Here is a 109,162-nt window from a genome sequence, read left to right on the forward strand (position 1 = left end):
AACAAACTGTCATGGTCCAAGCACACCAAGACAGTCGTGAAGAGGGCACGACAAAACCTATTCCCCCTCAGGAGACTGAAAAGATTTGGCATGGGTCCTCGGATCCTCAAATGGTTCTATCGAGAGCAATCCTGACTGGTTGCATCACTGCTTGGTATGGCAACTGCTCAGCTTCTGACCGCAAGGCACTACAGAGGGTAGTGCGAACGGTCCAGTACATCACTGGGGCCAAGCTTCCTGCCATCCAGGACCTCTGACACCGCCTGGTATAGAGGAAGGCCTTAAAAATTGTCAAAGACTCTAGCCACTCTAGTAATAGACTGTTCTCTCTGCTACCGCACGGCAAGCGGTACCAGAGCGCCAAGTGTAGGTCCAAGAGGCTTCTAAACAGCTTCTACCCCCAAGCCATAAGACTCCTGAACACCTACCTACATGTATATTTTACCTCAACTAACCGGTGCCCCCGCACATTGAATCTGTACCGGTACCCCACTCTATATAGTCTCGCTATTATTATTTTACTGCTGCTCTTTAATTACTTGTTACTTGTATTTCTTATTTTTATTCTTTAAACTGCATTGTTGGTTAAGGGCTTGTAATTAATCATTTCACTAAGGTCTACACCTATTGTATTCGGCCTATGTGACTAATAAAATTTCATTTGGGCTCGGCATTCATGACAAGTTCTAAATAGCTCTCTAAGGTCTGCAGTGACTGACACGACAAGAGGAAACTGCTGATGCACTACCCATTTTCAAAATTGCACCTTGTGCATTTTACTATTTCAACTTTCAGGAGTAAGTTGAAAGCCGGACTGAGATCCTTTTAAAAAACAAAAAAATTGTTCTAACCCCCATAATGCATCTCTCTCCTCCAGTCAGAAATGAGAGCCACATGTGTGTATCCCTGGCCTGGCCTGTCCAAGCCACAAACCCTCCACCCTGGGAAATGCTTTTCCAGCATGTCTTTTACAGAAGCATATGGGTTTCAACTCACTTTATTGGTTGATATAATGAACATATATAACTGTGCTATTGGTGTTTTGCTTCATGGCCATTGGATGATTTGGCAACAGCAGGGTATCCTCTGTTTACAAACCGTTAGGTCATTCTATCAGATACAGTGCCTTTAGAAAGTATTCATACCCCTTGACTTATTCCACATTTTGTTGTTACAGCCTGAATTCAAATTGGATTACATAGATTTTTCTCTCACCCATCTACACACACTGCCCCATAATGACAAATTGAAAACACGTTTTTAGAAATGTTTGTACATTTATTGAAAATGAAATACAGAAATATCAAATTTACATAGGTATTCACACGAGTCATTATTATTTAGAAGCACCTTTGGCAGCGATTACAGCTGTGAGTCTTTCTGGGTAAGTCTCTAAGAGCTTTCCACCCCTGGATTGTGCAACATTTGCCCTTAAATTTTTCAAGCTCTGTCAAATTGGTTGTTGATCATTGCTAGACAACCATTTTCGGGTCTTGCCATAGATTTTCAAGTAGATTTAAGTGAAAACTCTAACTCGGCCACTCAGGAACATTCAATGACATCTTGGTAAGCAACTCCAGTGTATATTTTGCCTTTTGTTTGAAGTTATTGTCCTTCTGAAAGGTAAATTCAACTCTGTGTCTGGTGGAAAGCAGGCTGAACCAGGTTTCCCTCTATGATTTTGCCTGTGCTTAGCTTCATTCTGTTTTTTTTTATCCTGAAAATCTCCCCAGTCCTTCACAATTACAAGCATACCCATAAAATGATGCAGCCACCAATTTGCTTAAAAATATGGCAAGTGGTAGTACTCTGTAATGTGTTGTATTCGATTTGCCCCAAACAACACATTTTTGTCAGTATTACTTTAGTGCCTTGTTGCAAACAAGATGCATGTTTTGGAATATTTGTATTCTGTACAGGCTTCCTTCCTTCTTTTCACTAGTATTGTGGAGTAACTACAATGTTGTTGATCCATCCTCAGTTTTCTCCTGTCACAGGCATTAAATTCTGTAACTGTTTTAAAGTAACCATTGGCCTCATGGTGACATCCCTGAATGGTTTCCTTCCTCTCTGGCTACTTCGTTAGGAAGGATGCCTGTATCTTTGTAGTGGCTGGGTGTCTACTAATAGATGCCCTTCTTCGCAAGGTATTGGAAAACCTCCCTGGTCTTTGTGGTTGAATCTGTGTTTGAAATTCCCTGCTCGGCTGAGGGACCTTACAATTACCTGTATGTGTGGGGTACAGAGATGAGGTAGTCATGTTAAACACTATTATTGTGCAACTTATTATGTGACATGTTAAGCATGTTTTTACTCCTGAACTTGAGGCTTGCAATAAGGGGTTGAATACTTATTGACTCAAGACATTTAAGCTTTTGATTTGTAATGAATTTGTAAAAATTACAAACATAATTCCACTTTGACATTATGGGGTATTGTGTATAGGCCAGTGACAATAAAACTACATTTAATCCATTATAAATTCAGGCTGAATATGTGAAAAAAGTCAATTGTTTTTGAAAGCACTGTATAATGGGCCTGTTCTGCAGCCCTGAATCTAACTGTGTGGTAAATTATGCTTTTTCATGTACTTCACACATTGTGCATAGGTCAGTCAGTTTTTTACATGCGATGTATAACTATGTGAAGTAGGCCATGGGTCATACAGTACATGGCCTTTATGGACATGATGTACATTGGTGATGTAATGCAGTTCTGGTCTATTTGATAGTCCAAAGCATTTCATAAAATGTATCTATCATCCTATGTAAATAATTCCACACACCATTGCTTGCAAAGTACTTGAATGAGTAGTTGTGGGGGTGGCGGGGGGAACAATTCTGAAGTAAGAAATGTTCCGTGTGCACATTTTATTTCCTTCATTAGAACAAGCTTGGCAAGGTAAACAAACCAACTGCTTGAATCTATTACCAGAACTGAAGCACAAAATAGAAATCAAAGTCAATCTTGATGAATGAAAACAAGATTGGTCTTTGTAAGTATGACACAGCCGTGGACCATAATGACAGTGGGATTGGGTGTTCCATCGCTCGGCTTTCCAAATGAGACCAAACTAACCGCATTTCTGTTCTAAGAGTAACCGTGTCGATATAATCTCTGTTTATTAGCTGACTATTGATTACATCGTTAAAGGTCCTGAAGAGTAATTCCTTACCACGGAAGAAAACAGTAAGTGTTTTAGTTTTCAGTCTGATTCGTGTCCAAAGAGTATGTAGACTGAAAGGTGGTTTCATTTAATTTCCCAGGTGGTAACTCAAGGACACACACATTTAAAGACATTAGCCAGGAATCAAAACAAAAAGCCTTCACTAAGACCTACCCACTCGGTTTACAAGAAGTGAAGGGGCTGCACTTTTGACTAGAAATGAAAGTTACAGAATTGACCTTTAACCCCTTACACTCGTGGGAATTGGTCTATATCTATGGCACCCACTTGGGTGATGCCTCAGCAGCTCTGGGCGCCAGAAATCTCACCACACACTGTTCAGAGTAGTAGCCAGTTGTCTTCATTACGAGCCCTCTGCCTCAGCACCACATTCCTTTACTGCATCTCCCATTCATCTCAAGCTTCAGGTGACTCTTCAATTTATGTTTTCAAAGGATCAGGAGCCAGGTGAAACAACAAAAAAGCTGGTACAGGCCTCCTGAGTGGCACAGTATTCTAAGCTGTGCCACTAGAGATCCTGGTTTGAGTCCAGGCTCTGTTGCAGTCAGCAGCAACCAGGAGACCCATGGGGCGGCGCACATTTGGCCCAGCGATGTTAGGGAAGGGTTTGCCCTTCGCCTCTCCCGAGTCCGTACGGGAGTTGCAGCGATGAGACAAGACTGTAACACCTCAATTGGATACCACGAAATTGCTGAGAAAAAGGGGTAAAAAAAATAAACCTGGTACAGTATCCAGATGCATCATTCGATCGAAAACAATAAGCCAGCTAGCTAGCTAGACACGCCAAAAAGAGTTGACCTGCCAGTTCATCTGCAAATCTGTGGGTCAAAAACACCAGACATATGCAAAAAAAACTCAATGTTATCAAAAACAAGACAGCTGATAAAAAAACAATTAAAAATATTTATATATGTAGTTACATATTTATAGGAGCTCTCTGCTCCAGGGTGCCATGGCAACTGCAGAATATGGGAAAGTGATTAGACTACGGGCACGTTCGTAAATTCACCCTGGCTATCTACTCCGATTTCAGACCATTCAGGTCTGAGTGTGCCAGAGCGCAGAATAACTGATGAATTTTACGAACGCTCAACACCCGTTGAATATGGCCGGTGTCAGTAAACATCTGGGTCAGGTAGGCATAATTTGAAAGGTTGTTCCATTGCCAACATGACTAGCTATACTGAACACAAATATAAATGCTACATGTAAAGTGCTGCTCCCATGTTTCATGAGCTGAAATAACAGATCCCAGAAATGTTCAATATGCACAAAAATCTTATTTCTCTAAAATGTGTTTACATCCCTGTTAGTGAGCATTTCTCCTTTGCCAAGATAATCCATCCACCTGACAGGTGTGGCATATCAAGAATCTGATTAAACAGCATGGTCATTACACAGGTGTATCTTGTGCTGGGGACAATAAAAGACCACTCTAAAATGTGCAGTTTTGTCACACAACACAATGCCTCAAGTTTTGAGGGAGTGTGCAATTTGCATGCTGACAACAGGAATGTCTACCAGAGTTGTTGCCAGAGAATTGAATGTTAATTTCTCTACCCTATGCCACCTCCAACGTATAGAGATTTTGGCAGTACGTCCAACTGGCCTCACAACCGCAGACCACGTGTAACCACGCCAGCCCAGGACTTGCACTTCCGGCTTCTTCACCTGCGGGATCGTCTGAGACCAGCCACCTGGACAGCTGAAGAAACTGAGGCGGATTTCTGTCTGTAATAAAGCCCTTTTGTGGGGGGAAAATAATTTTGCTGGGCCTGGCTCCCCAGTGGGTGAGCCTATGCCCTACCAGGCCCACCCATGGCTGCGCCCCTGCCCAGTCATGTGAAATCCATAGATTAGGGCCTAATTAATTAATTAATATTGACTGATTTCCTTATATTACCTGAAACTCAGTACAATCTGTGAAATGTTGCATGTTGTGTTTATATTTTTGTTCAGTATAAATTATCAAATACGTTCTTACAGTGTTAGGCTTTCACAAGGCAATTCAGAGAAGCAGATACAAATTTTGGTGCGCATAGAATTAAGTCATGAGTGCATTCAGATGCATGGTCCGTAGCCAATTTTCTACACAATACAACAAACAGGCTCATTCTGTTCAGGACAACCCAGGGTATAACCCCATATCATCTTGTAGCTGTACATCAAACATAATGATCATAAACGTTAACACTGTATATTACAAGTTTTAAGATATGGAAATGTGAAGTGCACATTTGGACTCACGGGTGTTTTGGTTTATCTCATCTTTCAAAATACATTCCTCGTTATTGACAGCATTTCCCTCTCAGACAACAAACAATTAGCTAAAGTTGCCTAATTGGTGGGAGGGATGGGGGCAACTTCTCCCTTAGCTCTGATGTCATGTATAGCATGTTACTGTACAGCCACTGCGTTCCAATTTAGGTGCTTATCAATGTCCAAATCTGCCATTTTGAACCTGTATACGGGTATGCGTGTAACGGGTTTAATGAGGAGATGGTTAGAAACGTCTGCTGTCAGACATCAGTTGTCATCTGCGTAGGACTGCATCATCTTATTCTTGGCCCAGCTGCAGCGGCTTGTTGCCCGACATCGCCCTCCACCCCACCTCCCCAACACTGGATCGCCCCTTCCCCCGCCCCCTAGTCTCATCTGTCTTCCCCATCTGTGTACCCAGCATGCTCTGGCTTTGCTACTTCTACGGCTGCTGGGTAGCACTCCAGAACACAGTGCCACAATATTTAGTCAGACCTAAGTGATGTAGGGTGAAGGTGATGGTACAAACTGGATGGGGAATGTGGTTCTTTTCACATACATGTACCTGAAAATAATCACCACAAATGTTTGTTGTAAAATGTTTCAAAACCTCTAACAATGTTAGTGGGTCACTTAACATTTACTTCCAATTTGCAGCAACTGCCTGGGTAATGCATGGCATCACATTTACACCAGATGGTAAACCATTAGTTGGCTATTGCAGTGGAGAGGTGAGGGGTATTTGTGCCATCGGCCATGATAACATTTTTAGAGAGATAGAGAACAGGAGAGGTATCCTGACGTATTCTTCCCCAGTAGGGGAGCCTTTTACCCAGACTGTGAGCACAGCCTAAGCCCCTAATACTTCCAACCCCCTGCTCCTGGCATCCAGTCAGGCTATGAACTCACACCCCCCCCCCCCCCCCCCCCGGTTGTGTTCCAGGCTTCCAGCCAAGCCCCACAGCCCCTTTGTGGGCTTATGGAGATGGTCATAGAGGACTGTATGTTGGGGGAGAAGGAGAATAACTCATCTGGGGTCCATAATCTCACAAATCCCAGGGTAGGAGGAGTGTGTGTGTGCGTTTGTGTGTGTGCGTGTGTGCTAGTGTGTCCATTCTACAGTATTTGTGGGAGCTAGTTTGTATGTGTGGTTGCCTTCAAGACGTGGAAATTAGTTCTCGGAAAGACAAATCTACTGCAAAGAGAAAACAGTAGGCTGTTTTAACAGAGCTGTGTCTGGGCTGGAAGGAGGAGGGGCTAATGGGAGATTGACCGCGGATAGATGAGCAGTGTGGGATGCAGGATCTGACAGTTGTAACAGGGTTGACTCCGAGGAAATCATTACCATCGGCTTTAGTTTCTGTTTTTGTTCCGTTTCTGCATCGTAAACTGCCCTCCTCTGAGCAGTGCATGAATCTTGGAGAGATGTTGTTGAAACATTAATACCATAGTAAGTAATATGATATGACTGTAGGTAAGACCAACCACATTTAGCACGAGTATCCACATGCCCTGTTACAATCTGATCAGTCGCAAGGCAGTCATAGTATTGCTATCGGAGTCGCATAGCTACATTCAATGCGTTGAGGTCAATCTGTCCTGTGTAATTGAATCCCTCCCTTACAGTTTGCCTACTGCCCCAGCTCATTCATATGTCAATGTGTGTTTAACATTTTAATCATGCAATGAGTGAACATGCTGACTACACTGGGCACGCATGTACGTCTGTTGATTTTGTCCATCCACACCAGAACACCATGAAATATCAAAATGAACTCTGAACTAACTATATTAATTTTAGGACAGGTCGAAACACATGAAACATTCATGGACATTTAGCTAGCTAGCGTGCTGTTGCTAGCTAATTTGTCCAGGGATATAAACATTAGGTTGTTATTTTACCTGAAATGCACAAGGTCCTTTTTGTCCTGGATATTTGTAACATTTTTACCCATTTTGAGTTACACAAAATTGTGTGTTCTCGACAATTAATCCACAGATATAAGGGGATACTTAGTTAGTTTCTAGTAATCTCTCCTTCAGTCATCGTCTTCTTCTTCTGTGGACTTTATATGGCGGTTGGCAACCAACTTTAAGGTGCATTACCAGCACCAACTGGACTGGAGTGTGGACCTCAGTTCTGCTTTCAATCACCCACGTGGGTATATGCTTCTAAAAACCAATGAGGAGATGGGAGACGCGAGCGGTGAGGTCAGCATGTAAAGCAGTTGTTTTTTATGTCAAGTCAGTATTCATGTCTAGTCCTTGTTTCATGTATTCATGTCAGAACAAGGCTGGCTACAGCAGTGGCGTGTCTAAATGTAATGGGACATTAGCGAAGTTGCTGTAGCATGTCAGAAGACAAGGAAAGGAGTTGCCTTGAACAGGGTCAAAGGCTCAGAGCAGATCTAGGGTCACATGTACTGAGTACAAATGAGCTCATAGCATGTGAGCTTTCTCACACACACACACACACGACATACAGATACAGTACACACCCTCCATCCCTGCCTCTGTCTGACTGAGATGCATTATTAATATCGAGGCAGAGAGCTAGGATTTGACTGACAGTGAGATGTAGGGGGCTTATTAAACATAGGCATCTGTGTGGGTAGCCTCTTTCACAGATGTCAAGCATGCAACAACCAAGGACACCAAGCCCCTTATGAATAGGAAGACCTATACTGTTCGTATGGCAAGTAGTTACAATGCCAATGTGTACCGAGAAATATTGTGTGGCGACTGAGGTATTTCTGCTTTGTATTGATTTATTTTGTTTCACCTTCCACTTGTAATGTATAATACTGGGTTTGTACAAGTGGCTCACTTTTGTGTCTTCTCTCAAATAATAGTGTATGTGCCTCCACAAGTATTTGCATTTGAATGTCACAGTGTTTCAAAAGGGAGAGTTCACCAAAATTACAAACTGTAAGCAGTCTATGGACAAGGTATGACGGCAATCCATGTTTTCGTCAACACACGAGAGAATCACTGACATGATGTCAGCTGGTCCTTTTGTGGCAGGGGGTTGTTTGTTTTTGGGGGATTCAGTTCATTTGCATGGTAAAGAGGGACTTTGCAATTAATTGCAATTAATCTGATCACTCTTCATAACATTCTGGAGTATATGCAAATTGCCATCATACAAACTGAAGCAGCAGATTTTGTGAAAATTAATATTTGTGTCATTCTCAAAACTTTTGGCCACGACTGTACACACCTTGGGACTCAACAACACACCAGGCTGGGACCTGGCCGCAGCGTGGGGATCCATTTGTCGAGGCACTGTGCTCCAAGGAGCGTGCAAAGATGAGTGAGTGAACTATCCCATTAATGTCCTGTGTATACTCAGGCGTAGGGATCCTTCATCCTTAGTTTGTCGACGGTGTCTTTGCTTCGTGTTACCGTATGATTAGATCTACAAACCCAGAACACACATACTCTATCTAGAACTGTTCCACCCTGACTGTTTGATAAAGATGTGTAGTCTAGTCTAGCACACTCTTGGGAACCAGATCACAGAAGGAAATCAATAAAAGAGGGGAATAGCGCTGTTTAGGTTAACCCTGATGGAGTTGAAACACGGGTTGTTGTACACAGTCTACGTGGGTGTGTGTTGGCGGCAGGACAAGAGCTTCCAGTGACCAATATTATTGTTCGTTTTTTTGCTAAGTGAATTGAATCCTATTCCCACAAGGCATGTGCTACGTAGGGTTGCTGTTTCATAGATAACTGTGTGTGCATGCTTCTACATATGTGTATGCCTTTCGGTTTCCCCAAAGTCCCCAAAGACTTAATTAGTTTACTTTTCACCCTGCTATTCATTCAAGCATGAAACTGAATTGAGAAACTCTCGCTCTCATTTTAATATCAGTGCCCCCAGCTGCCTCCTGTCTCTTGCTCTCTCATCCATCCATTTCCCTCTCTCTCCATCTCACTCGCCTTATTTCCTTCTGTCAACTATGGTTTCCTGTAACTATAAAAACACAGGGAAAAAGTCAGTTGGTCTGAAGTCAATTCCACTATCAATGATAATCCCCCTTTTCCTCTCAACCCATAATGCAACAGCATTGGGCGCTTTAGCATTTCCTCTGACATCCTGTCCAGTGTTATCGCTTCTCTTCCTAATTACGCAACACTGATTAAAGAACGATAGCACGATCCACCACTGCAATCCAGCAGGTCTTCACGATGGTCTAAAAACCGAATGCAGGGTAAACTCGAGTATAATTTGTCAACGAGGTGGGATATTTGAGAGGGTCCCTAGCTGTCATAGCAACAGAAAACATGATGCCCCAGCACTGATAGCAGGACAGGGTTAATGAAAATGGAAGCGTCTTCTCCGCCTTAACATCTGTTCTCATGCATTAGTTAACAGGGAACCTCTCCAACAGGGATCAAGTGTCAGCTGGCCAGGCAGGTAGGTAGGCCAAATAATTATATACCACAGGGGGACTGGGAGGATAGGAAAGATTCATAGAGAGTTTCAAGGATTGCTTAGGGAAGTGTGTGTGTAGTGACAAAAAGTGCATTCTCCCCCCAGGTCTCTCTGACAAGGGGCAAAATCCAGATACAGAGCTTTGCTTGGTAAAGGGGATCAGCAATGCTTTGGGTGGGGTGCTGTGGTAACAGCAGGTTGACAGATTGTGGTTGGAGCAAATGGCTTTAATCCAATAATTGTACATGCAAATAGTTGCTTTGAGGACAAGCCTTGCTTTTGTCACTTTCTTTCATGCTTATTATTTGTAAAGGGTGGCAGGCAGTATGCTTTAATAATGTTTTCAAATGTTTTTAGCAGTCAGTTTCCCATAACCCCCTGTGGGTTCTGTGTCTGAGTGCCAGTCGTCTTGTGACATTTACTAGGTCCTCTCAGTGAGGGGGGAGAGTGTGACAGGAGTTTCACAGGAGTAGCGTGGTCACTCTGTCAGCGTCGGCCCAGGCAACGGATTAGTGTCCAATCAGAGTGGATTTGATGTTTCCTGACAGCACATGAGACTTAGCAGGGAGATCTGTATTCATTTCAATCACCCGCCTGCCTGCCTTCCCCTCCCTGAGGGCTACTAGCGGGGTAGTGTAAATCTCTCCTGCTCATTGAACGAGACCCAGCAAGTCATTGACAACAAAATCAAGTGATCAGACCCAGGTAAGTGTCCCGGGCCACGGATTTGGATGGAGGTTTGCCCTTACGTAAATGAGCAGAATCCTCAGAGATACTTTTTAGGTGGTTCACGTAACGTCACGACGGGCAGCAGAATTAAGCAGTCTTTATTTAGACTGTAATCCCTCATAGCAATCGCCAGAGTGAGTAAAATGTCCCAGAGTAGGGGAAGGATAAACCCTACCGGATTAGTACAAGCCCCTGCCTACAATCCCATCCCACCCCCTCCAATATTCCCTCCTTTCGTGTTTTTTTCCTCTCACCGCATCGGGTAGCCTACATGGTTGGTGGCCAGCACAAGCACGGACCCTGTCATTGTGGTTCAATGGAGTAGTTGGGGCTGCCTTTGCAGCATTTGCACAGTGTGGTGTCCTCTACCTTCTCACAACTAGCAACAATATTTCCATAGATTAATTATTCAAGGATTGCCTGTCAAGGGGGAGCCACTGAATAGAAAGGACCTCAGAAGAGCCCCCCAAAAATTACAACTGGATATCAGGTGAAACAATATACCCCACTGCTTCATCTCTTTTTGCTCCTCCTCCGTCCTCCCTCCCTCCTTTCCACTCTTTTGATGTAAATTGTAACTGAAGACTTGAAAGAAAACACCAACTACTCCCTGCTTGTTTTTTGTCCTCTGTAAAGCTGTCCAGTTTTTTTTCTCTCCAATGCTCGTCGCCAGCAAGCAGTTGAGTATCGGTCGCTCCCACAGTTGGGACACCCTGGGGGGGAATGAGGGTCAGTGGGCCGGGGGAGAAAGCGCGTATGACCAACAAGGCAGTATAGCGAGTCGACGAAACTCGCTGTCTTACGGGGCAGAGGGAGGAGGTTACTACGAGACTCCCCCTGGGATGCGTCCTCCGGAGCTGGATCTGAAACGAGACCCCTACTCCTACCAGGACTCTCTGTACAGCCAGCAGGGCTACGCTATTGATCCCCGGGGAATGAGAAAGGGCTCAGTCCCTGAGCTAAACAACTACGACCGTCCACCCATGGCTAACAGTCACGGAGGATTCATTGCCTCCCAGGACTATTATCCCCATGACCCTGCTATGGCTCCCCAACCACCAGAGGACCCCCGGGGCTTCTACCGGGTGGATCAGCAGCCACAGCAGCAGCCTCACCCGCTCAGCAGACCCCCGTCCCACTACGGGATGAACCCAGTGGGACGGCCCCCATGGGACCAAGGACAGGGAGGGAGGCCCTTACCTCAGGGTCCTTCGTCTTCTCCTCTTCCTCCTCCCCCTCTTCCGCCAATTGCCCATGGCATTAACCAGGTTTACAATCAGCCTGCAGCTGTAGCCGCAACCGCCGCTGCCAATATGATGCCAGATGGCCAACGCTCTCCTGCTCACTATGGAATGGAACAACCCTCTTCACCTCGTTACGCATCTGAGCCAACCCCTCTAGCCGGCCAGACAGTCTATACCGACATCAACGGCCATCCCGTGGACCCTCGGCAGCAGCCTGCAGCCACCTGCCTGGTGGTGGACCCTAACACTCAGGGGCTGGATGGGAGCATGCAGCAGCGAGGTATGATGATAAGGCAGGAGTGCACATTGCCCTACAGCGTTCAACAACAACAAGCTCCGCAGCCCAACATGCAGGTCTACAACCCCAACCCTCCTCTCGCCTCCCCTGTTCCTGCACCTGTTCCTGCCCCTCTTCCTATCCCACCTGCCCCTGTAGCCCTCCCCCCTCCACCTCCCACAGCCCACCAGATGCCTGCAGCCCCAGTGGATCACAAGAGGAACACGGACCCAGAGTTCCTGGCTCTTCTTCGAAACGAGGGTCTCTCAGAGAGTACCATCTCCTCACTCATCCAGCAGGGCTTTGACACAACCGGCATGCTGGCAGTCATGGAGGAGAATGACATACGCTCAGTGGCTCCCAACCTAGGGCAGGCGCGGGTGCTGTCGCGGGTGGCCATCAGTGTCAAGAGGCCCTTAGAGCCCCCTCCCACGCCCCAGCAACAGGCCCACATGCGGGGCCGCTCCAACAGCTTCAGCCACCGCTCTGACATGTACCTCCAGCAGCAGCACCAGCAGGCCATGGGCATGGACCCCCGGCTGATGCCACCACAGACCCCTGGTACCATGCAGACCATCTCCCCCACCATGGCTGAGGCCCTGGCCAGGAGGCCCAATAGCGCTCCCTCTCAGCACCTTCTGGAAACCACACAGGGCTACCCAGGACCTCGTACCCCAGGGACCTACAATGGTGCCATGGTCCCTGTCCAGTCCCGGCCCATGTCTGCATTCTCCCAACACCCGGGTGTCCCCATGACGCCGGGCATGCAGATGATGGCTGCCATGCCCCAGCAGATGCAAGCCATGCAACAACAGCAAATGCCAGTGTCCATGCCTGCCCAGCCGTCACCTCAGCAGGCCCCAAGGGCATACTCCACCAACTACACAGTGCCCATGGAGCTGATGAAACGGGACCGCAGCCTGCAACCCATGTTGCCCATGCACAGCGCCCACCCCAACCCTCAGATGATACGCAAGTCTGGGGGCACCCCGTCCGATGGAGCCATGATGCCCGTGGGTACCACCATGCAGAACCAGAGTGATATGGCCACCAACCAGAAGCTTAGCCGCCGTACCGGCCCACCTGTCATCGTCTCCACCATGGCATCACCAGATACAAGTAAAGCATACTTTTATCCCCTCAACCATTCCCTCCTCTTCCTCCTCTCCCCTAGTCCTCCTGTATAGAATGTCTCTTGGCTGTAGTGTATTTGTTGGCTACTGAAGGAGTATGGTTACTGAAAGAGTATGGTTTCTCTTGGGTTATATAAAAAAATTGTAGTTATAGATTTTTTCTATTTGAAATGAAAGCTCTGGTTAGATAACCATTCGCTCTGTACTCTAAGACAACAATTAGGTATTGTGTTTTTGCAATCAAATTAATAATTATTTTATACCCTTATCAGGATAGCCCCTTTCTCAAATAACAGTTGAATATTTAAGGCTATGAAACTGCTCTCTTTATGACAGCTATTTGGCATGAATTGAATACAGGATACTGTAATGCAGTGCTCTTAAACCAAGTGCCCGAAAAGGGCCATTTATCTGGTTCCCACTCAATGTTGAAGTGTTTGAGATACTTTTTCGGTAGATTGATATGAATTTATCTCTTTGCTGCTTTCACATCATTTCAATCTACTCTTTGGCTGTGTGGAGCTCTGCTTATTGTTAACCTGTGTATGTGCCTTTGTATTGGATTGACAATGGATAAACATCTCAACTTAATACGGGATCGGTGTCCCCTCCACGGGACAGTTGAGCTAACGTAGGCTAATGTGATTAGCATGAGGTTGTAAGTAACAAGAACATTTCCCAGGACATAGACATATCTGATATGGGCAGAACGCTTAAATTCTTGTTAATCTAACTGCAGTGTCCAATTTACAGTAGCTATTGCAGTGAAAGAATACCATGCAATTGTTTGAGGAGAGTGCACAGTTAGGAACTTGAAAATATATTAATAAACCAATTAGGCACATTTGGGTAGTCTTGATGCAACATTTTGAACTGAAATGCAATGGTTCATTGGGTCCGTCTAAAGCTTTACCCGTACACTTCTGCCATCTAATGGCCAACATTTAAATTGCGCCTGACCTGGCATAGTACATTACGACCTTTCTCTTGCATTTCAAAGATGATCATACAAAATAAAAAATAAAAAAATGGTATTATCTTTTACCAGATATAATGTGTTATATTCTCCTACATTCATTTCACATTTCCACAAACTTCGAAGTGTTTCCTTTCAAATGGTATCAAGAATATGCATATCCTTGCTTCAGGTCCTGAGCAGTTAGATTTGGGTATGTCATTTTAGGCGAAAATTGAATAAAAGGTTCCGATCCTTAAGAGTTTGGCTACCATATCTTCCGTGAATGGCTTTAGATACAGTATATCCATATTTGAGATAATGTTTTTTTTAAATGAATGGCTTAATGGCCTAAAAGCATAACTTTTTAACAATGTCAGCCTTTAATCCTCCCCATGCCCTAATTATTTATAGTCAGCTGTTGTGATCCTAAAATGAGTCCCTGTTGAAAAGCTCTGAGAGTAGCCCTACCTACCTCTTTCTGAATTGTGTTTTAGACACTCATGTGTACTGTCAGTCATCTTTGCGCTCTTTGAGATGCATGCTGTTCTCTGTATTGTTTGTTTTTTGCCACACATAATGGTTGTGATGACCAAGATGGAGGGTGGGAGTGGGGCGAGGACAGTGTGATGTGGTACGATGTGAGCTGTCATCTATCTGAGGTAACACTGCTTTTAAAGCAGAAACAGCCTGTCAGTAGTTGTATTTGTCCAACCAATCTGGGTGGGCAGTATTCCATGGTCACGGTTAAATGTGGGAGAATTGGAGCCTTGAGTTTATGCGTGCATGTGTGCCTGTGTGCATTGGGTGTGTGTGTGTGTGTGTGTGTGTGTGTGTGTGTGGGTGTGTGTGTGTGTGTGTGTGTGTGTGTGTGTGTGTGTGGGAGAGAGAAAAAGAGAGCTGTTTTTGCTTTGGAGCTATATTCCTTGCCCTTCACCTCATCTGTAGGCATTTGAAGCTTGTCCACACAGAGCAAAAGCATAATTGTCCACATGCTTGTCCACTCAGAGCATAATCTTCAGGGCTGATGGCCTGGTGGGAAGGGTTATGTAATATTGGTTGCAGCATCATCACAGCATCGTTCTGCTTATAGTGCATTGAAGTAGCCTGGAGCAGTACGTTATGTGTAGTGTTGCATACACTGTTATTGTCTCTGTTTAGGTGCAGCAGTGACCATTGTAGGGAATGTTGAAATTAACTATATTGTTTACTGTAGCTCTCTAACGTTGGTGCTACAGAAATGTGGAAGATGTGAGAAATTACCAGCACTAGCTATGATTTCAACAAGTCTGATTCATCATCAAAGTTGTTCAATAACAATGCTATTGGACAGCATCCATTGGGTTTGGACAACATCCTAGCTGTGCTGCTGAAATCAAATGAATGGGATGATCACCGATCAGCAATTGTGTCTTTTCTCTGAGTAACTGGAATGAGAAGCAAAAGGGGTTTAGTCCTTTAGATCCTCCTTTTACAACACTGCTAATCCACAGATTCACTCCATTATTTATGGACTAGGCTGACATCTTTGGATTCCCCAGTACTAGAGCTATAACCATTGGCTCCGACAGCTCCTCTACAGATTGAGAACAAATGGATTTATGAAGTCTGTCTAGTCTCAGGGGGGAAAAAAGATGGTACTTCTTCTGTTTATGTCTAAAGGACCCTTTCTGTTTAGCTATCTTTCTCTGTTGTAAAAATCTGCAGCCATGATACTAGCTCACCCTAGTTTGCTTTTGCACACAAGGGTTTCCTCATGTTAAACACACACTCAGTACAACAAATTAATGTGCATGCGGCTGACATTTGTTGCTTTGGTAATTTCATCTGTTAATGGACGCCTGCAAAGCCTCTCTGAAAGCATATTCCTTAATTGTGTGTTGCTAGGCAACAGGGGTTTGGTCATAATCACAGAAAGATGATCTTTTCTTTTAAGGAGCGGGGGAAAGGTTTCACTGGAGTGGGGACTGGTGGAAATGGCTGAGAATTTGCATTTTATGGCACTGTGTTGAAAAAAGGGTGCTTGAGCTAATACTGTGAGCTAGAGGAGAGTCATAATAATGAAATTTTAGTCACCTCGTGTTGAAATATGACCACGGAGCAATAATGGCATGTGCCCTTTTTGAGAGCAGGAGTTAATATAATTTTGCATTGTAGAAATTGTCAGTCAACCGTTATTTTTGGTTGCATGGAGTATGTCTGAGTATAATCCTGACATTTGACAACATGATATAGGGAATATCTCAACCATTTGAGCTGTTCCTCTGTACCGTCTTCATAATTAGTAAGCCTATATAAATATTTAGATATGATATGCCAATGGCCTCAATATGTCCATTAGTAACACCTAGGGCTACACGATTTGGACAAAATATCTCATTGCGATTTTATGGCTCGATTTATGAATTGCGATTTTCAAACACTTGGGTGAAAACTTGGTAATTCAGTCAGACATGGTTAAAACAATTCTCAGGGTAGATTACATCACTTCTAAAATGAGATCATTTGAACGAACACATACTGTGCTAACTGAATACAAAACCAAATTAAACATATATTTTCCAACATTGTTATACTTATGATAATAGGTTGGATTATTACACCTACATATTAACAAACATACATTTTTAACATGATCATCAAAATATACACTGAGTATACCAAACATCATAAAAACAATATATATATTTTTTATTGAACCTTTATTTAACTACAAAAGTCAGTTAAGAACAAATTCTTATTTACAATGACGCATACTGCGGCCAAACCCAGACGGCGCTGGGCCAATTGTGCGCCGCCCTATGCGACTCAGGTACTGTAGTGATGCCTCTTGCACTGAGATGCAGTGCCTTAGACCACTGCACCACTCGGGAGCATCTTCCCATCTTCCTAATATTATGAAAATCTTGCTAATATTGAGTCGTCCCCCCCCCCACCGCCCTCAGAATAACCTCAATTCATCGGGGCATGGACTCTTCAAGGTGTCGAAAGTATCCCACAGAGATGCTGGCCCATGTTGACTCAAATGCTTCACCCAGTTCTGTCAAGTTGATTGAATGTCCTCCATTCTTGATACACACTGTATTCTGTTGAGTGTGAAAAACCCAGCAGCGTTGCAGTTCTTGACACAAACCGGTGCACCTGGCACCTACTACCATACCCTGTTCAAAGGCATAAGTATTTTGTATTGCCCATTCACATTCTGAATGGCACACACACAGTGTATTCGGAAGGTATTCAGACCCCTTGACTTTTTCCACATTTTGTTACGTTACAGGCTTATTCTAAAATGGATTAAATTTGTTTTTTTCCTCATCAATCTACACACAATACCCTATAATGACATAGCAAAAACAGGTTTTTAGACCTTTTTGCAAATGTATAAAAAAAATATATACATCACATTTACATAAGTATTCAGACCCTTTACTCAGTACTTTGTTGGAGCGCCTTTAGCAGCGGTTACAGCCTTGAGTCTTCTGTATCTGTATTTCCTCCCATTCTTCTCTGCAGATACTCTCAAGCTCTGTCAGGTTGGATGAGGAGCGTCGCTGCACAGCTATTTTCAGGTCTCTCCGGAGATGTTCGATCGAGTTCAAGTCCGGGCTCTGCCTGGGCCACTCAAGGACATTCAGAGACTTGTCCCGAAGCCACTCCTGTGTTGTCTTGGCTGTGTGCTTCAGGTCATTGTCCTGGTTGAAGGTGAACCTTCACCCCAGCCTGAGGTCCTGAGCGCTCTGGAGCAGGTTTTTATCAAGGATTTCTCTGTACTTTGCCTCGTTCATCTTTCCCTCGATCCTGACTAGTCTCCTAGTCCCTGCTATTGAAAAACATCCCAACAGCATGATGCTGCCACCACCATGCTTCACCATAAGGATGGTGCCAGGTTTCCTCCAGACTTGAAGCATGGCATTCAGGCCAAAGAGTTCAATCTTTGTTTCATCAGACCAGATAATCTTGTTTCTCATAGTCAAAGTCCTTTAGGTGCCTATTGTAAACTCCAAGTGGGCTGTCATGTGCCTTTTACTGAGGAGTGGCTTTCATCTGGCCACTCTACCGTAAAGGCTTGATTTGGTGGAGTGCTGCAGAGATGGTTGTCCTTCTAGAAGGTTCTCCCATCTCCACAAAGGAACTCTGGAGCTCTGTCCAGGTGACCATCGGGTTCTTGATCACCTCCCTGACCAAGGCCCTACTCCCCTGATTGTTCAGTTTGGCCAGGTGGTCAGCTCTAGGAAGAGTCTTGGTGGTTCAAGACGTATTCCATTTAAGAATGATGAAGGCCACTGTGTTCTTGGGACCTTCAATGCTGCAGAAATGTTTTGGTACCCATGTGCCTCGAGACAATCCTGTCTTGGAGCTCTATGGACAATTCCTTCGACCTCATGGCTTGGTTTTTGCTCTGACATGCACTGCCAACTGTGGGACCTTATATAGACAGGTGTGTGCCTTTCCAAATCATGTCCAATCAATTGAATTTACCACAGCTGGACTCCAAGTTGTAGAATCATCTCAAGGATGATCAATGGAAACAGGATGCACCTGAGCTCAATTTCGAGTCTCATACTTACGTAAATACGTTTTTGCTTTGTCCTTATGGAGTATTGTGTTTAGATTGTGGATTTTTACTTTATCCGTTTTAGAATAAAGCTGTAACGTAACAAAATGTGGGGGAAAGGGTCTGAATACTTTCCAAATGCACTGTACACAATCCATGTCTCAGTTGTCTCAAGTCTTAAAAGTCCTTATTTAGCATGTAGCCTCCCCTTCATCTACACTGATTTGAAGTGGATTTAACAAGTGACATCAATAAGGGTTCATAGCATTCGCCTGGTCAGTCTATGGCAGGGATCATCAAATAGATTTAGCCACGGGCCAATTTTATTTATTGAGCGGCTGGTCATGGGGCCGGAACATAATTAGAAATCATTTGTAGATTGAAAATTTACCAAAAATAGCCCAAACATATACTGTATAATATTTGAATAAAACATAATTTAAAATCTTGCTTACATGTGTCTCTCTATTATGCGTGAATTCTTGGGAACAGATTTCCAAAATTGAAATCACTTGGAGATGATTTCCTGGTCTTGTTACAGTCTTTTATCTCCAACAAAAAAAACCTGGGGAACCCTGGTCTATGGCATAGAACTCAAAAAAGCAGGGGTATACTCAGTGTAGTGTGCTATAAGCACAGCACTAATTAATTATTTAATTAATAACATTGAGTTACTATTTATTTTTTTACCATTATGAGTTATTAAATAACCTAAGTTAATTAGTTTCCAGGCAGCCAATAGGCTGCAGTTGGAATTGGAAGCTTATGATTGTGTAATTATGTACAAGTAGGCTACGATCGTTATTATAATAGAAATTAAGTCAAAGTCCCTTAAAAATATGTAACACGTAGCCTACCGATTACAAGGTGCAGCCTGTGTCCAAAACATTTGAATCTGGTCCAGTCATTCAACGCGATGGCCTTTACCACGTTTGCGCCGTTATAGTTATGCACACCTCATTCACGTTATAGTTATGCACACCTCATTCACGTTATAGTTATGCACACCTCATTCAGGCCCTAGGCAGCTAATGATGTTTTCACACTTGGTCACTTTCAGCCAATCTTTGCAGTGTGAACACATTCCAAAGGAACTCAGAACCCTCGAAATGGTCTCAGTTCGGTTCACTTCGGGGGCTCTTTTTAGGGTTCTGAGTTCCTTTGGAATGCTTGAATTCCGTGTTCCGGTTTCCTTTTTTAGGGCAAGGTAAACACAAAGCTCCCCAGGTTCACTTGTCATTATTCCCACACCACACATTAGATTACTGCAGCACTGTTTCCCCTGCCATAACCCTTCACATTGGTGCCACAAAATAGAGAAGATTATGATGTGTAGGGGCGTATTCATTACGCCGATTCTGTTGCAAAATGTTTTTTAAACGGAAGTAGATGGAACGAAAGGGGGAGATCCTACCTGAATTTCTACAATAGCAACTCTTGTTTTTAGTTAACTGTTTGGCTAATGATTTGAATATTGTGAAAGACAACATATTTGGTAAGAATAATAACATAGGGTACAACATCTATTCTAGCTCTTAAAGGGGTCTACATTGGGTGTACAATTTTCAATTACAGCATTATTTAATCTACAGTTATTCTTCTGCTATTTATTCTGTTACCAATAATATTTACATTTTAATAGTATCTTCTGATTACAATTATTATGTCTCATATTTTAACAAATGCAATCTATTAGCTATTAAAATGTAAGTAGGTATATCTAGCTGTCCGATAACACATTCTGATGGAGTGGCTTGACCTGCACTTTGTAAAAACGTAGAGTGCATTGAGTGAATGTTGCAATGAACACAGCTGCTGTCGGGAGACAACGACTCGACACTGAAACTTAGGAACTCAAGAACTTGGATATCTGTGTCAACACCTGCTACCAACTAGCCAGCTAGATAGCTAGCTAGGTTGCAATGGAGCCTGCTTCGCCTGGAATAGCTAACAAACATTTCCAGCGCTGTAGAAGCTGTGTTTATTACGGTCTTGTCCTTGACAATAGGAGTTCCAATGCGGTAATTGTTTGCTACCGGAGGACTACAGGAATGAGGTCGCTATGCTTAGCAAACAAATCTCAATTCTACGCAAACTTATGGGGAAAACGCAAATTGGAACTTTCTCGTTCTCAATTCCTATGGAGGGATGCTGCTCGGGCCTAATGGATGTTTCCCCCCTTGTCATCTGTCCCTATCCGAATGGCCTGTGCTACCTGGAACCTGCCTGCCAAGGAAGTGGTCTCCATCTGCTTCTCCTCCTCCATCCTGTAGTGAAGTAGACGGAGAACAGCAAGAAGAGTGTTCTAATCAGCGCTGGTCCCATGTCACAAGTCGTGGAAACCGCAGGCAGCAGCATACTGCTAACCGGACGGGAGTGACTAAGGGGTTCGAGCAGATTGACATTAGGAATAGCTTCACTGGTGCCTGATCTACCTGCACCTTCATCGCTGGTTCTGCCTGTGTCTGCATCGGCGGTGCTAACTCTAACTACGCTGACTCCAGCAGCGCCGTCGTTGTCGTTCGGCTACTTTCCTTGTCTCTGGATCTGACAGGGCACTGCCTGCTGAGGTCTGAACCTATTGCCGGGAGCAGCGGGTGTACCCTATCCTGCTTCTCGTGGGCCTGTGAAAGGCTCAAAAAATTGTGTGAGGGGTGGGAATGGGTGGATTTCTCAATTCCCTTCTCTGGCTGTTGTATTGGGCAGCTCAAAGGTGAGAAATGTCTCTGTCCCTGCAGCAAAAATGTTATGCTATTCAGGAGCACGAGTACAGGATATCAATAAGTTGCTCCCAAACATTTTAAACCAGCATCAGGAAATGAAGTATATCATAGTTCATGTGGGATTCAATGACATATGCTCAGAACAGCTGAAGATGGATTTTAAAGAACTGATTGGGTCACTACTTGACACCAACAAACGCCCTATAATATCTGGCCCTCTGCCCTCCCTAAATCGTGGTATTGAACGGTTCAGCAGACTTTTAGCCCTCCGTAACTGGCTACGAGACTATTGCAGCCCTGTGGGTGTAACATTTATTGACAATTTTGATACCTTCTGAAAACAAAGCTCGTATTATTATTATTATTATTATTATTATTATTATTATTATTATTACTATCATTATCGTTTGGGTTCCTGGATCCTTTCACAGCATTATAAGGCTATGTTGAGACAATGACTTATCAAAGACCCAAGCCCAGCTCATTTAATCCCTACCATTGTTTCACTGAGTTGTCATAATGTACATAATGTACATTATCCCAGCGGCATTGGAAGACACAATGTAATTAACCTAATTTATGTTCCTCTTACTGCCCTGAATGCCTCTGCTGATCCTACAGCTATTGTATGCAGTAATCATGTGCCTATGAACCAGAGTTGTACTGTTAGCACTTAGGCTGTGTGTACTAGCAGGAAGTCCACTGTGTGCAGCTCACCCTGCACTAACATAAATAACCTGAGCATATCTACCTCTGCTATGCTTCTCAGTAAAGCAATTAAAACAATCAAGCATCACAGAAAAGTGCAAAAATAGCCCATGTTAATATATGAAGCTTAAGAAACAAGGTTGATGAAATCAATAATTTGCTAGTAACAGATGACATACATATTCTGACAATCTCTGAAACTTACTTATATAATATCTTTAATGGTACAGTGGTAGCAATACATGGTTATATGATCTAGAGAAAATACAGAAATGTGACTCACCACCTGGATTCGGTCTTATGTAGCAACATTTGAAATGGTGTTTTTTACATTGGATAAAAGTAGAGACCAGAGCTACAAAATGGTAAACAGTGGGGAGAACAAGTATTTGATACACTGCCGATTTTGCAGGTTTTCCTACTTACAAAGCATGTAGAGGTCTGTCATTTTTTTATCATAGGTACACTTCAACTGTGAGAGACGGAATCTAAAACAAAAATCCAGAAAATCACATTGTATGATTTTTAAGTAATTAATTTGCATTTTATTGCATGACATAAGTATTTGATCACCTACCAACCAGTAAGAATTCCGGCTCTCACAGACCTGTTAGTTTTTCTTTAAGAAGCCCTCCTGTTCTCCACTCATTACCTGTATTAACTGCACCTGTTTGAACTCTACATGCTTTGTAAGTAGGAAAACCTGCAAAATCGGCAGTGTATCAAATACTTGTTCTCCCCACTCTATCATACACTGCATTTGAGGAACAATGGGAAAGTAATTCTGCTTCGAAAGTTGATCAACTCACTTTTGAGAAAATCGCCTTTTGAATGTTTTGGTATCTAGTGAAGAGCTCTGCTTTGTCTACACCTATTCAGCATCGTTCACACCCTCTTAAGTTTTAGCCCCACCCACCTTTTTTCGCTCTCGGAGCCCACACTAGACGCTCTGGCCGATGATTTGTTTAGTTCTGGATAACATGAAAACAGCCTTACCAGCTCTGCTGGCAACAATTTCATTACACTTTTTGCAGACGTTTGCTGACACAAGCCATATTCAACGGGTGTTGTACACACATCACGTAACGTTAGCTAACGAGCCAACCAGCTAACGTTAGCTAGTTAAACAACAAAGATCAGTGCCAACAATGCCACAGTGCTGGGAACTAACCAACCAGGTTCAATGTTAGCTAGCTAACATTAGGCTCTAAATAGAAAAGCAAACAGCTCTGGGAAACTAATAATAACGTCAGCTAGGGAGCCAGCCAGCTAACATAGGCTAGCTAGCTAACAGTACACTTTAGCTTGAAATGAAACCACTTTCTGTCAAAATTAGAAACGTGTAATATCTGAAAATGTAGCTAGCTAACGCTAGATTATCTTACCTGTATACATCATCATGCATGATGGACGCATCTCCCTGTCAGGAATGCCATACCACAGTTGCGTGTGTTTTCTCCGTCTCTTTAGCTATCATACTCTCATTCCACTAATTTCAAAACTTGATCGTCCAGAAAATGTAGACTACTCAGGCCCAGATGCTAGGATATATATAGTATCAGTAGATTTGGATAGAAAACACTCTGACGTTTCTAAAACTGTTTGAATGATGTCTGTGAGTATAACAGAACTCATATGGCAGGCAAAAACCTGAGACAAAATCCAACCAGGAAGTGGGAAATCTGAGGTTTGTAGTTTTTCAACTCTTTGCTTATCCAAGATACAGTGGAAATGGGGTCATATTGCACTTCCCCAGGCTTCCACTAGATGTCAACAGTCTTTGAAACTTGTTTGAGGCTTCTACTGTGAAGTGGGGGCGAATGAGAGGGGAATGAGTCAGAGGTCTGCCAGAGAGCCACGAGCTGACCAGGCGCGTTCACGTGAGAGAGTTAGCTTGCGTTCCATTGCATTTCTGAAGACAAAGGAATTCTCCGGTTGGAACATTATTGAAGATTTATGTTAACATCCTAAAGATTGATTCAATACATCGTTTGACATGTTTCTACGGACTGTAACGGAACTTTTGTGATAGTTACAGTCTAGTGATCACCTAGTGATAGCGCATCATGAATTTTGATTACTGGGCTAAACGCGCTAACAAAAAGGAGGTATTTGTACATAAATTATGGACTTCATCGAACAAAACAAACATGTATTGTGGAACTGGGATTCCTGAGAATGCATTCTGATGAAGATCATCAAAGGTTAGTGAACATTTATAATGCTTTTTCTTGCTTCTGTTGACTCCAACATGGCGGATATCTGTTTGGCTTGATTTGTCGTCTGAGCGCCGTACTCAGATTTTTGCATGGTGTGCTTTTTCCGTAAAGTTTTTTTGAAATCTGACACAGCGGTTGCAATAAGGAGAAGTGGATCTAAAATGCCATACATAACAGTTGTATCTTTTAGCAATGTTTATTATGAGTATTTCTGTAAATTGATGTTGCTCTCTGCAAAATCACCGGATGTTTTGGAACTACTGAACATAACGCGCCAATGTAAACTTTACTGTACAAAACATACACGTATTGTGTAACATGAAGTCCTATGAGTGTCATCTGATGAAGATCATCAAATGTTAGTGATGAATTTTATCTCTATTTATGCTTTTTGTTACTCCTCTCTTTGGCTGGAAAAATGGCTGTGTTTTTCTGTGACTTGGCTCTGACCTAACATAATCGTTTGGTGTGCTTTCGTCGTAAAGCCTTTTTGAAATCGGACACTGGCTGGATTTACAACAAGTGTATCTTTAAAATGGTGTAAAATACTTGTATGTTTGAGGAATTTTAATTATGGGATTTCTGTTGTTTTGAATTTGGTGCCCTGCAGTTTCACTGGCTGTTGACGAGGTGAGACGCTACCGTCCCACATACCCTAGTGAGGTTAAGGCACATGAAAGTTCACATGTTCGAGAAGGCAATTCTGCCAAAAAACAAGTTTTGATAAAATATGTTTTATGTTCAAATGGCTCTCCTGTGAAGTTGTGACTTGCAACATATGCCTAGTTAACTGAATCAGGTCACAAATGCCGAAGGTGGAGGTGTGGCCATTTATATTCAGAACCACATCCCTGTAAAGCTTAGAGAGGATCTCATGTTAAATACTGGTTAAGTAATATGGCTACAGGTTCATCTGCCTCACCTAAAGCCCATTCTGGTGGGAAGCTGCTATAGACCATGAAGTGCTAACAGTCAGTATCTGGATAACGTGTGAAATGCTTGATAATGTATGTGATATCAACAGAGGTATATTTTCTGGGTGATTTTAAATATTGACTGGCTTTCATCAAGCTGCCCACTCAAGCGAAAGCTTCAAACTGTAACCAGTGCCTGCAACCTGGTTCAGGTTATCAGTCAACTTACCAGGGTAGTTACAAACAGCACAGGAATGAAATCATCATGTATTGATCACATCTTTACTAATGCTGCAGAAATTCGCATGAAAGCAGTATCCAAATCCATCGGATGTAGTGATCACAATATAGTAGCCATATCTAGGAAAAGTTCCAAAGGATGGGCCTGATAAAGTGTGTAAGAGGTCAAACAATAAGTTTTGTAGTGATTCCTATGTTGTTGATGTAAAGAATGTGTTGGTCCGTGGTTTGTAATGAGAAGCAACCAGATGCTGCACTTGACACATTTATGAAATTGCTTATCCCAGTTACTAATAAGCATGTGTCCATTAAGAAAATGAATTTAAAAACTGTTAAATCCCTGCGGATTGATGAAGAATTGACAATAATGTATGGTTGAGAGGGATGAGGCAAAATAAATGGCAAATAAGTCTGACTGCACAACCAATTGGCAAACATACTGCAAATTGAGAAATCATGTGACTAAACTGGATAAAAAGAAGAATCTACAATATGAAACAAAGCTAAATGACAAAGAATGATAGTAAAAAGCTTTGGAACACATTCAATGAAATGTTGGGCAAAAAGGCGAACTCCGCTCCATCATTCATTGAATCAGATGGCTCATTCATCACAAAACCCACGGATATTGCCAACTACTTTAATTATTTTTTTAATTGGCAAGATTAGCAAACTTAGGCATGACATGCCAGCAACAAATTCTGACACTACACATCCAAGTATATCTAACCAAATTATGTAAGACAAGCATTGTTATTTTGAATTCTGTGAAGTGAGTGTTGGAAGAGGCAAAAAAATTATTGTTGTCTATCAGCAATGACAAGCCACCGGGGTCTGGCAACTTGGATAGAAAATTACTGAGAATAATAGCGAACGATATTGCCACTCCTATTTGTCATATCTTCAATTTAAGCCTACTAGAAAGTGTGTGCCCTCAGGCCTGGAAGGAAGCAAAAGTCATTCTACTACCTAAGAATAGTAACTGGCTCAAACTATTGAAATAATTTGACCAGATACAATGCTATTTTACAGTGAACAAATTGACAACAGACTTTCAGCAGGCTTATTGGGAAGGAAATTAAACATGCACAGCACTTACACAAATGACTGATTCTTGTGTATAAAGAGTTACCTGTCTAACAGAACACAGAGGGTGTTCATTAATAGAAGCCTATCCAACATAATCCAGGTAGAATCAGGAATTCCACAGGGCAGCTGTCTGGGCCCCTTTTTAAAATCTTTACTAACGACATACCACTGGCTTTGAGTAAAAGCAGATGACTCAACACTATACACGTCACCTACTACAGCAACTGAAATGACTGCAACACTTAAAGAGCTGCAGTTCGTTTCAGAATGGGTGGCAAGGAATAAGTTGGTCCTAAGTATTTCAAAAACTAAAAGCATTGTATTTGGTACAAATCATTCACTAAACCCTAAACTTGAACTAAATCTTGTAATGAATAATGTGGAAATTGAGCAAGTTGAGGTGACTAAACTGTTTGGACTAACCCCGGATTGTTAACTGTCATGGTCAAAACATATTGATACAACAGTAGCTAAGATGGGGAGAAGTCTGTCCATAATAAAAAGCTGCCCTGCCTTAACAGCACTATCAACGAGGCGGGTCCTACTAGGCCCTAGTTTTGTCGCACCTGGACAACTGTTCAGTTGTGGTCAGGTGCCACAAAGAGACTTAGAAAAATTCCAATTGGCTCAGAACGGGGCAGCACGGCTGGCCCTTAATGTACACGGAGAGTTACAATGAATAATATGCTTGTCAATCTCTCCTGGCTCAAAGTGGAGGAGATATTGACTTAATCACACCCATGCAGACCCCACGAGACATGCCACCAGAGGTCTCTTCACAGTCCCCAAATCCAGAACAGACTATGGGAGGCGCACAGTACTACATATAGCCATGACTACATGACTCTATTCCACATCAAGCAACTCATGCAAGCAGTAAAATTAGATTAAAGAAAAAATACAAATATCCCTTATGGAACAGCGGGGACCGTGAAGCAACACAAACATAGGCACAGACACATGCATACATAGGCACAGACACATGCATACATACACACAATAACATATACACTATACACACATGCACACATGGATTTTGTGTTGTAGATATGTGGTAGTAAAGTAGGGACCGGAGGTCACACACTTAATGTATTATGAAATTAGTTTTTGAATGTATTGTAATGTTTTTAAATTGTATAACTGCTTTAATTCTGCTGGATCCGAGGAAGAGGGGGAGACATAATAAATAGAAATGTGAATGCAAAGATGACTCGGACCACAATATAGGTGAAGTGAACTGGCAAAAGAGTTGAATCCTCATTCAAAGGCAAGGGCTGTGTGAATACAAAGAGAACTGAGGTCTTTAGATTTTTTTGACCCCAGAGTTCACTTTAAAGAGGACTGGGATCGGTTCTTAAAATGACTATAATGAAAACACCCTTAAGCTTCTCTCAACCCCAGAGCGATGTTTTCTCCCGTGTGATCTCCGGGGAAGTAGCCTATCATTCTTGCAAGCAGTGACCTTTCGGTTGAAACACCAAATCAATAAAGTGTACTTTCCAACAGATGGGCTCGGGACTATAAAATAGATGGCTCTCCTGTTCTTACCACTTTGCCCAGTCATATTCAAGGTTAGAACTACCTTTCTAGGGGTTCTGATACTTCTAGCCTTAATATGCATTTTTGATAAAATATCTACAGTATTTCACTTTTTAATGTGTATAATATTGCTTCCTAGCCACTGTGCTTCTACACCTGCATTGCTTGCTGTTTTGTGTTTTAGGCTGGGTTTCTGTACAGCACTTTGAGACATCAGCTGATGTAAGAAGGGCTTTATAAATACATTTGATTGATTGATTGCTTACTAGGTGTTGTCCAATGAATTTTGTAACCACTCCCTCTTCAAATCAGGGTTGATTGGGAAAAGCTGTTCAAAAGAGGACATTGTATTATATCTTTGTACTCCCTGAAGAATGCCATACAAATGAAGGCATTTTAATTAATTATATGAAGAGTGCCTTGGTCCTCCTTTCTTTTCGTTGAACAGTTTACCCCTTTTACCAAAGAGCACCTTCTGTCTACACAATTCTACTATTGTGGGTTTTGGTAGACAGAAGGTACCAGTCAAAAGTTTGGACACCCCGACTCATTCAAGGGTTTTTCTTTATTTTTACTATTTTTATAATTTTCTACATTGTAGAATAGTAGTGAAGACATTGAAACTATGAAATAACACATATGGAATCATGTAGTAACCAAAAAAAGTGTTAAACAAATCTAAATATATTTGTGATTTTTCAAAGTAGCCACCCTTTACCTGACAGCTTTACAAACTCTTGGCATTCTCTCAACCAGCTTCACCTGCAATGCTTTTCCAACAGTCTTGAAGGAGTTGCCACATGCTGAGCACTTGTTGGCTGCTTTTCCTTCACTCTGTGGTCCAACTCATCCCAAACCATCTCAATTGGGTTGAGGTCGGGTGATTGTGGAGGCCAGGTCATCTGATGCAGCACTCCATGTCACATATTCCTTACACAGTCTGGAGGTGTGTTGGGTCATTGTCCTGTTGAAAAACAAATTATAGTCCCACTAAGGGCAAACCAGATGGGATGGCATATTGCTGAAGAAGGCTGTGGTAGCCATGCTGGTTAAATGTGCCTTAAATTCTAAATAAATCCCTGACAGTGTCCTCAGCAAAGCACCCCACAGCATAACACCTCCTCATCCGTGCTTCACGGTGGGAACCACACATGCGGAGATAATCTGTGCACCTACTCTGCGTCTCACAAAGACATGGCAGTTGGAGTCAACAATCTCAAATTTGGACACATCAGACCAAAGGACAGTTTTCCACTGGTCTAATGTCCATTGCTAGTGTTTCTTGGCCCAAGCAAGTCTCTTCTTCTTATTGGTGTCCTTTAGTAGTGGTTTCTTTGTAGCAATTTGACCATGAAGGCCTGATTTCACGCGGTCTTCTCTGAACAGTTGATGTTGAGATGTGTCTGTTACTTGAACTCTGTGAAGCATTTATTTGGGCTGCAATTTCTGAGGCTGGTAACTCAAATTAAATTGTCCTCTGCAGCAGAGATAACTCTGGGTCATCCATTCCTGTGGCGGTCCTCATGAGAGACAGTTTCATCATGGCGCTTGATGGTTTTTGCGACTACACTTGAAGAAATGTTCAAAGTTCTTCAAATGTTACGCATTTACTGAACTTCATGTCTTAAAGTAATGATGGATTGTCATTTCTCTTTGCTTATTTGAGCTGTCCTTACCATAATATGGACTTGGTATTTTACCAAATAGGGCTATATTATGTATACCCCCTACCTTGTCACAACACAACTGATTGGCATTAAGAAGGAACGAAATTACACAAATTTAATTTTAACAAGGCACACCTGTTAATTGAAATTCATTCCAGGTGACTACATCATGAAGCTGGTTGGGAGAATGCCAAGAGTGTGCAAAGCTGTCATCAAGGCAAAGGGTGGCTACTTTGAATAATCTCAAATATAAAATATATTTAGATTTGTTGAACACTTTTTTGGTTACTCCATGATTTCGTATGTGTTATATCTTAGTGGTGTAAAGTACTTAAAAGTACTACTTAGGTCATTTTTTGGGGGTATCTGTACTTTACTATTTATCTATTTTCACAACTTTTACTTCACTACATACTTAAAGAAAAGAATGTACTTTTTACTCCTTACATTTTCCCTTACACCCAAAAGTACTCGTTACATTTTGAGTCCTTAGCAGGACAGAAAATGGTCCAATTCACACACTTATCAACAGAACCTCCCTGATGATCCATACTGCCTCTGATCTGGCGGACACACTAAACACAAATGCATCGTTTGTAAATTATCTCTGACTGTTGGAGTGTGCCCTTGGCTATCCGTAAATAAAAAAATATTTAAAAAATTGTGCTGTCTGGTTTGCTTAATATACTTAAGTATATTTAAAACCAAATACTTTTAGACTTATACTCAAGTAGTAATTTACTGGGTGACTTTTACTTGAGTCATTTGCTATTAAGGTATCTTTACTTTTACTCAAGTATGACAATTGAGTACTTTTTCCACCACTTCACTATTATTTTACAATGTAGAAAATAGTAAAAATAAAGAAAAAACCTGGAATTAGTAGGTATGTTCAAACTTTTGACTGGTACTGTATATAAATACGGTGTCTAAAAACCTGTTTTCACTTTGTCGTTATAGGCTATTGTGTGTAGATTGATAATGTTTTATTTGATCAATATTAGAGTAAGGCTGTAACGTAACAAAATGTGGACAAAGTCAAGGGGTCTGAATACTGTATATGGCTGAGTGGCACCTCTTCTTCTTAGGTCCTCCCTGGGAGTGCTTGCACTCAGATGCATGGATGCCAGCCACACAGCGTGATGCCAGTCCAGGTCAGTATGCGCGTGAGACACTAGCTGCTCTTCCCTAGTGTGATGGCCATTAGGATATGAGGTTCTCTAGATGGTAGATTATATTTTAAATGGGTTCAGTTTTTACATCAACACACAATTGTTCTAGGATTAAAGATGCACTCTCGAACTTTATAATTTCAGCCAGTAGTTTTGAGTGGTGCTCACAATCCATAAGTGGTCCCAGTTTATTGTGTACTACATCATCCGTTTCATTTGTAAAGTCCTTTTATTTCATTATTTTTTGCAATTCGTATGATATGAAACACATCAAATTCATACTATATGCATTTGTTGTGCTTAAAATCCTTGAGTGCATCTTTGAGGCATTGATTCAGTGTGCATTAGGCTAGATACTGTATACTACAGTTTTCTGCCCTATGCGCCGGCCGGCGGGACGGGGATGAGACGAGATTTATACTACAGTGGACCAGCTCTGCAGGCTGCATGGTGATGGGGGAGGGGCTTTGTGATGGCGTAGTCAGACAACAGCTAAGGATGGGGTTGCCATGGATATGAGATGAGGCTGTCAGCAGCACCCACCCCCTGTCTGAGGGTGAAGGTCAGGGTGTAATCTTGGTTGCAGGTCAAAGGTGATGACCTTTTATCATGCCTTTCAGTGAGTCCTCTCGAGAGGTTGTGTAATGGGCAGGGTTCGCACAATGTGCTTGAGATGCTTAAAGTGCTTGAATTTGGCACTCTGCAATTCAAGTACTGGAATACATTGGAAATCAGACATTTTCTCAAGTTGGTACTTGAAAGAACAGAAAATGATCAAATATGTTAACATGAAAAATATTAGAAACATTTATTGGTCTTGCAAATTCATTTCCAGGCAGACTACCGGGTTTTATTTTCTGAAGTGTTTTGCGTTCTGGTTGCCAGGCGAGCGCGCTCATTCCACCCACACTGCCACTCAGCCAGGCAGGTACAGAACTGAATGATTAGGCGCCGCCAAACGTCACATTGATTGCTAAAATGCCGGGCAAATGTAGATTAATTCCTGCCTGGCAGGATATCAATGTTTATGAATGGGTTTTGCCAGACCCAACCAGGGATGTAGTGGAGGGTAAACGTTTCCACACCTTTTTATTTGTGAAATAGCATTTACTAGCCTTTTAATTAGATAATTATTGTTAACCCACTTATTGCGTTGATCAACGCTCAGAAGGCTTCGTGATCGGATTTCTAATCGCGCTTACCTCTGCGAACGAGTGGAATCATGAATGATTTATGTATGCTCGTTATGCTCGCCTACTCCCCCGGATTTGCCTTGTTAGCAGCGCATTCATTCAACGCTCTGCTCAACGGGAAACTCCACCCACGACATAGGCCGAGAGGAGAAACAAGCTACCTTAGCCTAGACCTACAGTGTTAAGTAGCAGAGAGACGCCGCTAACAGTGGGAAAGTTTTTAACTTCGCCCGACTCCTGGAGTTTCAACAGACATCCCCCAAACAAAAAAAAACTGACTCTCTGAGAATGAGTGTACAACTGGTAAATAGTCGCTGATATTTCAGTCAGATCTCCAGCTAGCTAGGTAGCTCAAGGGCTCTGGCTATTAGCCAGGTAGCTATCTATATCTAGCTAGCTAGAAGGATGAAGTTAGAAGCCAAACCTCAGCAGGAGCAGTTGACTGAAATGAAGCTAGCTATAATCAAAAGATTGGCTACTGTAAGTTCTCATAACATAATCAATTTTCTTTATACAGAGTAGTGAGTCAGGCTGCAATGAAGGAGGCAAAGGAGATACATAGAGAGAGGGAGCATTGGATCAAGCAGGGAGAGAGGTTAGTAGTACAGTGGTTCCCAAACTTGGGGTCCGGGACCCATGTGGGGTCTCCTAAGATTTAAGTAGAGTTCCCTGAGAGAATATTTAATCTTATCAATCACATTAATAAATAACTTGTTTCTCTTCAAATGGGTATAGAATACAATATTTTAGAGTCAATTATAAGGCCCTTTTACAGTGTCAGAATTCACTTACATATCATTATGTGTTGGGACAGCCTGTGGTACCTAAAATGTTGTGAAATATAAAGAGAATTTAGAGTTGCAAAGAAAAAGCCATATCTCAGATTGGCCAATAAAAATTAATTATTAAGATGGGCAAAATAACAGACACTGGACAGAGGAACTCTGTCTAGAAGGCCAGCATCCCGGAGTTGCCTCTTCACTTGTGACGTTGAGGCTGGTGTTTTGCGGGTACTATTTAATGAAGCTGCCAGTTGAGGACTTGTGAGGGTTTCTGTTTCTCAAACTAGACACTCTAATGTACTTGTCCTCTTGCTCAGTTGTGCACCGGGGCCTCCCACTCGTCTTTCTATTCTGGTTAGAGCCAGTTTGCGCTGTTCTGTGAAGGGCGTACTACTCAGCGTTGTACGAGATCTTCAGTTTCTTGGCAATTTCTCGCATGGAATAGCTTTAATTTCTCAGAACAAGAATAGACTGATGAGTTTCAGAATAAAGATATTTGTTTCTGGCCATTTTGAGCCTGCAATTGAACCCTCAAATTCTGATGCTCCAGATACTCAACTAGCCTAAAGAAGGCCAGTTTTATTGCTTCTTTAATCAACACAACCATTTTCAGCTGTGCTAACATAATTGCAAAAGGGTTTTCTGATGATCAATTAGCCTTTTAAAAGGATAAACTTGGATTAGCTAACACAACGTGCCATTGGAACACAGGAGTGATGGTTGCTGATAATGGGCCTATGTAGATATTCCATAAAAAATCTGCCATTTCCAGCTACAATATTCATTTACAACATTAACAATATGTACACTGTATTTCTGATCAGTTTGATGTTATTTTAATGGACAAAAAAAATATTTTATTTCAAAAACAAGGACATTTCTAATTGACCCCAAACTTTTGAACGGTAGTGTATATATAAATATAGTACATAATAATATATAATATTCCATAGCGATTTCTAATAACTTTTAATCTGAATGATACACTATGGTTTGCTAGATGAGAAAGAGTGAGGACGGCTGAGGACTGACAGTGTGAGAGAGAGAGTTGGAGTACGAAAATCAAAGGGGAATGAAATGAAAGAAGAGACATTTGAAACCCTATCCAACCCCTCCACTCCTCCTCCCTCTTTCACACTCTCTTCTCCTTCTCCTTCTCTTATACTCTTTATCTCTCTGCCAAGCAGGAAGTCACATTGAATAATTCATCCAGAGAAAATGAAAACTTCATGGCTATTAAATTACAGAGCAGAAGTGGCTGCACTAACCTTGTTTTCCACAGATGAGAATATATGGGAATATAGAGGCTTTGCAGGGTTGAAATGCTTTACTACGCTGGCTGACTGTGTTTTACCAGAGGGAGGCCATCTTGGAAAAGGAACCTCATTTTCTGTGTGACTGTAGAGTAGTAGCTGTAAGGGAATAGCCCTTCAGGGTTATGATTCCTGCTCTCCACCTCGACACGTGTCCCTTATTCTCTGTCCCTATTCTAGCTTGTCTTTTATGTTGCTTTTATACCTTGAGGTATCTACCTGACAAAAGGATCTGATGCGATCTGATGATAATGTGTCTGGATCTAATGGCTTTGTAATTTAAAAAATATATATTTTGCGATTAAGTCTTATCCAACTTCTAAACCTTATGTGAGGGATTTCGTGTAAACGACCTCACCTAGGATTTAATTCCACACACACCAGCAGCACATGAATGTGTTCGCTCATTAAGGCTCTAGCGCTGAGTCAGTCACTATCATCAGGTTTCCGGCAAGACAACATCAGGACTGATAAGCAAGCTTCGCTACACCTCCTTTATCTTGTCCAGCTGTGTGTGTGTGTGTGTGTAAGTGTGTAAATGGTGTGTGTTTTCCTGTAACTCCATCCCTGGTGTTGTGAGCTGACATCTCCCCAAACAGCTTTCTGCCTTCAGCTGGAACAGAGCCCAGCTGTGTGTGTGTGTGTGTGTGTGTGTGTGTGTGTGTGTGTCTGTTTGCGCAGGCCTGTGCGTGTATTTGCATGCATGTGTGTGTATGACTTATCATTTACTGTATGTGTGTCTTTGTGCGTTTCTCTGTAGACAGTATTTAGGAGGAGGGTATAGGGGAGCTTTTCTCTCTCTCCTCTCTATTTCTCTCTCCCTCTCTCTATCACTGTGTTACCAGGCCAGATGGCTCATGTCACACAGAGAGGAAAGCGATGGAGAGAGCAGAATGAGAAAAGAGGAGCTCCAGAGTTGAGACACCCTCCCCCAAGATACATCTGGAGTCCACCTGCTGCTGTGCCATCCTCTCTCTCTCTCTCTCTCTCTCTCTCTCTCTCTCTCTCTCTCTCTCTCTCTCTCTCTCTCTCTCTCTCTCTCTCTCTCTCTCTCTCTCTCTCTCTCTCTCTCTCTCTCTCTCTCTCTCTCTCTCTCTCTCTCTCTCTCTCTCTCTCTCTCTCTCTCTCTCTCTCTCTCTCTCTCTCTCTCTCTCTCTATCCCTCACAAAGCCGGCGGGTTAACATCAATTAGCGACAATATGCAGAACGTGTCTTCTACTAGGCTGACACATTGGTGGATGTACATTGAGCATACCAAACATTAGGGACACCTTTCTAATATTGAGTTGCACCCCCTTTTGCCCTTAGAACAGCCTCTGTTGACAGTGTTCTACAGCGATGCTGGCCCATGTTGACTAATGCTTCCCACAATTGTGTCAAGTTGGCTGGATGACCTTTGGGTGGTTGACCATTCTTGATACACGCAGGAAACTGTTGAGCTTGAAAAACCCAGCAGCATTGCAGTTCTTGACACAATCCGGTGCGCCTGGCACCTACTACCATACCCCGTTCAAAGGCACTTACATTTTGTGTTTTGCCCATTCACCCTCTGAACGGCACACATGCACCATCCATGTCTCAATGGTTTCAAGGCTTAAAAATCCTTCTTTAACCTGTCTCCTCTCCTTCTTTAACCTGTCTCCTCCCCTTCATCTACACGGATTGAAGTGGATTTAACAAGTGACATCAATAAAGGATCATACCTTTCACCTGGATTTACCTCGTCAGTATATGTTATGGAAAGAGCAGGTGTTCTTAATATTTTGTATACTCTGTAGTTTGGGTTTGGTTAATGAAGTCATTGAAACAAGCTTTGTCATTGATATGTTAGGCACAGATGCCATTTCTAACATGTGTCAATTAATGGTGTTCCATTCTTGCACACTGATGAGGTGTTTGTTTGTTCCTAGACGGTTGGGGTGTGGTTGTAGAATAACCTCTAATTGAAGGCGGACTTCTTAACCTGTATTTCTAAATCCTTTAAAGTCCTGTTGTGGGAATTTTGTCGGTGAGCTCCAGCCCTGGCTTAAATTGACTCCTTCAGACTACTAGCCCTAGAAGTAAACAATCTGTTCGTCCTGTGTTGGGGTTTAGAACACCACTGAGCCAAACTAAACTGTTAAAGAGTGCAAGTGTGTTTAATACCTTGATTACATTGTGCCTCAATTTAATCATGGTATGAAATGATTGTATTTGAAAATAATCATTTCTTACCTTGATAACATTGAGAAACGATCACCTATCTATTTTTTTTTTATTCGTGGGAATACTTGGGACAGATTTCCTACATTAAACACATTTTTAGCTTAATTCCTGGTGACTTTTTTTGTTGTTGACCAAAACTAAAATGCCCCTCACCCGGTTTTGGCCCGCGGGCCGCCTGTTGCCAACCCCTGCTCTACAGTTTGTGTATTCTGGCAGGGGAAGCTCAGCTCTATACTCTCCCTCTGTGTCTCTGACCTGGTTTTGTCTGACTGAGTTTGGCTGAGAATGAATTAACCCTTCACTGCTGTCACTGCCACCAAGACCACTGGAGGAGTGGGTTCAGAAAAGGGTTAACATTGTGTGTGTGTGTGTGTGTGTGAGCACGTTTCTATGTAGGTGTGCATGTCCTATGGTTGTCTACGTTAATGTATTGTCATTACAAATTGGTGACACAAGCCACCAAACCATGTGAGGTTGTGAACATTAAGGGACAACATGCAGGTGATTGTAGGAGAGGTTACTTTGCTGGGAACATGCCAGTGATTTTTCCAGATTTCCAGTTCTTTGTCGACGTAATCGTTTAGGAATCCTTAACTGCAGTCTCATTCTTCTGTGCTTTTTTGTGTATGCGTGCGCATACATTTGTATATTTTTGTTTATTTGTCGTGTGTCTCTTTTACTTAATGTTGGCAGGTGATGATGTTGATATTTTACTGCAATCTTTTGTTGATCCGTTAGACATTAGATGGACAATGCAGATTTCAGAGAAAAATGCACCATATGTGTACTTCAGTGATTGGGTTTGAACAGGGTTGGGGAGTAACTGATTACATGTATTCCGTTACATGTAAGGTATTACAAGAAAAAAGGTAACTGTAATCTGTTACCAGCAAATCAGATTACTATTGTAAATCAGATTGTTATTGTAATCAGATTATAGGTACTTCTGTAAATCTTTGACACTTCTGTTGTCTCAATGACATTCAAATCAGCATTGAAAAAAGGCACAAATGTAAGTTTGTTCCACCTGAGCGAGTCTGACCATAAGTCAGAGACCACTATGATGACACACCACATGTGTTTGATGGATCGCGGGAAAAGTGCAGGAATAGGCTTTTGTAGGCTACAGTCCAAGCTATGTCTTCCAATGGTGCGACTGCTGTCGTTGAATACACCCTTGGAGGTAAGGATGACAGCAGTGGTGTAGTCTACGGCGATACGGATATCACTTACTATTTATATCTACATAGCACATTGATGTGAATCACACTGCTGCTCTCTCATTTAGCTATTTGCGCCTTACGGAATGTGGTTGTTGTGGATGGCTGTTCACAAATCTAAATGTGTATTTGAACCCAATAATGGTTGAATTCAAGAAGTTTAAGCTGCCTCAATCATTGTTTTTGAAACCAGTGGACAGCCAGTGAAAAATGTGCTCTTGCAACAGCTGCATAGTGCGGATCCCAGCCTATAGAATCAACTGGGGCTTTTATTGCTCAATCTAATTCATGCTGATAAAAAAAATTAAGCCATAGGCCTAATAGAAACATGCTCAAACTCGCCCACTTTTGATAGACTTAAAGGGGCAATCTGTAGTTGCTACATCAATTGGACATATACATTTTATATATATATATATATATATATATATATATATATATATATATATATATATATATATATATTCATTCTTGAAGAATATAACTTAAGTGCCTCATGAGCTTAGTTCAACTGTCACACTCCATGAGAACCCAAAATATTTTCTTCAATGTTTGTAAACAGTCTAAATGTAAACAAACAGTGTATATCCTCATAACATGGTTAAATCTATAATATAGATGTCATGGATGGTCAGTCCCTGCATCCATAGCTCTGTCGATTAATCTGAGATTGGTTACATTTCTCCAGGCCCATCCCGCAGCTGTTTACCAAAACAGAGGCGGGGCGACCCATTTTGTTATTGTTTCATCTTTGGGTTTGCCCTTTAAACAGCTGCATATTATCAATATAAAGTATCACCAACAAAAAGGTCAACAATAGGCCTATAGCAAATGCAGCATATGGCATTCATTTTTCACATGTAAATAGCACTTTTCAGTAGTGCTCAAAGCATGCCATTCCATGAGCGAAGCATTTATTTTTCAACTCAAATCAATGAGCCCAATCAGTCCTCCACGATAACAAAATAAACAACAGAGTAGGGCTGGCTATTAAGTCCTTAGTTTTGGGGTCATGTTCAGGTATAACAATTTGGCTAATCTCCACTTCCAAATTTCCAAGTCCTATTCTTGAAGATCAAAGGGTATAACATTTATTGGAATGACTGGAATTCTGATAGACTTTGGTTTTTAATGTAAAGATATAATTTAATCGTATTAATATATGTAGTAGAAAGCGATGGGTTAGAAGAAGCCTACATAACCAACCCATAAAGTAAAAATTAACATCCAAATATGGCCAGCTATGTAAACTTTAACATTGATTTGTCCTGCAATAGATGTCGTTCAATGGGTAACATACGTTTTTGTCTTCTTCTAATGCCTGCCGCCCCCTTTATTTAACTAGGCACGCCAGTTAAGAACAAATTCTTATTTTACAATGACGGCCTACCCCGGCCAAACCTAACCTGGGCGACGCTGGGCCAATTGATCGGACTCCCGATCACGGCCGGTTGTGATACAGCCCCGGATCGAACCAGGGTCTGTAGTGATGCCTCTAGCACTGAGATGCAGTGCCTTAGACTGCTGCCTGACTCGGGAGGATTACAACTGCAACAGATTACATTTACAAAGTAACCTACCCAACTCTGGTTTTGAAAATTAACGGGATGTTTTGTGAAGAATGGAGGAAGGGGGAAGCAGGAGGGAAATAACAGAGTGTGAAAAGGAGGGAGAGAGAAAGTGGAAAAAAAGGGGCTGGCATTCTTAAAATGCTGTGAAGGCCAGATCACAAATAATAAAACTGAGAGTGAGGGAAAGGGGGAAGGGGAAAAAATAAGGGAAGGAAAATGTGTTGAGTGCGAGCAGAGCGAACGGAAGAGTGAGTTGTCCACGCCAGGAGCGCCGCACCACACCACTCGTTTTGACTGGAACTCCTTTATGGATTTTTTCTTTTCATTTTTCTCTTTTTTCCCTACGTAGCTGGGGCTCTCTGGTTTGCTCACTTGTTTTCCCTGTCTTTTCTTTCTTCCTTTCTTTCTCGCTCTCGGCCTCACACAAAGGCTGGTGGAGAAAGCCTGCGATCTAAATAGCCAGAACGGAGTGTGCAGTAGGGAGGGAGGGATAGAGAGGAAGACAAAGACGGAGAGAGAAGATATTTGCGATCGACGAGAGAAGAAGAGAAGATTTGCTGGCGGATGCTGACTGGAAAAGAGCTGTTTATGCCCCGGAGGGAAAAGAAGTGACGCTTCTTCTCAGTCCGAACCTATTCATAATCCTACCAACCTAACCCACCCTGCCCTGACCCCGCCCCCCCCCCCCCCCTCGCTACTGCCCCTGTAACCCACACGGCTCTCAAGTATGGAACAGCTGAGGGTAAGGTGAAGGGTGCTTTTGGACAACGAGTGGCGGATAGAGACTGAGCAAGAAGAAAGGAGAGAGGGAGGGGGAGAAAGAGAGGAGGAGGCGGCGGAGGGGATACCCTCAGGACACACTCGGAGAATCCCCCCTGCCCACTTTTCTTTTTTTTTTCTTTCGTTCTGCCATTGTCATGTGCCTCCCTTAATCTGAAGAATGTGGAGACCGCATTTCCCAGGCAAGGAGCATGTTTCCTGTTGGTCGTTCTGTGTGTGTGTGTGCGTGCGCGCGTATGTGTAAGTGTACCTGTGTGGGGTGTCATGTATGGAAGCATGTGTGTAGGGGGGGGGGGGTCTGTAAGGCTTGAGGCAATTGAACCTCAGCCTGTCTGCAATGATGTGTGTCATGAAAGAATGTGTGTGTGTGCATCTGTCTCTCCACTTGGCTTGAAACCAGTGAACTCTGTAAATCAAAAGGGAAGGAAAGCAAGTGAGTGAGCAGGGAAGAACAAGGGGGGGTTGTAATTGAGTGTTGGGAGGTGGTCATTGAAGAAAGGTCATGCGTGTTACCAGGAGTATGAGTGAGTGATGTCTGCGTTTGTCTGTGTGTGTGGTGTTCATGCATGTTCTTATACAGTGTTTAGCTCCGTTGTAAACAGTATGTTTATTACCACAATAAATCCCAGAGAGTCTGTCTACATGGCAGGCAGTGCTGTGTGTGTGTGTGTGTGTGTGTGTGTGTGTGTTTTTTCCTCCCTGTGGTGTATGTACGGTCCATGTGTGGTAGTTTCCTGTGTAAAGAATGCCAGTGTGGTTGAATGGGAGCTGAAGTGTGCTGTCCACTAGTCGCCTGCTTTTGTCTCTGGCCCCCCAACTGTGCTCTAGAGAGCGAGCCTCTCTGGGGAAGCACAAAGGCTGCCATTTAGGAAGACGGACGTTCTTTCTCGTCTTCCTCCCTCTATCATGGGTCTCATTCGCTCTCCCCCTCTCCCAGCTCCTCCACTCTCTTATTTCCTTGTATCTCTTCTCCCTTTCTCTCTCTGTCCCCCTTTCTGCCCTTTCTTTTGGCAGGGGAGGGGTTGGTTGGTGGGGCTGGTGACAGGGCAGGGGCAGCAGGGTGGTGATGAGAGTGGGGAAGGATGGCATGCAGAGGGAGGACAAGCGGGGGCTTTGTGTGTCTATAGGGGGGATAGGGTGTGGGGGGGGGGGCGATATGGTCCAGATGGGGTCTGGAAGGAAAAACCTGCCAACAAAAGAAGATGATATGTTCTTTACCCTCTTGCTCTCTCTTTCTCTTGCTCACACACACACACATATACACACACAGTATGTACCTTAACTTGTGTTATGACCCCGTGCTGATTCATCCTGTACAATAGTGAGTCCTGACCTTTTCCTTATTCATTCTATATAGAGGGTTAGAGGGGTACCGGGAAACTGTGTTTTGTGTGTGCCTCTTTGTGTGTCCATGTGTATTGTGCGTGTGTTTAAAAAAAAAAAATGTTATGCATGTGGATTGAGAGCTGGCCCTCTGAGGCAGTGCAATGTTCCAGTGCTCTGGCAGAGCTCCAGTAGAAATGAGAGAGAACTCCAGAGAGAGAAGCGCTGCCGTCTCACTACCCATCCATGTACTGTCTCTGCACCAGGACTTAAACCATGCTGCTTTTGGCTACTGACCAGCCATAGAGACACGTTACACTTGTTCATGCTCCTGGCATATATTGATACACAAAGACATAACACATTCACATACCTCTCTTTGTTGTTTTCTTAGTTGGAGTCAGAACCTCTTTCTCTCGGTGTACCAGTTTTGGAGGCCTGTTAGTTTGAGTGAAGATGTCTGTCTCACCACTGGTTGCCATATTGAGTCAGGAGAGTGAGACCCCCACTCTGAGCCAAACTGTAACCATGGCCTCAGCTAGGGAGTTGCTAGGTAACAAGAACCAGCTGTTGGTCCTAAGCCATTGAGCCGTCTTGGCTCTTCATCTACAGTAGGAAAGAGAGCAGTTTCTATAAAACCCCATTCTGAGCTCGGCGACCGCACCGCGGCAGAGCCCTGACATCACCATGCCATGGAAAATCCTCCTCACTTCCTTTTGTTTTCTCCGTTTTTTTTATTATTGTTCAACGGGCTGATGACTAGAGGCCAGGGTAGAAATATTGACTGTATCACACACATATGATACAGTCATATGGGATGGCGGATATCAGGGTATTCGAAATACATGTCTTTTTTTGTATATGTTTATATTTGTATACTTACGTTTTTAACCTGAGCACTGCTGTTCAAGGGAGAGAGGCTGCCGCTCTATTGCTGCAGCTGCAGAGGTGCCGGTATATGTGGTCAGATCGGAGCGAGCAGACAGAAGGAGAGAGGCAACTCGGCTACAGACAAGACTAGCTAACGTGTAGGACCCACAATGTTATTTATCATCTAATATAACAGTGCCTGTCTTGAATAGAGTAGCCAGTTAGCTATAGCTAGCAAAGCTAGCCAGCTATAGCTAGCTAGGCTAATTGAGGCCACATGTTGTGATTTCTCCCCAATTATTCAGATAAAATAACAACCTACCTGTTGGTTGCTCATTGTAGCCTACTTTTTCTCATTTTGCTAACTTTAATTCCATAATTTAATTCCCATCTTGCATGGCATTAGTAAACAAACTCTCCACTAGCTAGACATTGAGCCTCTTTGCCGATTTGATTGGCCAACATAAACAACAAGCTACACAGGTGAAGGCTACCGGTCGGCTACCAGTCTTTTTATGGGGGCACGTCATAAAAACTAAATTGAAAAGTTTGTTGTTTTATAAAATGTATAATTTGGGGCCTCTCGAGTGGCGCGGTGGTTGCTGGGAGTTGCTGGGCGCAGGGCACGCTGAAGCGGTCGCCAGGTGTACGGTGTTTCCTCCGACACATTGGTGCGACACATTGGTGCGGCTGGCTTCCGGGTTAGAGGGCATTGTGTCAAGAGGCAGTGCGGCTTGGTTGGGTTGTGTTTCAGAGGACGCATGGCCCTCGACCTTCTCCTCTCCCGAGTCCGTACGGGAGTTGCAGGGATGAGACAAGATTGTAACTACCAATTGGATACCGTGAAATTGGGTTAAAAAAAACAACATATATATACATAATTTGAAATGTCATGGTATATTCATGTATGCAACAATGTCACATGGATATTTTAATTAAATTTAGAAAAAGCCTTTTCAGTGTTATCATTTTTTTTCTTGCAAAAAGGAATACTCACACAAGTTAAAGTCCGTTCGAATATTTGAATAACCGTGCACATTTCTCCCCATAATCTGTTGCGGAAAACCTGATCGGAGGACAGGGGGAGTGCAACACTCCCTTATTTAGTCAAACTATCTCACTGTTTTATTAGCAAGTATGCTAAACTGTTTGTTTCCAGATAGGACATTGTTGCTGGAGCTATGCAGCATGTAAACAACAACGTATCAGGTATGTGAGACAGTCCTTGGTGTCTCAAGGTGGTTCATTTCTACCTCAAAGCTGGGTCTTCTGTCAGGAAAATCGTACAAACAGCTGACAGCTAGAGTCTTTTAAAGTAAAAGGGAAATGAGGCACACACAAATATCACATCATATCACTAATTCTGTTATTTGAAGGGTGCTTTGAAAAAGGGTACAAAGTGAGTTAGCTTACAAATGACTGCATACAATAGGATGGAAGCTACTAATGAAATACAACTCAAGTTCCAAGAGAAACTGATGAGAAAATTAAAATGAGGAATTGTTTCTCAATTGTTCTGCTCTCTTTTGGATACGATTCTCCTCTAAATCTGTGACTCTCACCCTCTGGCAGCAGAGAATAAGAGTTGTCTGATTCTATTTCTGTTGTCAGAATCCAGAAAGGTTTTTAGTGGCAGAAAATCTGGGTTTATCTGTGGTTGGATGCTCATGTCTCTCTGCTCTCTGACAGCTTCGTTCATACTGGCCTGGTGTCAATCTCAAGGTCATCCCGGGAGCAGTAGCACAGCAACACTGCATGGTGGTGACACACTCCCTTGTGAGTCTCAGAGCAACGTCATCTATTGGTTGTGTTAGTGTTCTGTGATAATAATGCAGAGGAAATCAGAGTAAAATTGTCTACATTTGTTTCCACTTAAGCAAATAGACCATTACGTAGCTCAGGGTGTAGTAATTGATTATCTATTAATTATTAAGTGCATCATTGTATCAAATTGTTGGCTTCAAAAGTTACAGTGGCATCTTTATTCACTAAAACAAAGAGCTCATTTTATTTAATTTTTTCCTCAAAATGAGCCTAATATTTTGTCTAGTGTGGAGTCTCTCCACCCTGTTTTGACTAGTGTTTACCCCCGCAATGGTTTCCTATGACACAGGTGTTGGGTGGGGCTCAGGTTAGCCTGCCAAACTCCCATGGTGCTAAACAGACCAGTGCCTTTAGTACAGAGGGTGAGACACATTGCCAAGTTGGATTAGAAGCCTGTAAGTGCTGATCTAGGACCAGCTGTGGTGGTGGGTTTGATTGGACACACAACTGTAACTTCGTGTCTGGTTCCCAGAACACACAGGTTCCTGGCGGAGGAAAAATATCAGGACCCACAACTAGGAACTTCATAGTTTTCCCTGGGTAGTTTTCATTTCAGTGATCCTCAAGGGACCCTATTAGCTGTCTGTTCCTGCTAGCAAATTGGTTGAGAATCACTGCTTGGGTAGCTAAGTCTTGGTGTCTCTGGCAATGTTACTTATCACATGAGTGTGGTTCACAGAACCACGTGGGTTGCACAAGCACTGGCCCTGGACCAGCTGTGGTGATGAGATACCAGAGGACACATCAGTTCTGTAATGATGTGGGATCCCATGGGGAACAGAGCTAGTTAACAAGAGCAGCTGGACTGGATGAATCCAATCCAACTGTGTGTGTGTGCCTATGAGCAGTGTGCAGATACAGTGCCTAAGGAAAGTATTCAGACCCCTGGACTTTTTCCACATTTTGTTAGGTTGCACTTATGGTATAATTGATACAATAGTTTTTTCCCCTCATCAATCTACACACAATACCCCATAACGACAGGGCAAAAACTGGATTTTAGGAACTTCTGCTAATTTATATATATATATTTTTTTTTAATAACTGAAATATTATATTTACATAAGTATTCAGACCCTTTATTTAGTACTTTGTTGAAGCACCTTGGGCAGCGACTACAGCCTTTAGTCTTCTTGGGTATGACACTACAAGCTTGGCACACCTGTATTTGGGGAGTTGATCCAATTCTTCTCTGCAGATCCTCTCAAACTCTGTGAGGTTGGATGAGGAGCGTTGCTGCACTGCTATTTTCAGGTCTCTCCAGAGATGTTCAAGTCCGGGCTCTAGCTGGGCCACTCAAGGACATTGAGAGTTGTCCCGAAGCCACTCCTGCATTGTCTTGGCTGTGTGCTTAGGGTCGTTGTCCTGTTGGAAGGTGAACCTTCGCCCCAGTCTTAGGTCCTGAGCGCTCTGGAGCAGGTTTTCATTAAGGATCTCGCTGTACTTTGCTCTGTTCATCTTTGCCCTGATCCTGACTAGTCTCCCAGTCCCTGCTGCTGAAAAACATCCCCACAGCATGATGCTGTAACCACCATGCTTCACCGTAAGGATGGTGCCAGGTTTCCTCCAGACTTGACGCTTGGCATTCAGGCCAAAGAGTTCAATCTTGTTTCTCATGGTCTGAGAGTCTTTAGGTGCTTTTTGTCAAATTCCAAGTGGGCTGTCATGTGCCTTTTACTGAGGAGTGGCTTCCGTCTGGACATTCTCTACCATAAAGGCCTGATTGGTGGAGTGCTGCAGAGATGGTTGTCCTTCTGCAAGGTTCTCCTAACTCCACAGAAGAACTCTAGAGCTCTGTCAGTGACCATCAGGTTGTTGGTTATCTCCCTGACCAAGGCCCTTCTCCCCCGATTGCACAGTTTGGCCAGGCAGCCAGCTCTATGAAGAGTCTTGCTGGTTCCAAACTTCTTCAATTTAAGAATGATGAAGGCCACTGTGTTCTTGGGGACCTTCAATGCTGCAGGCTGCATATCCTGAGGCTGGATTTTAACAGGCTAATCTGAAAACAAGGCTCCCTAGATTTTATCAGCATATTGAATGCGCGACCCGGGCTGGCAAAACTCTGGATCATTGTTACTCTAACTTCTGCAACGCATACAAAGCCCTCCCCCGCCCTCCTTTCGGAAAATCTGACCACGACTCCATTTTATCGCTCCCAGCCTATAGATAGAAACTAAAACAGGAAACGCCCGTGCTCAGGTCTGTTCAATGCCTGTCCGAGCAATCGGATTCCACGCTTCAAGACTGCTTCGATCACGCGGATTGGAATATGTTCCGCATTGCGTCCAACAACAACATTGACGAATATGCTGATTCGGTGAGCGAGTTTATTAACAAGTGCATCGGTGATGTTGTACCCACAGCGACTATTAAAACCTTCCCCAACCAGAAACCGTGGATTGATGGCAGCATTCACGCAAAACTGAAAGCACGAACCACTGCTTTTAATCAGGGCAAGGCGACCGGAAACATGACCGAATACAAACAGTGTAGCTATTCCCTCCACAAGGCAATCAAACAAGCTAAGCGTCAGTATAGAGACAAAGTAGAGTCGCAATTCAACGGCTCAGACACGAGAGGAATGTGGTAGGGTCTACGGTCAATGACGGACTACGAAAAGAAAACCAGCCCCGTCGCGTACCACGATGTCTTGCTCCCAGACAAACTAAACAACTTCTTTGCTCGCTTTGAGGACAATACAGTGCCACCGACACAGCCCGCTACCAAAACCTGCGGGCTCTCCTTCACTGCAGCCAACGTGAGTAAAACATTTAAACGTGTTAACCCTCGCAAGGCTGCCGGCCCAGACGGCATCCCTAGCCGCGTCCTCAGAGCATGCGCAGACCAGCTAGCTGGAGTGTTTACGGACATATTCAATCAATCCTTATCCCAGTCTGCTATTCCCACATGCTTCAAGAGGGCCACCATTGTTCTTGTTCCCAAGAAAGCTAAGGTAACTGAGCTAAATGACTATCGCCCCGTAGCACTCACTTCCGTCATCATGAAGTGCTTTGAGAGACTAGTCAAGGACCATATCACCTCCACCCTACCTGACACCCTAGACCCACTCCAATTTGCTTACCGCCTCAATAGGTCCACAGACGACGCAATCGCAATCACACTGCACAATGCCCTAACCCATCTGGACAAGAGGAATACCTATGTAAGAATGCTGTTCATCGACTACAGCTCAGCATTTAACACCATAGAACCCTCCAAACTCGTCATTAAGCTCGAGACCCTGGGTCTCGACCCCGCCCTGTGCAACTGGGTCCTGGACTTTCTGACGGGCCGCCCCCAGGTGGTGAGGGTAGGAAACAACATCTCCACCCCGCTGATCCTCAACACTGGGGCCCCACAAGGGTGTGTTCTCAGCCCTTTCCTGTACTCCCTGTTCACCCATGACTGCGTGGCCATGCACGCCTCAAACTCAATCATCAAGTTTGCAGACAACACTACAGTGGTAGGCTTGATTACCAACAACAACGAGACGGCCTACAGGGAGGAGGTGAGGGCCCTCAGAGTGTGGTGTCAGGAAAATAACCTCACACTCAATGTCAACAAAACAAAGGAGAAGATCGTGGACTTCAGGAAACATTAGAGGGAGCAGCCCCCTATCCACATCGACAGGACAGTAGTGGAGAAGGTGGAAAGTTAAGTTCCTTGGCGTACACATCACGGACAAACTGAAATGGTCCACCCACACAGACAGTGTGGGGTTGAAGGCGCAGCAGTGCCTCTTCAACTCAGGAGGCTGAAGAAATTCGGCTTGTCACCAAAAACACTCACAAACTTTTACAGATGCACAATCGAGAGCGTCCTGTCGGGCTGTATCACCGCCTGTTACGGCAACTGCTCCGCCCACAACCGTAAGGCTCTTTAGAGGGTAGTGAGGTCTGCACAACGCATCACCGGGGGCAAACTACCTGCCCTCCAGGACACCTACACCACCCGATGTCACAGGAAGGCCAAAAAGATCATCAAGGACAACAACCACCCAAGTTACTGCCTTTTCACCCCGCTATCATCCAGAAGGCGAGGTCAGTACAGGTGCATCAAAGTTGGGACCGAGAGACTGAAAAACAGCTTCTATCTCAAGGCCATCAGACTATTAAACAGCCATCACTAACATTGAGTGGCTGCCGCCAACATACTGACTCAAATCTCTAGCCACTTTAATAATAAAAAATTAGATGTAATAAATGTATCACTAGCCACTTTAAACAATGCCACCACTTTATATAATGTTTACATACCCTACATTGCTCATCTCATATGTAAATACTGTACTCTATACCATCTACTGCATCTTGCCTATGCCGTTCGGCCATCGCTCATCCACATATTTTTATGTATGTATTCTTATTCATTACTTTACACTTGTGTGTATAAGGTAGTTGTTGTGAAATTGTTAGATTACTTGTTAGATATTACTGCATGGTCGGAACTAGAAGCACAAGCATTTCGCTACACTCGCATTAACATCTGCTAACCATGTGTATGTGAGCAATAAAATTTGAGGTGACTTGATTATCTCTGCCTCGACACAATCCTGTCTCGGAGCTCTAAGGACAATTCCTTCTACCTCATGGATTGGTTTTTGCTCTGACATGCATTGTCAAGTGTTGGACCTTATATAGTCAGGTGTGTGCCTTTTCAAATCATGTCCAATCAATTGAATTTACCACAGGTGGACTCCAATCAAGTTGTAGAAACATCTCAAGGATGATCAATGGAAACAGGATGCACCTGAGCTCAATTTCGAGTCTCGTAGCAAAGGGTCTGAATACTTATGTAAATAATGTATTTTTGTTTTTTGTTTTGTCATTATGGGGTATAGTGTGTAGATTTCTGAGGAAATTGTAACAAAATGTGGAAAAAGTCAAGGGGTCTGTATACTTTCTGAAGGCACTGTATGTGTGTGTGTACTGGTGAGTTTGTGCACTTGTGTGTGTGCATATCTGTTAATCTTCACTCTATTTTCAGATTATCCAGAACATGTATGCATACATTAGTACTGCATTATGGCATTAAGAACATATTGGCACAGTATGGCGCTGTAGCACATTTGACGTGATGTGACTTTCACACAGGGTGTAGGCGTGACTTGCCTCATGTTCTTTTCTCCCAGGCTGCTTTAAGAAGCTCTTCAGAATTTGTGACCAGGTATTAGGACCTCATTAGGCTCTCATTAGTAGCTAATTAACCAGCAATGTATCATGTATTTAGCACAGCTTCTTATTCGGTCTTATTAGGGTGCTAGTATTAGCCACAAGGTAATAATGAATCGTAAGTATATTGACCCACTTCCTACAGTGTTTCCAGTTTTTCGCCAGCCTCTTACGAGAGGAGGGAGGGAGGGAGGGAGGGAGGGAGGGAGGGAGGGAGAATATCTTCCCAACCTTAAGGCCTATTGGACCTGCACACTGCAGCAAAAACACTACATGGCCAAAGATATGTGGACACCCCTTCAAATTAGTAGATTTGGCCGTTTCAGCCACACCCGAGCACACGGCTATACAGAAGGAGGGAGACCTTCTGCTCCCAGCTAATAGGGTATTTGAAATAAGTTATTTTCACCCATGTTGTGCTATGTTAATGGGGGTATTAGGAGACTCTGGTGTGTCTCTGTGGAACACTATAGCTATATTGACCTCACTCTTCCAGGGATATTGATGCTGTAGGTACCCTATTCACTCAATTGTAAAGAGCAATGTTGTCATGGCAATTTCCTTCCCCTGCGCTCCTTCATGTACAAGGCAGTGAGAGTTTGACACAGTGACAGACACACTAGCCCATGATCAAATCTATGCACTAGTCTTTCCGAACTCCTCCACACATGGCTCGGTGGTGACCTCAGTGGATACTGGCTGTCTGTCACAGCTGTGACATTATACAGGATGTCAATAGGTGCTCTATAGGGTGTACTGTATGAAAATATGTTCCCCTACCATCACGTTATGATTTCACCCTCCCTGGTTACTGCCACCAAGGTGAAATTCATACATTTATTAGGCTGGGTTCAGTTTAGGATTTAGCGGTTCGCTGTTTTTTGTTATTACAAAAAACGAATGGAGAACCAAAGAGTGTTATTGTGAAGCAAAGTATTTTGGTGTTACATTCTGACACATTTCTATGTATTCTCTTTTTGTATTCCTGATGCTATCTCGTGTTCTCATTCGACGGGCACAGGTTACAGTTCTGGAGACTGCTGAGAGAAAAGCTCAGATCTGCTCCCCAGCAGCACAGATGCCACTAAATAAAATATTTGATAATCCTGCCCAAATCCTGTAATCACCATGACAACAACAGTAGGGAGCGATGGTGTGCACTTCCCCACTTTCCTTTTTTTTGTTCCATTCTGTCCAGTCACTCTTCTCTTTTTCTCTCTGTTTCCTTATTGAATTGTATATCTGGACTTGGCTAGGTACTGTAGCTTACTGGTGTGTTACCATTGAAGCTCCAGGGATGGTGGTATTGTGTGGTGTGTGCAGAAGGTTGAGAGATTGTGGTCTATAGTATGAGGCTGTAACAGATACAGAAGACAAGTGCATGTGTGATTGCTTAGGTGTGTGTGCGTACACACACACACACACACACACACACACACACACACACACACACACACACAAACTTCCTCTGCAGGGTTGTGATAGGGTGGGAGTGACCTCAACCTCATGGAGTGAAAGGCCTTGTTCCCTGGTATCTGGAGTTACCTGGAGTCACATGAGACACAGAAGAGGTGTTGGTTATTTCAGGAAGTGTTGAGTGTGTGTTATTGATCTGTCTTACTAGGTGAGAGGGAGATGATAGTGGAGAATAGCACTCAGTCCAGTTTGAGTCAGAGCATTCATTGTATCAAACTGTCAGTCTTCACATCGAACATCTTGTTGAAGTGCATGGCTGTGAAAAGATTGCATACGCACATCCAATGTCTATGAGAAGGTTCTGTTCTGTTAAAAAGAGACTCTGCACATGCAGTCTATACTCCCATGTGGTTTATTTCTGACAATGTCTGACCCTTCAGGTTTTCACGAGGTTCCCTGTGTGTCTTACAGTACTCTACTGTAACTGCTGTGTGTCTTACAGTACTCTACTGTAACTGCTGTGTCTTACAGTACTCTACTGTAACTGCTGTGTGTGCTTTAGGGAGGCTTCATAATTAACCTCTCTCACTCTCTCTCTCTCTCTCTTTTTCTCTTTCTCTGTGTATCTCTCTCTCTCTGTCTCTCTCTCTCTCTCTTTTTCTCTTTCTCTGTGTATCTCTCTCTCTCTGTCTCTCTCTCTGTGTGTGTGTGTCTCTCTCTCTGTGCGTGTGTCTCTCTCTCTCTGTGTCTCTCTCTCTTTCTCTCTCTCTGTGTCTCTCTCTCTCTCTCTCTCTCTCTCTCTCTCTCTCTCTCTCTCTCTCTCTCTCTCTCTCTCTCTCTCTCTCTCTCTCTCTCTCTCTCTCTCTCTCTCTCTCTCTCTCTGTGTCTCTCTCTCTCTCTCTCTCTGTGTCTCTCTCTCTCTCTCTCTCTGTGTCTCTCTCTCTCTCTCTCTCTCTCTCTCTCTGTCTCTCTATCTCTCTATCTCTGCGTCTCTCGCTCTGTCTCTCTCTGTCTGTAGGTATCCGGCCCCAGATCATGAATGGGCCCATGCACCCTCGCCCCCTAGTGGCCCTGTTGGATGGACGTGACTGTACAGTCGAGATGCCCATCCTCAAAGACCTGGCCACTGTCGCCTTCTGTGATGCCCAGTCCACACAGGAGATCCATGAGAAGGTACAACACACACTTACCCACGTACGCCCACGCACACTCTTTCAGGCACTGACACGAGCATGCGTACACATACACGCACATGCGATACACTGAGACTGCATGGGCTTCCACAAAAGAATAAGCCTTAACAATGTGCATGCCCTCAATTCAAACTGTAGCTCTTTTCACCTCCCCCTCCTCTCCTCCTTTTCCCCTGTATTCCCCCCCTCCTCCTCTTCTCTTTCTGTAACATAAAACTGATATTGCAGTAGAGTATATTGGCTCTCCCAGTGATTTCATTATGATTTAATGTCATTGGGTGACAGTGTGCTCCTCCTCTCCTCCTCTGGTGGTTAAATAGAGAGGCTGGTTATGGTAAAGGAATGTCATAGTATACTGAGCTAGCTATATCTGCAATATACCAGTGCAAGATCAAATCTTCCCCTCTGTGTAAAGTACTAAATGTGCAAAAAGTTTGTGAAAGCTGCAATATGTAACTTTTTGGGCGATGCGACCAAATTCACATAGAAATGTGAATTATAGATCTGTCAATATAATTGAAAGCAAGGCTAAGAAGCGGTAGATATGTTCTATGTGTACTATTTCTATGCTTCCCATTCTTAATTTTTTGCATCTTTTGCTTTCAGTTTTGCTCACCAGCTTCAAACAGCTGAAAATACAAATTTGGTTATAGAAAATATATTTCACAGCGGTTTAGATGGTACAATGATTCTCTGCACAATGACTGCTTGTTTTGTCACATTGCTAAAGGGTAGAGCTGCTGCTTTCAAGGAGCGGGACTCTAACCCGGAAGCTTATAAGAAACCCTGCTATGCCCTCCGTCGAACCATCAAATATGCAAAGCATCAATACAGGACTAAGATCGATTCGTACTACACCAGCTCCGACACTCGTTGGATGTGGCAAACTATTACAGACTACAAAGGGAAGCACAGCCGAGAGCTGCCCAGTGACACGAGCCAACCAGACGAGCTAAACTACTTCTATGCTTGCTTCGAGGCAAGTAACACTGAAACATGCATGAGAGCATCAGCTGTTCCGGAAGACTGTGTGATCGCGCTCTCGGCAGGCGACGTGAGTAAGACCTTTATACAGGTCAACATTCACAAGGCCTCAGGGCTAGACGGATTACCAGGACGTTTGCTCCGAGCATGTGCTGACCAACTGGCAAGTGTCTTCACTGACATTTTCAACTCCCTGTCCGAGTCTGTAATACCAACATGTTTCAAGCAGACCACCATAGTCCCTGTGCCCAAGAACACTAAGGTAACCTGCCTAAATGACTACCGACCCGTAGCGCTCACGTCTGTAGCCATGAAGTGCTTTGAAAGGCTGGCCATGGCTCACATCAACACCATTATCCCAGAAATCCTAGACCCACTCCAATTTGCATACCGCACCAACAGATCCACAGATGATGCAATCTCTATTGCACTCCACACTGCCCTTTCACACCTGGACAAAAGGAACACCTATGTGAGAAGGTTATTCATTGACTACAGCTCAGCGTTCAACACCATAGTGCCCTCAAAGCCCATCACTAAGCTAAGGACCCTGGGACTAAACACCTCCCTCTGCAACTGGATCCTGGACTTCCTGACGGGCCGCTCCCAGGTGGTAAGGGTAGGTAACAACACATCCCCCACGCTGATCCTCAACACGGGGGCTCCTCAGGGGTGCATGCTCAGTCCCCTCCTGTACACCCTGTTCACTCCTGACTGCACGGCCAGGCACGACTCCAACACCATCATTAAGTTTGCTGATGACACAACAGTGGTAGGCCTGATCATCGACAATGACGAGACAGCGTATAGGGAGGAGGTCAGAGACCTGACCGTGTGGTGCCAGGACAACAACCTCTCCCTCTTAGTGATCAAGACGAAGGAGATGATTGTGGACTACAGGAAAAGGAGGACCAAGCACGCCCCCATTCTCATCGACGGGGCTGTAGTGGAGTAGGTTGAGAGCTTCAAGTTCCTTGGTGTCCACATCACCAACAAACTAACATGGTCCAAGCACACCATGACAGTCGTGAAGAGAGCACGAAAAAACCTATTCCCCCTCAGGAGACTGAAAAGATTTGGCATGGCAGATCCTCAAAAGGTTCTACAGCTGCACCATTGAGAGCATCCTGACTGGTTGCATCACTGCCTGGCATGGCAACCGCTCGGCCTCCGACCGCAAGACACTACAGAGGGTAGTGCGTATGGCCCAGTAAATGGGTCCAAGCTTCCTGCCATCCAGGAATACTATACCAGGCGGTGTCAAAGGGAGGCCCTGAAAATTGACAAAGACTCCAGCCACCCTAGTCATAGACTGTTCTCTCTGCTCCCGCACGGCAAGCGATACCGGAGTGCCAAGTCTAGGTCCGAGAGCCTTCTAAACAGCTTCTACCCCCAAGCCATGAGACTCCTGAACAGCTAATCAAATGGCTACCAATACTATTTGCATTGCCCCCCTCTTCTACCCTGCTGCTACTCTCTGTTATTATCTATGCATAGTCACTTTAATAACTCTACCTACATGTATATATTACCTCAATTACCTCAACACCGGTGCCCCCGCACATTGACTCTGTACCAGTACCACCTGTATATAGCCCCGCTATTGTTATTTACTGCTGCTCTTTAATTATTTGTTATTTTTATCTTATTTTTATTTTTTTTAACTGCGTTGTTGGTTAACGGCTTGTAAGTAAGGTCTACCTACACCTGTTGTATTCGGCGCATGTGACAAATAACATTTGATTGGATTTGAACCTGACAACTATTAGAATTTCTGCAACTAGGAAATGGTGGTGCGATTTCTGTATATTGCACCTTTAACAAAGCAAAGCAATTTCCATGTATCGTGTATGTTGACCTTACAGTTTATCAGCGTCAAAACCTCAAATAATCCGTGATAATCATGTTGTCTGTGATCTTGTAAACAAGGTTTGTTGACATCTTTTGTCAGCAAAGGAGATTTTGAACAATTTAAAAATATATTTATATTTGGGTGTAACGCACAGAGAGAAAGCGAGTGAGATTGGAAAATAGAAAAGGTTAGATGGAAGGAGAAAGTGAGAGGAAAAATAGGACCCGGGTTCTGTTGACCTCTTTTGACATGCTTCTCTCTGGACCCTGGCCTCTCCGTGCTACCCTGTTCACACACACCAAGGCTTTCTGTCCAAACAGCTGTTGTTTGCGCATACATTACACAGCGAGGCAGCCTGCCCTGGGTGTAGAGATATTGACAGAGCTCCCGCCTTTGTCTACGAGTCAGCAGAGACAGCAGAAGTGGCACTTCACACACACGAAAGGAGAAAGGGCTGCACACTCACACGCAAACAACCCACTAACATTGGCTCAAACACACAGGCTCAAATACAAACCAACACATACACACACATGCTGACTCACATTTACACATACACACACAGACCTCACCTCTCATACACACAAATTCACCCACTTTCATCATACATACTGAAACACACACTACTGCCTCTCTGCGTGCATCGCCTGAGAAAGATGAGCCAAGTTAGTTCCCTGACAGGAGCCTGAATCTGTATCTTTCTCCCCAGTGAATTACATAGCATTCGGAGCACTATTAGGAGGTTACGATGACTCACTATCCATTTCAAAGCAGTGCTAGCGTGCTCTCGTCGTGTTTCCGTGCTGACTTATCACTCTCGTGTTGTGTTGTGTAGGCTAAAGGGTTCGCGTGCTAGTGTGTTATCCCCCCATCTGATGTCAGAACAATGTGAGCAGTTTAACCATCTGTTTGTGGACTGTGAGTGAATTGATACAAATGAGTCTTTAGCGTTATATCAGCTTTTATCTGTACAATAGAGTGGTGTGCTGATACCATTCCACCCCCACACAAACTCTCCTCGCGACATTTTGATCTGGATAAAGAGTTCTGAAAAACATCTATTGGGTTGAGTCCATCCCTCTATGCCATATCAAACTGCTTTTTTACAACTTCTGTATATTTGAATACTGGTCCACCATCGTTCAGAATCAAAATAATCACTCGTTCAGTTTTTCCATTTAGTCTGACACATTGCTCAGTGATTACTTGCTTAATGACTCACACAGCATTGGCCATTACAACCCACAGGACGTATTGTCTCCAGCCAAACTGGCTAGCAACACAGCCTAAGCAATTAGATGAATGCATGAGGAGAGATTTAACCTTGAATTAGCATCTAGTGCTGACTCCAGCTAGCTCTAATAAAACCGTTATGGAAAGTCACAGCTATGCTAATCTGGCAAGCCAAGCTAATGCAGTTAGCCTGAGGAGAATTTAAAGCTATTATTTACCCAGAACGCCTGACAGGGTGCACTTGCTATGCTATCTGGGGATCTGGATAAAACATCAATCCAGTTTATGACCCTGCCTGTCTCCACCCTCACCTTGTTTCCATATACACATTCTGATCATGCAGGGCTTTTGACACGTACACATGAACACATACACCATAAAAAAAGGGTTTATTCAAGATAATGATGAAATGCCTTTAATGATGATGATGATGAAGGTGCCTCTCCATCAGGTGCTGAACGAGGCAGTAGGGGCCATGATGTACCACACCATCACCTTGACCAGAGAAGACCTGGAGAAATTCAAGGCTCTACGCATCATCATCCGCATCGGCAGCGGCTATGACAACATCGACATCAAGGCAGCCGGAGAGATGGGTAAGAGAGGGAAACATAGAGGAGAGAGGTATAATATCAAACTTTATTGATCCCCTAAGAGGACATTTTAATGCATCGGCCAATATGACAGACACAACATAGAAACAACAACAACACACTCCTCAGCAGTGCAGCCAAGACTTTATGGAATGTAGCCTAAACAAACACTTATTGTATACTTCAGTACATAGCACATGTAGTTGAAGTATTATCCCCTAAATACACAGACAACTGTGAAAGCATTATTAAGAAATACTCCCCCACAGATGTCATTTTTGCCCCAGGCATGTCACTTAATAATTAAAACAAAAATCCTCAATCAACATAGTAACCTGGTGTGAAACGTGTCTTTGATTTTAAAAATGTTGCACTATAATTATGAAACGCTACAATTTGAATTGCCTTTCCAAGTGGGTACATGTTTCTACATGTTTCTACATGTTTCTTGGATACTTAGTTGTTCCTTCCATAACCAGCACATTGCTGTGCACAGGGCTTCTATACATTCTTGGTGTTCTTCTTCTCTCATCATGTCTTCCCTTTCTCTTTTCCAGGCATCGCGGTGTGTAACATCCCATCGGCGGCGGTGGAGGAGACAGCAGACTCCACTCTGTGCCACATTCTCAACCTGTACCGGCGGAACACCTGGCTGTACCAGGCTCTCCGGGAGGGCACACGGGTCCAGAGCGTGGAGCAGATCAGAGAGGTGGCGTCCGGAGCCGCCAGGATCCGAGGAGAAACGCTGGGCCTCATTGGCTTTGGTGGGTCACAGGAGATGTTGGTCTTTGGCAGTAACACACTCAGTTGTGATAGTGCTTGGTCCACATACACACACAGCCATAACATTGTGATCCGCTTCTGACACTGTATTCATGTGTATGTCTACAGGTCGTTCAGGGCAGGCGGTGGCAGTGCGGGCCAAGGTGTTTGGCTTCAACGTGATCTTCTACGACCCGTACCTGCAGGACGGTCTGGAGCGTTCGCTAGGTGTTCAGCGTGTCTACACCCTGCAGGACTTGCTCTACCAGAGTGACTGTGTCTCCCTGCACTGCAACCTGAACGAACACAACCACCACCTCATCAACGACTTCACCATCAAACAGGTACACACACACTTGCAGGCAATTCAGACATACACCCATACACACACACACACACACAATGCTAAAATAGGCCATAATTTACCATGCACAGTACAGTACTGTGCACCCAGCCTCGTGGCCTGGTTGGTGATCAGCACTGCCACCTACAGTCCGCTTTTAAAACTGCATGCTGCTGTAGAAGTCTAACATCCATTTCCTCTTTGAAATGTGAGGGGCGGTCTCATCAAGGCAGAACCTGGTTAACGTGCTAATTATATATTCATATAAACCATAGAAAAGTTTCTTAAAGAACATCACTACTTTGCTGCCAAAAGATCTCTGTGTTTGTACGTGCGTTCGTGTCTATGGCTTGTGCCTTTTACAGATCAGATACAACTAGGACCGTGAATTTCAGCTTTTGTCAAGATGAAGGGATTACTTTTATCCAGATACTCTCATTTAATCTCTGTCTCTCTCTTTTGGTACACAGAAGTTTTATTCCATTTATTTTATTCCATCCAGCTCTTTGTGATTTGAATCTAAGCTGTTGGTACGAGGAGCATACTGCAGGGCACCTTAGGGCTTTATGGTTGAAAGCACCACTGCAGGCACATACTGTATAAGTGGGCTCCAACATGTGTATTCTCCAGGAGAGTGAATATCACTTAATCTCATCGCAGATATCTACTATCTAGTTGATGTTAGTAAAAACGGGTTTACTTTTGTTTAAGATGCGCCAGGGTGCGTTTCTGGTTAACTCTGCGCGGGGAGGTTTGGTGGATGAGAAGGCCTTGGCTCAGGCCCTGAAAGAGGGCAGGATACGGGGGGCCGCCCTGGACGTCCATGAGTCAGAACCCTTCAGGTGAGTGTGTGTTTATCTGTGTGAAAAGATAACTTCGTCAACTCCATTATCCAGTTCAGTTCGCCAATCCCTTTCTCTGGTGTGTGTAGTTTTACCCAGGGTCCTCTGAAGGATGCTCCTAACCTGATCTGTACTCCTCACACGGCCTGGTACAGTGAACAGGCCTCGCTGGAGATGAGAGAGGCAGCCGCCACAGAGATACGCAGAGCCGTCACTGGTACACATACACATACACACACACACACACACATTTATCACACTTATAAACTCATTTGGAGCTGATTCTTTACTGGAATGTTTTTTTTTTTCTTCGACGCAGGCCGTATCCCCGACAGTTTACGAAACTGTGTCAACAAGGAGTTCTTTGTTACCACGGCTCCTTGGACAGTGGAACAGCAGCAAATGCACCCAGAACTCAACGGTGCCGCGTACAGGTATCAATCACAACCAAACTGACAGTTATGTAGGGAAACCCCTATTTTTGGTCAGGTCCACCTCCTCTTGCGTATATTATCCACATAAGCAGGACTTAATCATTTTGATAAAAAGGGGGATACATTTTTTTTAATTGGTACAGCTGGAGTAATTTCCATGCTCAGATATATACTTTGTTGTTCCCTGTATTCAATATATGATAACTTCTTGTCTTTTCTATTTAACCTTGGTGGTATTTTAGTCTTGGTTTCCGTAGTGGCATATAGTGGAAATGAAGCGCTATGGGGAAACATTGATTAGCTACTACCATCCCGTGCTATTGTTTGTCAGGAAGTCACAGTATTGACCTCTCAGTCTCTCACCCTATACCTACTGTCTCAACTGGACTGAACTACTTCTCTTACACAGCCGAGTCAACCAAACCATGGTACAGGCCATAGGAACGGGGGGAATGCAAGACAAATTATATACCTAATAGAGAACCAGGTAAATACTACCAATTCTGACCCACAGTGATAGGCTCAGGCCCACCTGTGCTGATCAAAGCAGAACTGCTGTTGGTTTTCATGATACTGAAAAGTATAGTCTCTGTCTGCTTTATTTCCGACCCAATATACCTGCTCTGCCCACCCTCTCATTGCACCCCTCATTTACTTCCCCAAAACCAACAAATGTGGCCAAACCTAGCCAATTGTACCATGCCAAATAATACAAACATCTATTGCAAGGTAGCACATAATGGCAACCATTTGATTGTAGGACAGTCAGCGTTGTATTCCATATTCCTGCACAGGAAGTATGAGGTCTACTTGGGTATATTTGTACCATTTTCCTTCTAAACCCCCCTTTTTCTCATAGTTCAGTGTCTGTCCCCTGAGATATTCTGTCAGGAATCTTTCCTTGACCTGCCATCCCTAGCCCTACACCATCCCCATATGCCAACTATAACTATATTTTGTTGATATCTGAGTGGTTTAGTAAATCAAGATATATTTCTCTGATACGTTTATCAGTTTCCCAAGAACAACAGATGAGGTCTTGTGGTCGTTTTGAATCCTGAATTGACATGTAAGAGTTGAATCAGTTTTCAGATTTCATGTGATGTCTGTTTTGCACCACACTCTTTCTCCAATGTGTGACTTTACTTTCTTTGATTATAAAATGCACCACTGAATTTGATCCTTTGCCTCATTTCTAATGTGAGGCAACACGTGTTTTTAAATGTAGCAACTTAAAATGGCAATTTAAAGGCTTATCAGGTTGTTGTAACCTATGAGGTATTGTTATGGTACCATGTGACCTCACCAATGTCTCCCTGGCACAGGTACCCCCCTGGTGTGGTTGGTGTGGCCTCTGGTGGGATCCATGGGCCAATGGAGGGGATGGTGCCTGGGGGGGTGACAATCGCCCACACCCTGCCCTCGGGTACCCACCCCTCCCAGGCCCCGTCCCCCAACCAACCCTACAAAAACGGGGAGCCCATGAGAGAGCACATGACCGAGCCATAACTCTGCATCCAGAGACGAAGGAGTTCATATATACACAACTGACCCACCCACTCTTCGACCAGCAGACTGATCGTTAGGGTTCACAGAACACCGGAACCAAGTGGGGACAATGAATATATTCACAACTGCTTCTCCAAAGTGGGGACCGTCAAAACTCATGTTCCAAGGATCCTCTTCTTTTAAATTTTTTATTCCTGTTTTCTGGGACACGTTGTTACCGCATGCCAGAGTTAAGGCCCGTCCACCTTGACTGACCCACCAATAAGAGAGCTTGGAAGGACAATGACATCATCTGTTACTGGCCTTCCTCCAACTCCACCCTGCCCCATTCCATCATTTCAGTTCACGTGTGTCCATTTTTCTTTCCTCTGTCCTGAGACCACCCTACAAATGAATATGTCTTTCTGTTCTTCAATGTGAAAAAAGAAATTATTAAGAAATGACATACAGTTGTCAGACAGTAGAAAAAGACAATTGGAGTTACCAATGCCATCAGCAGTCTCAATGGGGACCTCTAAACCCTGTCCTAGTCCATCTCTCACCCTGCAGGTTGCTGGTTCCTGAATGTACAGACAGGATTTGATGGACACATCAGGGTTGCCAGATCTCTTGAGCCTCATGACCAAAACAATAAGCCCAAATTTAAGTGAATATGGGACCTGAAACCGTTTGAATTTGTCCATTGTGAACATCTCTCAACCCCTGAGACCACCCAATATATTATAGAGAAGATTTTGATCTGGTAAACTCCTTTTTAGACATCTAGTTTCTCTGAAGAGCTTCTTCAAAGCTCCAGGTTCTGACGCACAAGGGGGATGAGACTTGCTGTAAAGGTCATTATCGCAATCTTAAGACAATGTAAACTTTCATTCCAACTCCGGATTCAGTAATCATGTCGTGGTCTGTCACTACAATATTGAAATAAGAAATGCATGCAAAAGCCGTTCTAACTGTTAAAAGCACCTCTGCTTTTACATGGACCTCCACATCATGGATTTGGACATTGTCGCAGGTGTTTGTATGCTAGAGGGCTCTCTTAAAATGTCAATTTTTTTTCTCACCAAAAGGACCTACACAGTAGCACCAGCCAGACAGGAAAGGGTTTGGAAATTGAGGTTACTGACTCAGGAAAAATAACTTTTGCAGATATCTTTTTCCCCAAATTGTCTGAAAGAAAAAAGTCTGGATCGTTCTGCGTGTCTCCACCTTTTCTTCATTGTGGTATTTTTATAAATCAAACCTCTGTTTTTTGGTGTTCAAGGTTTTTGCAGAGTCCTGTTAGATTTGTATTGCCTAGTTAAATGTTCTTATAATCATAGTCTTATGTGAACCACCCCTTTTTTCCCCCCCTTGTTCTTATAATGAAAGCCAGTTGGAGCTCTTGGAGGCATCGTGCACTCTGTGAGGAACATCCCTAGTGCCCTGACTTTAGCAAGACAAGGCTACTAACAGATTGTTTGGTTTTTAGTGTGAGTATTTGTACAAGGTGATATATAAAATTCAGTGCAGTTCAAATAAAAAAAATGCTGTTCTATCAGGCTCTGTGAAAGTGTTTGACTTTGCTGCTTATTTATGCATACGGTTTATAGTACCAATGCATAACTTAATGTAATGACCTTCAGTTGACCCTTTCTGGATTTTGTGGTGTAATGGGTTTACTGGCCACACGGAGGTTATAGAAGTTCCCATAAGAATGTATAAGAGAGCCATTATATAATTTAGGATAAATAGTATACACTATGATATTGTCATAGTACTCTCCTTTTTAGACATCCCTATTAATAACCAGGTGAACAACACGAGTCAATGCATACTGAAACGGTCAAACTACACTATCATTTTTACATTTTATAGACTTCATAAATTGGACATTAAAGGTTTTCCTTTATTTTTCTCGCTGGCACTAGTGAGGTCAGGCTTTTACCTAAATCTGCAACTATTGCATTACTACAAAGCAACATACAGGCGATGCTTAATGTGTGTATAACTAGATTGTAATACACCAAAATAAGTTACAGTACAACTCAATGGCAAGGAAACCCAATAAAAAAGTATGACCATGATATTTTAACTTTGGTTCATGTGCAATCTCTCACAAATACCTTAATTCAAGATGGGTTCACAGACAAGAAGCTTGATGTTGAATGTGACTTACTCACACTCCTCCAAAGCACCAAACATCCAAATGAGGTGCTGAAGTAAACTTCTACAGATGGTTATTTTCCCTCACAGCAAAAAGGTCTGCCACAAAACATCAAGATTGAAAGAAATGACAAAAATACAGAATCTCAGCTCAAAAGCTCCCAAACATATGTAGAATTAGTTTGGAGATCAAAAAAATAAGACTTCATTTTGGCCATTCTGGGGAAAAGGGTAAACTAAACACCAATGTGTATGATCTCCAAGACCTTAGTGACACTAGCTTTGAGGTGAGAAGGGAACTTCATTTATGTAGCTTTGAAAATGACCTTCATTCAAGCAGTTAGTCAAATGTGTAGTGCTTAGTTTTAAAAGGGATACTAAGGGGATTTTGTCAATGAAACCCTTTATCTACTTCCCCAGATGATCCCATTTGTCCCTGCTTGCAGTTTGAATGAAGTTGCTAACGAGCGTTAGCACAATGACAAAGTCTATGATAACTGCTATTAGATATCATTCACTGCGCTAATGCTAGTTAGGATTGGCTTGCGAAACTACCTCTAACTTCCTTCATACTGGATGCAGAGACAAATGGTATCTCCGTGGGTTCATCTGACTCTGGAGAAGTAGATAAAGGGCTTTTTGACAAAATCCTGAAGTATCCCTTTAAGAATTAAATTCATAGTACACAATTGCAGCAGTTTTCTGTTGGGTGCCCTGACAAAGATATGTTGGCCTAGACCCTGCCCATCAAAAAACAATAACTCTATTTCAACTGGAAAAACAACTAAAAGGACAGTCATTTAGGAAGTGTACTTTCATCGGTGCCCATCAAACCGATACTGGTATATTTCCAACAACCACATGCATTTACATTTGAGAAAATCAAAGATCAATAGCATTTGAAAACTACAATCCTTTATTTTGGTCACCCCCAAGTCTTTTTACAGCAATGGAGTTTTTCTTCTGTCAGTCTCTTAAGTGTGTCCTCTGCCAGGGTAGGATGATTCCCTGCCCTTTCACAGTTTGTCCATGTAAGTAAAGGAGAAAAAAAAAAAAAAAAAGAGGGTGGACTCCTGCCTACTCCAGTTGTCACTCATCATCCTCCTCTTCCTCACCGTCAGAGAGCGAGGCACAGGGGCGGATCTGTCGGTAGCCGTCCAGCCACTTCTCTACCATCTGTGTTACCAGGGGGTGGTTCCGCCGGCGGGAGCTCTTCTGCATGGCCACCAGCACTCCACCCTCTGTCACGCAGCAGTCCAACCACTCCCTCAACAGCTTCTCCTGCTGCTCCTCATTCCCCATCTGACACAGACAAGAAAACCATCAACCATGAGACTACATCTCATATTTTAGAGTACGCTCTCATACAGAGAAAAATAGTGCAATTAGTGCAGCCAATCCTCCTTACTTTTCACATTCCAGTCACTTCACGAGAATAGCGACATACTATAGTCACTTAGCAGATGGTATAATAGAACTACATAATCAGCATGAATATCAAAATTAGCTTGAATCAGCATGAATATTAGACTCAGACAGAATCCTTGAAAAGCAACCCGTCAGGGGTCCATATAAATATTCATGATACCACAGCGGGCGCTCCCTCCTACCTCCTGTGCTGAGAGGAAGTGGATGTGAAGCAACTTTCTCTCACTGTCCACCAGCGGTAGGAAGGTGATGGTCACGTCATCGTCTGTGTTGAGGTTGGCGCCTGCGCCCCGATTGTTGAAGCCGTCATTCTCCATGGCCACCAGTGCAGAGAAGTGGCCGCGAGTGTAGCCCAGAGCAATGGGACTCTTCCAACAGAAACTCTGCTCCCACAGCAGGGGCAAGTACACACCTGGAGAGAGATAGAGAAGGGGAAGTTGGGATGTAGAGTGAAGGAGGGAGAGGTGGAATCAAGGGAGGAAGTAAGAGTCAAAGGGACATGGGGAGGGACAGAAAGAAAGAGGAAGAGAAATAGAGAGAGATGACAAACCAAAATATCAAAACAGGCTGACATATTGCTTACCAACAGTTTCCCAAACACAATGGACACTTTACCTGAGACTACTCCATCAGCCTCAAACCACTAGACAGCCTCTACAAGTGAACGAGACACTTCACCTTGTGACCTTAACACAAACCACTTTTTGAGCATCTAGAACAGTTACTGTCGCTCACTGTTCAACAGTCTGCCATGTGTGTTTACTGGGTTCACTTGGCGACCAATTTAAAACAGAGATTTCTCCTTCCCTCCCTCCACGGACGCTCATAAGCCTCTCCTTTCCTTGGCAACACAAACAGTAGCCTATATCGTCCCTCTGTAATGAATGACATTACCACAGGCAGCCCATCGTTACAGAGAGCTTTCTTTATGGCTGCACGGGATCTGCAGGCTAATTAAAGCCAGACTGTTTTTACTAGGGCCCACGGAGGTGGACCCCGCCCTCAGCCCTTATTGGACACCCGCTTTAAACTACCACTCCCTCTTCCCATGATGGCTAACATATGCCGAGAGACATAGGCTACTAACAGTACGTACAGTGAACCTTGCTCCTGCAATGCTTCAAAGTTAGGGGGTGGGATTATTTTGGCAGAATTGTTCTTCGACTGGTTTTAGAGAGAGTCACATGCTGTATCAGCATTCGAACAATCACAACGAACAATTGTAACCCCCCTCCCTTTACTAAACAGATTGTAATCTACTTGGACTGATTCTTGATGCGGCTACAGTTCCTATAAGAATGAGAAGACCGATTATGTGAGCTATGCGAAGTATGCAGACAGGCTTGTGCCATTTCACACTGGGACTTTGCATCTAGGCTCAGTAGTGGACAACTACAAACTAGGGATGTGACAAATGGAAAAACATCCTTAATGTTTAAGCTGCATTTTTTTAAATAGATTTCCATTAAAACAATTATTACATTTTTTTAACCCATGTGAATTGGCAATGTGCTGCGCTGCTGCCAGCAATGGTTTTGGTCTCACGGTGCGCCCCTTCCAGATGGTTAAACATTTGCACCTGTACTACCATTACTGTAGCTCAACTCCATCTCGCAAAGTTTGCATTCCCTTCTCATTTAACTTTTCAAAATATTGCCATACAGGACTTCGCCGCTGTCGCTTGCCTTTCTCTGCCATTTTTCCAACTGTTAACAATGACGTAGTGGTGGAGAGTCGACTCCAAAATAATTGATTCCTCGACTCCTTACACACAGACTCCCGGTGTCGACTCCAATTTCTGAGTGTCAAGATTCAATTCCGCTAGGAATCGACTCTTAAGATTCCGTATTTTTGGAACAGAGGACACTGTTCTCGGAAGTATGGCAACTAATCAAACACTTTCATCTTAGCAAGCTATCGAAGGAAGGAGAGAGAAGGGAGGGCACAGTTTAGGCAGCTCAGCCACCAGGCAGAGTCAGAACCGTGCACTAGGCCTATATCGGCAATCAAAAGCTGTATCTCGCAAATTTTCTTGCCTTGCAATGTCTCACTTAACTCTCACAGTCACACATGGTATCTACACATGTGCACAGGTTTGCTTCATGCTGCTCACAGCATGGTAGCCAGGGCACTAAAACAGTGGGGAAGTTGAGCCTCGTGCTTTCAATGCTCTTAGTTGTTTTTCAGTTAAGGATTTTTCTTAAAGTTAGTTTTAAGTTTTAATGTTCACACCCCGAATAGACTACAGCTACACTGGCTTGTGTTCACTGGGGTGCAGCATGCAGAACATTAAGAAATAAATAGGATATATTATGGAAAACAACACATTCTTCTGTCATGTACATTAGGGAATCGTGTCATACAGTGGCAAGAAAAAGTATGTGAACCCTTTGGAATTACCTGGATTTCTGCATAAATCGGTCATAAAATTTGATCTGATCTTCATCTAAGTCACAACAATAGACAAAACACAGTGTGCTTGAACTAATAACACACAAATTGTATTTTTATTGTCTATATTGAATACAGCATTTAAACATTGTGTAGCTTGGAAAAAGTATGTGAACCCCTAGGCTAATCACTTCTCCAAAAGCTAATTGGAGTCAGGAGTCAGCTAACCTGGAGTCCAATCAATGAGACGAGATTGGAGATGTTGGTTAGAGCGGCCCTGCCCTATAAAAACAAACTAAATTTGAGTTTGCTATTCACAAGAAGCATTGCCTTGAACAAAATAAATCCCAGAAACCTAAGATTAAGAATAGTTGACTTGCATAAAGCTGGAAAGGGTTACAAAAGTATCTCTAAAAGCTATGATGTTCATCAGTCCACGGTAAGGCAAATTGTCTATAAATGTAGAAAGTTCAGCACTGTTGCTACTCTCCCTAGGAGTAGCCATCCTGCAAAGATGACTGCAAGAGCACAGTGCAGAATGCTCAATGAGGTTAAGAAGAATCCTAGAGTGTCAGCTAAAGACATCACGAAATCTTTGGAACATTCTAACATCTCTGTTGACGAGTCTACGATGCGTAAAACACTAAACAAGAATGGTGTTTGTGGGAGGACACCACGGAAGAAGCCACTGCTGTCTAAAAAAAACATTTCTGCACGTCTGAAGTTTGCAAAAGAGCACCTGGATGTTCACAAGTGCTACTGGCTAAATATTCTGTGGACAGATGAAACTAAAGTTGAGTTGCTTGGAAGTAACACACAACACTATGTGGAGAAAAAAAAAGGCACAGCACACCTACATCAAAACCTCATCCCAACTGTAAAGTATGGTGGAAGGAGCATCATGGTTTTGGCTGTTTTGCTGCCTCAAGGCCTGGACAGCTTGCTATCATTGACGGGGAAAATGAATTCCCAAGTTTATCAATACATTTTGCAGGAGAATGTAAGGCTCTGTCCACCAATTGAAGCTCAACAGAAGTTGGGTGACGCAACAGAACAACGACCCAAAACACAGAAGTAAATCAACAACAGAATGGCTTAAACAGATGAAAATACGCCTTCTGGAGTGGCCCAGTCAGTCCTGACCTCAACCCGATTCAGATGCTGTGGCATGACCTCGAAAGCGGTTCACACCAGACATCCCAAGAATATTGCTGAACTGAAACAGTGAAGAGGAATGGTCCAAAATTCCTCCTGACCCTTGTGCAGGTTTGATCCGCAACTACAGAAAATGTTTGGTTGAGGTTATTGCTGCCAAAGGAGGGTCAACCAGTTATTAAATCCAAGGGTTCACATACTTTCCCCACCCTGCACAGTGAATGTTTACACAGTGTGTTCAATTAAGACACGAAAACGTATAATTGTCTGTGTGTTATTAGTTTAAGCAGACTGTGTCTATTGTTGACTTAGATGAAGATCAGATCAAATTTTATGACCAATTTATGCAGAAATCCAGGTAATTCCAAAGGGTTCACATACATTTTCTTGCCATTGTACAATACATTTCTATCTGCAATGCTAACGGTTATGCCACGAGACTAACAGTTTCTAAATCAAGTGTCAACTCCCTCCAACTGTGACGCACTGCTGTGTAAATCAAAACGCTTCTGAAAGCGCTATCCGGAAATCCACTATTGATTGAATACTGACTTTTGAGCAAAACTCTCAAATCTGCATATCAGCAAACCCAATCAAATTTGCATCATCCTTGTGCCATGATTCTTGTGCTAGGGCAAATTCAAATCAGAAGGGCTTAGTCTGACCCAGCAGATATGGTGCAACCCATGGACACAGACTGGGTCGTCAATCTAATTGGACAAGAAGAGATAAATCTGCAACACTGTGCATTTTTAGAGAGCCTTTTGCTTGTCAGGATTTTATTAAAAAATATATATATTTAACCTTTAACTAGGCAAGTCAGTTAAGAACAAATTCTTATTTACAATGACGGCCTACACCAGCCAATCCCGGACGACACTGGGCCAATTGTGCGCCACCCTATGGGACTTCCAATCACGGCCGGTTGTGATACAGTCTGGAATCTAACCAGGGTGTCTGTAGTGACGCCTCAAGCACTGAGATGCAGTGCCTTAGACCGCTGCGCCACTAAGGAGCCCACTACGTCACAGGGAGAGAAAAAAAGACTTTTAAAATCAGCCCAATGTAAGACTAAGGCCAAAGAAAGCAGACATCATCTCACCTTGAAAACGGGTGTACCCAAGTGTTTCACCACGGAAACTTTTGTAATACTTCACTCCATAGACGATGATTGGTCTACGAAGAATGTGTGCAAGAACAAAAATATGAGTCTGCTCCAGGCTGGCTCCAGGCTGTAGAGAGATACAACACAAAGAAAGAGGCACATCAAACTACCTTTTTGGTGGATAGCTGCAAAATATACTGTTAGTAAGTAATAGCTCAAATCCTAACAGTTGTTAGTCTAAAATGATTGGATGTACATCGAGCAATACTGTAAGCCGGATATCTAATCATGCCTTGATACTATAAATAAATGTTATCAAGACTAATTTGATTGTTAAAAATGAAAACCTTAGGTCAATGCCTCTGTTGGTTCTACATATTGTGGTTGATATAGTAGAGGAACAGTTGAGATTACACAACTGTCACATGAAAATGACATAATGGAGGCTGTCACACACTTTGTGGGCTTTCCTACATGGTCAGAGCAGTATGGCATTGCATAATTCATGGGCAGTAAATGCTTTTTATATGTTAGCATATTACAGTACAGATGTAGGATCTTAATTTCACCTACATTGTCCCAGCCAAATAATCCTGCAGCAACAGGATTTGAACGTTTAGTCAATTTTGCTTGATCGGTTGTTTGGCTATTAGCTGGCCAAAAGCAGGCTACATAAAAAGTTCAGTTTTGAGAATTTATGTAAATCACAAAGCTCATCTGTATTTTCTGCAGTGCAAAAAAAACAAGTGTGATCAAATTAAGATCCTACATCTGTACACTGATGATCCCAAGTCCTTCCACCTAAAAAGCTTAAAGCTTTATGTTTGTATGCATAAGGAAATGAGTGAGTGAGTGAGTACCTGGCTGGCCAGTGAGAGGATGAAAGCCCAGTCTTCCTGCCACTGTTCCTCTCTGAGTGAGAAGTGCAAGCCGAAGCTTTGGGAATACCACGACTCCCACTCCTTCCAGCGCGTGTAGAACCTAGACAGACAGAACACATACACACGTCAGTTACCCTATATCAACTCCCTGTGGAAAAGGTCAAGTGAGTGTTACTCAAATGCTTTAAACCCTTTTGCAATGAGAACAGGTTTTCCTTCTTCCACAATTAAATAATTGGTTTGCACAAACAAACACAGCCTTCTCATCCTATCCCCAAAGTTACACACCCCAGACCCAGGTCTCACCAGTGGGAGCAGTCGTGCAGAGTGTCGTGAAGGGTCTTGCGGAGGACAGAGTCCTTGTCATAGATGCCCCAGGTGGCCTGCAATACCGAGTCTAACAGGCAGTCCCCAGCCGTGCGGTTCCACAGGGCATACAGCCTGCTGTCCAACCGCGTGCCTAGCTCTATAGACCAGTTGATGATAGGAGATTCCTCCTCCAGCTCTGAGAGAGAAAGTGAGGCTTTGAAAGGGCAATGGGGTCATTTAAAAAATGAAGCACTCCTTGGTTTTATACGGTGTGCAGGCTTTTGTTCCAGCCCAGAACTAACATCAAGTCTTGTAAAGTATAGGGATGTCCAGTGATTAGTGATGTGCAGTTTGCAAACGATTCTTTCTTTTTGAACGACTCTTTTTACTGACTTGAGAGTCATGATTCGTTTTCTGTTCATTTTGTTGTTCGTTTAAACCGCTGGCTGGGATTACTACATAAGGATTAAGACGCGCTTCTCTGGCTCAGTGGCTCCAGAGACGTGCTCCGACCAATAACTCTAAAATAGATCACGCTGCAGGCAGCAATAACAGAATAGAAAACAAAAATACATGTTCAGAACTCATAATTGATCGCATGATGCAAGAAGAAATGCAACGGATTGATTATTGAATGTTATGAACACAGCTTTGTAGAACCAAAACATACACTGTTTCTGCTCTAAAAACTTGAGAACGAATCATTTGGGGTGCTGCAGTAAGAACAATATTGTGCTTATCACGCTCACGCTCATTCGTTTCAAATGTATGTTATTTGTATACATAGCAATCAACAAATTTACACTTTGTTTAAAGCACACTTTTAAAAGTCTCGGTCACATATGAAAGCTCCATAAGCCCTTATGGTGAACGACATGTGAACGGAAGGCTTGTAGAACCATGACTCTTTCGAGTTTACAGTTCATTGTTTGCCGGTAGGGGGTCCTGTGTGCTTTGGGCATTGCTGACTGAAATTAAAGAAATTAGTTGAAAGAGTAATTATTTTTACTGAATGAGTTAATTAAAAAGATCCAAGTCAGTAAAAATAGCCGAACTTCCAATCACTAACAGTGATGGCAAGGACACCATTGTGATGCTGGGCTTGCACTATGTACAAAGACAAGGTGCAGATGGATGAAGGAGCCACCTTGATTCTACATGACAGGTGGTGGCACTGGAAAGGACCCCAGCGTGATCATATTTCAGAGAGGGGATCGAGTGTGATGAAAAGTGATACACCTGCACTTGCAGTTTCATCATAGTAGAGAGAAAGACAGGAGGGTGGCTAGGGTGACTGGTCACCATGTCTTCCATACACTGGCTTGTTACCCTTGGTGCACTGCAAACTTTGAGGAGCTAAACAGGTCACAAGTCACCCTAGAGTGTGAGCGATCAGTGTGGAAAAGTACCACCATTGATGGCATGTGGAGGAAGTAAAGTCATTTACAAAAGGCACTGGAGGAAATACAGTCATTCATTAAAGGGCTCTACACAGTCTACGCAATGGATCCGACAGAGGTTTGTTTGCGTTGCCCTCTACGTAGTTCTAGGTACTTTTGTGAAGCAGAATTTTTTTAAACGCGATGCAAACAGACCTCCGTAGCTCCGTTTGCAAAGACTATGAAATCCCTGTGGAGAGCCCTTTAGGGATCAGTGAAATCCTAAAACTCAATTAGCACAGATGCAAGCACACACGATAAGGGCAGGCAAAATGTCAGAAAGGCCAGCAGGGAATGCACACTGTTGGCAGGCAGTGAACAGACCTGTAATACAACACTATACAGCAGCCTTCTAATTTAGTAGAGGAGATGGGCAACTATACAGATGCCACCCAGTGTTGACTATGACAACGGTGTCTCACTCACACACAATTCAGTAAAATAGTGGTATTTTAAGTAACTGAAATAAGTCAATATTTCACCTTTCTGTACATCTCGGTCTAGCACTTCGTCAAACAGTTTCTCCTGAACTGTTGGGGGCAAGTCCTCGATATCTGCAGACAAAAACATACTTAGGGTGGCATTCAATTGATTTAGTTACACAACACAAGGGAGACTTGATACAGTTCATCATCAAAGAACTTCAAAAAGGGCAAGTTAGATGGCAAGTATTTATTTGACAACAGTGAAATTAAGTTTAGGGCTTGGAGAAGAAAGTGAATCTGTCTTAACCTCTTGATCTGCACACGCGTTAAAAACCAAGCCAGGCTGAAGTGATTAGGGTTTAATACCCTGAGGTTGCAGGAGTCAAAGCTGCCGTTTTACGGGCACCGGATGAGGTGGCTGCCGTTTTACGGGCTCCTAACCAACTGTGCTCGTGTTTCTGCGTTATTTGTAACTTATTTTGTACAATGTTTCTGCCACCATCTCTTATGACCGAAAAGAGCTTCTGGATATCAGAACAGAGATTACTCACCTCGTACTGGACAAAGATTTTTTCTTTAAAACGAGTTGGACGCGAAGGATTTACTTCAGAAACCGGACAAGGCTTCATTAAATCCCTGTCATTCACATGAAGAAGAGACGTAGGTCGGGGTGCCTAAGAATCTGACGGTGAGTGGGTAACCCGCCTCTACCATCAGTCCTATTAGCCAACGTGCAATCATTGGAAAAAATAAACTGGATGAGCGCCGATCAAGACTATCCTACCAACGGGACATTAAAAAAAAAACGCTAATATCTTATGTCCTGTTGAACGACGACATGGATAACATATAGCTGACTGGATTTTCCGTGCATCGGCAAGACAATCGGTGGCGGTATGTGTATTTGTCAATAACAGCTGGTGCACCGAAATCTAATATTAATGAAGTCTCGAGGTATTGCTCGCCTGAGGTAGAGTATCTCATGATAAGCTGTAACCACACTATTTACCAATATATTTTTTGTAGCCGCTTACCACCACAAACCGATACGAGCTGTATAAGGCCATAAGCAAAAAAAAAAATGCTCATCCAGAGGCGGCGCTCTTAGTGGTCGGGGACTTAAATGCAGGGAAACAAAACCTTTTTACCTCATTTCTACCAGCATGTTACATTTGCAACCAAAAAAAAAAAACTTTAGACCACCTTTACTCCATTCACAGAGATGCATACAAAGCTCTCCCTTGTCCTCCATTTGGAAAATCTTACCATAACTATCCTCCTGATTCCTGCTTACAAGCAAAAACTAAAGCAGGAATTACCAGTGACTCACTCAATACGGAAGTGGTCAGATGACGCAGATAATAAGCTACGAACCATCAAACAGGAAAAGTGTCAATACAGGACTAAGATTGAATCCTACTACAACGGCTCCGAAGCTCATCAGATGTGGCAGGGCTTGCAAACTATTACAGACTACAAAGGAAGCACAGCCACGAGCTCCCCAGTGACAGGAGTCTACCCGAGGAGCTAAATGACTTCTATGCGCTCATCAAGGCAAGCATGAGAGCACCAGCTGTTCCGGACCACTGTGTGATCACGCTCGCCGTAGCCGACGTGAGTAAGACCTTTAAACAGGTCAACATTCACAAGGCCGCAGGGCCAGAAGGATTACCAGGACGTGTACACTGAGCATGCGCTGACCAACTGGCAAGTGTCTTCACTGACATTTTTAATCTGTCCCTGACAGAGTCTGTAATACCAACATGTTTCAAGCAGACCAACATAGTCCCTGTGCTCAGGCACACCATGGTAACCTGCCTAAATGAATACCGACCCGTAGCACTCACTTCTGTAGCCATGAAGTGCGTTGAAAGGTTGGTCATGAATCACATCAACACCATTATCCCAGAAACCCTGGACCCACTCCAATTTGCATACCGCACCAACAGATCCACAAATGTAATGTAATCTCTATTGCACTCCACACTGCCCTTTCCCACCTGGACAAAAGGAACACATGTGAGAATGCTGTTCATAGACTACAGCTCAACATTCAATAACATAGTGCCTTCAAAGCTCATCACTAAGCTAAGGACCCTGGGACTAAACATCTCCCTCTGCAACTGGATCCTGGACATCCTGACGGGCCGCCCCCAGGTGGTAAGGGTAGGTAACAACACATCTGCCTTGCTGATCCTCAACACGGGGGCCCCTCAGGGGTGCGTGCTATGTCCCCTCTACTCCCTGTTCACCCATGACTGCATGGCCAAGCACAACTCCAACACCATCATTAAGTTTGCAGATGACAACAGTGGAAGGCCTGATCACCGACATGATGAGACAGCCTATAGGGAGGTCAGAGACCTGGCAGTGTGGTGCTAGGATAACAACCTCTCCCTCAACGTGAGCAAGACAAAGGAGATGATCGTGGACAACAGGAAAAGGAGGGCTGAGCATGCCCCCATTCTCATCGACAGGGCTGTAGTAGAGCAGTTTGAAAGCTTCAAGTTCCTTGGTGTCCACATCACCAATGAACTTTCATGGTCCAAACACCAAGACAGTCGAACAAAACCTTTTTCCCCTCAGGAGACTGAAAAGATTTGGCATGGGTCCTCAGATCCTGAAAAACTTCTACAGCTGCACCAGAGAGCATCTTGACTGGTTGCCTCACTGCCTGGTAAGGCAACTGCTAGGCCTCCGACCGCAAGGCATTACAGAGGGTAGTGCGTACAGGCCAGTACGTCACTGGGGCCAAGCTTCTTCACTGGGACCAATACCAGGTGGTGTCAGAGGAAGGCCCTAAAAAGTGCCAAATACTCCAGCCAAAAGTTTATTTAGTAAATAGTTTTTCTTAAAACTGCATTGTTGGTTAAGGGCTTGTAAGTAAGCATTTCACTAAGGTCTACTGTTGTATTCGGCGCATGTGACAAATACCATTTGATTTGACTGTAACTCTACAAACTGACATCTCTGCAAACTACACACACCACATTTGACAGTGTTTTCTATCCAATGTCAAACCATGTTTTGTTTGTGTGTATTTTTCTTTCCACAATAAAGCTATAGGGCTACTGTGTGTGCGCTTGGAGCCCTTGACAATAGTAGTGGCTATTCTTCAGCACAGTAAATGAATGCATTGACGTTGTGCAACAGAACAAAACAGCCAATGCATCTGCATGCTCCCCAAATACTCTGCATACCAGTCATCACTGCTTACCAGCCCTGCAGCTCTCGTCTTTAACCACAATGTAGCCCATTTCTCAAGTAGGATAGCTGTACTTTCAACCTTGCGTACCCTACCAAAAACTTCGTACATATGAAAATACTACTTTGCTTTTCAGGGCTCCAGACTAACTTTTCCCCCCTGGTTTTTGAGTTGGTGGCACCAGCATATGATTTGGTCACACCAAAGTTTTGCAGCGGCGTTACACAATAGAAAAAAGGAGCAATCTATTTTTTTAAAATTTAACTAGGCAAGTCAGTTAAGAACAAATTAATATTTACAATGACGGCCTACCCCGGCCAAACCCTAACCTGGACGACGCTGGGCCAATTGTGCGCCGCCCTATGGGAATCCCAATCACGGCCGGTTGTGATAGAGCCTGGAATCGAACCAGGGTCTGTAGTGATGCTTCTAGCACTGACATACAGTGACTTAGACCGCTTTGCCACTTGGGAGCCTTAAAGTCATACACAGTTTTACTGAGATCATGTGATTGAAGATACAGTACCAGACAAAAGGTTTGGACACACCTACTCATTCAAGGGTTTTTCTTTATTTGTACTATTTTCTACATCACAACTACGAAATAACAAATATGGAATCATGCAGTAACCAAAAAAAAGTGTTAAACAAATCAAAATATATTTTATGAGATTTTTCAAAGTAGCCATCCTTTGCCTTGATGGCAGCGTTGCACACTCTTGGCATTCTCTCAACCAGTCATGAGGTAGTCACCTGGAATGCAATTAACAGATGTGTCTTGTTAAAAGTTAATTTGTGGAATTTCTTTCCTTCTTAATGCCTTTGAGCCAATCAGTTGTGTGTGACAAAGTATGGGTGGTATACAGAAGATAGCCCTATTTGGTAAGAGACCAAGTCCATATTATGGCAAGAACACCTCAAATAAGAAGAGAAATGACAGTCCATCATTACTTTAATAGGCTGCCTGTTGTAAGTGTAACTGATTACTCAAACAGTAAATATTATGTCTAAAAAAACTTTGCAGCATACTACCCAATGACATCTATTGGCCTCAAATGACTGACCTCAATGGCCGACCTGCGCAGTTATTTTGGTTTTAAAATGATGCTAAAACACTCAATATCAAGAGTTAAGAAATACATGCAATACCCCCCAAAAGATGAGACCCTCTTCTCCACAAAAATTGTCACGAGTTGCTTTCAGATTTTTTTTTTTTCTGCTATTGCATTTTGAAATGTTTCAATCATAACACATTCTTCTCTTCCTTTAGTAGTGCTGAGCTATTAGTGCTTTTTGAGGTCGGTTCGATTATAAAAAATAACAAAAAATGTATTTTGATTATTTATTTTTACATTTAATGCACTATGCATTGTGTGTTGAATACTTTAACACATAATAAAATAATAAGTCCCATTAATCCTCATTTATTCACATTACTTCAAAATCACTATTTTAGTAGTTCTTCCAAGTAAATAAGGCATTATTTTATGACTGCTGAATACCAACTATCAAAATCACTTAGATTATGTATTTTCAGGTAGAGATACCTCACGAAGCAACTGCTCTCCATCCTTCGATTGCGGATTCGCAGCAGGTATAAAAGAAACAGACCGGACAAGTAGAAACCCAATGGATTATGGTCATTGTAGTTAATTACAACTTTTTCTGCACTAAATTGGCCTGTTGGAAACTACAACTCCCTAGTATATCGCAGAGTTCGCGCTTGATCTGATTTATCAATAGAGAAACTGAGCAATGTGCACATTGAGCTCACAGGGGAAAAAATTTACTAAATGGAATTCAAATAATTGAACCAACGTTGGTCAATTACTATTTTTATTTTTTTTTACTGAAAAATAGCCCAATCAGCACTATCCTATTCTTTAACCTACTCGGAGCATCCGGGGGGGAGAGGGAGTGACAGTGGCTTCCGCCAGCGAAACAGGCACAGGGCAGACACTTTCATTACAGGAAGGATAAGGATGATAATGAGGATAATGCACACTGTTTGACCAAATCATGGTTTTATCCTCCTAAAAAAAAAAATTATAATTGGAGTGAGGTGACCATGTTGAATGTGCAGCACACATCGATGCATGCAATTAATTTTCACTCGCACAGTCAAGTCAAAGGGTTGCAAAATGTGACTAAATTGTTGCAGTCTGGAGCCTTGTGTTTCACCAAATCATAATTGTAGCCTCCCCAAAAACAGAAAATGTTGACTGAAGTGACCAGCTAGAATTTCCAGCTCGCACAGTTCCAAGCAATTCAATATTTTACTCGCACAGCCAAGTCAAAGAGTGGCAAAACGCGACCAAATCGTCACATTCTGGAGCCCTGATTTGGGAAATAAACACAGTTGGCCTGTTGATCCGACAATACCGTAAAATGGTGCCAGGGAAATTATTTTTCTCAAGAGTAGTTGGAAACAACCATACAATTCCCTAACACAAAGCATGCATTCTACCATCATACAGGCCTAAGACATGAAGCTTTAGTGTAGAAGAGCAGAAAAACAGGACGCCACAACTATACACAGTAACTAGGCTAAATAAAACTACTGCACTAGTATATAATAGGTCAGTGGGAGGCTGACCTGCTGGCAGGGTGAAGGTGACCAAGTCAGTGAGGAAGTAGCAGGTGAAGTCTCCCTTGCGCTGGTGTAGGGAGGCAGCCACCTCACGACGTATCTGCTCCGTCAGCTCAGGGCACACCATGGCTGGGATACACTTAGCTGCCTGCTGGGACACCTAGACACAGACAGAGAATGTGACACAGGAATGATAAAATGTCTCCTACTGCAAATATAACCTAGGGAGCATGAAAGCCAGGTGAAACATTCAGAGCGTTCCAGGGAGAAATGTAATGAGTAGAATCCCTGACTCGATTCCCTGTTCAATAATATCTGTTTAACACAATCTATATCTATCTGAATGTTCGGTAACACTGCACCCTTCTGAACTGGCCCCAGGTAGACCCTTCCCGGTCCTTCCTTAGCGGACAAAATCCTGCCAGTCCTTCCAGGGTTCTCTCACTCACACTCTCACACACACAGGGATAAGAGCTTCCAGTCAGCAGTGGGATAATCTGGGATCATGTTTACACACCCATTGATCTGCCACACACACACACCACAGCTCAATACAACACATCCCATCCACTGTGTCCTCTCCCGGTAGATAGAGGTGAACACAGCTATTCATCAGCCGGATCTTCAAAACATTGACAAGTAGAAACTAACTCAACCTGGAGATGGAGTGACTATTTACACTAACTGGTACAGCTGAATAAATAAAGTCTTTGACCTGTACCATTGCAGCAAATACATTGGCAGGGCCTGCATGTCGTCCTGACCTCAGTGAGGAGCACGGCCAGCATGTCCTTCCTCTGGAAGCGGATGGCCAGGTGGACCAGGGTGAAGCCGTCGTCAAAGGCCGAGGGCCGGTTGAGAAGGCGCACCTCGTCGGACGTCAGCTGCCTGGCGATGTCCCCCCCTGATGATTTATAGGCCTCTACTGCAGCCAGGTCCCCCTCTACCACACCTGCAGAAAAAGAGTGGGGAAAATTAGTGAGCAGTGAAAAACACAAGCCACACACACACTACATAAACTCAATGTACAGTTTACAAAACATTAGGAACACCTTTCTAATAATGAGTTCCACCCCTTTTGTCCTCAGAGCAGCCTCAATTCGTTGGGGCATGGACTCTACAAGGGATGCTGGCCTATGTTGACTCCAACACGTCTCACAGTTGTGTCAAGTTGGCTGGATGTCTTTGGGGTGGTAGACAATACTTGATACACACGGGAAACCCAGCAGCGTTGCAGTTTTTGACACACTCAAACCGGTGCTCCTGGCATCTATTACCATACCCCGTTCAAAGGCGCTTCAATCTGTTATCTTGCCCATTCACCCTCTGAATAGCACACATGCATGTCTCAAGGCTTAAAATCCTTATTTAACCGGTATCTTCCCCTTCATCTACACTGACAGGAGTCGATTTAATAAGTGACTTCAATAAAGGGATCATAGCTTTCACCTGGATTCACCTGGTCAGTCTGCCATAGAAAGAGCAGGTGTTCCTAATGTTTGGACACTCAGTGTATCTGTATATTAGTTATGGTGGAAATTCTTTGCGTTTACCATCCCAATCATTTGTAGGCTATTCCTTGCCAAAACCACATAGGCACCAGGGTAGATTTACTACTACAGTACTGAAACAAAACCACCATTTGAAAAAGAACAGCATTATAACAAGTGTGGGGGAAGATAAAATTAGAACATTTCCAGTGCTACTACCAGCCTCATCATTTTTGTTCAGATTTCTGAAATACCCTTGCAGCAGTCTCTGGCACATTACACAACAACATTACTCCGACTAACTATTGTTCTACACTCAAAAGGGTAATCAGTGTGAGTGATCAAAAAGATGGCACCGACAGAGAGGGCTGCTTTGCTTCTAGTAATACTTGGCAGTATTTTAATTTATTTTTTGGTATTATTTCTTATATTGTATGTGTTATTACACACAGCCAGGAAGAGCTATTGCGTATCAGAGTGGAAGTAACTCACCAGCATTACAACAAAGAATATGACTTTCCCGAAGTGGATCCTTTGTTCGCACCACCCAGGGCAATTGAACTGATTCCAGAGGCCGACCCCAAAAAAACGCCGGCGGAGAAGAGGAAGTTGGAGCAGTCTTCTAGTTAGACTCAAGCACACCACCCACCGCTGGCACACCACCCACCGCTTCCGAGCATATTACTCGTTAATATTTCAGGCCCAGGATAACAAGGTTGATGAGATCAGGGTAAGGGTTTCTTTCCAGAGAGACATCAGGGATTGTAACATACTCTGTTTCACGGAAATGGTTCTCTCGGGATATACTGTCAGAGTCGGTCCAGCCAGCTGGATTCTCATTACATCGCGCCGACAGGAATAAACATCTCTCCGGGAAGAAAAAGGGCGGGGTGTATGTCTCAAGATTAACGACTCATTGTGTGATTGTGCTAACATTCAGAAACTCAAGTCCTTTTGTTCACCCGACCTAGAATGCTTCAATTAAATGCCGACCGTATTATCTCCCAAGAGAATTCTCTTCGGTTATTGTCACAGCCGTGTATATCTCCCCTCAAGCCGATACCACGACGGCCCTCAAGGAACTTGGACTTTATGCAAACTGGAAATCACATATCCTGAGGCTGCATTTATTGTAGCGGGGGATTTTAACAAAGCAAATGAGGAAAAGGCTTCCTAAATTCTATCAGCATATCGACTGTAGCACTCGCGCTGGAAAAATACTCGACCATTGTTATTCCAACTTCCAGGATGCATACAAGGCCCTCACCCGCCCTCCTTTCGGCAAATCTGACCACGACTCCATTTTGCTCTTCCCTTCCTATAGGTAGAAACTAAAACAGGTCGGTACCCGTGCTAAGGACTATTCAACACTGGTCTGACCAATCGGAATCCACGCTTCAAGATTGTTTTGGTCACGCGGACTGGGATATGTTCCGGGTAGCTTTGGAGAATAATATTGACATGTGAACTAAATGACTATCACCCCGTGGCACGCACTTCTGTCATCAAGTGCTTTGAGAGACTTGTCAAGGATCAAATCACCTCCACCTTACCTGTCACTCTAGACCCACTTCAATTGGCCTACCGCCCCAATAGGTCCACAGACGATGCAATCGCCATCACATTGCACACTGCCCTATCCCATCTGGATAAGAGGAATACCCATGTAAGAATGCTGTTGAATGCTGAGTTATAGTCAATGTACCATCCAAGTTCATCATTAAGCTTGATGCCCTGGGTCTGAACCCTGCCCTGTGCAATTGGGTCCTGGACTTCCTGATGGGCCGCCCCCCAGGTGGTGAAGGTAGGATACAACACCTCCACTTCGCTGATCCTCAACACAAGGGTGCGTGCTCAGTCCCCTCCTGTACTCCCTGTTCACCCATGACTGTATGGCCATGCACGCCTCCAACTCAAATCATCAAGTTTGCAGACGACACTACAATAGTAGGCTTGATTACCAACAACGACGATGCAGCCTACAGGGAGGGGGTGAGGGCTCTGGGAGTGTGGTGTCAGGAAAATACTCAACAAAACAAAATGATCGTGGACTTCAGGAAAACAGCAGAGGGAGCACCCCCTATCCACATCGACGGGACAGCAGTGGAGAAGGTGGAAAGTTAAGTTCCTGTGTCCATAATCACTGACGAACTGAAATGGTCCACCCACAAAGAAAGTGTGGTGAAGGCGGCGCAACAGCGCCTCTTCAACCTCAGGAGGCAGAAGAAATTTGGCTTGTCACCGAAAACCCTCAAACTTTTATAGATGCACAATTGAGAGCATCCTGTCGGGCTGTATCACCATCTGGTACGGCACAACCGCAGGGCTCTGCAGAGGGTGGTATGGTCTGCACAACGCATCACCAGGGGCAAACTACCTGCCCCCCCTTGACACCTACAGCACCCGATGTCACAGGAAGACCAAAAAGATCATCAAGAACAACAACCACCCGAGCCACTGCCTGTTCACCCCCCTACCATCCAGAAGTCGAGGTCAGTACAGTTGCATCAAAGCTGGGACCGAGAGACTGAAAAACAACTTTCTCTCAAGGCCAGACTGTTAAATAGCCATCACTAGCAAAGAGAGGCTGCTACCTATATACAGACTTGATATCATTGGCCACTATAATAAATGGAACACTAGTCACTTTAATAATGTTTACATATCTTGCATTACTCATCTCATATGTATATATAGTATTCTATACCATCTACTGTATCTTAGTCTATGCCGCTCTGACATTGCTCGTCCATATATTTATATATTCTTAATTCCTTTACTTTAGATGTGTGCGTATTAAGTTTTTGTTGTGAAATTGTTAGATATTACTTAGAAGATATTGCTGCACTGCTGGAACTAGAAGCACAAGCATTTCGCTACACCCGCAATAACATCTGCTAAACAAGTATATGTGACAAATAAAAATGTGAATGTTGTGTTATATATATATATATATATCACACACACGTGTGTGTTTTAGAAAGTAACTAAGAGAAAGTGGGAGTAGGAAGAGAGGGAGTGGGAGGACAAACTGTGTTGTTAGGAGCTTGCCAGAGAGTAATAGAGAGGGAGGGAGAGAGAGCTCAGACAGGAATGTGAGAGACACGACCACAACCACTTCTCACAGCAGTCCATTATTGTGGGTGTGCCTGCCAGCCGGCCGGCCTGCACAGTCAGAACTGCACTCACATCATTTACAACACACACACACACAACACATTAGGAAGGAAATGGATACAAAAAGAGTTGCTCTATATTTGGAAGGGTGGAGAACTTTGAAAAATAATCAAGACAAAATTCATGAAAGTGCTCATTTCCCCCTTACAGAAAATGTCCACATAAAAAGGGTCTATTTAATCAACTTATATCTATAACGTTGTTGATATGATATAGATATGCAATTTAGCACACCCTTTTATCCAAAGCAACTTAGTCATGCAAGCATACATTTTTACTTATGGGTGGCGCCCGGGAATTGAACCCATAGTCCTGGACTTGCAAGCCCCATGTCCTACCAACTGATCTACAGAGTACCATTGTTGTAAATTAGCGTCAGCAATCTAGGTACATGTAGGTGCAGATCAGTAGGCCTACACTAAACATTCATAAGATAAACTCCAACAATATTCTCATTACCGCATCGAGTTACGTATGCAAAAAAAAAATATATAATTGTAATTAAATTAATTCGCCTGGCACATAGCATCTAGACCTACCACTTTCCTTTATTTTCTCCAGTCCTCTCCTTTTTTCTCTCGCCTGTTTGTCCAGATCTCCAATTGACAGAGTCAGGAGACACTTTTTTACGAGAAAACCAAATGATTGAATTTCCCCTTACGGTAACACCAAATCAATTGAATTAACTAATGACTGGCTATGAGCCTGCATAAATAGGAGTCTAATTGATCTCAGGGCAGCAGAAACCCAGGGCCTTCAATGGTCTGTCAAGGAAGAAGTGCAGACGGGGCCAGATGAACAGTCAGCCTGTGTGTTACTGTAGCTCCCAATTGTTTTGACAGATTTTCAACTGGCAGCGTCGGCACTACTTCACAGGTCGTCTGCCACAACAGTAGCCTCTGACAACCAGTGACACATAGGCTAGCACTTCAGAATAGGGGGCAACATGCCATCTACAGCACACTTTGTGCCCGTTTACAACTTCTTTCCACAATGGCTTCATGGCTAATTAACCTACTGATAGTATGCATGACATACACTACCGAGCCTAGGCTGTGATTCAGAGCTCAGACTACTCATGATAGCAACCAAAGAAAATAGATGACCTCATCTATAGATTGCATATAATGGGTTTATCCAAACAGGTTCATCCCACAGTACCAATTCCTGTTCAATCATTTCACCAATTATATCACATTTCATGTTTCAGGTTGTATATGTTCCATGTTGTCATGTAGCCTAGTTGATGTGCTAGCTATGCCCAGGGGTAATCAATTCCAGTCCTTCTGGGCTGACGTGTCTATGGGTTTTTTCTTCTTGGTACCAATAGATCTACCCACTCACAAACAAGACTAGTATTGTAGCCTCTGTGCATTCACTCCTTTTACTGATTCATGCTGGTGTAAAAAACTGGCAAGCAGACACACATCCTTATGTAGAACAGAAACTTGCAGACACACACACACACACACCATAAGACAGGTCGTCAGTGAAAGCTTCCTGAAGCATAGGGACCACTTGAAACCTGCATGCTGTGTTTAGGCAATGAAGAGTCTCTCTAATAAAATGAGAAAGTCTGATAATAAACCTGCTGTGGCACAAGCCAGTGGGCTGTAAAGCAGACAAGGATACCCTCAGTCAAGCAGACTGCCCTTAATACAAACAGGCATCTTGTCCTACAGTGGAGCAAACATCCTCAATTGCTAGCTTCTGGAGAGTAAAGGCTTGGAATGCATCATAGCAACATGACTAAAACTGCTCCTGGATATGCAATTTTTATACAGGATACTTCCCACAATGCATTGTTAATCCCACCATGTTACAGATTTAGCTTTGTTTTAAACAAGCATTCAAAAGCTTAGCCCATGTAATTATATGACAGATTTTACTGAGGAAAGTGGCACTTGCAGTTTCCAATAAGGATCATTGTGAAGCTAATGTAGGCTCAAGTGTGATTCATTAAATCCAGATGAGATGCTTGTTTAAAACAAGTAGCCTAAACATGTACACAAATTACATGTATCCTCTGCTGGTGTAGCATTATGTAACAGGACTCCTGTCATGCAAACAGCAGGCTGAACGTCCATTTCGATGTGAACGCATGTATATTTTTGACTTGTGCACCAGTCAGTTATTTTTAGTGCAGGTGCTGCCAGGCTGCCTAGCCCCGCATGCTGGGTCCACTGTTTACCGGCCCCTGGGACTGAAGGGCAGGGTGTGTGTGTGTTGACAAATGAGAGATCCCCTGGGCTCCCATTCACAGTATTAAGTGGGGTCCCCTCAGACAATGGGGAGAACTGTCTTTGCTATGCGGAGTCCTTTGCATCAGTGGACAAACTGACTGGGCGGGGCAACTGCACTAAAAACAGAAGAGAGGCTAGCTAGCCAATGGAATCCTCTCTGCCATGTAGTCCAGACAGCAGCAGTGGAATCCACTCAGTCACCATTAACTCCAGGTGCAGTGCCACTGACTGGGCCAGCCCTTGATTCAAAGCTTCAAGGGACACTCTCTGAAAGGGAAAGTAGAGTATCCTCTTCACTAGGGTTGCAAATGGTTGGAAACTTTCTGGGAAATTTCTGGAAATCTTCCATGGGAAGTTAAGCCCTGGAATTTGGGGAATTTTGCTTAAATTTATCAAAAAGGTTATAAGCTAACAGTGAACCTTTTTTGTGGGCTAAAATTCGCCCAACTTATTGTGGGAGGCTACCCGAAACGTTTGACCCAAGTTAAACAATTTAAAGGCAATGCTACCAAATACTAATAGAGTGTATGTAAACTTCTGACCCACTGGGAATGTGATGAAAGTAATAAACGCTGAAATAAATCATTCTCTCTACTATTATTCTGACATTTCACGTTAAAATAAAGTGGTGATCCTAACTGACCTAAGACATGGAATTTTTACGAGGATTAAATGTCAGCAATTGTGAAAAACTGGAGTTTAAATGTATTTGGCTAAGGTGTATGTAAACTTCTGACTTCAACTGTACATGTTTCATTTTAAAACATTTATCTTACAAAGGAGTTGTTTAATCTAACTTTTCTAATTTTTACAGGAAAATGCCACGGGCACTATCTGATGTGTGGAGACATTTCACTGCAGCTAATGCAGAAGGAAAAGCTGTGTACATTTGCAAATACTGTGCCAAATCATATGTGAAGAATGCAACAAAGACACAATTATCTGGCCAAGTGCATAAAGTTCCCTCAGCGCTCACAAGCAACCTCTGACAAAAGTCCTCCTACTTCTATTCGAGGTGAAAATGATGAATCAGACACCTTATCGATAGCAACATCTCATGGTCCTCCTGGACTCAGAAGTTGTTTTGACTCAATGGAGGAACGTAGTCAGAGAAATGCCGATGAATGTCTTGCTCAAGCGGTGTATGCAACTGGTTCACCTCTGATGCTCACAGGCAATGTGTATTGGAAGAGATTTATGAATGTTCTTCGCCCAGCATACACCCCTCTAACCAGACATGCTTTATCCACTAGTTTGCTGGATGCAGAGTTCAAGTGAAGGTCAAGCAAATCATAGAGAAAGCAGACTGTATTGCAATCATCTCTGATGGGTGGTTGAATGTTCGTGGGCAAGGAATAATTAACTACATAATCTCCACCCCTCAACCAGTATTCTACAATAGCACAGACACAAGGGACAACAGACACACCGGTCTCTACATTGCAGATGAGCTGAAGGCAGTCATCAATGACCTTGGACAAAATAAGGTATTTGCACTGGTGACAGACAATGCTGCGAACATGAAGGCTGCTTGAAGTGGAGGAGTCCTACCATCACATCACACCCATTGGCTGTGCTGCTCATGCATTGAATCTGCTCTTCAAGGACATCATGGTACTGAAAACAATGATACACTCTACAAGAGAGCCAATGAAATGGTTAGGTATGTGAAAGGTCATCATGTTATAGCAGCAATCTACCCCACCAAGCAAAGTGAGAAGAATAAGAGCACCACATTGAAGCTGCCCAGCAAGAACCCATTCGGGTGGTATTGTCATCATGTTTGAGTCTCCTGGAGAGGAAGGAGTCTCTCCAAGAAACGGCCATATCAGTCTGCCGATATGGACAGCCCTATCAAGAGGATCCTCCTGGATTATGTATTTTGAGAGAGAGTGGTAAGCAGCCTGAAACCTATAGCAGTAGCCATTGCATGGATTGAGGGAGACAATGCCATCCTGTCTGATGTTCAGACTCTGCTTGCAGTTGTAAGATAATAAATCCGTACTGCCCTGCCCACTTCACTGTTGCTCCAAGCAGTGGAAACTGCAGTTCTGAAATACATCAAAAAGCGTGAAGACTTCTGCAACGTCATCACTACTGTGTCTCTCCACCTTGGCCTGGATGAGGGCAAGGTTCTTTGCCGTCTGGCGAAGTACACTTCCAAGCAAGGGCTTTGGGATGGAGATGCAATATGGCAGTCGTGCCAACATATCTCATCAGCCACCTGGTGGAAGGGACTTTGTGGATCTGAGGCTCTTTCCCGTTGCCTCCATCATCCTCCAAATCCCACCAACATCAGCCGCCTCAGAGAGCAACTGGTCCTTGTTTGGGAACACATACATGAAAGTATGCAACATGCTGACCAATACAAGGGTTGAAAAATTGGTGGCCATCCGGGCAAATTTGAGGCTTTTTGAGCCTGACAATGAGCCAACCTCAACAAGGTTGGAAAGTGACAGGGAAGTTTAGGCCTCAGAGTCTGATGTTCAAGAGGTGGACATTGAGGAGGTCCAGGGAGAAGACATGGAAGCCTGAGAGGAAGACAACCAAAGCTTTAGTCTAGAAATTATAATTTTACAGATGTATGTTGAAAACGTTTTTGGGAGATGTGATGGCTCAATGGGGATCATTCAATATTATTTTGTTGTTCAGTGAAATCATCCCATGTGAAGAATCAACTCATTTAATTAAAAGTTAAATTCATAACTAAATAGTATTTTAACCTTTCTATTGGAAGGATGTAATCATTTGCAAATATCTCTACTTATAAAAGGTAAAAGGTTTATGTTTTTGTCTCCATATGATATGGTCAATATATCCAATGCAAAAAACATCTACATTTAAATGGCATTAATATAATTTGCATAGATTTCCATTAATTCCCACGGTAAATTTCCACCTCTGAATATTCCCCAAAATGTGCAACCCTACTCATCACACAGGCTAACTAGACTGCACTGATAGGAGGTTGGGGGATAGATATAGCTGCCTCGCACATGTATTTCTATAAATAAAATGGGGTCAATGTGTGACATTGGGATACACATTTTTAAATGGTTTGAAGCAAAAATGCAGTTCCATATGTGTACTTAGAGGAATGCAAATTGGACCATAACTCCACCAATACAACATGGGCCTAGCACAACGCAGGATTCTGCATTTTTCATGCAGAGAAGGAAAGATAAAAAATATCGTTTTCTAAACGCAGATCTAAAATGCTTCCGCTCGGCTTCAGTCAGGGTCGCTGCAAATCATGAACGTAAAAGGACAAATTTTGTGGTTCGATTGCACTTCTCCACTCAGATTAAATATCTTTGCTCTCATCATTGGATCACCAGAGAGCGCTCTGACTGACCTGTAGGCTAATGTTCTCCATTACGTTCCTTCGGTGTGGTTTCTCTGGTAGCAAGTCAAAATGCAAGATTAACTTTGAGGAAAACAATATATTTCTTTTTTGCCAGCTACATTTCCTATGATAAACAGAAATATGATGGCCATGCATACATTTTGCAAACAAATACCTTGCTTTTTCATTGTACGCTCATTTACTTGTCTGCCAGTGACGTCTGTTGTCATCTGATGGAGAAAAAAAAAAAATCTGCCTCATGGGTTGCACTAATGTATTTTGTGTATAGAAAAAACTATATAGATGCACACAGGGCCTAAAATTGGTACGCCACCTGCCAAATTCAGGTAGATTTTGGTATTGGCGGGTAAGATGTCCATTTCACCAGCCACCTTGGCGGGTGGTCAGCATTTCACTGTAGTCTATGTGGCCGACGCAGGCACACAAAGATCCATGAATAGTGGTAGCATTAATCTCACCATTTTAATGTCACCATCGCTGTTTTTATAGTGAGAAAGCGACCAAAAACCAGGTTCCTTTAGTAATGGAAGGATTTGTATGGAAAGTTAAGTTGAAGCCTGCATTAGATGTCCTCATAATACCCACACGTGGTTTTACCACAGTGTAACACAACACCCTTCAATTGAAGCTGCGGGAAACAAATGAAAGTGACCACATCTCTCAAAAAAACTGACCAGAAATGAAATCACTGATAATTACAAAGGGAACAGGAGAACTCATAAATTGGCTACAATAATGACTAAGACTTTCAAACACCAAATTTAAAAATGTCTGATTTTCAAGTTAAAAGTATTCCAGTACTTGAATTTCTGAGCTCCAAATTCAAGTTGGCCTTTTCAAGCCCCTTGTATTGTTTAAAATTGCAGGTGTAACATGGAAAACAAAATGTATTTGTCATGTTATTTAATTACCAGATAATAGTGTGAATAAGCCCACTATGCTCTCTACGTAATTTGTCGTCATTATATCCAGAATAATTCATAGGAATAGCACTGTAGTCCTACACAATTGCACACAGTAGTGTCCAATCCGAGGCACAAAAACATGAACTCCTTACCTTGATGCTTTCTCTGTTAATTCTAAATGAGAACCTGCTGTAAATCAAGCAGAGAACCGATGATCAACATCAATTCGCTAGAGATATTAGATCCAACGTGAATCCAGGCACAACGGTCTTCACCGGCGTAACTAATGAGACACCAAAATATTTGGGACATTCCTCGCAAACACCTTTTTTCCAGCACTTGGGCTGTTGTTGCATCACATGCACTATCACAACAGCTGTTCGTCACTTGACTGTCATTCAGAAAACTCCTTCCTGGATTAGATGGTGTGAAAATATCACGGCATAATTAAACAGCGCGACCCCAAATGTGCATCCAACAAGTATTATGCATAATTATTGAAGAAGAACCGTTCTGGTTAGAAGAATTTGATTTTGCAATCGCATAGATTTTTGGGGATTTGTGTGCCCATGAAAACTGTGTTCACCACATAACATAAACAGACACTAAATGTTACACTGCATTTCTGAAATGTCCATATACATTTTTTAACTGTCCAACAGCTGGAGCCAGGATTGTCACAGGGTTCAAGTTCAATGTCTAATTTACCTGATTAATATATGATATAAACAACAACAACTTACACTGCCATAAATGCAAGGGCAGAAAGGTTAAAAGTTATCACATGATTTGACAAATCTGTCAAATCACAAACCATGAGAAATAATTAAACAAGAGTTCAAATCTAAATTGTATTGGCCACATACACATATTTAGCAGGTGTTATTGCAGGTGTAGCAAAATGCTTGTGTTCATAGCTCCAACAGTGCAGTAGTATCTAAGAATTCTCAACAATACACAAATCTAAAAAGTAAAAGAATGGAATTAAGAAATACATAATTATTAGGATGAGCAATGTCGGAGTGGCATTGATGAAATACAGTAGAATATAATACAGTATATACATATGAGATGAGTAAAGCTGTTTAGTCTCTCGGTCCCAGCTTTGATGCACCTGTACTGTCCTCGCTTCTGGATGGCAGCGGGGTGAACAGGCCGTGGTTCGGGTGGCTGAGGTCCTTGAGGATCTTCATGACATTGGGTGCTGTAGGCAGTGTGCCCCCGCTGATGCATTGGGCAGACCGTACCACCCTCTGGAGAGCCCTGCGGTTGCGGGCGGTGCAGTTGCCGTACTAGGCGGTGATACAACCCGACAGGATGCTCTTAATTATGCATCTGTAAAAGTTTGTGAGGGTCTTAGGGGCCAAGCCAAATTTCTTCAGCCTCCTAAAAAGGTTGAATAGGCACTGTTGTGCCTTCTTCACCAAACTGTCTGTGTGGGTGGACCATTTCAGATTGTCAGTGATGTGAACGCCAAGGAACTTGAAGCTTTCCACCTTCACCGTGGTCCCGTCGCTGTGGACTCTGCTGTTTCCTGAAATCCCCGATCAGCTCCTTTGTTTTGTTGATGTTGAGGGAGAGGTTATTTTCTTGGCACCACTCAGCCAGGGCCCTCACCTCCTCCCTGTAGGCGGTCTCGTCATTGTTGGTAATCAGGCCTACTACTGTAGTGTCATCTGCAAACTTGATGATTGGGTTGGAGGCGTACGTGGTCATGCAGTCATGGGTGAACAGGGAGTACAGGAGAGGGCTGAGCACGCACATTTCTGGGGCGCCTGTGTTGAGGATCAGCAAAGTGGAAGTGTTGTTTCCTACCTTCACCATCTGAGGGAGGCCCATCAGGAAGTCCAGGACCCAGTTGCACAGGGCGGGGTTCAGATCCAGGGCCCCAAACGTAATGATAAGCTTGGAGGGTACTATGGTGTTGAAGGCTGAGCTATAGTCAATGAACAACATTCTGACGTAGGTATTCCTCTTGTCCAGATGGGATAGGGCTATGTGCAGTGCAATGGCAATTGCATTGTCTGTGAATCTATTGGGGCAGTAAGAAAATTGAAGTGGGTCTAGTATGTCAGTTAAGGTAGAGGTGATATGATCCTTAACTAGCCTCACAAAGCACTTCATTATGACAGAAATGAGTGCTACGGAGCAGTAGTCATTTAGCTCAGTTACCTTTGCTTTCTTGGGTACAGGAACAACGGTGGACATCTTGAAGCAAGTGGGGACAGCAGACTGGTATTGGGAGACATTGAATATGTCCATAAACACTCCAGCCAACTGGTCTGCGCATGCTCTGAGGACGCGGCTATGATGCCGTCTGGGCCAGCAGCATTGCAAGGGTTAACATACTTAAAAACGTCCTACTCACATTCGGCCACAGAGAATGAGAGCCCACAGTCTTTGGGAGCGGGCCGCGTCGGTGGCACTGCGTTATCCTCTAAGAAGGTGTTTAGCTTGTCTGGGAGCAAGACGTCGGTGTCCGCGGCGTGGCTGGTTTTCCCTTTGTAATCCGTGACTGTTTGTAGATCCTGCCACATACGTCTCGTGTCAGAGCCATTTGAATTGCGACTCCACTTTGCCTCTATACTGACATTTTGCCTGTTTGCCTTAGGAAGGGAATAACTACACTGTTTGTATTTGGCCATATTCCCAGTGACCTTGTCATGGTTAAATGCAGTGGTTTGCGCTTTCAGTTTTGCGCGAATGCTGCCATCTATCCATGGTTTCTAGTTTGGGTAGCTTTTTATAGTCACCATGGGAAAGACATCCCTTATAAGCGTCAATGTTATTCTCAAAGGCTACCCGGAACATATCCCAGTTCGCATGATCAAAACAATCTTGAAGCATGGATTCCGATTGGTCAGACCAGTGTTGAATAGACCTTAGCACAGGTACTTCCTATTGAGTTTCTGCCTATAGGAAGGGAGAAGCAAAATGGAGTGGTGATCTTATTTGCAAAAGGGAGGGTGGGGGAGGGCCTTGTAGGCATCTCGAAAAGATGAGTAGCAGTGATCTAGTGTTTTTCCTGAGCGAGTACTACAGTTAATGTGCTGATAGAACTTCGGTAGCCTTTTCCTCAAATTTGCTTTGTTAAAATCCCCAGCTACAATAAATGCGACCACAGGATATGCGGTTTCCAGTTTGCATAAAGTCCAGTGTAGTTCTTTGAAGCCCTTGTGGTATCGGCTTGAGAAGAATATACACGGCTGTGACTATAACCAAAGATAATTATCTTGGGAGGTAATACGATCAGCATTTGATTGTGCGGTATTCTAGGTCGGGTGAACAAAAGGACTTGAGTTTCTGTATGTTTGCACAATCACACCATGAGTAGTTAATCATGAAGCATACACCCCCGCCTTTCTTCTTCACGGAAAGTTATTTATTCCTGTCTGCACAATGAACTGAGAACCCAGCTGGCTGTATGGACGGGGATTCCGTGAAAACATTCCGTGAAACAGAGTATGGCTCTCTAGAAGGAGATCCTCGCCCTGAGCTCGTCTACTTTGATGTCCAGAGACGGAACATTGGCAAGTAATATACTCGGAAACGGTGGATGGTGTGCCGTCCTCCTGAGTCGGACTAGAAGTCCACTCTGAATACCTCTTCTCCTCGGGTGGAGACTTGGAGTAGACTCCGGGATAAGTTCAATAATGTAATTCGTAATGCTGGTGAGTTACCACCGCTCTGATATCCAACATTTATTTACGGCTGTATGTAATAACACAAAAAATGTTCTGGGCTAATAATGTAAGAGAGAACACACAAAAAAAACAAAATACTGCAAAGTTGCTTAGGAGCAAGAAGCAGAGCTGCCATGTCTGTCGGCACCATCTTGGGTTAAAACAGCAGATTTAATCTTAATGTAATGACATGAAACAAAATTGGCAGATTATCATCAATGATTTATCAACAGCTGTAACAAGTTGTCCAGTGTAGGTAATACTCACTGGTACCCTAGTTTACCGAACGACAAACATTCTGTTCAGTCTAGCAAACAAGAATATCTGTCAGGTGAGGGTAAGGGTCGGAGGAACATAATGCACCTATAGACTATGGTTGAGTTCCAACCTGACATATTGCTATATCTTATGATGTGGTTAGCTGATATGGTACCTATCTGGCATTCATCTGCACTGTAGTCAGACAGGAACTCAACCTCTGGCTTGAGTCAACACAGCACAGCAGTTCCTAACTGTTCATCCACCCACTCAGCTTGCACAGGCTGCAGCCTCTCCTCTCAGAGCATGAGCAGGGAATCTGTTAACTCACTGCATAAAATGTATAATGAAGAACTCACATTTCACAACAGAAGTACATAAATACAGGGGAGTTATTTCTCAACCATAATGAGCATAACATTCGCCACAGAAGGCAATGCAGAAAAATAAACAGGGTTGGAGATAACATTGATTTCCTTGCATCCACTCACGCATTGACTCACCTGCACAAGCATTGAGAAACAACCAGTCAGTCCTCCTCATCCTGTTCTTCATCTGTTTAAGCCTCTTAAAGTCCACCTGCCGCTCCTCTATGCTCCCAATTCCGGCTCCCAATGCCAGCTCGTTCCTCTGAAAGTCCATTTTAGCCTCTGCCTCCCGCTTGGAGGTGGGCGGGGACCTCCTCTGGCTGCCGCAGCACCCCACTACTCCACTTCCCACACCCCCCCTCCTGTTGTCACTGTCCTGCTCGTTGAGTATGGAGGGTGGTAGGCTCTCGGGCTTCAAGGCCAGTTCGATAGGTTTTGCCAAGCTCTTGTGCCTGGAGTGGTCACACACCACACATTTGCACGCTTTAGGCCAGTTTGCATAAGTGCAGGCGGCACAGGTCCAGTGCTGGGCGTGGGTGTTGAGGCGGTTGCGGTCGTTATACTCCTCGCAGGGGTCCATAGGGGTGGATGGGGGTGCGGGTCGGCATCCTGAGCCTGAGGTCTGGGGTGACTCGGTGGGAATGCGTGGCTGCTGCGCCAGCCCCTGGTGGCGCTGCTCCTGCTGATGTCCCTGATGCCGCTGGCACAGACACTGAGTGCAGCGAATGGCACAGGGCCAGTTTAAGTAGGTGCACATGTGGCAGGACCATTTGCTGGAGGGGGGCTCGGGGGAGTCTGTGATGCGGACACGGGGGCGGGCACTGGAGTCCGGGCAGATTAGGAGACTGGAGCCTCCCTGGGGTGGGCTGTTGCTGTGACTCAGAAGTTCCCACTGGTGGCTGGAGTCCAGGCCAGGGGTGCTCCGGAAGGGCTCTTCGGTGATGATGGCACCCCCGCTGGGCCTCTGGGCGCGGCACATGGTGCACTTGATGGCAGAAGGCCAGTTCTCAAACGTGCAGTACTCACAGGCCCACTTGGCACCCAGCTCAGTCATCGTCACTCCACCGCTGGGTGATGGCTGCTGCTGGGAGGGACTCTGGTTGGCAGCTCCACTCAAGGAGATCACACAGGCAAGCAGGATGCTAGGGTAACAACAGAAACACAGGATAGGGTGAGGGGCCATACTGGTCTTTAAAATCATCAGACTGTGACACATGCAGAAACACACAGAATAAAGATCACAGATAGACCTAATATACACATTTAGACTTAAAATGGATGTCATGTTTGAAAGGAAATGTTTTCATAAGTAAAACAAGAACATCAGTTAGGCTAGTTAAGCCTAATCTATTATAGAGTAACAGATCTGATATTAGAGACCTCGCAACTCTGACACAAAAACTAAGAAAGCTACTTGTATTTCATCAACCATGCTCAAACAGCTACAACGATGTGCGCTCTTGACCCGGCACAAATTCTCAGTGCGTTAAATCAAAGCCTGAGAGGCTCAGGGCAGATTAACCCACATAGCAAGAAGCCAAGAGCAGCAGGCTGCAACCCAATCTGCCTCCATGCCTCTTAAAACTGATACCGTAAACACATCCGGAGATACAGAGCAAATGTGCATTACAGAGCAGTGTTACCTGACAAAGGACAGATGAAACCAGACAACACTCAAACTCATACCAATAATGAACCTTAAAAAAGGTAGACTCAGCGAAATGATGTTGCCACGAGCAACACCGCAGATGTTGCAATGAGCGAGATGCAAGACTTCGCTCTCACAGTGACACACAGTTTCTGCGCATTTGCATAGGTTTGCTTCACATTGGTATGGCATGGCAGGTACAGGACCAAAACAGCTGGGAAGTTTCAAGGCTCCAAAGTCTAATTCCAATGGAGCTTTGTTTGTGTAGCGCTCTTAATTATTCATACTTTTTTTGTTGGCACTTTTTACCACTTTTCCTCCCCAATTTCGTGATATCCAACTGGTAGTTACAGTCTTGTCCCATCGCTGCAACTCCCGTACAGACTCGGGAGAGGCGAAGGTCGAGAGCCATGCATCCTCCGAAACACGACCATGCCAAGCCACACTGCTTCTTGACACACTGCTCGCTTAACCTGGTTGACAGCCGTACCAATGTGTCTGAGGAAACACCGTACAACTGGCGACCGTGTCAGCGTGCATGCGCCCGGCCCGCCACAGGAGTCACTAGAGCACAATGGGAGAAGGACATACCGGCCAGCCAAACCCTCCTCTAACCCGGACGATGCTGGGCCAATTGTGCCCAGACTCATGGGTCTCCCGGTAGCGGTCGGCTGCGACACAGCCCGGGATCGAACCCGTATCTGTATTGACGCCTCTAGCACTGCGATGCAGTGCCTTAGACCACTGTGCCACTCGGGAGGCCAGTTCTTCATACTTTTGTGTGGTATAATTTTTTTTACTTCGCGTAGACAACGCTGTTAGTTTTTGCAGAAATTGACCCACTATGCTGTTTACTTTATGCACCTACGTCATGTCGCTGAGTCTACCTTTAACAATGCAGTTAAAAAGTTGCCCCTAGCTCTGACCTAGGCCCGTGAGGTTATTTGGTTAAACTATCTATCTATCTAAAAGGTTCTCAATTAGGGTGGGATAGGTTGGTCCTAGATCAGTGCAAAACAGTCTACTCTATTATTACAACAAAATGCTGTGAGATGCATTTCAGCACATATTTAAAAAGGCAGCAAAACCAGGTTGAGGAGTAACTTACATTTGAAAGTTGAAACCACAACAAGCATAGATACACACGGCTAGGCATGGCTTAATGTGACCACACCCCCAAGTGGGGTACAGCCATAGGGTACCCTGTTACTCCTATGATAAATTGCCTGCTTTACTCATAACCTGACAATGGCTGTTTTTTTATCATTATGGAAATGTTTGGTTGGTCATTTTTAACATACTTTTACATCATCTTAAATGAACAATCTACATCATACCTAAAAACACTTTCATTCTAAATGTAAAAATGTTAGCATGAACAGAGACTGTCGCATGGAATGTACGTCACAATTATGGGGCCAAGCGACGACTCCAGACTAACTAGCTAGCCCTGCTCGAAAAACTGACACGTTCACATTTCCATAAACGTTTTCAGCAGCATCACGTGTTATTAATATACTTGGCTGTCATGACAATAATTAGTAGGAGAAAAAGACCACAAAATTAAGTTGAATCAACTGTCCAAGGACCAGGTTAGGTGAACCACATGGTTTCAGGATATTACAAGCGCATTCGGAAAGTCTTCAGGCCGCTTGACTTTTCCCACATTTTGTTACATTACTGCCTTATTCTAAAATTGATTAAATAAAAATCCTCAATCTACCAACAATACCCCATTAAGACAAAGCAAAAACAGTTTAGAAAATGTAGCAAATGTATTAGAAATACCTTATTTACATAAGTATTCAGACCCTTTGCTATGAGCCTCAAATTGAGCTCAAGTGCATCCTGTTTTCATTGATCATCCCTGAGATGTTTCTACAACTTGATTGGAGTCCAGCTGTGGTAAATTCAATTGAGTGGATATGATTTGGAAAGACACACCTGTCTATATAAGGTCCCACAGTTGACAATGCATGTCAGAGCAAAAACCAAGCCATGAGGTCGAAGGAATTGTCCGTAGAGCTCAGAGACAGGATTGTGTCAATGCACAGATCTGGGGAAAGGTACCCACAAATGTCCGCAGCATTGAAGGTCCCCAAGAACACAGTGGCCTCAATCATTCTTAAATGGAAGACGTTTGGAACCACCAAGACTTTTCCTAGAGCTGGCTGCCTGGCCAAAATAAGCAATCGGGGGAGAAGATCCTTGGTCAGGGAGGTGACCAAGAACCCGATGGTCACTGACAGAGCTCCAGATTTCCTCTGTGGAGATAGGAGAACCTTCCAGAAGGACAACCATCTCTGCAGCACTCCACCAATTAGGCCTTTATGGTAAAGTAGCCAGACGGAAGCCACTCCTCAGTAAAAGGCACATGACAGCCCACTTGGAGGTCACCAAAAGGCACCTAAAGGACTCTGAGACCATGAGAAACAAGATTCACTGGACTGATGAAACCAAGATTTGGCCTGAATGCCAAAGAGTCACATCAGGAGGAGACCTGGCACCATCCCTACGGTGAAGCATGGTGATGGCAGCATCATGCTGTGGGGATGTTTTTCAGCGGCAGGGACTATGAGACTAGTGAGGATCGAGGGAAAGATGAATAGAGCAAAGTACAGAGAGCTCTTCTATGAAAACCTGCTCCAGAGTGCGCAGGACCTCAGACTGTGACGACGGTTCACCTTCCAACAGGACAACAACCCTAATCCCACAGCTAAAACAACTCAGGAGTGGCTTCAGGACATGTCTCTGAATGTCCTTTAGTGGCCCAGCCAGAGCCTGGACTTGAACCCAAGCAAACATCTCTGGATGTATTGCATACAGCTTGCTAGTTCGCTTGAAGATAGGACTAGTGAGCTGTATCGTTCAAATAACAGCTATAATATTCTTCCGCATTTGAATATTTATGCAAAACTGGAGATTCCACCAAGTAACATTAGGTGTAGGTATCAACATTGACTAATTTGGGCCATTTGGTTGGGTTGTCTCCCCAGCTGGTCTCTGGCAAGTTGAAAGGCCATATAAGCAATCCAACAAGAATACACTTCTCTAAATACTGTAGCGACCCGCACAGACAGCTGTGTGTTATGTGTTAGGCTAGTAGGTGGTTGTGTTGTACTGACCAGTACCCAGTGTTCGCGGGGTCCGACATGCCAATCAACCTGCTATCTGCCAATCACGGGAATGCCTGGAATGTTCTGATGCCGGGCATCCTGGCGGTTGGCGGAGTGGCGTGGAGGGGGGTTGGGCAGGGGGATGGAGCATTGGAAGTTAAGACCAGGTTTAGCCTTTGTTCTCCCTCTTTACGTCTGGGCTTCACAAGAGAAGGTCACGATTGGCTTGTGGGTTATCTGTCTTATTTGGCGTGTGCTACGGCCCAAACAGTAGCCTGTGTAAAGTTGGTTTAATAAACCGTCGATTCGCAAACTCAAGCCTCTGTCTGGACAATTGTTCATTTATGATCTTGTCAGGTCATTACATTGGTGTCAGAAGTAAAAACGTTGATAAAAGTTAGCCAGCTAGCTAGCTGACTTCTGTGGCTAGCTACCGTAGGTGAGAACCGGGGTTGAAAATGCTTCGAGGGAATCTGAAAGTGAAGGTGGAGGTAGGGGACGATTATGGCCAAGGAGGTGCGTGTGCATGGACGTCGGAGGTTCTGGCTGAGGAGATCGCCAGGGCGTCGGAGCGCAGAGGCCGCTTGAGGGAGGACGTTAGAGTGATGGCGGCTGAAGCGGGCATGAGCGCCTCGTCGACTGTGTTTCGCGCGGATTCTGGTGGGCGGACCGAAGTGGTGACGTCGACGCGGCGGGACGAGGAATCTGGGGCTCAGGATGTAAACAAACATGGCGACGCCCAGTTCCCGGCTGCGTCCGTATCTGTTAAGACCCCGAAGTATTCCGGTAAGGCGGATTGGGAAGCTTTTCATGCTCAGTTTGAACTGTTAGCTCATTTTAGGGGGTGGTCGGATGAAGAAAGGGCACTGCAGTTGGCATTATGCCTCACGGATGAAGCTCTGGCCTGTTTGATATTGATTAGCCCCGAGGACAGACATGATTATGGTGCTTTAGTGGGAGCACTGAGGAGGCGCTATGGACAGTGTGTACAGCCCGGGCTACTGCGCTCCGAACTGAGTAATAGACGCAGGCAGCCTGGAGAGCCTCTACGGGTGCTAGCTAATGACATTGAGAGCCTCTCTCGGCGGGCATATGCTCACATGCCCCCCTCCGTGCAGAGCGAGCTAGCACGGGACCAGTTCATACAGGCGCGCTCTCCTACGGAGCTGCGCATACAGACCCAGCTGGCTCATCCTGAGTCATTGCAGATAGCCTTGGAGATGGCTTTGGAGAGGGAGCTGGTGTGGGCTGGGGCTTCAGCTAGGGCTTTGGTGGGGGTGCAGGGAGACACACCCTCTGTGCGAGCTGGGGGGCAGAGCAGCCCGGAGCCGGAAAAGCCTGCATGGGTGGCTGAAATGACAGAACTCATTCGTGCTGTGTCGCTACAGGCGGCACGAAACACACGCCCTGGTCCCAGGGTCTGCTGGGGTTGTGGCCAGCCAGGCCATCTGCGCCGAAATTGCCCCATGTCCCCCAGAGCTCAGGGAAACGGCTCGGGGTCCGCATAAACCGGGTAGTGCGGACCCCTGGCTTTCTATCCCAACCACCATCTTCTTCAGGAGGAGCCCACCGGCACAGACGGGGAAGCAAGGCTCCACTTCCCCCAGAAGCAGACGAGAGCAAGCGGATGGAGCCTGTTGTTGTGGTGGGCCGGACCTGTGTTGGGGACTTTTGTCATGTCCCTGTCACTGTGGAGGGGGTGCCCTGCTCTGCCCTGGTGGACACTGGGTCCACAGTAACCCTGGTGAGGCCAGATATTGTGCCAGGTTGGACTCAGTGTGAGCCTACAACTGTGCAGCTCCGCACAGTCACAGGTGAGCTGGCACCCATGAAAGGGAAGGGAATAATGACTGACAGTAGGGGGCAGGACTGTGCGTCATCCTGTGTGGGTGGCGGCTGTGCAGGACCCTTGTATCCTGGGGTTGGACTTTCTTAGGAGCACAGGCTGCCAGTTAGACCTAAATAGGGGCACACTGAGCTTCCAGGGAGGGCCGGAAGTCACCATGGCCCCCCCTAATGTCACATTCACTCAACCCAACAAACCCTTTACTCCAACAGTTAAAGCATCAGAGACTCATGGCTGCCCCCCCTCCCCCACAGCTGTGTGTGACTTTTCCCCAGCCCCCCTGTCACCTACGGCGGTGTGTTACATTCCCCCAGCTACCTCCATGACACAGCCCTCTGTGAGCCCGGGCCGCGCCCCCCCAGCCCAGCTACCCCAGATGGGAGAGGAGAGGACACTGTCTGCAGTGAGGGAGATATGGGGGAGGAACTGTGTTGGTCTTGACCCCGAGCAGCAGGAACGGTTGTGGCAGTTGCTGTTTGAATTCAGAGACAGCTTTGCGCTGAGTGAGGAAGAGGTGGGTCAGACTCATCTGGTGCAGCATGAGATCGACACAGGTGATGCTCGACCCATCAAGATGCGTCCCCGCCGTATCCCGCTGGCACGCCAGGAGGCGGCAGACAAGGCTGTGTTGGAGATGCAGCGGGCAGACTTCATTGAGCCCTCAGACAGCCCCTGGGCGGCGCCAGTCGTCATGGTTCCGAAGAAGGGGGGCAAGCTGAGGTTCTGTGCGGACTACAGGCGGCTGAATGAGGTAACCAGGAAGGACTCATACCCCATACCACGTATCGATGAGTCGCTGGACCTGGTTAGGGGGTCCTCCTGGTTCTCCTCACTAGACCTCCGCAGTGGCTACTGGCAGGTGCCCCTCTCCCCAGAGGCCAGAGCCAAAACTGCGTTCTCCACTAACAGAGGACACTGGCAGTTCAAGGTCCTGTGCTTTGGCCTGTGCAACGCTCCAGCTACTTTTGAGCGTTTGATGGACAGGGTGCTGGATGGCATCCCCCGACAGCAGTGTCTGGTATACCTCGATGACATCCTGGCCCATGGCAGCTCCTTCCAGTCAGCCCTGGGGGCGCTACGGCGTGTGCTGGAGAGGGTGGCTGCCGCAGGTCTGAAGCTCCACCCCGAGAAGTGCCACTTCATGAGGAGAGAGGTGTCCTTCTTGGGCCACCGAGTGGGGAAGGAGGGGATCAGCACCATGGAGGACAAGGTAGGGGCTGTCAGAGACTGGCCCACCCCTACCGACCAGCGTCAGCTGAAGAGCTTCCTGGGCCTGGCCTCGTACTACAGGAGGTTTGTACGGGGCTTCTCAAGCGTTGCTGCTCCACTGAACCGCCTGCTGCCGAAGGACAAGGCTTTCACTTGGACAGTGGAGTGTGAGGAGGCGTTCAACACCCTCAAACGTGCACTGATCGAGGCCCCCGTGCTCGCCCCCCCTGACCTCACCTTGCCCTTTATCCTGGACACAGACGCGAGCAATGTGGGCATGGGTGGGGTGCTGGCCCAGGTGGGGCCAGAGGGGGAGAGAGTGGTGGCGTACTTCAGCAAAACATTTGACAAACATGAGCGCCGCTACTGTGTCACCCGGCGGGAGCTCTTGGCTGTTGTGGCTTCCGTCAAACACTTCAAGTACTACCTGGGTGGTCTGCCCTTTACTGTAAGGACTGACCACTCTGCTCTCCAGTGGCTCAGGTCTTTCAGAGAGCCAGAGGGGCAGGTGGCACGCTGGTTGGAGGAGCTTCAGCCGTATGACTTCACGGTGGTGCACAGGGCAGGGGCACGCCACTCCAACGCCGACGCCATGTCCCGTCGGCCCTGTACTGCAGACGGCTGCCGCCACTGTGAACGGAGAGAGGGACGGGAGAGAGAGCTGTGTGCAGAGGAGGGGGTCTGTGCCACAGTGTGTCGGGCGAGCGGGCCTGTCTGCTGTGAGCTGCAGACTGTCGACGTGGCTGAATGGCGGCAGCAGCAGGGACGGGACTCAGACCTACAGCCAGTGCTACAGTGGGTAGAGGCGCAGGTGAGGCCACCATTGGAAGAGGTGACAGCGCTCTCACTCGCGACCAAAGGGTTGTGGTCAAAGTTTGAGAGACTGCGGCTGGCTGATGGCGTGCTACAGCGGGCATGGAAGGAGTCAGCTACAGGAGAGGAGAGGTGGCAGGTGGTGGTCCCAAAAGCATTGCGGGAGGCTGTGCTCCAGAGTACTCATGGGGGGGTGGGGACTGGACACTTTGGGGTCACAAAAACACTGCGCCGTCTCCGTCAGGGCTTCTACTGGGGGCAGCACAAGAGGGATGTGGAGGACTTTTGTCGCCGCTGTGACAACTGCACAGCGAGAAAGGGCCCCCCAGGCCGCTCTCATGCTCAGCTCCAACAGTTCCCAGTGGGGGCTCCCATGGAGAGGGTGGGAGTGGATGTAGTTGGGCCGTTCCCCACCACAGACAGTGGAAACCGCTGGGTGCTCACGGCCATGGACTATTTCACAAAATGGCCCGAGGCCTATGCTCTGCCTGACCAGGAGGCAGAGACCATCGTCGACGCCCTGACAGCGGGGATGTTCAGCAGGTTTGGAGCGGCAGAGTCCATCCACAGCGACCAGGGCAGAAACTTTGAGTCCCGTGTGTTTGCCACCATGTGTGAGAGGCTGGGTATGCACAAGACCCGCACTACTCCTCTCCATCCTCAAAGTGATGGCCTTGTGGAGCGCTTCAACAAAACGCTTGGACAGCAGCTGGCCATCGTCTCTTCCAAACACCAGCGTGACTGGGACAAGCACCTGCCTATGGTCCTCATGGCATGCCGCTCCGCTGTCCAAGACTCCACCTCCTGCACGCCTGCCCTCCTCATGCTGGGGAGAGAGATCCGCACCCCTGCGGAGATGGCGTTTGGTCGGCCCCTGGATAGCCCTCATGTTCCCCGGGGCCGGAGTATGCCCGGAGACTCCAGGACCGCCTGGAGACAGCCCACACCTTCGCCAGAGAGCAGCTGGTGAATGCAGGTGTGAGGCAGAAGAGGAACTATGACGTGCACACCCGGGGAAGGCACTTTGTGGCTGGGGAGCTGGTCTGGGTCTACAGCCCGCTAAGGAAAAAAGGCAGATGCCCCAAGTTGGACAGTCACTGGGTGGGACCCTGCAGTGTCCTGGAGAGGGTATGGGAGGTTGTTTACCGGGTGCAGCTTCCTCCCAGGGGGAGAAAGGTGGCACTGCACCGGGACAGGTTAGCCCCATACAGAGGGGCCTCTTCTCCCCAAACCCCAGGAACCCCCACAATTCCCCTCTCTGGCAATGACATTCTCCAGGCACCCACCCCCAGGTGCCGCAGACAAGGCTCCAGACAGCCCACTCCCCCTGTCTCCCCCCCTGTGTCACCGCGTGGTTCCCCAGAGCCACGGACTGTATTACCCGTTCCCGCTTCCTTGTCCCCCATATCCCTGCCTTCATCCCCTGGTTCCCAGAGGGGCACTCTGCGACCATCACGGCCACGCAGGCAAAGGAGACCTCCGGGTCGCTTCAGAGACTTAGTTTGTTCCCTCGGGGACGAGGGACTTTGTGGTGGTGGGGCTGTGTAGCGACCCGCACAGACAGCTGTGTGTTATGTGTTAGGCTAGTAGGTGGTTGTGTTGTACTGACCAGTACCCAGTGTTCGCGGGGTCCGACATGCCAATCAACCTGCTATCTGCCAATCACGGGAATGCCTGGAATGTTCTGATGCCGGGCATCCTGGCGGTTGGCGGAGTGGCGTGGAGGGGGGTTGGGCAGAGGGATGGAGCATTGGAAGTTAGGACCAGGTTTAGCCTTTGTTCTCCCTCTTTACGTCTGGGCTTCACAAGAGAAGGTCACGATTGGCTTGTGGGTTATCTGTCATTTATTTGGCGTGTGCTACGGCCCAAACAGTAGCCTGTGTAAAGTTGGTTTAATAAACCGTCGATTCGCAAACTCAAGCCTCTGTCTGGACAATTGTTCATTTATGATCTTGTCAGGTCATTACAATACCTAGACCGTTCAAGGGCAGGTAGTAGTTACGCAACATATCTGACAAGCGAATTAGATAGAGATGAATTTCTCGCTAGCCAGCCAGCTAGCCGGCTAAAAAAGCTAGGGGTAAACAAACAGTGAAAGTAAGTATAATGCGACAGTTTTATTATCTTTTCTGTCAGTGTTAGCAGGTCAGGTAAATTAGTGGCTGAATAAGTATCATGCAAATTATCGTCATGACAGCCAAGTATATTAATAACTACACGTGATGCTGCTGAACACGTTTATGGAAATGTAAAAGTGTCAGTAGTTTGTTTAGGAGGCCACCAAAGTTTGACAAATTACATCAGAGCAACAGGAGTACCCTATGGCTGTACCTACTCCGGGATGTGGTGACATGAAGCCACGCCTCGTTGTCTGTATCTATATTGCCTGGATTGGTAGCTACCTGATTGGTAAAAAATTGTGTTTACTTATTTCAATTGAGCAATGTAACAAGTCAACTACTGTAATTAGCTAGTTTTGCTACTGCATACTGGGCTGGGCGTGTCGAATAGAAATCCAAATGATTATAGTTAGCTATTTACAAAGTAACAATGGTAAAAACACATAACTACATGACAAACTATTGTAACTAGTTAATTTAGCGTCTGTCTAATAATTTAGATTTGCGAGACGACTAAAGTTTGTTAATATGCAGGGCGAAATTCACATTCGTTTAAGACAAGATTTTTTAAACAGACAATGTTGTGCCCGTTAGTCTCTTACTTTACGAAACTGTTTTGACAAATCAAATTCTAACCAACCTTAGCAAATATGAAAATAATCTAGTGTAGCTAGCCAACTACAGTACAGTAAAGTACCTAGCTAACGTTATCTATTCAGTGCAGCTATGATGATTGCAGTAAAGGTAACGTTATTGCTTTCGTTCTAAACAATATCTCATACAAGGGGGACAACTGTAACTAGCTAACATTTAACCGTGGCGTCTCCTGGTTTTAACCAAAGATGTAACTGTATTTTACCTTTTCCTGTGTTTACACTCCTTCAAGGCGCAACCACAACAAGCCGCTCTTGAGCTTCAGTCCAACATTAACGTTATATCGCTCGAGCTTTCCAAACGAAACCCAATCTGTATGTCCCGAAGCCAAGCTTTCATTTGGTCAAAAGACACATATTTAAGTTTCCGTTTGTACGTAGCTTCGAGACCTGTGCAATAGAACAACCCCCCCCCCCCCGATGCAGTCTCTCCGGGGCTTTAAATAATTTTAATCCCAATTTTCAACCGCCGTTCTGTCGGTCTTTAATGGCGGCGTGGGGGGACACTGAAAAAAAAAATACACTCCAGAGAGAAGCAGAAGGATTTAGCACCTGGATTCACCGGGCAAACTGATTGGATAGTTTTTTGTATTCCTCCTGTTTGCTATGCTATACGTCTTTCGTTGCCAATAGTTGACAAGCTTTATCAAATATGTATAACTATGTGTTATACCTGTGGCTTTATTTTAGCAGTCGCTGATGTCAAAATATGAAATATGAATATGAAACCGTAATTAATTTCTGCAGTCTTGGCTCAAATTATGTACCACGGAATATTACATTCCACCCCATTCCCGGAGCCACCGTCATGTCATTTGTTTACGTCTGTATCTCAGCTGTATATCTTTAAGGGACATTAGGATGACGTCATTATTTGGATAAAAAAATATATACTGCAGCAGTCTGCAGTAAAGGGCAGGTTATTAAAAAAGTCTAGGCTACCTGCCGCTCTCGAACGCCGGCTAACGGTTCTCTGGAACTGTCCAGAGCGATAGGAACGCATGGAATATTTAAATTATCTGGGATTTTTTATTTATTTATAGCAATGCCATATGTATAAAATGTTATATTTGCTCATATGATTTCCTTAAAAAAGACATGCAATCTCTTGACTTTTACTCTCAAATGAATAATAATAATCTTGGATAATAATTTATACAATAAAAATGTTCAATAACTCCAGAGAATGACAACTGTTTTCTCTAATTCAAAAGTCCCACTAATGAATGTGCACATTAACGAATTTGTATGTGAGAGATGTGAATTGTTAAAAGTGTAATGCGGCGGCTTTTTTGTTTGTTATCTCAATTAAAATGTTAAAAAATAAACAAAAATAGCTTCTTAGGAAATAGTAATTTCTCAGGCAAGAATTTTGCTAGGACTCTCTGGGAGTGGGGAGGGGAAAACTGAAAATTAACTGTTATTGGTGGAAAGATTTGGAACTCTCTCTTATTGGTCTATTAACTAATTTACTGCATGGTGATGTCATAATGGAAGGCCAAAACTCCACCCTACCAAAACAGGCCGAAATATCAGGTTGTCTTTTCAAACAACTCTTACACTTTACACTTTAAGAGTATTAGCATAATTTTCACAATTTCATCATATTATCCTAACCTAATAGTGTGGAAATATATATAAAACACAGGTAAACCTAGTTTTTGACTGTACTGGGCCTTTAACAGTTGGTCTTTCTGAACAACCCTTTACTCAGGCCTAAAAAAAAAAAAAAAAGTGGGTAGAAAGGGTGAACAAATGACTCTGCAAAATAAATAAGCATGTCTCTTTTATTACACCCCACATAAGAACCGTGTTCTCGGTGAGAGAACAACTGTGACCAAAAGTGCTTGGTCTATCACTGTCACTATGATAGACATGTTCAGACATCAGGGATTTAATGGGACTTTGTGCTTCAGGGAGAAGGATCTCAGGGGCCGCTTTCAGCTTGGGGCCAAACCGTGTTGTTTAGAGTACTTTCACCCTCCTCTCCTGCCAGCCACTTCCATCATGACTGAGATGCTCATAAATAAGTGCTGTTTGAATGCTACCCCCTCCCATCTACTGTACAGTGTACATGATTGATTATTTGTTCTTAACTCCCATTATTTATTCTAGTGATCAAGTGGAAACCACTCCTTTCACTCTCGATTTTGTCAGTATAATCAGTTGTGACTTTGTTATTCAGTGATTAATTTGTAAACAATAAGATAAAAATGGAGTACCAGTCCGCCACGTTATGAGTTGACATGGCTAAGTGATGAAGGAAAGCTAGATGACCTTAAGACAGAAAGAGCGGCATACAAGACATGGGCTGTACATGGGAAAAGCTGGCTGCAGTAAAAAGGACAAACTGCTTTACATGGTAAAGCTCCTCCCTACATCCCTTTTGGCTAATTAGCAGACTATTCCTTGCACATTATCATGCTAAATGTCCTTCAGTTTCGAGTGCTTAAAACCATCCATGGAGAATTGAGCTGTGTCATTGTCTGCCTCGAACATGCAAGGTCCCCTACAGTCACTCAAGTCTCCCCTCACTCACTAGCTTATCTCTAAATGTGTCACACACTCATCGTTCTGGGCTTGACTCAGAACCCGTCTCTCCATCTATGTATGGGGTTTCTTCCCACTATGATGTATACTGAACAAAAATATAAACGCAACATGCAACAATTTCAACAATTTTTCTTAGTTACAGTTCAATTAAGGAAATCAATTGAAATTAATTTATAAGGCTCTAATCTATGGATTTCACATGACTGGGCAGGGGCGCAGCCATAGGTGGGCCTGGGAGAGAATAGGCCCACCCACTTGGGAGCCAGGCCCAGCCAATCAGAATGAGTTTTTCCCCACAAAAGGGCTTTATGAGACAGAAATACTCCTCAGTTTCATCAGCTGTCTGGGTGGCTGGTCTCAGACGATCCCGCAGGTGAAGAAGCCGGATGTGGAGGTCCTTGGGCTGGCGTGGTTACATGTGGTCTGCGGCTGTGAGACCAGTTCTCTAAAACGACATTGGAGGCAGCTTATGTCTCCAATGTCGTTTTAACATTGAATTCTCTGGCAACAACTCTGGTGGACATTCCTGCAGTCAGCATGCCAATTGCATGCTCCCTCAAAACTTGAGACATCTCAAGTGTGTGACAAACCTGCACATTTTAGAGTGGCCTTTTATTGTCCCCACAAGGTGCACCTGTGTAGTGATCATGCTGTTTAATCAGCTTGTTGATATTCCACACCTGTCAGGTGGATGGATTATCTTGGAGAATGAGAAATGCTCACTAACAGGGATCTAAACAAATTTGTGCAAACAATTTTAGAGAAATAAGCTTTTTGTGCGCATGGAAAATGTCTGGGATCTTTTATTTCAGCTTATTATGAAACATCAGACCAACACTTCACATTTATATTTTTGTTCAGTGTAATTCCAGTTTCAAACAGCAATATTGGGATTCTGTGAAGGGTCAAGGAAGAAAGTCTACTGCAAAGTTGGTTTCTAATAGTACCCATCCAACGTGACAGTAGCCTCTGCAGAGTCCCCAACAACCGGATGTTCCGGTTTTCAGGGGAAATGGAAAGCGAGCAAGTGATGCAACTTCTCCTTTTGGACATTAACAAGGCGAAACTCCCACTTAACTCCTCCTCGACATTTACTGGATTGATTGAACAGAAGTGCAGAAGAGAACCTCCCACGACAGTGTTTTTTTCTTCTAGTCAAGACCAGTATGTAGGGGATCCTTTACCCTGCAGGATAACACTGCAGGGTAAAGGATCCTCTCACCACAATTGGAACACACTTCTTTCCAGTCGCTTGCGTTGTGTGTATAGTTACGAGCCAGTGTAACTGTCCAAATGGAAGGCACTGTACTATGAATTGAGGTCATATTTGTCACATTATTAAAAGGTCCAACACATTTAGCCCAACCAGCTTTGAGTGTGTGAGGTCTATTGGTTTTGACAAGACAGGCAGGAGTTGCCTTGTTCCCAGGCTGTAACACATTTAGACACTACAGGGAGAACCTTTCCATCAGAATTACCTAGGGAGAAGCCATTCTAATCAGTGTCAGCAGTAATGGAGGCAACCAGCAGTGCAAGGACAACAGGTGGAAGAAGCAGACAGATCTATGTAGAAGCAGTTTCTTGTTTACTGCTTGCTCTGATGCAGCAGAGTTGTCTGGTTAGTAAAGCTACAGTAAGTTGTGTTTTCGCCCTGTCGACCCCATACAATGCGCAAAAGCTGAGCTAGCTCTGCTCAGGTGGTCAAAGCATACTACTCAAGTAGCACAACTGAACTGCATTGGTAAAGCACAATAAAATAAATCAACTACATTTGTTAAGTGCAGCAAAGCGCATACAGTTTCAGTGTTATTATAGAAGAATGAGACAGAGTGACATTAACGTTGTCATAAAAATAATATAAGCACCCATTATAGTAGTGGCAAAGGAAAACTTTGAATAAAAACTATTCTTCGTCATCTAAATAGGCAACCGCATGATTCATAAAAATACATCGCTTGTTAAAAGGAAATTAAATCCTAATGACAGTTCAAAGTTGAGTGTCTAGAACCGTGCAGGCTAACGAAATGATAGTTTACATACATAACTGACAATAATAAAGGACACACCAACATAAAGTGACTTAATAGGGCTTTGGGGCCAGAACAGCTTCAATGCACCTTGGCATAGATTCTACAAGTGTCTGGAACTTGGGAGGGATGCGACATGGATGGTGGTGAATAAT

The 109,162-nt window shown here is 44.1% G+C and overlaps 2 protein-coding genes across 4 annotated transcripts; one reads left to right on the forward strand and one right to left on the reverse strand.

Annotated features, from left to right (window-relative positions):
* The first annotated feature begins 11,272 nt into the window (after window positions 1-11,272).
* Window positions 11,273-61,998, forward strand: LOC120045899. Its single transcript, XM_038990827.1, has 9 exons — window positions 11,273-13,253; window positions 51,735-51,889; window positions 56,430-56,574; window positions 57,129-57,335; window positions 57,463-57,677; window positions 58,388-58,518; window positions 58,608-58,735; window positions 58,838-58,952; window positions 60,278-61,998. The coding sequence occupies exons 1-9, from the start codon at window positions 11,273-11,275 to the stop codon at window positions 60,459-60,461; spliced, it is 3,261 nt and encodes a 1,086-aa protein (XP_038846755.1). The 3' UTR covers window positions 60,462-61,998.
* A 325-nt stretch (window positions 61,999-62,323) lies between these two features.
* Window positions 62,324-104,922, reverse strand: LOC120046568 (ubiquitin thioesterase Zranb1-like). 3 transcript variants are annotated; one of them, XM_038991913.1, is made up of 10 exons: window positions 104,634-104,922; window positions 93,158-94,164; window positions 78,296-78,483; window positions 77,538-77,691; window positions 71,794-71,865; window positions 69,870-70,068; window positions 69,543-69,663; window positions 68,680-68,809; window positions 64,214-64,443; window positions 62,324-63,905 (listed from the first exon to the last, which is right to left on the reverse strand). In XM_038991913.1, the coding sequence occupies exons 2-10, from the start codon at window positions 94,074-94,076 to the stop codon at window positions 63,693-63,695; spliced, it is 2,226 nt and encodes a 741-aa protein (XP_038847841.1). In that variant the 5' UTR covers window positions 94,077-94,164; window positions 104,634-104,922; the 3' UTR covers window positions 62,324-63,692. The 3 variants fall into 3 exon arrangements, with proteins under 3 accessions (XP_038847841.1, XP_038847840.1, XP_038847842.1); XM_038991912.1 differs by having other exon boundaries at window positions 69,870-70,086; XM_038991914.1 differs by lacking the exon at window positions 71,794-71,865.
* Between the last annotated feature and the right edge of the window lie 4,240 nt (window positions 104,923-109,162).

The sequence above is a fragment of the Salvelinus namaycush genome, chromosome 4 (assembly GCF_016432855.1).
Source record: "Salvelinus namaycush isolate Seneca chromosome 4, SaNama_1.0, whole genome shotgun sequence".
Classification (NCBI taxonomy): domain Eukaryota; kingdom Metazoa; phylum Chordata; class Actinopteri; order Salmoniformes; family Salmonidae; genus Salvelinus; species Salvelinus namaycush.

Excerpts from the sequence above, each read along its gene's own strand:
- LOC120045899 (XM_038990827.1), top strand. The coding sequence starts at position 11,273 with ATGCTCGTCGCCAGCAAGCAGTTGAGTATCGGTCGCTCCCACAGTTGG. Across the intron at positions 58,736-58,837 it reads GATACGCAGAGCCGTCACTG|GCCGTATCCCCGACAGTTTA; the intron begins GTACACATACAC and ends TCTTCGACGCAG. Across the intron at positions 58,953-60,277 it reads CTCAACGGTGCCGCGTACAG|GTACCCCCCTGGTGTGGTTG; the intron begins GTATCAATCACA and ends TCCCTGGCACAG.
- LOC120046568 (XM_038991912.1), bottom strand. The coding sequence starts at position 94,076 with ATGACTGAGCTGGGTGCCAAGTGGGCCTGTGAGTACTGCACGTTTGAG. Across the intron at positions 70,087-71,793 it reads AGACCGAGATGTACAGAAAG|CCTCACTTTCTCTCTCAGAG; the intron begins GTGAAATATTGA and ends GCCCTTTCAAAG. Across the intron at positions 63,906-64,213 it reads ACTTCCTCTCAGCACAGGAG|ATGGGGAATGAGGAGCAGCA; the intron begins GTAGGAGGGAGC and ends TGTCTGTGTCAG.